The 116,496-nt window shown below is 29.0% G+C and overlaps 4 protein-coding genes across 5 annotated transcripts; 2 read left to right on the forward strand and 2 right to left on the reverse strand.

Annotated features, from left to right (window-relative positions):
* The first annotated feature begins 26,702 nt into the window (after positions 1-26,702).
* On the forward strand, positions 26,703-57,734 carry LOC107453313 (protein naked cuticle homolog 2). The gene is made up of 6 exons (XM_016070091.3): positions 26,703-27,097; positions 47,899-47,971; positions 51,926-52,026; positions 53,332-53,427; positions 53,591-54,045; positions 55,082-57,734. The coding sequence occupies exons 1-6, from the start codon at positions 27,005-27,007 to the stop codon at positions 55,953-55,955; spliced, it is 1,692 nt and encodes a 563-aa protein (XP_015925577.1). The 5' UTR covers positions 26,703-27,004; the 3' UTR covers positions 55,956-57,734.
* A 3,375-nt stretch (positions 57,735-61,109) lies between these two features.
* LOC107453312 (SNAP associated protein) lies at positions 61,110-83,766 on the reverse strand. Its single transcript, XM_016070090.3, has 5 exons — positions 83,515-83,766; positions 69,414-69,460; positions 67,686-67,804; positions 63,234-63,375; positions 61,110-61,396 (listed from the first exon to the last, which is right to left on the reverse strand). The coding sequence occupies exons 1-4, from the start codon at positions 83,661-83,663 to the stop codon at positions 63,277-63,279; spliced, it is 414 nt and encodes a 137-aa protein (XP_015925576.1). The 5' UTR covers positions 83,664-83,766; the 3' UTR covers positions 61,110-61,396; positions 63,234-63,276.
* Positions 71,354-83,516, reverse strand: LOC107453309 (uncharacterized). The gene is made up of 6 exons (XM_016070087.3): positions 83,041-83,516; positions 81,466-81,654; positions 79,641-79,818; positions 76,291-76,380; positions 76,028-76,204; positions 71,354-71,607 (listed from the first exon to the last, which is right to left on the reverse strand). Exons 1-6 carry the CDS (start codon positions 83,254-83,256, stop codon positions 71,411-71,413), a joined length of 1,047 nt encoding a protein of 348 aa, XP_015925573.1. The 5' UTR covers positions 83,257-83,516; the 3' UTR covers positions 71,354-71,410.
* A 92-nt stretch (positions 83,767-83,858) lies between the features above and the next one.
* On the forward strand, positions 83,859-95,433 carry LOC107453310 (uncharacterized). Of its 2 annotated transcripts, none has more exons than XM_016070089.3 (7): positions 83,859-84,345; positions 86,337-86,550; positions 88,440-88,628; positions 89,754-89,874; positions 92,783-92,872; positions 92,967-93,104; positions 95,105-95,433. In XM_016070089.3, the coding sequence occupies exons 2-7, from the start codon at positions 86,344-86,346 to the stop codon at positions 95,302-95,304; spliced, it is 945 nt and encodes a 314-aa protein (XP_015925575.1). In that variant the 5' UTR covers positions 83,859-84,345; positions 86,337-86,343; the 3' UTR covers positions 95,305-95,433. The 2 variants fall into 2 exon arrangements, with proteins under 2 accessions (XP_015925575.1, XP_042899197.1); XM_043043263.2 differs by having other exon boundaries at positions 83,915-84,031.
* The last annotated feature ends 21,063 nt before the right edge of the window (positions 95,434-116,496 follow it).

Genomic DNA, 116,496 nt, shown 5'->3' on the forward strand with positions numbered 1-116,496 from the left:
TGTCCTGCTCTTAATTAAATGCATACTTGAGCCAAAAATAGATTTAAGAACAGGATGTGGCTTTTAAAAGTGTGAGAAAGTATTTCGATTAGAATAATTAATTAGGATGAAGTTTTATAGCAAAGAAACTAACATAAAAAGATTAATTGAAGCTTTTTATGTTACATATATATATATATTTTTTTTATCTAAAAATTGATGATAATTCGTTTTTCCTTTTATTAATTGGTTTGAAATATTAAGGGGATTTGAGATTTCTAAATTATTGAGAGGTATATATAAAAAGTGTCTACCCCCTTTTCGAAACTTAGGCGCAGTTCAAATAATAAATAACCATGTTTTTGGCAATTTTAGCCTTCCCTAATCCCACATCAACAAATCCCAAACCCCCGAACAAGCTTACATTGGAAAGCCATCAATACCCTTCTCCTTGCATTTTACTCTTACTTTTACTGTAGAAATCTAAATTAGGAAAATAAAATAAACTATAATTAAAATGAACGACGTAACTTCGCACAAAACAAAATTTACGTTTTCGTTTATTTAATGAAATTTTGAGTAAAATATTCCTTAGGAATATTTTGTGTTTTCCTTCCATGGCCGGAATTATTAGACTCAATAACTCTTAGAAGAATTTTTCCCACCTCTTTCCCTCCACCAATTTATTTCCAAATTGAAAATTTTTTCAAGAGTTTTTTGTTATAGTTTTTGCATTTTTAAAAAATTTTGAAAAAAAGAGAATTTAAATGGTCTTACGTAATCATTGCTTATACCTCCCCCTCCCCTTGTCAATAAAAATAAGCAAATCAGAAAACCCTCCTCCCCGTTAATATTTATGTAATATGTAATATTTATGTAATATGTATTAATTATATGTATATTGTATTAATATGTATATTTATGTAATATGTATTAATGTAATATTTGGACGGCCCCTAATTGCAGTGAGCAAACATGCCTTTAAGCTACGTAAAAAACCTAACACACTGTGTTCAATATTCAATTAGCCTCATTAATTTCAAGTAGTTTTCTAAAGTTCAAAGTCGTGAAGGATTATTGTAAATAGCCTTATGAAAGTTTCATAACAATAAGCCTGAGAAAATTCATTCTGATTGAATAATTTTTCGTCCATTTCCTTGTTAGTCTGAAGCCATATAAGGTGGTTGTAATAAACATGAAAAAATATGAGATAGATTACATTTCCAATTACCCTAACGTATTGCAAACTTTTCGAATTAATCTTGTATATTGCAAAAGTAGCCTCTAGTATCTTGAAAGCTTTTTCAATCAGCCTAAAGCAGTGGTTCTCAAACTTATGACTTTTGTGTACCCTTTCTAAGTTTCTCATAACTCTGTGTACCACTAATAAAAAAATGAATGCATATTTTACTATAAAAAAATTGCTCAAAAGTTAAAAATCACAACTGGCTGTTGACACCACTCATTATTAACTGTTAACTCTGCAAAAAATAGCCAATAGAAAAATAGGTAATCGTAAATTTTCATGGCTAGCTTCGTTTTTAAATAAAACGTTTTGAAGTTTTCATTTGTTGCAAGATATTTCGCATAAGAACGCGTACCCCCCGCTAAACTGTTCTCGTACCCCTGGGGGTACGCGTACCACACTTTGGGAAACTCTGGCCTAGAGTATTGAAAAATGTTGAAGACTTTTCCAAATGATGATCTAGCATATTGTGCAATGTTGAAGATTTTTCCAATCAGCCTAGAGTGTTGCAAAATCTTGAAAACTTTTCCAATTAACCTAACTTATAGTAAAATGTCGAAGACTTTTAAAATTAGTCTCATGTATTGTAAAATGAGGATGACATTTGCAAAGAATCGGAATTTTCAATTATCAAACGTCTATATTTCAAAAATATGTTTTGATGTCAAATCATATTTTAAATATATGCTCATTGAAGTTAATAAATTATTACAAGCAGACATAATTAATTATGATTGAAAAATAATTACAGCCTAATTATTGTTGCAAAGGTGTTTCATAAGTAAAAAAACTTTGAGATGACATGACTTTTAAGGTTATTATTACCTGATGTAATATAAGACTAGATAGCTGGTAACTTATCACAGGTGGAATAAAAATATCAGAAAAATCTCATATGTTTGACTTTTTCTTGGAAGCCTCAAGAGAAACTGGTTTTCCGCGGATTTGATGAGGGAACGTGAGAGGGGGGAGGGCACAACTCAGAAAAAAAAGGGGAGTCCATTTTTATTTTTATTTATTTATTATGTCATAAACTGCGGAGCTCGTCCAAGTATACTGAACACCTAATAATGTTTCCGGCTTTATTTTTTTTTCGCTTGGAAAATAGATATACAATGTTATAATTTTTGTCTATTATCGTCGTTGAACAACCGACCCAATTTTATGTTTGCGATTACCAATGTTTAACTCCGTAGCCTTGTAATTTTGAACCCAATACAGAAGACAAGGGAACTCATGGATTAAGTATGGGGAGAAATTTGCCTCCGTAGAGGTCTTTTTGATGGAACTAACCCGCATTTGCGCAACATGGAAATGAAAACCACGAAAACCTCCCGCAGTTTGCCTGACGGCAAGGGGACTCTAAACCATGATCCGTTTACCGATAAGGATACTTCCCGTCAGCACTGTGGTCGATACGAGCCGGGTGCGGAATTCGAATCGACCAACCGTCTCTGGGGCTCGAATTCGGCTTACATCATTGAAAGGTAGACGGAAAAAAAGGTCCCGGAAAAAAGGTACGGAAAAAAAGGTCCCGGTAAAAAAAGGTCCCTGGAAAAAAAGGTACGGAAAAAAGGGTCCCTGGAAAAAAAGGTCCCGGTAAAAAAGGTACCTCCATAGGGAAAATCTGTAAGGATATTTCCCCTCTCGCTTTCTGGGCAGCATGAATGCTTCCCGTTGTTTGAATGAATATTCTTTTTATCTGTAATAATTCAGATTAGATCATTGAGGTAAGGGGGGGGGGACTTATGGGAAGGTTGCATTAAGCTTTTTTTAAAAATTTTCTTTCATTTATTTATTCTTCTTTGTTTATTTTTTAATGCGGGAAGATACTATTTAAATTTTTCAATAATATTTTACTTTTTTTTTGTAATTTTTTTAAGTGAAAAATGTGTTATTTTCTATTTTAAATTATATTTTGTGAAGAAGTTGCTAATGTGAGGCTTAAAGTAGCCAATCGGGGAAGTTGGGAGGATTTATGTGTTGGATGTTTATTCGTGATTGGAGGTGAAAGTATTGGTCATTTCTAATTAGTTGAAAACGCGCGACACGAAAAAAAAAAAATGCACGGAACAGTAAAAAGCACTTCTATCTAATCTTCTCATTTCAAATATTTTCCCCTACAGAATTTTCCCTACACAGGTACCTTTTTTTCCGGGACCTTTTTTTCCGTACCTTTTTTTCCGGTACCTTTTTTTCCTAGAACCCATTGAAAGTCTGCGCTCTATCCCCCTGAGCAACTACAACTCCCTGAAAGGAGTTTTATTATTTTTTTTCATATAACCAATCTTATGGCAAAGGGGACTCTAACCCATGATCCGTCTACTACCGTTTTACGTCACCACTGTGGTCGGCGCAAGCCGGATGCGGAATTCGTATCGACTGGGAACCTGGCTCACCGCACTGGAAGGCGAACGCTCTTTCCCCTGAGCCATCCATTCCATTGCCGAAGGAACCTCTGATCTAGAGTTTTAGTCTTTCAAATCTTTAAAGAATAAAAATCTCTTACTCTTAAAATGACCCTTACTCTTTACTCTTAAAATGATCCTTACTCTTTACTCTTAAAATGACCCATTCTTAAAATTCTTCATTTGAAAAACGGAATTGACGAAGTCTTGAACTTCAATTCTATGTCTTTAACTCAGAATTTTAAGACGACAACTCCTTAAAAAGCGTGGATTTTGTGCTTACATTAAAAAACACGGCCTTATTTTTCCTCATTCAAGCATTTAAAAATACAAGACCATGGCAGAAAAGAATTGCGTTTTACGATAATTTTAGATTCAAGAAATTGTGAGTAGATTTTTCACAAATTCCCAAAAATTGGACCTTACACAAAAAATCTGGGGAGACAATTGTTTTTGTGATTTCCTCCAAAAAACACATTCCTATTTTCTCTTATGAGTAATTAATCACCATAAATAAGATTACTCTATATCAGCCTATTATTTCGGTGTAATAGGACTATTTCTAAAAGAAAAAATGTGATTCTAGAGTCTTTAAGGAAATCGAAAATCCATTAATGATCCATAATCCTTAGAAAAATAAGTAAATAAAAAATAAAAAACGAAAAATGAATTTAATGACCTTTTTTAAATGTCTAATGGCATTGAAAAATTGAGTTCTATCACAGTTTAATAGTCAACATAGTCTGTTCCTCTAGATTTACCTTCATTTCGATTCTGGCTTACTTACTACAATTCACAAAAAACAGAGTCTCAAGTTATGACTGGAAAAAAAAAATGAGATTTTAGAGTCTAAAAATTCTTTCAGCGTTAAAAATAATCAATTCAATGAGCTTTTTTTTTCAATATCTATTGACATTGAAAAAAAAAATGGCGTGTACTATCATAGTTTAATAGTCAACGTAATCTGTTCCATTTGATTTGCCTTCATTTCAATTCTTACTACAACTCACAAAAAATAACGACTCATTTTCTCAAATTATGGGTAATTAATCAAGATAAATAAGATTATTCTTTATCAGCCTATCCTTTCGGGGTGCAATGGAACTATTTCCTATAAAGAAGAAATCTGATTCTGGAGTCTTCGCAGAGATTAAAATTCTTTAATCATTAAAAAAAAACGAAAATCAATTTAATGACCTTTTAAAAAATGAAAAAAATCTCTATTGACATTGAAAAAAAAATGGTACTATCATAGCTTAGTTGTCAACATAGGAGAAAAAAAGTCAGTTCCATTTGATCTGCCTTCATTTCAATTCTCTATACTGCATTGCCTTTGAACTGCCGAACTAAATGACTCGGCTTCCTTTAATCTTATTCAGAATCCTTACCTGTGGCCTCTCCTCATGAACTCCACTTCTAACTGAACATAATGCTGATGGCTGACAACAAAAGAGAGTATTAGCCATGCCATCTCTTTTTATTTTTTTTTAATTTTTTTAAAAAGAAGTCTTTCAATCGCTGGAGAATAGTCTCTGCCATTAGATGTATTCCAAAAGCCTTCTGATTGAAGACTAACCCCACAATTTTCCTTGCCTCTAATTCTGAATAGAAAGCTAATGCAGGTCTTGGGGATTTTTTTTTTTCCTTCTCTTTTTCAAAAAGCAAGGTGAAAAAATTATTTAAGTTGAATTACTGTTATCTTCGTTTAAAATTCGGGGAATTTGGCAGCCGGTTTTTGATTACTGATTAATTATACGTATAACGTTATGACCTTATTTTGCAAACAACAAAATAGAATTAGAGGTGCTTCTGATGTAATTAATATGGGTAAAATTGGAGAATGGTGAATTCTGTTCTTAAAATTATTTTCTTAATAGTGAAATTTTTTCTGACGTTTAATTGAATTTTTTTTTAATAGGGAAAAATAGATTGAATATTCAAATACACAAATAATGCTTTACATTTATTAATTTTTATTTATTTTTTTATTCTTTTTTTTGCATTGTTGTTTAATTTTGTTGCAAGAACTTTTAATACTTCATAATAATACAGTGACAAGATGATACAGTACAGTTCATAATCGTGACGTCATAATACAGTTCATAATCAGTGGCAAGAATGATCTCATAAGACAATGTTTTGTATTGCAAGATATTTTTGAAGAAAAAAAAGTCTTTTGAAAACTTAAAATATAGGGAAAACATGGAAAACATAAAAGATTAATAAAAAGAGAAGAGGAAAAATTATTAAAATAAAATAAAATAAAAAGCTAAAAAATTTTTTAAAAAATATAAAGTAAAAAGCCGGAAAACAAAACCAAAAAAAAATGAAAAGATATAATCTCTTCATCAGCTCACACGATTATATCCGCAAAAGGGAGTGCTTTCTAATATTGTATCAATACAGACAAACCAAAATAATGCAATACTATAGTGTAAGGAGCACTGAAGAAATTGAAACAATGTAGAATACATTAACTAAAAAATATAACGCGTGAAAAACGGAAAATAAAAAGTAAAGAAAATGCAGAACAAAACACAAAACGAAATCTATAAATCGAGTAGTGAATTCAAAAGAACTTAGATGTACGGGAAACTTTCAAGAACGATTTAAAATATTTTTGTAATAAGACTGCCAGATTACAAAACATGAAAACAGGAGCGGTAATGCAGGCTAAAAGCGTAAATAGGGGGTTTTGTTTTATGGGACGTTCTTACCGCAGTACTGAAGCGCGTTTGATTTGTTAGTTGCCAAGGATTGACCTGACAATGGATGTGCGTAAGGTAATAATATTATGCTGGATAATTTAAATCAGTTTATTTTATCCAATTAATTAATAAGGGGGTATTCGACCCATGATTCGTCTACCACGGAGGATATTTTACGTCATCATTGTGGTCGGTGCAAGCCGGATCCGGAATTCGTATCGAACAATCATCGCCGGGGGCGAACCCCGGTTCACCTTATTGGAAGGCGAATGCTCTATCCCCTGAACCATCACTGCTTTTAGCATGTTTTTGGCAAATTTGAACCCTTTCCCCTAAGTCAGCGAAAATAAACAAATCATAAAACCCCTCCCATGCTTACGTAAGGAAATAGCAAAGCCCTTCTTGTTTTTTGATGTAGCTTTGACTTTAACTATAATAATCTAATTTAATTTAAGTAAACGATGTAGTTTTGCATAAAACAAAATTTACGTTTTTATTCATATAATGAAATTTTGAGTAGAATATTCTTTTGGAATCTTTTATGTTTTCCTCCCAAAAAAACTATCGACTTTTTGTACTCCTTTTTTCCCAGCCCCCAATTTATCTTTTATTTCAAAGCAGAATTTTTTTTCTTCGAAAAAAGTGTTTTTTTAAGTTAATGTGAAATGTGCATCACGGCATTCATACATAGGAAAGCAATAAATATTCTAACCCACCGTTTTTCAAATTGTGCTCTTGGGTTCTGTGGATGGATCACAAGGGTTCCAGGAGTTTAAATTCTTAATGACAGTAACGATTTTTGAAACTTGGATAAATATTTACATCAAAACAATAAACTATAATTTATGTAATAGTTTGGTTATTTTTGTGAAATTATTTAAGCAATAAATGACAATAAAAAATAAAATGGCAAAATTTACAAGAAAAAAAAAAATGCATGGGCATTTTTTGTCGAACCTTTCAATTCAAAATAAATTCCCCAAATTCAAGAATAACGGATTATGTTTTGCTGGTAACTATTTTCAAAGTTTATTAAAGATATTTTTCGAAAACTATAATTCAACTAATTTTATTCATTTATGCACCAAAAACAAATTTAGAACTAGACTAGGTATCACTTCAAGCCTGCGAATTCAACTGTTTGACATAAAACTTTTTATTTTAAGAGTTTTATTGATAAAACGATCATTGAAAAAAAATTTTTTAATTCTTCACATTAAATATTATCAAATAATTAGTAGTCTTTTTCTTTTGTCAATATATTCACGACTGCTTATAAATTTTATTTCTATACAAGCGAACTCCGCTATAATAAACATGGGATATAGTGAACACTCGATTGTAANTCAAAGATTTATTTGACCCACTTTTAACTACATGAGAAACGCCATATTGTTTGCTCCGTCAAAACTTTGTTTGGAACGGGGAGAGCTAGTGACGTCGTTGATGACGTAGGACTAACCCTGTCTATTGTGGACAGCTAATAAATTGGAAGTTCGTTTATAGTTAACATTAATTTCCATTTATAGTTTATAGTTAACATTAGTTCTTTTTCATTTCTCCAATTTTAAACTTGCAGGAGATACAATTGCAAATGACGGCATTTCGTAACATTGTGTCAAATTTTACTCTAGTACGCTCTTCGCTTATAAACTAGGGTGGACAAATTGTTTAACAGCCTATTCCTCCCGCTATGTTAAGGAAATAAAAGAAATGTTAGCAACTTTTATCTCAAAAGTTCAATTGATATTAAAAGTCCGATTTTTTTTTTTCACAGAAAGAAATGAAGGCTAGAAAATATTAGATTCTTAACTAAATGTTGATTTGAAAATTGATAAACTCTTCCTAAAATCGAATTGTAGTTACTCGAAAAGTACTAATTTCTTCTATAGAATGTAAAATTTAATTTATTAAATTTCTTTCTAATACTTGATGTATTATATATTTAATTGGTAAATAATTTATAAGCAAATACGTACTATCATAATCACTTTTAATAACAATACTGCTGTCATTTGCTGAATAATAATTTCTAAAGAATTTGGATATAGCGAAGCCCCGTTTGCAGTGAACTTATTTCGGGATCCTCAGACAGTACACTATAACGGGGTTTGACTGTATTTGGGGTTCCGCCAAAAGATACTCCATCATACAGGGATCCGTAGCCGTAAAAATTGGGGAATCGTTGTTCTAACCCAGTGGTTACCAACTGGCTGCCCACGGCCCCGCGAAGCCTTTTTTCGTGGCCCGCGAACTAAAATATGTCAATTGTCATTTTCTTGAGGACAATTTTCGTAAAAATCTATATGGGTTTAAAATATACTTTTCTTTCGTTTAAAAAAAAAAAAAAAAAAAANAAAAAAAAAAAAAAAAAAAAAAAACTAATTTCTTCCTTTTTGTAAAATTGAGCATACCAACGGTGCAAAAAAAAAAATTTTTCTCAGGTTTTGCATCCAAGAAAATATTTAGTAGTATTTGTAATTCAATACTTTTGTTTTGTACAAATTGCTAAAAATCAGACAGTAATATTTAATGTTCCTTCAAACATAAAAGAGTCCTATACAAAATTTTGATAAAGATGCGGTCCGCCATTTGACTGGTGTTTTTAATTGCGGCCCCCGGTCTCATGTAAGTTGGAAATGGAAACCCCTGTTTTAACCATACTTCTTAATCAGACCTAGCTGATCTCAAATTTTGTTTGTTTGTTTAAAAGTCGCCACAAGATTAACGAAAGGAAATGCAAATAGGAGTCACAGTCGGCAAATTTTACTAACAAAATGGTAAACTCCCATTTGAGCGACGCCCTATTTAGCCGAAACTCTAATCTAGGGAGGGGGCTAAAATCACTAATCGGTGCGGTCAGCATCTGTCGTTTCGGTTCTAGGAAAAATAAAGTGCCCCCACACATAAACAGCACTTTACCTTTATAGATAAGTGCACCTCTCAACGAAACAGGTGACAGTAAATGGAGAATGAGGATTCACTTGGAGCCGAGTCAAATGGAATCTGGTGCCGATGGTTCGGATTCATCTAAGGTAAATCCAGACAGAAATGTTCTTGAGGAGGACTGAAGCATTTGAACCGAAAGAAGGTAGTTCTTTTTTTCTTCTGAAACAATAAGATTAAAAGGGTTCCAGACAGCTAATCTTCTGTAGATTTTATTTTGACGACAGTGGAAAGATTTAACTCTCTGATAAACATTGTAAACTGTTGGTAATTACTGTACATGGGAATGTGATAAAGTTCTTTGTATTTGCCTGAAATTCTGGAAGCTGAAGCGGATCAAATCCGAGACATTAATAATTAAACATATCTATAACGTTGATTCCATTTTGATAATTTTTCTAACAAAAATAATCTTAATAAAAATATAATTTTTTTAAAAATGTATTAAGCCTAAAAATTTGTGGTGATTAGTTTGGAATCAAAACCATCAAACGCAACTTAAAAACGAGTTTTTTGTTGTTGTTTTTTTTTAAATTTCTTTACTCCCTTTTTTTTAAAAAAAAAAAAATCATAATCACTAATTTTTTTCTTCTTTGACAAAAAATTAAAATATGTTGTAAGATAAACTTACGAAAAATTAAATAATACCAACTGAAACACGTAAAAATATAAAAGATAAACACATTGACGAACTATGAATTGAAAGAATTTAGTCAAAACAGCGATTTTCACACAATTTGCAATCCCTTCACGAAATAACTAAAACATTTCGCCTGAAAATGGATAAGTAGTAGTTAAGATTCCAAATACCCAACTTCGCTTAATTCAAAACAATTTCTTTTTTAATTTTCTCAATTTTAATTATTGTAGTTTGTAGTTTAAAAAAAAAAAACNAAACTAAAAAAAAAAAAAAAAAAAAAACTTGCAAAATATCGTTAACATGAGCTCACGAAAAAATTTTCTTTAAAAGAACTAGCTGAATCTAACAGAAATGACATAGAGGCAACGCAATTTGCATTGACGAACATGAACAAAATTTTAAGGACCATCTTTCAAAATAGCGGTTTTCATATTCGTTTTGTTTCATAATCATAACTTCTTTAATTTCCACAATATTTATTGAATTTAACATCATGTATATATAATGACTGAAATTTCTCTTGCATGTAGTATGGATGTTTTTTTAATAAAGTTTATAGGTCTCTCATTATTTTATTAATCAAGCTTTAAATGCTTAATTATGTCGCCTTTTTTGTTTTGTTTTGTTTTATATGCTGCAATTTTGTTAAAAAATATTATAAAAATTCTAATTATTATTTATGATGTATCTACAACTTCTAAAATTTTTAAGTAAATTGTATAAGAATTCTTTAGATGTTTGCAAACAAACAAACGTTCGTTTTTGTTTCAGACAAGTGCTGCTTAGCTCAGGNACCAATCCAGAAGACAAGGAAACTCCTGGATCAGTACCCCCAGAGGTATTGATTTGTTGTGGGAACATGGAGGACTTTGAGACTCGACAGATTTAACGTGCATCAGTCACCATTTACTACACGGGGTGTCTTCGGCTGGCGAGGATCGAACCCACGACCTCTTGGATATGGGCCCAGCGCCCTACCGACCAGGCTGTCCCGGCCTTAGGATAAGCTCATTGACGAAATATGAATTGAAAAAATTTAGTCAAAACAGAGATTTTCACACAATTCGCAATCCCTTCACGAAATAACTAAAATTTCGCCTGAAAATGGATAAGTAGTAGTTAAGATTCCAAATAACCAAGTTCGCTTAATTCAAAACAATTTCTTCTTTAATTTTCTCAATTTTAATTATTGTAGTTTGTAGTTTAAAAAGAAAAAACTTACAAAATATCGTTAACATAAGCTCACAAAAAAATTTTCGTTAAAAGAACTAGCTGAATCTCACATAAATGACATAGAGGCAACGCATTTTGCATTGACGAGCATGAACAAAATTTTAAAGACGATTTTTCAAAATAGCGGTTTTTATGTTCGCTTTATTTCATCATCATAACTTCTTTAATTTCCACAGTATTTAGTGAATTTAACATCATGTATATATAATGACTGAAATTTCTCTTTTCATGTAGTATGGATGTTTCTTTTAATAAAGTTTATAGGTCTCTCATTATTTTGTTAATCAAACTTTAAATGCTTACTTATGTCGCCTTTTTTGTTTCGTTTTGTTTTATATGCTGCAATTTTGTTAAAAAATATTATGAAAATTCTAATTATTATTTATGATGTATCTACAACTTCTAAAATTTTTAAGTAAATTGTATAAGAATTCTTTAGATGTTTGCAAACAAACAAACGTTCGTTTTTGTTTCAGACAAGTGCTGCTTAGCTCAGGACGACAAGGAACAAGGGATAATAAAGGCGATTTTAATTTGCTGCATACAAAGAGAATGGAATAAAAATAGGAAGAAAAAAAAGTGGACTCTTTGAATGACTTAAAGCCGGATTTTCTTTATTGGAATTTTGTTCAAATGATCAAAACTGCGAAATTCGGACGAGCTCTGTTGAATATTTTCGATTAATCAAATTTTAAATATACTACTTTAAAATTTAATAACTCAGAGTCTATCTGACCCATTTCTTTCAAACTTTGATTTTTATAATTCAAAGCTACGTACTGTAAGATATTGTAAGAATTTGTAAGCCTTACGATTAAAAAAATATTTCAGCTGTTATTAAATAAAATAAGAAATTATTATTTTTTGAAAGCAAAATTATCTTTGAAGAAACGAACTTAATAGTGTGCAAAAATTGATTGATTTGTTTAGATTTAGTGACATAGAAAATTATGCAAAAAGTAAAATTAACATTAAGAGTTTCAACGAATGTTTGTTAAATAGAATGGTAAACATCTAAACAAAAGTAATTTATTTAATCTCAAGTTAATGAGGTCTAGCTGAATATTGGAATTGCTGAAAAGGATGAAACCCTATAAGGAAATCCAAACAAAAATCGATTCGTGAACTTGGATTCGACGATTCAAAAATCGATTCGTGAATCGAGCGAACTTCATAGTATGCAATTTTTAAAAAATTTGTTTAGCTTTTGAGATATAGAAATTTATGCAAAAAGTAAAATTAACATTAAGAGTTTCAACGAATGTTTGTTAAATAGAATGGTAAACATCTAAACAAAAGTAATTTATTTAATCTCAAGTTAGTGAGGTCTAACTGAATATTGGAATTGCTGAAAAGGATGAAACCATATAAGGAAATCCAAACAGAAATCGATTCGTGAACTTCGATTCGTCGATTCAAAAATCGATTCATGAATCGAGCGAACTTCGTAGTATGCAATTTTTTAAAAATTTGTTTAGCTTTTGAGATATAGAAATTTATGCAAAAAGTAAAATTAACATCAAGAGTTTCAACGAATGTTGTTTGTAAAACAGAATGGTAAATATCTAAACAAAAGCAATTAATTTAATCTCAAGTTAATGAGGTCTAGCTGAATATTAGAACTGCTGAAAAGGATGAAACCCTATAAGGAAATCCAAATAAAAATCGATTCGTGAACTTCGATTCGACGATTCAAAAATCGATTCGCGAATCGAGCGAACTTCATAGTATGCAATTTTTAAAAAATTTGTTTAGTTTTTGAGATATAGAAATTTATGCAAAAAGTAAAATTAACATCAAGAGTTTCAACGAATGTTTGTAAAATAGAATGGTAAATATCTAAACAAAAGTAATTTATTTAATCTCAAGTTAATAAGGTCTAGCTGAATATTGGAACTGCTGAAAAGGATGAAACCATATAAGGAAATCCAAATAAAAATCGATTCGTGAACTTCGATTTGTCGATTCAAAAATCGATTCATGAATCGAGCGAACTTCGTAGTATGCAATTTTTTCAAAATTTGTTTAGCTTTTGAGACATAGAAATTTATGCAAAAAATAAAATTAACATTAAGAGTTTCAACGAATGTTGTTTGTAAAATAGAATGGCAAACATCTAAACAAAAATAATTTATTTAATCTCAAGTTAATGAGGTCTAGCTGAATATTGGAACTGCTGAAAAGGATGAAACCCTATAAGGAAATCCAAACAAAAATCGATTCGTGAACTTCGATTTGTCGATTCAAAAATCGATTCATGAATCGAGCGAACTTCGTAGTATGCAATTTTTTTAAAATTTGTTTAGCTTTTGAGATATAGAAATCTATGCAAAAAGTAAAATTAACATCAAGAGTTTCAACGAATGTTTGTAAAATAGAATGGTAAACATCTAAACAAAAGTAATTTATTTAATCTCAAGTTAATGAGGTCTAGCTGAATATTGGAACTGCTGAAAAGGATGAAACCATATAAGGAAATCCGAACAAAAATCGATTCGTGAACTTCGATTCGTCGATTCAAAAATCGATTCATGAATCGAGCGAACTTCGTAGTATGCAATTTTTTTAAAATTTGTTTAGCTTTTGAGATATAGAAATTTATGCAAAAAGTAAAATTAACATCAAGAGTTTCAACGAATGTTGTTTGTAAAACAGAATGGTAAATATCTAAACAAAAGTAATTAATTTAATCTCAAGTTAATGAGGTCTAGCTGAATATTAGAACTGCTGAAAAGGATGAAACCCTATAAGGAAATCCAAACAAAAATCGATTCGTGAACTTCGATTCGACAATTCAAAAATCGATTCGTGAATCGAGCGAACTTCATAGTATGCAATTTTTAAAAAATTTGTTTATCTTTTGAGATATAGAAATTTAAGCAAAAAGTAAAATTAACATCAAGAGTTTCAACGAATGTTGTTTGTAAAACAGAATGGTAAATATCTAAACAACAGTAATTTATTTAATATCTCAAGTTAATGAGGTCTAGCTGAATATTGGAACTGCTGAAAAGGATGGAACCATATAAGGAAATCCAAACAACGTGAATCAAGTTTCATCTTGCTCTAAAGCAAAATATTATTAGTCGATAATTCTCATATTAGCTTAATGTCTGTATCTTATCAGCTGCTAAACATAAGCACGAAAATAAATACCGACAAAGAAAAATTCGATCTGCTGCACCATTGGTATTTACACTTCTCCTCAAGGGTGGAGTATTATTTTCTTTTCTCTCTATCTTCTTTTTTTCTTTTCTTCGTGATCGTGAGCAGGACTAATATTCTGTAAATAATCACAAAAATGCATGCCGCCTCTACGATAAAAGAAAATTTATCACTTTCCGGATTAGAAATTTTTATCTACAAATCTCTGAAGGAGAAGAATTTGGACTTCGAAGTTTTTCCTGACTATGTTTGTGCAGGGGAGGATAGTCATCGAAGATGAACATAATTCGCTTAGAGAGTAGAGCTAGTTATGCTAAATGCACAAAAAACTCACAAATTAGTCCCGAAATGAGTAAAAAGAAAAGGAAAAAAAAAAAGAAAAATCGCATGGGGGCAGTGAGATACGTACTACCATTCCCTCAATATTAGAAATCTTTAAAAGTTTCTTTTAATCCTTAAGACAACTAAAAAATATATTTTAATGAAATATCACCCATTTAAACTCATCCAAGTAAGAAACTAATTGAAAAAAATTCATGTTGCGGATATTTAGCAGATGGAAGAAAAAATTTTTATAACTATATTGCTTAATTTCGTCTCTTTTTTTCCCCAAGAAAAAATTAGACGCTTGCGATGCCCATTAAAACATTAAAAATGCCGTAGAAATCTATATTAATTTATTTAAAAAATAGTTGAATGAGACTAATTCAGTTAAAAACATTATTTTAACGCACTTTAGTTTTTTGTCTTTTTTTTAAAAAAAATTTTAATATTAATTTGATTAGATATCATGGGTTCTCCATCTTTCATATAATCAATGCACAGAGTAGCAAAATAAATAAATAAATATAAAAGTTCTCTATCTTTCATACAATCAATGCACAGTAGCAAAATAAAAAATAAAAATAATTAAAAAAAAATAAGAATAAGAAAGAAAGAGAAAATTTACCCGAAATAATTTATTTTAATGATCGGATATTTACCTTCTTGTCAAACTATCCAAAAATAGCTTTCGAGAAATATGAATCCAGAAAAACAAATCTCTTCACATTTCTAGTTCTCAAGATTTTTAATACTGTCCTCAATTAATTAATTTAATTAGTGCTCACTATACATTAAAAGTTACAAAATGAATAAATAGACATAAAAGCGTAGTTTCTCCGAATAAACAAACCTTTTTTCTGCCGGATTTATTTGGTTTTTTGGTCAACGAAATAAGAGAGGTTAGTAGCAATTAAGAAATATTCCAATGTTCCAATATTCCAATTCTAAGTGGAGCTGTCGGAATTTCAGGTTTTTTTTAAAATTTTTAAGTGATTTTTTTTTTCGTTTAAAAAGATTTATATTAATAAAAGGATTAATATTTGGATAAGTTAAAAATTATAATTTGGTGATTATAAATTTCACTTATCCAAATATATAACAAATAATTTTTAATAATTATTTATTACTTTATTTATTAAATTGGATGAAGAAAATTATAAATTGAAAATTAAATTAATTTTTATATTATTTTAATCTGTAACTTTCAATGATAGGATCTCTAATATGACCAAAATCTGTCGATTATATCCTGCGAAATAAAAATTTAAAAATACGTATTTTTTCTTTTCTTTTTCTAAACGTTTTTACTTAAAAACTATTTGATAAATTTCATTCAAATTTTCTAATTTTCATTCAAAATTACATAGTTTACAATGATGGAAAATATAAATATTTGTACAATTCAAATTTTTTCTCTCCTCTTATCAAATAAAATAATAAAAAAGTAATAAAAAATTTAATAATTCTTAAAAAATTGATTTTTTTCTTAATTAATGAATCATTTTTGAATATACAAATTTAATAATTACACGCAAAAAACTTTTCGATACGTTAAAGTTTCAGCGATAAAATGGAATGCTTACAATGTGAAAATAACATTAAGGATCACAAAGTCTGATAACTGCACTAAAAATTATCTTCAGTGCTAAATAGAATCTGTGCAAAAGTGTTCTAATCTTTTTTTATATTTTTTAATCACTCTTTTTTTGTTCTTTTCTTACCATTATAAAATTTTTTTCCCATTGATATATTTTCTGTTCTGTTATTAATTTTCCTATTATTCATTTATCACTTTCTCTTCATGCATGGATATATTTTTCTTCTCTTCATTTTTCCATTACTTCTTATTCGCTCGTTAATCGATGTACTTATATTCTTCTCCTCATTTTTTCATTATTTCTCATCCGCCCATTCATTGTTAGATTTTTCGTTTTCTCTTCATTTTTTCATTATTTCTCATCCGATCGCTCATTTTTATATATTTCGTTTTCTCTTCATTTTTTCATTATTTCTCATCCGATCGCTCATTTTTATATTTTTCGTTTTCTCTTCATTTTTTCATTATTTCTCATCCGATCGTTCATTTTTACGTATTTCGTTTTCTCTTCATTTTTTCGTTATTTTTCATCTGATCGTTCATTTTTATATTTTTCGTTTTCTCTTTATTTTTTCATTATTTCCCTCCCTCTCCTTCATCGATAGATTTTTTCTCTCTTCATTTTCCCATTATTTCTCATCCGCTCGTTAATCGATATCGTCTCCTCATTTTTCCATTATTACTTATCCTCTCGTTCCTCAATGCATTTTTATTCCCTTCATCACATTCATGTTTTATTCAATCACATAGCCATTCTCTTTTTTACCAATGATCATAAAATAAGACAACCGTAAGGGGAAACAACGAATTTACGAAACTAAAAAAAATTTCACTATCCACACCTAATTTTAATTTTCTCTTATTAGTATAACTATGATATTTTTGCAATTTTCTTCTTCATTAAAGTTTATAGTCCTTTTTTTAGCATCAAAACTAGTGAAATTTCGATGTTTTTTATGACCAAAAAACAGCGTTTTTTTCCCTCTTGATTTAGCTGTCTCCATTTTTTAAAATTTTTCCACTCGATATACTTTGTAATGCTGCTGTAGTAAACCTGCAAATGCAAATAAAATATAAAAATTAATTTTATTAATCTTCACCAATCATTATCAAAATATTAAACCTTTATTCTTTATTAAATTCATATATGAAATATAAATGTTTTAATCTCACAGAATTGCCTTAACTCAAAAACTTTGGGTAAATTATTACTTCAATAATATTCTAAATGAGTCACGAATTTTCAAAATTCCAACAATCATTAAATGCAAAAAATTAGTTACGCAAAGAGGAAACAAACATTCAGTTAAAAATAAATAAATAAACGAAGTGGATTCCTCTGCCTTAAATTTCAATAATAATGATTTCAATATTGGAATCATGAAGCACAGTTAATAAGAAAGACTGGTATATACAAAGCGTATCCAAAGTCATAAAACAAAATAGAAAAAGAATAAGAAATTTATTATTCCTTACCAAACAAGCCGCCTATTAGTTGCCTGCATCACTAAACACGGTATATCTAACTATCCCCCCTTTTAAAAGCCACTACGTCAACCCCCTCCCCCCTTCAACTCTGCTCTCTTTATATTTAATATTCTGTTGCACCAGTGTCGGCTTCTATTGATGTCGTTAAAAAAAAGTCCGAATGAACAAGTAAAATAAAATAAAATAATAATAATAATCGAGTTGTGTGTGGAAGAAAAAAAGTAAGAAGGTAGAAGAGAAAATGAAAGGTGGATTCTCGAGGGGGAAGAGTGTCCTTCAACCCTCCCCCCAAGCCTCTTCATCTTCTTTCTTGACACCTGACTCCCCCTAGCGGCAATGGATGTTCCTAGTTAGGGAGATGTTTAGCATTTGGGGCGCTTTTAAAGAGCACACAGGATCAGCAGGAGAAATGTAGTTGAAGAGGGTACTATTGTGGATCTTTTATCGCCTAAATTGGCTATACTTTTTGTCACCTGTCAAACAATTATTATTTTTTCTCGACGCGGCGGCGCATGGAGTTCTCTACTGTTTTGGGAAACGACATTCACATTTTCTATAAGAAACGCCACAAATTATAGTAAACTTAGCTCTATTTAAAAACTATTGCCATAACTTGAAGCTATAATTCTAATATATGCGAAATAAAATAAATAATTTAATAATAAATTTTGATTATGAACTGCTAATTTTGTATTTTATTTATCTATTTTCGGATTTTTTTATTTCAAATTTAAAAATAGTAGTATGAGGAAAAAATTTTATAAGCAAAAGATTTTCTAGATGAAACATATTTTTAGAATGGAACAAATCTTAATTTCAGACGATTCCGACTCTATTTCTTAATCTCAGACGATTTACGTGATATTCAAAATAAGAATAGGACATACTTTGTGCTACGTCGATTGAAGCAAAAAGCAACACGCAAAAGCGAATGAAATGCAGGAATGCACATCCTATGGTCCATTTATGTACTTTATTTGTGCTTTTTTCGCGTTTTATCGCTTCAGAATTATGTAATACTTCTTTTTTGAAATAAAATTGAAACATCTGCAAGCTACTAGAAAATTTATAATAATTTATTTATAATTAATTATGATTGATAATTTTATAGTAAATTTGAACTTTTTTTTTCTGTTTAAAAATATTAATATTAATGAGAAATTAGTAATAGTCACCATCAGTAGTACTAGTCAGATTTATGTAAAAAAACTATTTAATATATTGGGAGGTTTATTATGAACTAATTCTGTTAAGTGATTCTATGCTGGTTTTAGTAATTTTTACGGTTTTAGCCATTTTTTAGTTTCTTGTCACATGATCAAAGGAAACTTTTGAGCCGCTTTGAGTATTTATTTAACACCGGACGTTCCTGTAATAAACGTCTGCTTTTTAGTTAACCGTAATAACCCATCAGTACGGATCGGCAAGTGTGAAACAGAGGGCGGTCTTTTTGATCCAATAATCCTCGTCCTGTTCAGATACCCATATTTTGGACATTTTCCAGAACAGCCGAACCAGCAAGTGCTTGTTATCCCCAAGTGTCGGATACCCTGAGCGAAAACCAATACCGGGGGCTCTTTTTTCGAAGAAAAAAAAAAGAAGGAAGTTTTTACTCCAGCAGGTGTGTGAAGAAACCTTTGTCGGTCTCAATCAATCATGGGTATTGATTGCTACTTTTCTCAAATCTATCCTCTAACACCTTGGAGTTGCCACCGAAAAAAACACGATGGACGGGGGCTATTAATGATTCTCTCCTTTATTTTACAGGGTTCCCGCGGCCTTGAAAAAACCTTGAAAAGTACTTGAATTTCATTTTGATTTTCAAGGGCCCCTAGAAGTACTTGAAAATGATAATAAATCCTTGAAAAATTCAAAATTACCTTGAAAAGTATCGAAAACTCAGGAAAACAGACCGATTTCTAGCATTTCTGTGTTTAACTTTTGCCGCGCGTAAGTGTGAGAGAACGACTTTCCCTCCTTTCAGATCATGATACGTACTGTTTGATTTTAGGATTTTATGTATGTTCGGCTGATTTTAGGAATTTTAAATATTGGGAACTGCGCCAGATTCTGACAAAANAAAAATATACAGTAACAGCGTAACTGTTAATATTTTCTAAAATCGATTTCACAGCTTTAAAGAGGGATAAATAGCGATTCCGAAACACCTATTAAAAGCCTTTTTTCTTTAATATTTACAAAAGTTTGACCACTTGAAAGTTGACAAACTGAAAAAATGGGTAGACTCGCCCCGGTTTACGGTATTTAAAAGGAAAAAAGTGAAAAAAATTCGCCAAAACGCATTTTAAATTACAAAAACTTTTGACAAGTTAGAATTTCGAAAAAGAAATTATTAGATTTGTTAATGATGTGAATGACCCTCTCACCACGTTAAATTTTTTCTCCGTAGTTGCATTTAAGCGTGGTACAGATCAACCAAACATGGTATTTTCTCTTACTAAAAGCTTAACAGTTGATAATTTTCTAACTAATATTCAATTGTAATTTATTTATTTCACCGAACTCCTTATATGCTTGTCTACATGCAATCTTAATTTTAAGTTTCTTAGTCGTAAGGATTTTGTGCAACAAAGCATGTAAATGTAAGCGTAACGTAAAAAAAATAGAAAAAAATATATATATATAGAAATTCCTGAAAGTTGTAATTGTAATAACTTTCGAGCAAATTGGAATTTTTTTTAAAAAAAAAGCTCTAAGTTAAATTTAAAAACAAATATCATAACCTAATTACAACTCTATAATTGCATTTTTGGGTCCTGTAGAACAGCCCGAATGGTATTTTTTACGTCAAGTTAAACATTTAATAAATCTGTAACTAGCAGTTGAAAGTTAATTATTTTATTCCATTCCCTGTGCATTTTTCTACACGCTCTCGTATTTTCAAGTTTCTAAGTCATGAAGTCTTTAAGCAGCAGAACAAAATGTAACATTAAGTTGAAAACCCAAACCGGCGGCCCCTACGATATTTTAATATAATATAGAAAGATACAATTATCTATGCTATATAATTGCATTTAAAATATATAAGGTGAGCCGGGATAGCCTGGTTGGTTGGGCGTTGGGCCTATGTCCAAGAGGCCGTGAGTTCGATCCTCACCGGCCAAATAGTGATTGTTGCACGTTGAATCTGTCGGGTCACAAAGTCCTCCATGTTCCCATAACAAATCATACCTCTGGGGATACTGCATTGGAGATAGATCGTTATCTGTTTCAGGTCAAAATTACGATCTGCGGATGAATGAAAGGGGTCCATCCCATAAATGGTCTGTGACGTGTGTGTGGCTAAAGTATTATTCTTGGCCATAGATGATAGATGGCACTACTGAAAAACAAGAAACGCACCCTCTGCCATAAATTCGCTTGGTTTCACTTAGTGGGCTTACTGGTTAGCAAGTGGCATTGGAAACAACATATATAATGTGTTAAAAGAATCATACGTTATATTTATGTAATAGTTACTGAGGTGCTTTTTTTTCCAGTACTTTTTTCTTCATTTTCATTATTCCGGTTTTTTCTCTCACGTGATTTATATTTTCCAGATTACGACTTCGCATATAGTTTGAGGGTCAAGAATACAAATCTGTTAAAAAAAAAAAAAATCGTTTAAAAAATAGTACATTTTTGAGTCTGATTCCGCATTAAATACCTTTTGCACTAGTTAATAAGTATGATTAAGGTTAGGCTTTCGAACTATAAGATTGAATATCACGCTCAAATCCAATTTAGATCAAAAGTTATGTACAGCAAGCTCGTTCTTTTTCTTTCTTCTTGCACTTTTTGTTCTTTTCAACTAGAAAAGCTCCCCTGAAAAAATTTAAGGATTCGTCTCATTATTATATATCTTCAAACCTTTCAAGTGTTGACGTGATTTCCAGAAATTTCACAGTTCATTTCAAAGTTCTAGACACCTTGAAGTTAGAAAGTACAATTTTTTTTCACCAAAAAATGTCGAAATTATTGAAGAATTAATTATAACACCCGGAAACGAAAGTCTGTGATTTTTGGAACGAGATTCAAGTAAAAGATTTTATTTGGATGTTTTCTTTTTTCAAAATCAGCTTGTTTCTTCGGAAAAGTGAAATTTTTTGCAAAAATTTCTTAGCCCCCCACAACAATGCTGAGGAAGCAGATATATTTATTTATTTATTTTTATCGTAAAACGCTTGTACTATTAAATACGAAGATGGATTTTTATTCTTTTTCAATTTATTTACTTTTTTACAAGTTAATCTAATTCAACAAGAGTACAATTTCCCCCGATCTTTATCTGCAATTCCTGATTTTAAAATCGCTTTTTGTTGTCTTTTGGCAAATACTCCGATAACAAAATTCATTATCAGCAAAATAATGTTCACTTGTCGGCCTCTATCAATAAAGTTTATTATATCAATGATTTCTAAATCATTCATATAGTTTTATCACTATTTTGTATCTTTACGAATGTCTTAACCCATTGCATAAATTAAAATTTCGAAAAACGTTGGGCCACGATATATCGATTCCTCGAGCAAATAAATTGTTTCTAGAATAAGGGTTCATAAACAATATCGCTGAAATTTGCTGCATCCGTAATTAACTGCTTAATTAAACCATGTTTTTTTTAAAATTGAAATATAATATTCCACCATCATCTTCAAAGAAATCTGATATTATAGTTAAACTTGGAATCGTTTTAAAGTTGCAGTAAATTTAAATGATTTTTTGGTTCAACTTGTTCTAAAATTTACAGCAGTGCAGCCTACAGCTTGTGTCTATCCATTGGCCTGACTGCCATGGTTGAGGCCTGCCTTTTTCAGGCACCTCTGTTTTTGACTACTGTTTTTTACTTTTTAACTTTTAGAGCGTTGGGTCTTTTTTGGCAAAGAACAGTGCAGCCATCAATCTAAATTTCAAAAATTTCGCGTCTTTAATTTTTTAAAAATTATTTTAAAATATTCAATTTAAAAAAAATATGATGATTGTGTTTAAAAAATAACAAGAAAAAAAGTTGAAGAAAAAAAATTACCCTATGTTCTATCCAGTGTTTCCCAAACATATGACTTTCGTGTACCCTTTCTAAATTTTTCGTAACGCTCTGTACCACTAATACAAAATTAATGTATTTTTTACTGTAAAAAAAATTGCCCAAAAGTTAAAAATCACAATCGGCTGTTGATACCCCTAACTGTTAACTCTGTAAAAAATAGCCAATAAAAAAATACATAATCGTAAATTTTCATGGCTAGCTTTGTTTTCAAATAAAATTTTGTGAAATTTTCGCTTGTTGCAAGATATTTTGCATAAGAACACGTACCCCCGCTGAACTGTTCCCGTACCCCTGGGGGTACGCGTACCACACTTTGGGAAACACTGTACAATCATAAAGATTATATGGAAAAGGAATAGCATTGGAAAAAGTAGCGGAGTAAAAAATGCATTAGATATCCCCGGTTAAAATACACCGGGAAAAATATACGCAATATACTTAAGTATTCATTCGAAAAAAAAAAAATTTTTTTTTTTGAAACGATTTTAATTTTTGTTACTCGTTTTATGTCCTTGCTTTAATATAACTCTTGTTTCCTAGGCTGATAGTTTTTATATTTTTACCAGGTTTTTCAGTTTCATTAAGTTTTTGTATACAGACCCAAACTAGTCACAATATTCCTAAAAGTGCGAAATTTCAGTCTAGGAAGAATTCTTCCCTAGTTGAGAACTCCGGGATTAATCTGCTAAGAGTAAAAAAAAAAACGAAAAATAAAATTGTTGAAAATAATTTTTTTCTAATTAAAATATAAGCACTTTTTGTGATTTACTTGAACTAGGCTCAGAGTCTTGATTCAATTGCAGACTAAACTTAATTATCGTTTAATGAAACAAGCAATTACCTGGATTGCTCTAGGAATTTCTCCTAACCTAAATGCGTATTATTAAAAAAAAAGGACTTTTTTTTCTTACAATATTAATGTAATGAGAGGAGGAAAAAAAAAGGAGTACTATACAACATTTCGTCAGGTAATGAGATAATTATAATGCCACATGTTGAGAGACAAAAAGAAGGATCTTTATAAAGTTCTTATGAATGTTTTCCTCTACCTTTCAATGCATCGCTCCATTCATAAAATCACTGAATGAAAGACTTCTCTGTATCTCAATGAAAAGCAGAAAGCGGCTCATCAAAGAGTTTTCGAGTACTTCAGTGATATTATATCAGATAATCAAAGAAACAACACATTGACTTCCTTTATTTACAGTTTAATTCGAATAGAAGGAATTTATTATCTGTAAAATGCTTGATATTGTGAGACTGTGTTTCCCAAACTTATGACTTTAGTGTACCCTTTCTAAATTTTTCGTAACGCTGTGTACCACTAATAAAAAATAAATGTATTTTTTTAAAAGAATATTTTTATTTTTATTAACATATTTTAGTTATTAGCTGTTAACTATGCGAAAAATAGCCAATAGAAAAATACGTAATCGTAAATTTTAATGGCTAGCTTTGTTTTTAAATAAAATTTTTCGAAATTTTCGTTTAATTCGAATGACTTTAGTTTAATTCGAATGACTTTAGTGTACCCTTTCTAAATTTTTCGCAACGCTGTGTACCACTAAAAAAAAATAAATGTATTTTTTAAAAAAAAATATTTTTATTTTTATTAACATATTTTAGTTATTAACTGTCAACTATGCAAAAAATAGCCAATGGAAAAATACGTAATCGTAAATTTTAATGGCTAACTTTGTTTTTAAATAAAAATTTTTTAAATTTTCGTTTGTTGCAAGATATTTCGCATAGGAACGCGTTACCTATATCTCGGGGGTACGCGTACCAAACTTTGGGAAACACTGTTGTAAGACATCGAAAATTCTTTGTTATAAAAATAAATTATAAATTATGCTTCTTAAATTATGATTATTTTAGTTTTCAGTCAAGCAATGTGGTTTCCTTTTCATGATCGTCGTTGAACAGCTGATCCAATTTTTGAGTTTGTGACTACTTGTGTTCAACTGCGGAACCTTGTAATTTTGAATCCAATCCAGAAGACAAGAGAACACCTTGAACAAGTATTAGGAGAAATTTGCCTTTATGGAGGATTTTTAGATGGAGCAAACCTGTATTTGCGTTACATGGAGAGGAAAACCCACGGTTAGACAGACGGCAAAGGGATTCAAACTCATGATCCGTCTACCATTGCGGATATTTTACGTCAGTACTGTGTTCAGCGCGAGTCGGGTGCGGAATTGTATCGAACAGTCATAGCTGGGACTCAAACCCGGGTCACATCATTAGGAGGCAAGCTCTTTATACCCTGAGCCACCGCGGCTTTAAAAACAATGTTAATTTGATAAAAGATGTGTGAAGATGACAAAAACCTTTTCCTCTTCTGGTATTGGTAATGTTGACTGAAAAAAAAAATCAGCCCTGTTTTAAAAAAAGTTTCTTTAAAAAAAGCATCGGTCTTTAAAAACGCAATGCAAAACTTAACACACATTTAATGTATCTGAATGTGAACATTAGATTGTTATGAAAGTTTATGTTAGGCAAGGTTTCTTATGACATTTACGAAAAGACTAAAAAATATTTTAAGATCCTTTCCGCAATCTTCCAATTAATGCTTACATAATAACTAATTTTTAAAAAATATGTAATTACTTGTAATCAGTATTTATAAATATTTAATTAGGATTCAAAATGAGAAGCCAAGTTTGTCGTTAAATTAATATAGCTTTTGAATTTTATTTATTTATTTCAATTTGAAAAAAAAACTAATCTGACTATTTTATTTCGGTTTTTCCACTCGATTTGCAATTTTTCTTAATTTTTTTTTTAAAAGTCGTTAGGAGATTAATCAGTGACATGTAGAGAATTTTTTTTCCTTTTTTTTTAAATTTTTAAATTACTTCAAAAAAAATTTTTTTTTTACTATTGTTATTATTATTTGTTTAGTATAAAATGAAAGCGAAAAATTAATTCGAGAGTTATAAATAGGAGTATGAAGAAAACTATTTTTATGGATAATTTATTTTATTTTATTTATTTATTTATATTTTTATTGTAAATAACTTAAACATGAATTTATTGTAAATAAATTGGCATTAATGGTAATTTCATACTGCATTGAGTTTTGAGCTCATTTCAATAAATTTTCTGTTTTAACTTTTAATCCTCTTCTAATGTCAAATGAAAGATTTTTAATTGAGCGTTAGCTGTAAAAGATTGTTTTGTTGCTTGTTTTTTCGTACCTTTTTGAATGTCTTAAAAAGCTTAGTAACTATGATTAAATTGATGAAATGTATATTTATTTCATCCCTTTACTTTTCACGCACTCAGAAATAATAATCAACTTTCAGGCTTTTAGGACGAAAAATTCATAAAATATAAAAATTTATGTTAGAAAATACGAAGAAAATTTTCTTTAAAATACCTAAAAAAACATAATTTATGATAGCATTTTTTTAGCATTGCGTTAATTATCTTATTATGGAGAATTCAAGATATTTATAAACACGATATTTGCTTTTGGGTCTAAAAAAATCTTAAAATGTTTGATAATAGCTAAAGTGTTTTTCAAAATCCATATTCTAACTACTTAACGGCTGTTTTAAAAAAGTACACATAGAACACTACAAAAATTTTTAAAATCTGCAAATTATTGATGGAGTAAATCACCAAATATAGAATTCAAGATTTTTATATACACGTTATTTGTTTTTTAGTCTAAAAAAATCCTAAAATGTTCTTTAATAGCTAAAGTGTTTTTCGAAATCCGTATTCACACTACTTAACGGCTGTTTTAAATAAGTATACTTAGAACACTACAAGAATTTTTAAAATCTACAAATTATTGATGGAGTAAATCACCAAATATGGAACTTGGTTGGCGAGAACAGCTTGGCATTTATTGGCGACCGATTCAACACGGCAACCCTAACGAAAACCTGGAGGATGCCATGCCATCTCCTCACTGCCAGTCCTTCGGAATATTCACTATTTCATTCATTCATCTACTGTTGCTCTCTAACGTATGATACTAAGAGTGCTTCAAAATAAGTTCGAAATATTTCGGCCTACTTCCTTCTTATTTGGATACCGATCTTTCTGCTTACCAGTTTTAATTATTAATTTTTTATTTAAAATATATTTATGTTCTTGTGCATTGAAGGGATTAGGAACTAGTGTGCTTTAAAGGTTTTGACATCAACAAAACGGCCTGGTGGGAACGTTATCGCCTTTCCACGTCATGTGGTGGAGGCTTAGGTATAAAAATGTCGAGTATCTTAGGAAAAATTCCGAAATTTACACTTAAGTTACCTTCTGCATTGGCTAAAGCTGGACGTACTATGTCGGAATGCCCACTGGTAAGTTGAATTTTTACTGTAACTCAATTATCTTCACCAATCATGTATTTTGTTTAGAGAACTAATTCCATGAATTTATCTAAATACTTCTGTTGCCCTACTTAAATGCATACAAATATACAGGAAAACAATTTTTTTAATTAAATTCTTTCACCATTTTGACTATTCATATATCAGAAAAATATGGTTTCAAAAATACTAAATGATTCCAATTTGTCGATGTACATTAGTAAATGAATAATTTAATTTTATAGAATAAATGTATTAAAATTTTATTCTATTGTATATGAGTATGGATGTTATTATTATGCTAATTTATGCTATGAATATTTGTTTTTAGATATTTTAATCTTGGTAAAATTATGAAACAAAAATACAAAGATTCTTTAGTTAGAGGATGTATTTATATCATCGAATCTTATATTGAATTAAATTTTAAGTTTTTATTGTTTACATACGAGTAATAGACCTTAAATTTTGTATATATATTTCTTTAAGTAAAATAAAAATGTTTATTTTATAATCGTTGCTTTTTTGAATAAAATTAAATGTGCAAATCATGTTTATGCTCCAAAGAAATTTTTTTTTTTAAATTTAGAAAATTGTGTTTTCAATTTTAAACGGGTATAAATTTAAATGAAACTTGAAGATAAAAAAATTACGAAATTATATATCCAGTGAAAATAATAAATATCTGAAATAGTAGTGAAAACTATTCTATTCCTTTACGCGCCGCGCAATGTTTAAGGAAGCGTTGTTGTATGAATAAAAAGACACATTCACATACGTTGCTATGGCAACTGCGTTGAAGGAAATTTTACGTCGTCCTTTGAATTATTAATTGCAGCATTCTTTTAAGAAAGCCGCATGAAGTATGAATAAAAACATAACCACTTTATCAAATTTAAATACGTGATGACAATTTGTAGTTATGCAACAAAAGCTTTGGGAAATCAAAATCATTATTAATCACTTTTACTTTGTCATTTCATACATTTTCATTTGTTTTTTTAAGATGCGGAATGTTTGTTTGTAATTCTTGATTTCGTAATTATTGGTTCTCTTCTTAAGTTTCGTAATTCTTGGTTATTCCCGTAATGTTTCCTTTCATAAAATATTTTATTTAGGTGGTTTAGAAAGTGATCATTGCATTCTTTTAATGTAGTTTTTAAACAAGTCATTGCAATTTTCTTTCAATTAGAACAAACATAATGCGATTATAGTACAAAGAATGTTAAGGGTATCTACAACTTACGTTAGTTTTAATTTGTACAGGTGATGTTCGTTAATATTTATGCTATTAATGTACAAGAACTATTTATTTAAGTTTTATATTTAAGAAACTATATTAAGAACTATTTATTTAAGAAATATTCTGATGGAGTTTAAAGAATTCAGTAACTTTTCATTTTAATATAAAATACTTTCCAACGCTGCAACGAAAATATTCGTGAAAAAAATAAATAAAAAAAATCTTAAAAAATATACATTTAGAAGTTGAGAATTTAATTAGTGCATTTAAAGTAGAACGGTCGAGCCATATTTAGTAGGAATGTTTCCTAATTTTTTAAAATTTGTACAATTGTTCTTTAATTTTCTGAAAGAAATATTTAAAATAATTATTATTAAACCGTTACATGATACTAAAAGATGTCATGGAGCAGACCCAACAATTAGCAAGTTTTATATTGATTGATATAGAAAACGATAACTTGATGAGAAATTTAATGGATTGCTAAGTAAATAGTTGTTTTGGAATTTCTATTATTCGAAAAACTTTTCATGAGCATGATATTATGCTATATGAGACAAGCGCGTACCTTATGTGAATAAAATATGTTACTTGTTTTTATATAAATTTTCAGATGACTTTTATGATTATTCTTCTGTGTATATGTTTTATGTGTTTAAAAAAAAAGAAAAATAATATTACTTGCGCCAAGTACAAAATCGTTTGCTCAAGAAATAATGTGAGTTAATATTTCAATTATTATCGAATATTATACACATATTTTTACTTAACTTCTTTAATGTTATGAAGATATTTTTGAAATCAGTGATTCTAATTTAGTTATAAATTTTTTTGTAGAAATATTTTCAGATGATTTTAACCTCAATTTTTTCCGCGATACGTTTAAAATGAATAGAAATATTAAAAACAGAACTATTTTATTTTGTAAACAAGCATGCAAAATATATCTCTTGTTCTTCGAACCTTCTTTAACGAATTTCTGAAATCATACGATTTCTTTTTGTTTCATCTCGCTTTCCTATATATTTTCGAATGATTTTTACCTCTTAACATTCCTCTGCGTATGTGTTTCAAATAAAAAGGGACATAAAAACGCCAAAAAAGTGCAGCCGATTTCTTGCAGACGCCATCTTGAGTGATATCTGAGTAGAATTCGTCTGAATGAACAATAATAATCGTCCAGTGTCGGTCGGCGTTTTCAAAAAGCGTGCAGAATCTTTCATGGTTATCGCTTGAACTTAGTCGGCGTTCATCAAAGGCAAACTGAATGGATGATAAACCGGCGTTATCTTGCTTTTTTCTTTACGTGTTTTTTTTCTTTTACTTGTTTTTTTCCTTTTTTTATTTCTTTTTTCCTGAAGCGGTTTTTCAAGTTGAATGAATTTAGCTCCAGTGTTTTAGTGGGCAGTATAATTTTTTTTTTTTTCATTTTAATTTTATTTTTGCTTTGTCTTGCAAGAATTTTTTTTTTCCTTCAATAAAAATTACATCTGCCGCAATACCTATAGGTCACTTTTTTTTAAAAATAAGTGATGGTTATTTGGATGATAGTTTAAATATAATTGATTATTATTTTCCTAATTCTTTAACTATATAATGATATTGTTTTAATGGTATATTAATAAATTGCAGTGACATACCCCCGACCTATAATTGTGCTACCTGATGTTTTAAGCTTCATATATTATTGAATATTATTTAAATTATTGAATTTCATTTAAAATTAGTCGAGAGAAATTTTAAACTAATTATTAAAGGTTTTTTTTTTTTGTGTCTCAAATCCCTTTAAGTCCCCAAGTAAACTCCCTTTTTGTTACTTAAAATAATTTAGTTTTTCTTTCGAGTTAATCTACTTTTGCTTCTTCAGTTAACTTCTTTTTCTTTGATTATTTAATATTTTGTTATAGTAAATTTCTGTTAGAGGAGAATTTGTTACTGAAGTGTTATTGTTATTATTATTTTTCTTTCTTTCTATTTCCATTTTATTTTTGTTTTGTCTTGCAAGCAAGTTTTTTCTCTCTTTAATCTTTGCATCTAACCCAACGCCTATAACTTATAAATATTAATTATTTTTCTAAATAAATTACGACTTTTTGGAAGGTAGTCTTAATGAAATTTTTTAGTCTTTGTCATTTCAATAATATAATTTAATTTCTAATTCTAAGGCAATAGTGATCTGTGCTATATGATATATAAATGAACTGCGCCGAGCGACGCCCACTGCCCTATAAAAAAGAAAAAATTAAAAAAAAACTTTTATTACTGCTTCTTTTTAATAAAAAAAATAACTACTGCACCGTCGTATGTTTCTTTTACGTCAAAAGCGTTACATTATTGAATTTTATTTGAAATTGTTCGATAAAAAATTGAAAATTGCTTTGTCTATTCTTTAACAGGCTTCTTTGTGTTTAACTCATATTCCATTTTGACTGGTTCAATAAATTTTTTCGTTAATTAGTTATTTATTTCGTTTATTACTTCAATTTTCTTTCAAGTTTATTTCCGTTTGAGGAATTTTTTTTCAATATGAAAGAGGTGTTAATTAGTTATTTATTTATTTATGACAAACTAAAGTTAAATTTTTTTTTTAAATAAAAGAAATAATAGCGTTTAATAAGTAATCACTGTCAGAAACGATATTTCGTGCTGTTTGAAATGAATAAGAATTGGTCAAGACTAAATGTTTTTTTCTTTTCTTTTTTTTTTTGCGGATGGAAAAAGAAAGTAGGAATTTCGGCCTGGAAGACAACCCAGTGTCAAAATATTTCAAATTAATCCTCTTGGTCCGTTTAGAAACGTAAATTCGAGGTATGAATGGGATATCACCATTGTATTTAACATTAAAAACGTTATGAACTCTTGAAGAAGCTTATAATATATAATCCTTTCGGGTAATTTGAATCCAATTTCTTTCTTATTCATAAACATTCTTATTCCTTCCTCCTATCATTCATAAAAATCCTTATCATAAAGGATAGTTCCTCATCCTTTATGATGTCATTATCAATGAATAATTAATGCATTTTGGTTTAATTTAATCTTTCTTCTTTTTTTATTTATTTACTTGTGCCCAATTTTGAAAAAGATTGAAGTAGGAAATTGAATTGTAGGCACGTTTTAATAATTCTTTTACTTAATTTATAGTCGGGCAATTACGAAATGAGCCAATTATCTCATTAAAAGGAACCTGACTGAGGGCTCATCTCGTAATTTCCAGTTCTGAAAATTGAAATTTGTATTCTAGTACTCAAAAAGACCTTTTATAAATGAAAAACAAAAAAAACTAGAGCTAAAATGGATATAATTTTTAAAATTTAGCTAAATTACATCGTGATCACGAAAGCATATTAGATATTATACAATTTAAGGATTGAATATACTAAAAATAATCTTAAAGTTGATTTAATCTTAAATTTACCTAAACTTCTTGGGGTATAAACCCCAAATTATGGTTTTTTGAATTATTATAGAAAGTTTATTACTGCCTGGCAATTACGAGATAAGCATCCTACCTCACTGATTGATTTAGTCTTCAATTTACATAAACTTCTTGTGGTGTAAATCCTAAATTATGGTTTTTGAATTATTCTAGAAAGTTTACTACTGTCTGGCAATTACGAGATGAGCATCCTACCTCACTAAAAGCAACCTGACTGAGGGCTCATCTCGTAATTGCCAGGCAGTTGTTAACTTTCAATAAATAGTTCAAAAACCATAATTTTGGATTTATACACAAAAAAGTTAAATTTAAAATTAAATCAACTAAAAGATTATTTTGCGTATAATCAATTCTGAAACTGTATGATATTGAATATGCTTTCATGACCACGATCTAATTTTAAAAATTACATTCATTTAAGCTATAGTTATCTTTTTTCGTTCCATTGACGTAAGGTCTTTTTGAGTACATGAATGCAAACTTCAATTTTCAGAGCTCCTTTGATTTCTGTACACTTCATTGAGTAAAGGAAAGAACTTTTAAAAAGAAGAAAAAAAGAGTTTCGTCTGGAATGTATCCAAGAAAAATGAAGCTGAAAAGGTTTTTGAAAAGGCCGCCGAACGTCTTGTTATGTGTTCCTATCGTTAGGTGTAAATAAATTTTTCATTACTTACCTTGAGTGGGGAGAAAAGTAAAAGAGCACGGCGTCAAGAGGAAGTATTTATTTATTTATTAGCCCTAAGTAATAGTTTTTAGGGGCTTTCTTTTCGTTACTAGCTTAGGGGTTGTCCAAAAACCATGCGTTCTTTCACTGTGATCATTTAGTTAAAAGTTTAAAGAGCATTTAAATGTATAATTTTGCAGTCTATAATACAATAAATATCGTTTTCGTAAAAGATATAAATAAATAAAAAATTTTGCGCTGTAGCTAGAATAGTCACTAAACTTTGGTGGGGATCGTTGGAATTTTAACTATTGAAAGCAGGGTTTCTTTAACTTTTTGCTGTGGGGACCCCATAATATTTACCAAAATTTTTGGGAACCCTATAAGAATTGCGCTAATTCATCAAACGATGTAGGAAAATTGTCAGTTTCTTCCCTCGTACCGTAATATACTAATGCAGTCTTGAGGCTTTAATTTTTAAACATAGAACAAAGTAAAAATTTTTAATTAAAAATTCGTAGAAACGTTTTAGTTTTTTTCTTTATCTGTACTGTCGTATCTTTATCTATTTTTAAAAACATAGTGTAAATATATTTGAATATAATATGTCAAATCATTATAATTTGTTTAAGAAATATCAAAATTTCTAAAATTTTTGGGGACTCTTGCTGCAGGTACAGCGACCTTATTTGGATTCGGGACCCACATTTTAAGAAACACAGCTTTTAAGAATGTATTGAACTCTGACCACTTCTTGAGCCCACTAAATTTAAACCTTGCTGATTATGTTTTTAGTTCTTTTTGTCTTCGTCAATTATGAGTCTTTTTTACGTAAAGGTGCACAACATTTTTCGGAAGCGAACCTCAAAAATAAAGTTTTTAACTTCTAGAATCGCTCGAAGCTTATTTTCTATCTCAAGTGATTACCATTTAATTATTCTTTAGTGTAATAAGGACATCAATTTGGTTTAAAAATCAAAAGTCTAAATTAAGTGTTTTAATAGAAAAACCAACTGAAATATTTTTCTATACTGAAATTAAATTATATAAAACTTTTAGCTTATTCCTTTTTTTTTTTTTTTTTTTTTTTTTTTTTTTTTTTTTTTTTTTTTTTTACTCCAGAGTAGTAAATCTTACAATTTTAATCTTTTTTTTTTTAAAGATTTGAACTACGTTTTAATTATGTTTTGGTGGAAGAAATTTGTTTTAAAAAATAAATTAGTTGATTGAAAAAAAAAAGCGTTGAACGATTTAAACATCTTTATTAGCCGCTCTACATTTTAAAATTTCACTGATTCTTATTTCTGCTTTATTATTCTTGACCGCAGGTTGTGCATTAGTAATATGACTATTTTTATTTACTAATTTTATTAATGAGATGAATTCATAAGTTCGGTTTATATTTAGGCTTCAACTACTTCTAATTTTTTGGTTTTTCTATGTTTTTTTTAACAGTTAAATATAAGAGGAAAATATGAATCATAATAATACTATTACATATTTTGCCAAATTCCTCTTTTACTTTTATCTCCGTCATATGTAGCGAAAAGGAAGATATGTAGATCTCTCTTTAAGGGAGAGAGGAACGAAAAAAAAATGCTAATCTGTCATCTTATTCTTTGTTTTCTTTTTATTTAAAAGAAAAAGAGGGAAGAAAATGTAACAAATAAGTTCACTCTGAGTCACGAAATAAGCCAAGCATCCAAGCGTGCGTACAACAGGCGACTGTTTGACTGAACTTTTTATTTTTTTTTATTTCCTCAAACTCTATCGCCGAAAAACAAGATCTTTTGTTCCGTGAATTCTTTTTCGGTATTTTCAAGAAAATTTCATAAGAGACTTGCCGACCCAATTTCGTATCATTAAAATCCTGTATAACGACATCATTTGGTTAGAAAAATGAAAACCTCGGTTGCCGTTACGTTGTTATAATTAGATTTCCGAAAATCGATTTTCCTCAGAAATTACCATTCGTTCTGCAGCCGATGCTTGTGATTTTTATAACTTGATTTTAGTATTCATTAATTTCAAATGGTGTGTTTCAATTTAAGGCTTTCGATTTTCGTCGAAAAATTTAAACAGTATTATTTAAATTTATAGGAGATTTTTTACATCCCCCCCCTTTATCTGAAATTGGTTATTCTAACTAGTATATAAGAGAAATGTTAAAAAAGATCATCATGGTGATTGTTTAAATTGAGTTGTTTAAGTATTACTTAAGCACTTCATGGTGGAGGTGGTTGTGATTTGCTTATTTTTGCTGATTCTGACAAGAGGAGAGAGGGTTCAAAATTGCTAAAAACATGCTTTCTTAATTGTTAAAACGACGCCAAATATTATGTTTAAAATACTTAATTTTTTATGCTAATGTTATTAGTACGAAGAATATACGAAATTGTAACAAAATTAAGTGAAACAAATTGTTAGGTTTGAAAGGTGATTTCAGTTTTGGAATTCAATTAGTTTTTCATAAAGCGGTTTGAATAAGAAAAAAGCTACACAAAGTGAAAAGAGAACAACAAAGATGGTATTTTCCCCCCACTTTATCTGAAACGAAGTTATTTAGCATAAAATCAACCGTCTTTTATTGCATCTCCTGTTTTTACCTGGTAATCTGAATAATTTAAGATATTTAAATTTTTAAGTTGCATTTTTAGAAATGATGACCCTATTTACATTTGGGTACAAAATTACGCACAGGGCCGGATAACCCATTAGGTCATGGCCTGGGGCCCTCAATGATTAGGGGCCCCCTTATAAATTTTTTTTGAAAATAAATATAAAAAAAAACAAGATTTTTAAAAGAAAAATTAATTTCAAATATATATTAATAAAATATGATAATTTTTGTTCTAATTTAACAAAATAAAGTAAAATTTAATTTATTATTATTTATTTGTATTTTAAATTGCTTTCTTAAATGAAAAGATGTATAAATACTTTTATACTTGAATAAATAAAAAATATACGAGAAATAAAATTTAATCTAGGGGCCCCAAAAATTTGAATGACCTAGGGCCCCGCTTGAACTTAATCCGGCCCTGATTACGCGGTTTAGGCTTTCTTTTATACATAAAAGTAAATAATCAAAAATATTGTTTTTAAAATAAATTATTATTGAATCTTCAAGCATGTGTAAATCAAATTTTTTTTTGAAAATTAAAATTTAGAAGTCGCTTTCAAGGTCGCCCCTGACGAAAAATAAAATTCTTTCATTTATTTAGATCAAAATGTGAGAAACGGAGGAATAGATGTAGAGCTTGAAGACTCAAAACGTGCTACAAATATTATCTTCTGAAACTGGTTTCACAGCGATAGGGGAAAAAAAAATTAGATTAAAATAATAAAGAAAGAAAATGCAGCTGAAAGAAGTAATAAAGAACGAAGAAGGGAGAAAAAAAAAGCACAGCAAAGCGCGTAGAAAGCATGCAAGGCGGCAAGCCTTGGTCTTCGGGGTCTGTAATTAGCCTCAAGACCGACGATTTTTATAAATAAAAGAGAAAGAAAAAAGAAATGTAGTACTTCAGTGCCACCAGTGGGCGCCACAGGTTAAACTTTAATTTTGGACCAGAACATTTTAATATTCTTTACTCTCTAATTCTCTTCTGTTATACCTCTAATTTTCTGCAGTTTCCTCCCTTTATTATTACGGCCATTGGAGGAAGGGGAGTGAAAAATGAATGGTATCAGGACTTTGTTATTTACCATTCTCTTCTATTGCGTTTTTATTCCTGGAAAAAGAAGGAATTATTTCTTTGTGCTGCACGATTCTTTTGCACGAAACGTTTTTAAAACTTTCTGGAGGACGATTTTATTAACGGCAGAAGTTTTTTTTTTTTTTCCTTTGCTACGTAGGTTTTTAATTATTTCATGATAATGGTATTCCAAAGTGAAAAAAGATGCTATGTTATTTTTCTTATGGGATGTAATTTGTGTTATGTGTGCTTCCTTATAAAGAAGGAAATATAATTTTTTCTCTTTCATATCTATCATATATTAAAATTTTGTCAAAAACGTATATCATAAGGGTATATAGAATATTCACAATCATATATAGCAATGAGCGTCAATTTTTTGTGGGGGACGAAATGCTGTCACATAAGTTTTCTAAATTTTAAACATAAGAAGAAAAAAATTCTTTTATATGCCAAAAATATCACTTCTTTCTCTCGTTTTTAAAATTGATGAAATTAAATCAATGATGATTCGTAAAAATTTTCTAAAATATTGATTGTAAATATTTTTTTTGGCGCAGAAATTGCGAATTATTCTTAAATAAAAGTACGTATAAAGTAATGAAATGTTGAAGTTTAGTAGAATTGTCTTTTTAAAGACTTTCATTCGACACTGAGCCGATGCGCGGTATGTCTTATTAGGTTAGTTAAGGGGGGAAAAAATCGACGATTTTATAAATGATGTCTTATGTTAAATTATTTTCTTTGTATAAACTTAAATTTTCTTCTGAAATATTTTTAAAAGAGGAGTTTCATTTTCACATTTTACCATAAGGATACTTTTAAATAGCTTTTCCATAAATAATTTTATCAAAATTACGTATGAATAAAAGCAAAAATAAATAAGTAATAAAAAATAAAATAAATAAACAAAAAAATTGCAAACAATAATTACAAAAAATTAAGAAATATTATTGTAATAAAGTACTAATTGCTTCCACTCAATCCAAGTTCAGATAATAATCCAAGATAAGAATTTTTTTAAATCAAGTACTTCAGTTATCACATGTATTTCTGTTCTCCCAATATTTTCAAGGGAACATGAGTTTATTTTTAAAAATAATATTTAAAGAAATGTATGAGATTATAATGGAAATCCCTTTTTTCTCATTGTGATTTTCTGTAATATTTTTGCTATTGCTTCACTTTCTGAAATGCAAACGCGCAATTTGTGGACCTTCCCTAAAACTCCAAGAAGAATAATAAATAAATAAATAATTATTCTAATTTACAAGTTTGGTCAATTTAATTTGTTCGTTGTGTTTTTCGATACAATAGTACTTAATTAACATGTTTCAAACAATATTAAAAAAAAACAACAATATACTAAGATTGTCTCTTAATCTTTTTAATATTGTGAATGCAGAATAGAATATGGATTAAAATGGCAAAAATGATTTTGTATTATAATGATAACAAAAATACGTAATTTTGTTGGGACAGAAAATTCTTAGAAGTATCACTAAACAGTCAGAGGAAGAAAAAAAATGAAATATAAAGGAACTTCAGTTCTGAGAAATGGAAACGCACTGGAGACGAGAGAGAATATTTTTAGTTCAAGAGAGCTAATTCCGCACAGCTTGGGTTGCCAGCCTGCTTTTTAAAAGCCGCCGAATTTCTCGTTTGTTTGAAGAAGTCGTTTGCACATAGCTCATGATTCTTATGTATTCTGTTATAATTTGTGAAAATGAAATGTTAGCTACAATCAAATGTTTAGTGTGAGAGGCCTCTTATGTTGCAATTAACAGATCATCGATTTATTATCGACCCACTGGCGTTCGTAAGATTTTTATTTAGGTATTTATTTTTATTATATGGCAGTTCTGAAGTACATTTTCTAATTACAATCGTAATATTTTATATGTTTTGATTAATTCAGTTATTATTGTTAATTGAATTATTATTTCTTAATTTAAGGAAATTTTTTTATCCGGACATTGAAAATATAAAAATAAGTATTCTATAATTTCCTGTTATTTGTGCAACATATCTGGTTTTTGATGTTCTTAGGTGTTCTTATGCGTAGAATGTCTATTTTCATCTTACAAGACTATCAGCAATAAGTTTTTAATTTATATTGCTGTAACCCATTTTTTTTCCTTCTTCAGTTGAAAGATATACTGTACCCTATAGCAAATTTAATATTTTAGTTAAAAAAAAAACAACTATGTAAAGGTGTACGCAAATATCTTCGCTCCAAATATACATATAAAAAAGTTTCATTCATATTCATAAAAAAAGAAACTTTAAACCGTAAACAAATCATCATTTCTGATTGTCACATATCTTCTGATATGAATAATTAAGGATTGCTGATTAGCAATGTAGCTAATTACTGAAGAATCCCTTAAATTAATTGATAATTGTCTTTATTTAGTATATTTTATCCAAAACAAAGTTTAGTATCTTTTTAGTTCAAGTAAGCATTTTGTTAGTATAATCCATGTTTGTGTATTGATGTACACAATTTTGATCACATTAAATCAATGAAAAGGATTATTTAATTTCCTTTAGACCTATATTTATATTTGGAAGTTTTTTTAACCGAGTTACATAAAAATTCTGTTTTTTTTCTTTCTTTTTCAGTGATCAATGTCAAATCTTTTTTTTCTTCTTCCATCTTGTACCTTTTTCAGGGTGTTTTCATACTCAGTGCTCCCCCCTCTTGAAGGGAGGGTAAAAACTTCCCCTTTCTTCGCCCCTCACCTAATGATGTCTGGGGTCAGACATGCGGAAAGTTCTGAAGACGCCGACTTGCTTCTTCCCTGCCTTCACATTTCTGTGTAGCCAAGTGATTTGAGTGTTGTAATACTGTTTACTGTCCCGTTTCCGAGGAAGTGTTATTGCTGTGTGCGAGAATAAATTGAGGTTCTCCAACTAACTGTAGTTCTTGTCCAAATTACCTGGGGTCGCTGCAATCATTCAGACAAAAGAAAATTTTAGAACTTTTTTTTTCTTCTTTTCTTTTACGCAATTAAAAACTCGTTATGGACGATTTCATCCATGAATAGTTACTTTTTATTTGAATGTAACAAACATTGACTGGGATTGTTCTTTTTAAGGGTAATAACCCCGTTTTGTTTTATATTAAATTTTCTTTGTTTTTATGGTTAAGAACTTTGCTTTTTAAGATTGGCATTATTTTAATTTTAAGATTAGTGTTCGATGTTAAACTAGATCACTTTTATATTATCAATCAATCAGTTGCCGCAACAAGGGTTTCATTCCAATTAACTTCCTATGAAGCTTTTTAATTTTAATGGAGTGTTAATTATCGATATATAATGAAATTGTTAATTGAATAGAAGTCACCTCTGTTGTTTTTTGAGATAACATTCTTTTGCATGGAACAGTTTTTCTAGATAAAGGTAAACAATATTAATAAAGCGAAACAAGCTGTAGATTAACTAGCGAAACTAGCTATAAGATAGCTATACTTTTATAGCACAGCTGACCCAATTCAGGGTTTACGCAATTAAGGTTTAATTCCGTAGCCTTGTAATTTTGAACCAACCCAGAAGACAAAGGAGCTTCTGGATTAATCATTGGAGTCGTCGTAGAGGACTTTTTGATGGATCTAACCCGCATTGCATGAGAGAGGAAAACTATGAAAACCTTCCATGGTTAGCCGGACGGCAAGGAGATTCTAAGCTATGATCCGTCTACCAACTGATGATATTTTACGTCAGCACTGAAGTTAATGCAAGCCGGGAACAGAATTCTTAATTAGGTAGAAACTCATAGAATAAACTTTTTTGGAGCATTAAAAGCTTCTTAAATTTATAAGAAAAAAAGTGTTATAAGGCTCTCCTAATTATGATAGTAATAAACACGTGAAAATAGTCTAATTTAGAAGTACATGAATAATTTTAAATACACGTAGTAAAGATATTACGTTGTATCGTTTCTTTCTTTTTTGCAAACCTTATTTTATTCATGTTATTCCCCCCCCCTAATTTCATAAAGCTAGTTAGCGACCAAAAATGCAATTTTTTTTACTGCTGATAAAATAAAAATCAATTTTTTACTATGTTTTTCCTCTTTTCATTTGGTTTTATCAGAATACTAAATTTTGCTTGTTAAGATATTAGTATTTTAATATGACTCTTTATTTTTAATGACATAGATTTATCATAGCTTATCATGATCATAGATTTATCCTTGCATAGGAGTACTCACAGCGTATTCAAATTATTTTTTCAACACTGTTGAAATTGTTTGGTGTGTTAATCGTACAAATTTGCTGTAATCCTTATACGGAACCAAAACAATCATGTTATCGTGCCAACCTCCTCTATCCTGGTTTCACAATACTGACTGAACTAAAAACCGTGACATGGCTTAATTTAACTTCTTATGTTGCAGCGATATTATTTTTTAAAATGAAGGATACAATACAGCTTCATAGAATGCTGAACTGCTTTGAATCTACTACTTTGAGAACATACTTGTATGAGATTGAATTTTCGAACGAGCAATATATATTTATTCAAGGTCTCACAACAGAAATTTTCAGCTAAATACCATTTCTGGTGGAATTCTTGCTTTGACTAAGAATTCTGGGTGCTTCCCTTTCATTTCCTTTAAAGAAAGCGCATACCGGATGTATCAGCAAAATCAGACAGTTCTCTTTCATTGCATTTTCAGTGAGAGGCCGCTAAGCTATTTGAGTCAAATGATAAATTATGGACCAACAATGGAAAGGGGAATCCTTTTGTGTCGGACGTCTGCCACCAAATGGAGACGGACCACACACAACAGATCAGAGATTGGCTATTTTCGAATCCCCATCCCTCTAATCCAGCCAGTCTTTAAATGCAGTTGGGCTGCAATTTAGTGTTGTGTGGCCCTGATAACATTATTGTCAGTCTCCATACATTATCCAAGAATAGTAAACGTAATGGATTCTTTGAATGTAGGCTTAATTATGCAAACTTTGAGAAAAGTGATTCGATTCATCGTAGTGATCGAATTTTAACAGGTTTTATTAATTTTTTCAGCCATTTTAATTGCCGCTGTTTTAAGTAAAAGTTTGCGACTCAGGGGTCCCTAAATCAAAATACTTTGTTAGCATCTTTAATGACAAATTGTGCGTTGATTTTTGATCAAGCGACTTCCAAAAGCAGTGTCTTCAGTTCCATTTATCTATCTTTTCAGAAGCATTAACAAGTTAAAACAGTTTATTTTCAGCAATACAGCAAATCAATGAAAATGTAGGCGTTTTTATGTCTTTACACGCATTCTTTCTTTTCTTTTTTTAAATTTTTTTTATTTATTTTTTACTAATAACGAAAACACGAATAAGCGTCATCATTTTGATTCCAAGAATGTTAGCAAATCAATGAATTCTTAAAATGCGGGCAGAATTTTGCTAACTTAGAAAGACGTTCAATTAATCGTGGTAATCAAATTTTTAGATTTTTCTTCTTTCCTTTTGTCGTTTTTTATTGCCGCTGTTCCAAGTTTACCAATCTATCAATTTGGCGACCCAGGGGTTTCTAAATCAAAATGCTTTGTAAACAGATTGCAAGACAAATTATGCGTTGATTTTTGGTACTTGAAGCGACTCAGTAGAAGGTAATTCGAATGTTTTCAGTTCCATCGATCATTTCAATAGTGACAAGAACAGTTTCTTTTCCGGATTATTGCTAACCATTAAAAATGTAAGCTTTTTTATCTCTTACCATTCATAATTTTTTTAATAACCATTATGACACACAAGTAAAGTTATAATTTTATTTTAGATCTAGATTGTTTACCATAATTATAAAAAACACAAATATAAATGTTTTCGCATATAAACTTCCGAGCTGTAAATGGTCAACTTATTTCGCGAGTAATACTTCGAATACCTTTCTTTCATGTTAGAAAAGGCTGAAAATGTTTTTTTTTTTTTTTTTTTTTTTTTTTTTTTNTTTTTTTTTTTTTTTTTTTTTTTTTTTTTTTTTTTTTTTTTTTTAATGAATAACATCTCCCTTTTTTTACTCATAAATTTTTTTTCGCACATTGAAGGTATAATTTGTATAAAAAATCAAACATTTCATTCTATTATAGTTTGTCAACTTATTACTTCGTATTGTACTACTGAATAGTTGAATCGTTTTTTTTTTCTTTTTTAAAGTATAACTTTGCCTTGCTCTTTCAATTTTTTATTTATTTATTTTGTTAGAAAGAAAGTACCGAACTTGAACTATTACACTTTCAGAAAAAATCAATTCAACATTGGACCATAACATCGCTATCTTGAATCACAATTCGGGCAAATTTACTGCAATCATAATAAGTTGTCAAAATGAACCATCTCTCCGTGCAATTTGAGCCTTAGGATCTTGTATACTTATCGTAATAATAGCAATGAAGATCGTGTCAAGATAGCAATGTCGCCATCGGGAACTATAATCCGGGATAAAATTTACCGCATTCTTAATACGATGTAGTTAAACTGAACCATCTTTCCGTACAAGTCGTGCCTTAGGATAGAGTAGTTAAGATCAAAAAGCCCAATAAAATAGTTAAACTTGTCACCGAAATAAGGACGCAGTGAATTTGAACAACATTATGGTTCGAGTCATCCATCTTTTTCTCTAAGTTGAGCCTTAGGATCGTGTAATTAAGCTCAAAAAGCCTGATAAGATAGGTAAATTTGTCACCGCAAATTCGAGCAATATTATGGTTTGAGTCGAACTCAACATGTTCCAAAACTCTGACATTGTACGAACTGAATGAGTGTTTGATATGTTCTTCAAGTTATAATCTTAATAATATCGCGATTATAATAAATAAATGGTGTCTGTTTTTAAGAGACACTTATATTTCATTTCAGATGCAAATAGTATTTTTTTTTTCTTCCTTGAAATGCTTGGTACGTGATCCTATCCACTTGTGTTCTCGTTCGCGAGATAAAGTGTTTCTTTCAAATCAGAGCAGTGTGTTTTCAGATAAAAGCGGGAAAGAGAGAGGGTGCTCGCCATTTGCTGGGGATAAGAATGCTCCTCTTGTGTGGTCTCTCCTTTTTAGCAGGAAATGTTCGCTTCACTTTCTTCTTGGAATGTTTTATAGAATTCCATTGATCTCTTCCATCTGTTAATATAAGATACGAGAATGAAAAAAATGGAAATCAAACAGTTCTTTACGTTCGCTTGATGTTTATTTGATTTGCCTTTTTTTTAAAAAATGATATAAAAGAGTGGTTTTTTGTTAAGAAAGTGATTTCTAACTTCAACCTCTAGAAGATTTCGTAACTTTACTTTTAAATGGTATATACTGTTTTGCTGATTGAACTTTAAAACGGGTTAATATTTTTGATGTTTTAAGAAATGTTCGAATTACGCCAATTTGGCCAGTTTTTTTTTTCCGAAGTTCTTTCCTCATAGAAAATAAAAAGTCACTTGAGGCCAAGCTATAATTTTCAACTATGTATATATCATATTGCAGTTGTAAAGAATTATCTGATCTTTGGAACAGACAAATGACTTAATTTTTTTTAGTTCTTAATTTTTTGAACGATTGTCAATTTGGCGAGATTTTTCTACTTCAATGAAAATCATCAAAATCAATGAATAATTTTTATCTTTAGGAAATTTTTATGAGCCTGGGTAATGCCGCGCATATTTTACATTTTAAATAGAATAAATAAATAAATACGTAAATAAAAGCACAAATGTTTTTTACTTTCACAAAACTGAATTTTTCTTCATATTGACTTTTCCGCCATTTTCAGAACTAATGTACAAGGGGCTGGCTGAAAATGAGTTACACTTTAGTAACAGTCATGAGTAGCTAATGAAAAATCACAACATTTATAAAAATAACATATTATTCGCAATTTCATGCGACTACTGAATCTTCGAAGTTCTAAGAATTATTTTTTTTTTAAATTTTGTGTTTTTTTCCCGAACTCAGATTTCACAGTGTTGGAGTTACTTTAAATACATTTAAATCATAAATAATAAATATTCCATTCCACCAAAAATGGCACTGTGGTAGGTCACATTTCTTCATATTGACGTTTTGCATCATTAGAGGATATGAACAAAAACTTAACCTAACTGTTATGGATAACTGTTACAAATGCGCAAACATTATAAAAAAAGTAAAAAATCTTTCGTAAGATGAGAGATTCTGTACCGTTAAGAAGATGCAAAATCTTTAAAAATTTCTTTTTCCGATTGTTTTTGTTGTTAAAGAAAACAACAAAAGCATATTTTAATCTGTCCTTTAATACAAAGTTCTTTGTATTAAAATGGAGTGCGAATTGGACATAAAACTTTCTTTTCGTTTTGACCTAGTAAATGGTGTCGTTGTCAACTTACAAATAGAGACATCAGTTGCTGTTCTTATCTTAAAACCTTTAAACAAGAACACTTCTTTGTGAGGTATTAGTAGATGCAATCGGCAACTGAAGATGGTATTATTTTGTGTTTATCGTGATGCGGATAGCTAGCTTGTGAAGCTACCATGTGTGACAATCATTTAGGAAGGGGGAAAAATTTCCCGCTCTTTACACAATCGAACCTTTTTATCCTTTCGATAAGATAATAACCATTGTATTCAGAACTAAGAAGATTGTTTTAGAATGTGATGACATTTAGATTACTTAAGACCCACTGGTTAAATATAGGTTCCTAAGAATTTTTTCGTTTTGTTTGTTTCTGGGACATCTACTATTGAAAACACTTTAATACATTCTATTATTTATTGAAATAAGTTTTCTGAATTCTTTATTCTCACGTGCCTGAGATCTAGACAAGACAATTAATGAAACAAATAATTTTGGCTTCTATTATTAAGGCTATGTTGTGGCAAGGCTATCTCAATGTTTTTTTTTATTGAATATATATATATATATATATCCCCTGCACCTGTCCGAAAACTACTTTTTTTTTTGTAACTACAACGAATTTTTTTTAATGCGGCTACTACTAACTACTTTCGAATGTAGTCACTTTTAGGGGAGGAAGTTTTCTAGAGAACTTAATTTACACTCATGTTCAAAATAATTATGGATAATAAATTAGCTTATTTAAACATGAGGATGTAAGAAATATTTTGTCTTAACCATTTCATACAAATTAGTTCTTTTAATTTATAAATGCCATAAAATATTTGAATAATATAAAATATTTTAAGTATTTAATGCTCTTTTTATTTCCTCCAAGAAATGAAGTACATCGAAAATCACAGATAAAATATGATCCTTATCCCGGATATACAGATTAATCTTTTTTTTTGTCATTGTTCCGAATTTATTTTTCCAGAAGCTCGAGTCAAAAATATGCTTACGCAATATTTTAATGGCCCCATCAAAGAATTAATTTAATTATTATTTTTCTTAAAGAACAACAATTATTGTTTTAACTAATTTACTGTTAAAACAAAGTTGTTTTAATGTATTCCAGAAATTTCGTCCATTATAAATATTCAAATCGCTAAATAGAGGATATACAGGTTTGTCTTTTTTTTTTTTTTCATTGTTCCGAATTTATTTTCCCAGAATTTATGAACAATAATCTTTTAATGAAGCAATTTCTTTAACAAAAGACGAAAATAAACGGATGTCATTATTCTATTCTATTCCAAAATAAAAATAAATAAATTACTAGTTGGTTAAATCCCGTGAAACTTCCAAAATTAATCACGACTGAGGAAAAAAAAAAACAGTAAAGCTTTACTTAAATACGGTCATTTCCTGTCGTGCATTTAACTGATATAGAAAAAAAAAAAGCAACCCCTCATTTATTTAGTTCGAATCTTAATTCTCTTTTTATTTTACAATGCAGCGAAATTCGTGTCTCTACCGAAAGCTTTAGTAATGAGCCGCCGTGTTATTACCTAAGTTGACGCCCGAAGTAGTAAATAAATAAGCAAAAGAAGAAATATAAAAAAAAAAACAACCTCAGCTCCTTTATTATTATTACTTTTCCTTTTTTTCATTTTTTAATATTCTTTCACGCTTCGTGTGCAATTACCAGATTTCGGACAAGTCTTTGTTATTCTCTTTTTCTTTGATCTTTGCCGGCCGGTTGGCAAGCCCTCCCCCCTGACTTGAATATTTAATCAGTCACGCGTTGTAAGTTCTCGTTTTATCCTTCTCCCCCCTTTCCTCCTCTTTCTCGCCGTGTTTCATTCAATCTCATCATTCTTCCCCCCTCTCTCTCCCCAAGCCATCTTTTCAATTTTTTCTTTCTCATTTCTTTTGTAAATGTGTGAGGTTCTTTCACTTCAAATGACGGTTGCTGAATTTGATGGAACAAACTCTCTCTCTCACCCGCTCCCCCCTTGTTTATCGGAATTGAGATGGTTGATATGTTTTTATGAATTTGTTAGCGTCTGTAAATAAAAAGTAGTTTGCTTTTTCTTTACTTGAATCTATAAAACCTGTTTAAAAATAATAAATATGAAATTTTTGTTGTTGAAGATTTTAATAATTTTCTTGCCATATTTTCGAATAAATATTTATATTGACTTTTTACATGTATGAAATTACTTTTCTTTCGTTCGGGCCATTGCCAAGTCAAAAAAGATATTTAGTATTGAGAAACCAGATTTAAGGTTCGTTGACTCCACTTGATTTAAATCAATTGGATTATTTTTTAAATAACTGATTTAAATCAGGATAATACTTTTTATAAAGAAATCAACGATTAAAAAATGTACTAAACATACTAAACATTAAATGAGACTTTTAATTTTCTTTTTTTGTTTCCAATAGTCATAAAATTTTTTGGTAAATATTTTGCTCCAATCGTACTCTTAGTGAGAAATAAATTGTTACATCTTTAAAATAACTTTTTTAAACCTCAAAAATCTTGTGGATTTTTTCAGAATGCAAACTAAGTACAAAGTAGATTCGTGAAATCAAATTTGTGATTTGTATTTTTTAGCCGTTAATGATGTTTTTCTATACAAATTTCAATAAATTTGAATCATACAGATGCTTGCAGTCGATAATTTTTAATGCAGTCTTAGATTTTGAAGTGATATGATTTATTCTTTATATGATTTCAATCATAATTATGCTTATAACTAACTAAATTGAGGTTTTTGAAGTAAATAATTTTTTTTTAAATAAAAGAAAATTATGAAGTCGATAACTGAATTTCGATAACTGACATGTAACCTGACACTCGAGTACTTAACAATTTGCAGAAGTCGATTAAGTCAGTTTGCTACCTAAATTTAACGTTAGAACACTTGTAAAAATATAAGATATTGAAAAATATATGTTAGTAGTCATGTCTACGTTAATGCTAATTACAAAAGATCGTAGAACTAAGCATTTTCCTCATTAGTTTTAAAATTGTATTTAGAATTTTTTTTTTGTTATAGGTCGTAAAAATAATTTTGTCTTCGTTAAATACAAGCGATCATGAAATAAAGATATCTATTCTCTACATTTGCGTTAAACGCATTAGATCGTAATATAGAGAACTAGCAACTTGTTAAGTGATTATGTCTTATCATGTGATTTAAATCAAATTTAATTGGATATTTGTAAAGCGACGTCACGTGTGTCAAACCTGATTGGCTTCTGAATCAACAAATGCCATTATTTAATTACGATGATGTCACTTGCAGGTATCCAATTGTCTTCAATTGTGTTAAATAAAGGGCATCGTAAAATAAAGTTTTGTTTACATAACAACATAATTAGCATTTTGTTTACATTTTTACATAATAAAATGTTTGTTGATTGATTGATTTTGATTGCAGGAGCTGTCATTTTCTCTTTGTGATGATGGAGTTTGTCCTAAAAATAAGACTGAAGAACAAATACCTCTTCAAGGTAAATTCAATGTTATAACCTTATAACCTGAATTATTTTTGAAATCGTAGTTCAAAAATAACTTCATTTTTTTTTTTAAAAAAATTGTTACATTGCAGTTCTTTTATTTGAAATTTTTTATGAATAAAAGAAATTATATAACCAAACAATTAAAAAAATATCTTAAGATCCTTAACTAACTTATAAACCCTACACTTAATTGGTAATTAACAATTTTTTTCCTTTTTTTTCACGATTAGCGCGAAAATTTCAAGTTATTCTTTATTTAAAATTTATTTAGCTTCACTTGAATGTACAAATGAATTAATCAGTTAGTTTATTTGCTTTAGGCTTGTTTAAATAAAATTTTAAGTTAATTAATTAATGTTATGTTTTGTTATTTCTTAATGGTTGCATTTTAATGATCGCAATACTCAAGTACACATCATTTTAAACACTTTTTTTCTCAATAAATTTAAGCGAATGTTTATTTTTTTTAAAAAATCTCTTGGTTTAAACTGGAACATTTTGAAAATACCAACAATGTTGCATACTTTCGTAAACACCACTTTTTAAAACATTTATTACGCTTTAATATTCTTGTTTACGATAATGCAACAATGTGTGGGATTTTTATGGAACAGGGGTGGTCGGGAGAATGTGTCGTTGTGAAGAGAAAAACGAAGTGATTTATTCTTGAATCTATATATTTTTATTTTAAATAACACTTTTTAATAAAAGAAACCCCGATGTTTTCCCTATTTAGCAATGGTTATGTTACGCCGTTGTATCACATGAATACTTTTTTCGTAATCGTAAAATTAGTTCTGCTCGATTTTTATGTTCTCCAGGGCTATAAAACATTACAAATACGACAACAAATCACTCTTGACCCTTCTATTTTGTACATTCCGGCGACCGGGAACCATGTGCCAAGGGGGGAAAGTTGAAATATTTGACTACGAAATGTGTCTTCGAAAAATCGTTCTCTGATCGGAACATATATCGTTGCTCTCCGCCCACTCCTCTTTTTTTGGCATTCTTCTCGGAATTGCAAAATTGGTGACTCTTCCCCCCCATAAAAAGCGCTTTGGGGGTCGACCAGTACCTGCTGTGCGGTAGTTTGAGGTGTGTTCTTTTTGAAGGTACACCGGAAATGCCGCTTTTTGGAGCGTTTGTGCACAGGTAAAACGTGGGTGTGGTCGATGTAAGAGGGCGGGGTGGTCATTTATTCTTTGCCCAAAAGTTGTGCATCACTTTCACAGCTGTTATAGTCTGGTGATGTGATCTAGATTCATCGGTAGTGAAACGGAGATGACAAGTGCGATTATATCGTCCCTCTCGATTTTTTTTCCTTGTATGTCCCCCGCCCGCTTATTTATTATAGTATAGGGAGATTAGAAGCGTTGTGTTCATTGTGAAATTATGCCGTCTCATAAATTTAGTAGAACTAAGTATCACTGTTTATGATGAAATTTTTTCCCCCCAACTTATTAACCAACAATAAACTAAGTTTAAGTGTCGTTTAAGCATCCATTGCTATTCATATCACCCTTTATGATGTTAAAAAAAAAATGTTCAACTTAAAAGCATTTTAAAGTTTTTCTTATTCGCTTTCGGTAACTGATGCACAGTGTACTTGCCTACTATATTAAATTTTTTTTTTTTTTTAACTTGAGAAAAAAAAAGTTGTGCTTTTCGCAAAGCAATGTCGCGTTGCATTTATTGACAGTGTGAATAACATTAATATTTACACATATTTTATGTAAACAGTTCATAAAATATGTGTTAATATTAATGTTAATAAAAGGTTAACCTTGGGCCCATATCCAAAAGGGCGTGCGTTCGATCCCCGTCGGCCGAAAACTCCCCGTTCAGTAGATAGTGACTGATGCGCGTTAAATCTGTCGAGTCGCAAAGTCCTCCATGTTCCCATAGCAAATGAATACCTCTGGGGTACTGTACCAGGAGTTTTCTTGTCTTCTAGATTGGATCAAAATTACAAGGCTACGGAGTTGAACATTAGTAGTCGTTAACTCAAAATCGGGTCGGCTGTTCAACGACGGTTATAAAATAAAAGGTTAGCCTGGAAAAAAAACCCTGGCTGTCGAGTCATTGCTGATTATTAATGTTAATATTCTCTAAATTTCACCAAAAAAAAAAAAATTGTAAAAAAAAAAAAAATTTTTTTTTTTTTGTTTCCGGAAAATGATAGATTATAATGATAGATTAACATATTTCTTTATTACTAGCCTGTTTTTAACTTCTTGAAAATTTTCTCAAATAGTCAATATTTAGGAGAGATTAGGTACACAAAAAAGTCAGAAAAATATTTCTTAATTGTTCTAAATAAATAATATATTTTTTGTACCCGTTTTTAAATTAGCGGATTTCAAATTAATATTGGATAATTATAATTCCTGAAAAATTTCTCTATTTGCCCGAAATATTGTAGGGGGGCTTTTAGAGAATTTCGATTATAGAGGAGGGAGCATATTATCAAGAAATGGCCATTCATTTTTTAAGACTAGCATTTATATCTAAAAGCTCCGATTCGTAATATAGATTAGCAAATTTATTCAATTTAATATTGACATCTGGATTTAATTTATGTCACATTTTACATAGTATTTAAAATGTTCCCTAATAACTACCCTCATAGAAACAGCGGGGAGCTTTCTAAATTTATCCGCACAAAGGTTCTTTAAGAGAAAGACCGTTGTTTGTTAATTAAAGATTCCGGTTTGTTTCGGGAGAAACATTCCCTTTTTCCCTGAGACATTTCTTTTTTCTTCCCTAATGTGCCGAACTGAAGGCTCTTTGTTCTCGTCTTTCGTTTTCGGGATTCGAATTCGATAAAAGTGAAGAGATGCGTTAATCACGTGACATTCCGGAGGAAGTATGGAGAAAAGAGAACAGTTCGTTCTTCTTGGGGTCTGATTTTGACGTCGATAAAACAGACGAGTCCATTTCCAGAACCCTATTTCGACAGCAGGGGGTATAGGATTATCTCTAGTGGATAAATAAACAGAAACTCACACAACACATTCTCACTTTGTTGATCTATTTATTGTACAAAACGCAATTTTCAACTATTTTAGGAATTGTTTTATGCTGTGCATTTTATTTACTAACATTTACCTACTTTCTTTAATCATTGAATTTCAAGAAAAATAGATATAAGTTGGTAACCTTCCTATTGTCAAAATATTGGTTTACTCAAATTTATTTTTCCTTAGCTGCCAACTCCACTAGATTTCTCATTACACAAATGAAATACATTTTTTCTCCTGATTTAAAAAAATACCTCCTAGAAAATTCTTTAAAATTTTTAAACTTTCAGGGTAAAAAAAAATCCTTTATAAAATAGATTTTTTACTCAATGTGTCCTTGCTTGTGTGAAATTTGCAATTCATCATATCTAGTGGATTTTTTCTTTTTCATAAGTTATTTTCTCAATTACTAATTATATTCAAAACATTTTCCTGAAAGAATTTATATATTTTTTCTATCTTTTCAAAAATGTGAAAGCACAAATTGTGAAGCATAAACTTCTTTAAAAAATCTTTAGACTCACAAATATTGAATACCATCTCTAATTAAGAAATTTGTAATAAAATATGAACTCATAAAATTATTCTTAAATCTTCGAAATCCCCCCCCCCCAGAAAATCGTTATTCAGTGAGAAGAAATGAATATTTTTATTTATTAAATTAGCAGGGTGAACCACATTACCAGTGTCCACTAAAATTTTTATTGTCTTACAGCAATTTAACTCAAAAAATGCAATATGATTTTATTCTTATGAATTTTTCTAAAATTTATTTGTAAATTTTTCTTTTAGTTGTCAATTTAAATTTGATTCAGGAAGGAAAATTTGAAAATTTTGCTTTATACTCAACACGTTAATTCAAATGCTTACATAATAATTTTTTTTTTTTCACATGGTTAATGACAAATTATTTCAATTGCAGTGAAGCTACCTCAAGATTCTGAGAAACAAGGTATTTTGTTGATAGACCAAGAATCACTGGAAAAAGCGGATGAAGAGATTAATGAGAAGCCTGACAATATGGTAAGAGAGAAATTAGTTTAAAATGTCCTCAATCATTGTTATATTAGTATTAATAATATTATATTTATAAAAATAAATAACAAGTATTGTTTCTGTTAACATTTGATCTATTATTAGATAAAATTATTTTTTTCCTATCCTATAAAATTAATTCCTTTTTTCCTTTAAAATTATTTTTTTCTGATCTATTATTAGAAAAATTATTTTTAAGTTAAATCTTATCATAGAAAAAAGGTACAGGAAAACATGCAGTTGTTGAAAAAAATGTGAACTTCGAAATTTAATGTATTTCATAATAATAATTAGCTTTTTTTCTAAGTTTTACTGTTATTTTTGGTTAATAGATATAAGTAATAAGAAAAAAATCCTTTCTCACTTACCCATTAAGTTTCCTTGTGACTTTTCTTTTGATGATTTACACTTTGTAGTTTCCTTCAGACACTATGTATTACTGCCTGTTTTTATTCATTTTGTAATTTGAGGCTTTATATGAGTGCTTTGTTTTTATTTTCTCTTATTTACCAGCCCAATGAAATGATAAACAAAATTTAAACCCCCCAATACTCTTGTATTTGTTTTCTACTTTTAAGAAACAGAAAAATTATAAATAATAAAATATCAAATGCTACACTATTCAAAATATTCTTAAGTGAAATAGAGTTATTTTTAGATTATGGATGCATATCAGTTCCCTTGTTCTTTTAAAGAAATTAGAACTTTCAGATCTTTAAGTTACTTTTTTTGTTACAGATTATGTCTCTCTTCAAAAATTTTTTTTTCATAAAAAGATAATAATTCATTACTATTTGAAATTTTTCAAACAAAAGCAATTTAACGCTAGAAAGACTGAAACTATTTCTCCAAAAGCAGACAAAATGACTGGATTGTAAAAGAATAAATAATGTGTGAAGAAATTTGTTTAAAATAAATTTTCAATATTTTTTTATATTATTTACAGTTATATAACAAGTTATTAGTAAATATTAACAATAAAAAAAAATTATATGTTGTACAAAATTCTAAGAAATTGTGTCATTATATACATCATTGTTTTTCTAATTTAAATTAAAAGCAGTCAAAATGACTCCTTAGGCAATCTAATGTTAATATGAATTTTGCTAAAATATTTTACTCTGAATTTCAGCAATGGATTATTTTTGTAAAAATCACTTACATAAATTGAAGTTGAGCTAATTTTTTCTCATTAGAAATAAAATATTTGTGTTATTATATAAATAAAAAATTGCTATTTATATCATATGACTGTTAATATTTAATAACTTACTATTTAATTTCAATTTTCAGGAGGTCACATGCAGTGTTTCAGTAGATGGTCAAGAAAAACAAGAGTTTTCTTTTACTTTATATGATGTAGATACTTGTGACAAGACTAACAAACAGGTAAGCTGATTTTTCTTCAAAGTTAATTTTTGTTTTGACAACTTTATTAAAATTTCACTACAACTTTAATAAAATTTCACTGCTAATAAAATTGCTTAAATTTTATGAGCAAAAATTGCTTATAAATTATAATAAATAATTATATATTATTATATTGCTGTAGGATGTAGAAAAAGTGGTTGTACGTTCCATTTGTGAAGCTCTGAACAAGACTTTAAAACTCCCGCCATCTGGTAGCCGTACCATAAAAGTCAAATTAGCCATCTCTCCAGATAGTAGTAAAGAAAGTGATTCTAAAGACTCTCACGAAGACACTGTTAACTGGCAAACAGAATCTAAAGTACATTCACCGCCGTCCAAACTCAATGATTGTTGCAGTGCTCAAAGTGCGAACACTACTTCGACATACCTGCAGTCTTCCCTGTCTGAAAAGCCGCCCAAATATTCCAGTCCATCAATAACAAGATCACCCCAGGTTGTTCATAGGTCATCTCCATGTGATGTTAGGGCAATGCCATCGCCTAAACTGCGTCCAGCCCGTTACCGTCCTCATAAACCTGACCAAAAGAATCATCTAAGAGAAAAGCTTAATCTACGCATGCATGCCTCTGCCAATAGGTAAAGTTTATTTAACGAAATTTATTACAATTTTTAACAAGAATTTAATTTTTTTTTTAAAATTTTGTATTTAAATTAAAATATAATCTTAAGAAGTCTAAGAAAGTAATGAGTGTTGTATATATCCTTAAAAAATATGCTTAAAATCTTAGTCTTAACCATCTAAACTGAGAATTTCCTAAAATTTTTAGTTTTTCTTCCCACGTAATAAACTTTTTTTTTAATGTTAGAAATTAAATGCAATAGATTGCATTTTGTTTTTCCCAATGTTATTTTTTTTTATGTTAGAAATTAAATGCAATAGATTGCATTTTGTTTTTCCTAATGTTAAATCACTCCTGAGTGAAAAGTAGGAAACCTTACAAATAGAGAGGGCTAAAAAACTTTCCTAAAAGAGAATGAAAAAAATTACATTCAAACTCAACTTAATCAAATATAATTGATAATTTTTTTAAAATTATTTCCATTCTACAAAGAAATGTCTAGCATTAATTAATAAGCTAATTATTGTTCACCTAAAGAAACATGAATCCTAATTTAATTTATTAATGAAACTGTTTAACTCTGCTTAATTAATGTTTTAAAACATGGGATAATAATTTCACTGTCATTTATAAATTACAGTTAACTCTCTCCCTGTTCAGGGATCAAATTTTGCCTTAACTTGTTTCAACACGAACAAAAATAACGTGTACAAATTAATATTTTTTTCTAGTTTTGTTTAGCTAGAATATGTCCCTACAGTTATTAAATAAATCTCTCTCATTTTTCATATTTTCTGTGATGAAATTCTGTTTTGACGATTATAATAAAAATGTGAATCACAGAAACAAGGACAGATAACCTTCTTTGAGAAATTTGATCAAATTTAAAATACATTTATGCTTTATCTTATTTTGCTATATTGGAAATTTTGATAAGTGTTGTAATACACCATTTCTTGCCTTAACTTTAGCTGAATTGATAATTTTCAAAATTGTTTATAGATTCTATAAGCTTTTTTTTAGAAAAATTTAAATTTTTTTTGTTTATATAGGCATCAACTTGATGATTTAGCTCAGAATTTGGAAGATGAACCCATCCATATTCCAAAACAAGTGTCCAGTCGGGATCATCTCCCCGAATGCCGAGATCGTAGGAATCATTACTTGGACTTAGCTGGTGTGGAAAGTCCTAAACGCAACAATCTTTCTCATCCAAATTGTGGGAATGAAAGTCCACGCCTGAATTCTGCAACGAATGAACACCAACAAGGTCGAGTGGACCCTAAATATACATGTCCTTATCATCTCTTAGATAGGACACAGGGTTATTCAAAATCTCATCATCGAACCAGAGATGCTCAAAGCTCCTCCCCACTTAAAAAAACTCTGAACTGTCATCCTAAGCTAAATGTGGATCCAGAGGCTAGTCCTCGCTTGTACAGAACTAATAAGCTCATTCCTGACCCCGAGGATGACTTGTTGAATTTAAATTATGATTTATGTGATCTAGTGCCAGAAGCAAAGTTTGATTGGGAAAAACAAAGCCATAGACGTTCCAAATCATATGACCATTACGAGAACAATATCCCAAATCTTGGAGGTTTTTATTCTCCTAAACTGAAGCCAAGAAACAATCAAAATTGGGCTTCTATTTTGGAGAGTCAGAAATTATCCAATCATTTACCCTCATCTCCGGGTCATCATTACCGACACCGTCATCGCGATCACGAGCGACAGCGAGCCATGCAGCAGGTTGCCAGCTGGATAGCTCGCGAACACTCTAATGCGAAAGCAGACACGGCTAAACATTTTGTACGGAGTACTATGTCACCAAGCACATCTCGTAAGCAAGTTGTAGAAAGGCACGAGCATCACCACCTCCATGAGCACGTTCATCATCATTACCATCATTTTGTTGAATTTTAAATAATTTTTATGTGAATTGTGATTGTTATTTTGAACCATTTCATCAACCATTGTGTTAACATCGATAAGATTTAATTAATAGCCGAAAAATGTGCCATTTTATGCTTAAGTACATTTTAAATGGCTTTCTTCTAAAGATTCACTTTGCCCTTGCATTTTCACTGCCACTTAGCCATATTAACTAAAATTATTCTAAATTGTTTTCTTAACTTTTTTTTAAAGAACTGCAAATTTTTTGTAGTTAGAGAAGTGCAATAAAGATAAATTATATAAATTTTAACTATATTACTAGTTATATTACTAGTAATTATATTACTAGTTTAAGTAATTGAATTATAGTATCACTTCATAGCAAATTATGCATTTCTAATTTAAAAGGGAAGAAAGTTCATGCTCAGAATTTTTTCATAGCCACAATTTTGTTTCATGTTATATTAAACAATGTATTCAAATATCACTTAAAATACCATTTGAAGAGTATACACCAGTTATATTTTTAAAAACATGTTTATTTAAAAAAATACTTAAACCAAAACTCCAAAATAAATCTATGAGTGAGCTTAATAAAGTACAAATTATTTGTTATTTAATTAAATAGGTTGTAGTAGATGAAATTGAGATTTCTATAGCTTTTTTTTAAATTTTTATTTTGCATAAAACTTGCACTGTGTAGATATGTATTTTAAAATTAAATTATAGAAATGTGTAGAATGCTGTTATATCTTGGTCTTCCCAATTTTTTTTATCTATTTTGTTTCACATAGTAATTGTAAACAAATTTTTTTTCCTCCTATATACTACATAGTAGCTGTTAACAAATTAAAGTAATCTTTTTGATACGTCAAATAAAGTTTTTTACTAGATATGTTAGCTTTTGCTAATAGTATGAATATTTTTTTTAAAGTGTATTTAAATTGATTTTTTATTATACTGGGTGACCCCAAATTATTGAGTGCATTTCACGTTTGAAGTGTTAATGCACAATCTAACATCTTTACGATTAATTATTTATTATTTAAAATGTAACTGTTTTAAATTGTTTTTTAAGAAAATAATAAATATGTACATACTTCACATTTTTTCAAACGTGGAGTTTCTCAATAATATTAAACCACCACCCTGTTTTTTTTTTTTTTAAATTTAGGGCAAGTACTTAAGAACTGATTGTTAAATTAATTAACTAAGTTTTGTGGTTCTGACTTAACTTCACTTACTCACACAGCAAAAATATTATATTTATTTCGATGACAGTGGCTGAAATAATAGTTTTAAACTAAAAACAAATATTCTGCAATTCAAATCCATGGTCAAATTTCAATATTATGTAAAATAAAATTGATGTGGTTCAATTTTACAAGACTGAGATGTAAAATAATAAGATTTGATGCATTCCATTCATTATTAAACATCTGCTACTACATCAAAGGAAATATATACTTATATTTCATACTTGTTTTTAATGACAAATAATCTGCCATTTCTTTATACATTTTGATGTAAACTTCTATTCTGATACTTAACTGTTTAAAAACAATATTTATAATTCAGTATTAAATTGTCTTCCTGTAACAGTATATTTAAATATTTATCAATGAAGCCGAATTTCCATAACAAACGCTCAAAATATCTGTTCTCGTCTACTTAATAGACATAGTTGGTAAAGATTGTTTGTAGTTATAGCCCATTTATAACTTTCATAGTGTAAATATATATGTTGTTTGTACAGATAGTTGTGTAATTAGAGATATTTTAATATAATGTTTCATATTTTAATGAAAATGGGAAAAGAAACTTTTTAGCTAGGCTCTCTTCATTTTAATGATAAGAATAGTTTTCGTTCTTCACAATTAAAATTACTTAAAAGTGAAAATGTGCCAAAATAGAGAACATTGGAAGGTAAGAGAAAAGATTATTGAACAAACACACAATTTAGCCTCTCCTTTTAGTGAATTAAACTAATCATAATATGTTTATGTGGTATTAGTATTTATTCCCCACTCATTTGCACACTGAGTACTAATTCGTTGGCTGTGGGTACCAGATGAAGGTTGGCCTAAATTACCAAGCTTTGTCAAAAACAATTGTCATTCGTTGTTATATTTAATTCACACAAATGAAAGGTAACACACACATATATATGTCAAACAAAATGAAACAATAAAAATTATTAAAGAATCAAATAATTTGTAGAAAATTTAATATATAAATTTTATACTGGCATTCTACTCAAATATCTCTTTCAAATTTTGTGTGAATTATTAAAATGTATTCAAAAGAATTGTAATTGAAAATGATTTTATAACTGATTTAAATTTTTGCAAACCCTTCAATATTGGAGTTTTTTGCAAAATATTTTTACTAGTGATAGAGATGTAAGCATTTTTAAAAGAAGTAGATTTTTTATGAAACTTTTATCTAAACTTGTATATAAGAACATCAGGCTAATTGACTGTTTTAATTATTTATGTGTTGGTGGACAAAATTCTTTTAATTCTAATTTATTAAAATATCAATACATTAACTGAACTATTACTAGGAAAATTATTTTCTTAAACTACAGAAATTCCTTAGTAGTTGGAGAGTATGCATTCTGACCTACATTTTATAATAATATGCTTTTGTAAATTATATTATATGCGTGATATAAATCAATGCCATTTTTAGTAATTCATTAGGTGATATATTAACTGTTTGACAAGTAAACTTTTAAATCCAAATTATGTGTGAAATACAAGCAATGCTGAGGTATGCAACATTTGAGTATATTATTCATTTATCTTCATGCTTCACCTTTTTTTTCTTCTTTTCATTTTGAACTTCATCACAAATAAAATATTTATCTTAGCATTTTATTCATCATCATTAAAATTAAGGATGTAACGAATATTCTGTCACTATTTGGTTTTCGACAAAGTATTATTTGGAGAATTATTTTTTTGGGGGAAATATTAATAAAGAATAATCTAAAATTGTGTTTTTTACTATACGTTATTATAGAAATAGTTTTTACACTTAATTGTTGAGTTCTAAAACTTGATTAATTTATGTTCTGAAAGACACATACATGGTAAAGCAAAATTTGAAGAATTGAAATAAGATTATTTTATACTGAATCATGAGTTTCGTAATACTGATTTTTTTTCCTTAATTCGATTCAGGCAAGTCAATTTAATCGTCTTTTCAAAACTTTGTTTAAAAAATGGAGAACTTTTTAGTTGTTGTTTCAGTTAACTTGTTTTTCAGTTTTAACTAAAGCAAAGCATATAACTTTTCTTTTTATCAGTGTCTTTATTATGACAGCCTTTTTTAAAGAGCATTTTCAATTAACATTAACGTTAAATCTTTTGCTTAAAAATTAAGAATGATTTTTGTTTTGATTTCTTTCTAACTTTTCCTCTTACAAAAAACCGATTTCTTTCTAACTTTTCCTTTTTCAAAAAACCTATGTTTTTATTATGAAGTGGCAATTAATGGGATTTCTATTAGACTTTATTTTCCACTTTTTAAAGTTATTAAAAAACTGAATTGTCCAAATTAAAATTTTTCTTTCAAAAATTAAGACGAATCATTATTTTTTCCTGTTTTGCTTTTGTATTTAATCTTTGATTTTTATCGCGTTTTTATGATAGCGCTGCAATTTTAAAAGCTTTTCTAATAAACATTATCTCTTAATATTTTAGGGATAATTTTTTTCTAGGAGGATATTTTTTTCTATTTTTACTTTTCAAATTTCTTTTTATAGCTGTTAGTTTTTTTTATCTTAAATATTCCTAATTATTTTAATATCTAATTATCTTAAACATTTTTAATAAAGTTTTTTCCCTTACCCCCATACCAATAATGCAGCTAAGTTTCAATAATCACTAAATTTATTTCTACATAAAAATATATTAATTAAAAAAAAAATATTGCTATGCGGCCAATTCTTTGGTTAGAATTCAGCCAAATCTCTATTCGTTACATCCCTAATTACAATTATGTTTTTATATTTTGTTTATGTGAGTTCTGTGCATTTTGGTCTTAATGTTAAAATAATTGTATAAGTTTAAAATCTAATCTGAATCTTTCTCCCTTTCAAAGTTTGTAAATAATTTTTATGTACTTAAACATGTTTTTTTATTAAAAAATAAAGATATATTTTATTAATGCTCTAGTTTCTTTCCTGAAATTTCTTGTCATTAAATACAGCCAAACCTTGATATCATGCATTTTGTCAACACAAATTATGTGCTATGTTTCTAATCGGGAAACCTTTGATTTTCTGAAATATTTTTACTCATCAAAAGGTTCATTATTGATGTCTGACAAATTAAAAACGCTTTTATGATTTTTAAATCGTAAAAACAATGTTTGAACAATTTTATGAATCATTTTTTAAAACTAATAAGAAGGAGAGTGCCAAAATCATTCCTAATAAAGTAAACTTTCAAGATGCATGGTATAGATAAGAATATCAATTCATAAAATGGGAAAAAAACTGAATTCAAAAGAAACTAAAATTTATGAAAAAAGAAGTTATTTGTGTGGTTTAAATGTGGTGATTTGGAAGAATCGGAAATATTAAAAAAGGCTAAACCATCTGGAGAAGGAGAGAATGTAAAATGAAATAATATAAATATAAAATGAAATGATATAATGTAAAATGAAATGATACATATTTGCATTATTTGAAATAATTTTTTAAGGAAATAAATGTAATACTAACTCTTAAAATGCTAGCACAGTTATTATTTCAACTGAATTGTTAAAATATATTGAATTAATATATTTGATATTTGTTCCTTCCGTCTAGTTGGTAATATTGAGCCTTGACTGAATATAATTTGGGAAAAATGTATCCTAATTAATTTTTAAATACGATATGAGCTCATTAATTTTAGCAAAATTTTTTACCCAGTTACTTCTTGAGAAAGAGAGTGAATTTCTTTAACTTGATACTCAAAATTCAAGTGATAAACGGTACAAGAATAGCAATGTACCACAAAAAAGTTTTTAAAAACTTCATAAAATAAATTTTCACTGGTATTTTTTTTTCTTGCCTGGTCAGTCTAAAGAGAACAAAACTGAAATTCACAACTAAATATAACAAGCAAAAAAAGAATAAAAAAGGAAGTAAATATTAGAAACCAGTATTTAACGAATGAGAGCAATATATTGAACTTTTTGGTACTTTATTTGTCTAAACTAGGTAATGAATAATTCATTTTAATTAAAGAGTTACAAATTTAATACTTGAAGGTAAATTAATCACTATATATTTACAAAAACATATCTACCAAATAAAATTTACAAAAAACCATACATCTGCCAAATAAATTGAGTTAGTAACAATACAATAGAAGCTATGATCAATAAGGAATGTCAGTTCAGCCTAGAAACATAAGAGTGTGATGCTGGAGATTTTGATATATAGCAGCATCTATGTTAACAACTTTTTTTTTCTAAAATAAATAAAATAACTTGATTAGAAAAAAAATTCATTGAATTTAATTATTGCATTTTAATTTATTGCTTTATTTTTACTAAAAATGAGCATATATATTATGCTGATTTAGAATAAAAATTATATCAGATATAAAATTAATAATATAAAATTTTATTTGATAAAAGAAAGATTTATTTGAAACCACTGATAAAAATAATTAGAGAAGTAATTGTGAATATTATCCAAAAGTTATCTTCTGCTATAACTATAAACTATCTATTCTCAAGTGTTTACAAGCTCAAATAACTAATATAAACTAGCATAGAAACCTTTTTGAATATATACAAAATAGATATAATTAATTCTATATAGAAATATAGCAGATACAAAAATTGCATCGTAAAATAGAAATTTGCAAAAGAATTGAAGTTATTTGTACTAAGATATTTAGAAAAAATAAACCAATTTTGTTTCAATTTTACAGAAATGTTCACATAAATTTTTTTCCATTCATAAAAAAAGGAATTTTGCATAACATATGTACTATTACTATAACAGCAGAAATATATCTAACTTCAATAAATATATGATTACGATCATCACAGTAATTAAATTCCAATAAACTTTTTAATATATTACTCAAACCGAATAATAAACAATAATCTTGTTTGTGAATAAATTTTAAACAAAGTAACAAAGCAAACATCTCAACACCTGATGACTGTAAAATACTTTACAGCTGACATACATTAAATGCACAGCATACATAAAACAAAGTCTGAATAATCATTTTTAAATTTAAGATTTCTGATTTGTAAACATTTATTTACCAAGTGATTTATTACATTGACTGATATGTTTTACAAGTAAACATTTTAAAAATATAAAATATATTACTGAAAAAACATATCTATATAATGGAAAAACAATAATAAAAGTCACAATTAACGAGAAAACACCAGAAGCATTAATGAAAAAAAATTGGCAATATGAGGTTAGTTTGTAAGATAATTTTCACTACAAATATAAATAACAGAACAATAAAGATAATTGAACGTCAATGATTTTTTAAAATGAATTACCTAGCATGCAAATTTAAATTTAATGATATTACAAGCTTAGGAAACGTTGAAAATTATGAATAGCATATAACATGTTATTTTCAAATTTTTATATTTTAATATAATTAAGGGGTGTACAACCTGAAGTCTTGGAATTTTCATCAATCAGCGTCCCTTCTTTTCAGTAAAAAATTAGTTAATATATATCTTTCTACATTAATAGAAGACTTCTACCTTTTTAATAGAAGTTTTCTTTAAATTAAGACTTGATTTTAGCAAAAAAAAAAAAACTCAAAGACATATTTAAAAACAAAAGATACAGGTAATTTATGTACAATAAAATTTTTTCAGTTTTTTTTAAAAGATAGTTTAAAAACTGTTATACTTAATATTAAGCGTTTGGAACTTAAAGTGTTTTTTTATTTTAAACTATCAAGCGTTTTCTATTTCAAAAATATTGAACTACTGAACTAATATTTTTTATTACAGTAAGGAATAAGGTTTTATTAATTGTTATAAAAACTAAATTCATTCCATCCTCGCAAAGCCAAAATATTTTTTCTCCAGTACTCTTCAATAAATGGATGCACAATCCTTAATATAAAATATTAAACACTGTTGCTAACAAAATTATGTTTATTTACTAATGTTAAAAAAAAAAGAAAACTGTCTCAAGCAAAATTATATTTAAACTTATAATAAAAGTTTCTGCAGTTTTAGAACCAAATTTCTATTCTAAAATTATAAAATATTGGCATCAATATGTCTGATTGAAGAAGAAAGCATATTTACTATCATTCAAAAAAATTGCTTCGACTTTTGCGTATCAAGTGCTTTAAGCAGACGGTTGAATTGCTGTGGGGTTGTTCTCCAGTAAAGCTTTTCTCCTTTGAGTCTCACGTGCAATGCTTTGATGTAAACGATTCAAACGTTCCTAAAATTAAAGAAAACTTTTAAAAACCAAATTAACAAACTAAGACTTCAAAACTACAGTAAACCAATATTTAATTTTTAGACAAGTAGCTTAAGTATTTCACCAAATTTTCTAAATAATTTCATAATCATACAGGGTAAGACAGTTTGCATATGTGAACTCTACGGGAAATTTAGAAATACTAGAATTTCAGTGAAAAAGCAGCCGACATTTTTATTTTAAAAGACGATTTAAGAATATTAAGTACATAATTTCCAAGTGAAATTAATTGTTTTTTCCCCCCTTATTCCACTTCAACATTTACAAGCCCAGCAAAAACATTTTCCACATTAGATCCTCCTTTCTCTTTTGTTAGAGTTAGAAAATACAGTAGAGCGCCGATTATCCGAACGTCCAATTATCCAAACTATGTCCGAATTCGTTTTTTTTTTTTTTTTTAAAGTTTAGAATACTTTTTAACTTATCAAAAATTTTTCTAAATTTCTGAACCAGTAGATCTACCGGCTGAAAAGATGCCAGGTTATGCAGCAGAAGAAATAGAAGACTGGTGTCTGAATTTTTTGAATGAAAATCGGAGCTTCACCGACGAAGAGGAAGAAGTAGGTGATCAAGTTCAAGACAGTGAACCTTCTCATATAGAAAAATGCAATTCATTAGATATTGTAATGAATTGGCTAGTACATCAAAATGATGTTGATCCAGTTCAGCTGATTTATTTAAAAAGAATAAGAATATGGCTGCTCAAAAAAGAGTATCTTCTTTGAACAGGGTGCGTAGCCAAATCTTTGAATCAAAAATGAGCACTTTTTAAAAACTTTTCAAGCAATTTACAAAAATTTTCAAGCACTCAAAAAATTCATATTCAATCAGTGATATCATTGAAAAACAAAAACTTTTTATAAACAGTTTTAGAGTTAAAAAACTCCCAAAAGAAACAGACGTAAATCGAAACAATCAGTACTTTCCCACATCATCGAGTGAATTCAACCTGACCCTGAACTCAGAACAAAAGTACCCGCACCCCCTATGTCAAAAAAGTGTTAGAAGTAAAATAAAATAAACATTAATAAAATTAAAATAAATTAAAAAGAAATTTTTTTTATAAGGATCTGATATTCTCCATCTGAATTGGAGCACTCGGGTTTTGGTTTCAAGTGTGCGTGCATGCTCAAGTCATAACGTGGGTAGGACATGAAGTCCGCGTGAATGATTACGTAGCAAACACCCCATTTTTCGTGAAATGCATGGGATCCACCAGATATCACTGAAGGGAAAAAAAATTATTCGGGAAAAAAAAGCACTTTTTAAAAACGCCAGCTGAAAAATGCACCTTTAAAAGCTTTTAAAAATGAAATCCCCAAAAAAGCACCTTTAAGAACTTTTTACAAATGCTACGCACCCTGTTGAAACAAGTCTCTGCTGGATTTCTTTTGCTATAGAAAATAAAGAAAAATGTGGTAAAATCAGTAATTGACAGAAGAAATTATAAAATGCTGAAATATGATAAAAAAAATTCAAAATGAAGAAAAGTAAAAAAAAAAAGAAGAAAAAAGTAAAAAATATTTAAAAATTGAAAAAAAAAAAAAAATCCTCTTGAACAGAGCTATTTTAGAAACCCCCCGAACCTGGAAAAAGTGTGAAGGGAAGTTAGTGCATAAATAATAATCATTTAAATTAGATTTTAAACAACTTTCCAATTATCCGAACTTTTCATCATCCGAACCCCGTTCATCAGCCGAGCCACGTTCGGTCCCGAGCAGTTCGGATAATCGACGCTCTACTGTACATCATTACAATCTAAAAAATTCAACATTTGATGAGTTTTTACAGTCCTCATCAGAAGTAACATCAATAAAGTATTAAGATTTTTGATAAAATTGTTTTAATTTTTGGTCATTTTATTTTGAGGTCTTCCTTTCTTTTTAAACAAAGCAAAATAACCTCCACGCTAGCACATTTCTTAAAAATGTTCTTTTTCCTTTTCTTTATCCTGATACTCTATCGGCTTACAGGGTAGTACCCTGGCATACTCCATCTTGCCGTACCCAATCTTAATCTGAGAGTAAGGGTTACAGAAACAAAACAGGACAATGCTACTACTGTGTTACATTTAAAATTATTAAATATATATTATGGCAGTGCCAATAAAGTAAATTTATTTATATATTAAAATAATATCAGATAGATAATGGGTTGATATATTGTAAGTACATATATTTGGATATAGTCATGATAAAAAAATAGGTAATGATTGAATTGTTTAATAAACAAATTATGGCCGAAAATAGTATAAAAAAATAATTAAATTAAGGGGAGTTTGATGCAATCGTGGGATAGCAATAACCCAATAGGTTCAAAAGGTCACAAAGTGTGAGGGTTGAACATATTGGAGAAAACTAGTAGCACCAAATTTAGAATAAGGGTGAAAACTAAAAATTAATCAAAATCAAAGATTAAAAGATAAATAAGATAATGACATGCTATATCTAAATATAAATATAACATTCAGTGCAATTTAGTGATGTTTCCAAAGAGAGAAAAACAAATACCCATAGCAATAAAAAAGTACTCACCACGTACAGGAGGAAAAATGTAACAAAAACAGCAAATGAAGAAATGAACACACACACTTTTAACTTCCATTGAACATTTATTTAAAAAAACAAACAAGCTCGCAATACATTTAGTGGAAAAATATCATTGGTATATTTTAAACATTAGGACTGCTTTTAATAGAAATGGGTGACAAGAGAATACAGAGAAAACGGCGTCATGCATAAAAATAAAATATAAGAGAAAGAGGAATTTAACTGTTAAAAAGTAGTTAAATATAGAAAGAAAGCTAAAATTTGAGAAGGTTTTTAATAAAGAAAATTAAAGGTAAAAATGTAGATATTTAATTTACAGAAATTGATTACAGTTAAGGGTTTAATTTAAAATAAAGGCTAACAAAAAAAAAGTTGTAAAAAACTAGATCTCCTCGATATGGACCAGAGTCCGCATCTCGGGGAACGAGTAGAGCAAGCATGCACGAGAGGAATCTTTGATGAATGTATAATAAACTGGGTCAAAGAGATCTTTTATAACTGTAATGATCAAGAAATAAGGATAGCTTAAATACAAAAGAACGTTATAGAGTTGACACAGTAAAATGAACTTATCTCTACATATGTTATGAACTCAACAACAAGAATAAGTCAATATGACAAATCCTTCTTCTTACTAAGTAGAATGTAATTCAAGGTCTGTTCACAAAAAAGCAGATGTAATTTTTCCAGATTCAAGGTGTACTCAGTTTAACCCCATTACCCAGTCTCATCCCACTTGTCATAGATTAATTTTACACTTAATGTAAGGAATTTCAATATCTCCAACAGTTCTGATCCCCGAAACAATTGTTCTTGTGTTCCCTTCACCGAGTACGGTTACTGACAGTTGTTTCTACAAGGGTCTGTCCAGACATTTTGTGAAAGGTCCTGTTTTTGTAAAATTGCGAAAAAATTACTCGTCATTTGTGAATATAAAATAAACGTTAAGTCAAATTCTTTTAACCAGGGTCCTGCGTTTTTGAATTTGTGCAAATAGGGTCCTGTTATAGCAAAAAACTTTTTCAAGAAGTTTTTAAATTGTAAATAGATACAAGATTATGTTCAACACTGTAAAAGTATAGTAAAAAAAAATACATTTTCAAAAGCAAACAGCAATTGCTGCTACTAAATTAGAGATGCAACATGCAAAGATCTGGAATTTAGCCTATACTGCTGAAAGTAGAATATTAATTTCGGACAAATAAAGGAAGAAGCGTCTGCCGAAGACAAAACTTAATTTGTTTACATTTATCCTTCTCCCTCCCCCCTTCCTGGGAAGGGTTTATTCGATTAACAAAACAATAATGAAGATAAACAAATTTGTGAAGGATCCGATTAAAAGATAAATTATTTCGTGAAGGATCCGTTCTTAAGTTAAAATATATTGTGAAGGGTCCATTAATGGATCTAAATTTCTTCTAAACAGACCCCTATTCTAAATATAGGATTTAAAAATTTTTTTAAAATGCAAATTTTTCAGAATTAGATGCGAATAAAATACCTGGCAAAGTCAGGTTTTCCCAAATTTTCCTAACCTGAGGAAGTCAATGAATTGTACAGAAAATTATAACTTTTATTGTTTTTTGGAAAAAGAAAGTAATATGCACTTTCTTAAGACAAAAATATATGACCAATAAAATACAAAAAAAAAAAAAATCAATTAACTTATTCTTAAAATAAATATTTTGTAATTATTACTTAAAACAATATGAAATATCATACCTGTGCATTTTGGAGAATGTTATTGACAAGCATGACACGTCGTTTTGCATTCATCAGTTTTTTTACATAAACATCAAGGTCAAACATTGAACTGTACGTTTCTGAAATTTGCCTCAGTTCTGAAAATAAGACAGATCAGTACTATGTAAAACAGTACCTAAGCATGCTGTTTAAACTGCATCAGACAAAATAATACATTTTATGTGATAAATAGAGTTTTGATATCAATAACTAGTTAAAGTAGTCAAAAATCTAGAATGACAGAGTTACAAAACAAGATTTTTAAATTCTATCTAAAACTATTTAACTAAGGTGTAATTATATATTTTACTATAATTTAGGTAGAAATTATTGTTCTGTGATAAAAGAAAAATAATTTATTTTAAAATAATATTTTCTATTGCTTTCAAATTTGCTGGTCCTTAAGTAAATTTTATATTCTCAATGATAGATAGAAAGGGTCCAAAAGTTAAAAAAAAAGTCCAATTAAAGTATTTTAACTATATTAAAAAACTGAATATTACGTGGTAAAAAATGTTATGATTGCCTGCATTACACTAATTGCTTCTGCCACATGTTTAAAACAAAATTGATATAAAGGAAAAAGATGTTTTAAAATTAGTTCTTTTTATGTTACCTCAATATTTTGAAGTTGATTTGTTTCAAGTGTATTAAAATATTACCTAGTATATTCTTGAATTGAACCCTTAATTACATATGTTGCTAACAGAGTAAAATTTTATAGTAAAACTAATGTAATTATTACACTTGCTAGTAAAAAAATGTTTAAGTAAATAACATAGGATGTTTCTTTTAAAAGTGCTGCCCATATAAATAAAAATCTAGTACTTTCTGAAATATATATAAAACATTTTTAATATGTTTATTATATTTTTCAAATTATAATTAATTTAAAGAGTAATAGACATTGAATTAATTTCTGAACAAAGAACTGAAAAATGTAAGAAATGTTCTTTTCGTTTTGACCTGAAAAAAAAATTCTAACTATTTTTTAAAAATTATTTGGGAGCAATACTTATTCAATAAATTGCGAAAAAAATATTTTTTGATAAGGGTATTTTTCGAAATTTTTCCAATTTTAGATAATTTTCTTAAAAAGTACTAACACTAGAGCAATTTTTGATTAATGCAAGAGGAACTGGCAAAATCATATACAGTTGGCAGCAATGCAATTTGTTAAATAGAATTTGTAAATGCATTCCCATATTTAGAAAATAAAGTATTTATACAAAATAATCAGTACTCATAACTAACCATATTAGTTAAATTGGTGAAAAAAATATTTTGTTATTAATGTGTTTTGAACATTCCAAAAAAAATTATTCAACTTAAAAAAATAGTTTGTAAGGAAGATTTTTTTTTTATTCCAGATAAATATTCATAGACAAAAAATAAATAAACGTAACATAAAAAAATATTTAAACCAAAATTAAATAAATATTTAGAAACAAACATATATACATAAATGAAATTGTTATTTAAAACTAAATTAGGAGTTGTAATATGTATCTTATAAAGCAAAATAGCATAAAAAGAAAATGGTCAAACAAATTTTATTGTTATAATTACTACTGAACATAGTATTTGTTGTGAAATAAAAATTAAGTCAAAATCAATTATATTAATTTACATCTATTTTAAAAACTAAACAGATTTTTTATTTAGATAAACTACAGAGAAAGAAATTAAAAAAGGAAAATAATTTACCATCTGATAAACTTTCAATTTGATGCCTCAAATCTTTTTGACTTAATCTAAAAAGAAATAAACAAAAACGTTAGTTCATACAAATATAAAGAACATTTACTCATAACTAAAACTTATTAAAACTATTTAATTTCTAAATAAATAACCTCAAGAAATTGAAAATATGAGAAGGGAAAATATGTATTTGATAATACAAAAACTTGTAGTAAAAAAACAATGCATTTTGATCTTAAAAAATAGATACCTGTTTTCAAGACTCAATTGGCATGAATTGAACGCCTATTTTTTTACTGTTCGAAACATTTCGTTTTTCATCCTCATTATTTTTCATATTACTAAGTACATTCAATTACTATTTTGAATAAAGAATTTTGCATATTTTAAAGTCTATTAACATGCATACTTTGAAGTTTATGATGGGACTAATATTTAGAAAATTGTTTAATCATTAATGGCTCAACAGCGCAGGGTGGGCCTTGGCTTTTTCAAGAAGGTTTTTCCAGGATAACCTTTTTACCGCTAGTGTCTTCTAGTTTTTAAGACCGAAAGGTCTTTTTCTAGACCATCTCAAATTTGGCCTGCCACTTTTTCGTGTGCTAACTGGTCTTGCATCGAAAACTCTTTTAGTGGTACAGTCTCCGTCCATTCTGATAACAGCAAAATGCATAGTCTTTGTAAATTCGACAAGAAAAATATGGTTTTACTTTTATAAACAGAAAAAATTGTTTCTTTTGAAAGATCAGCTGTTCAATAAAATATTAAATGTCGCATTCAATAAACATAATCTTTCATTTTCAAAATATTTTTGAAATAGGATTTAGAAGTTTAAAGTTTTTGAGAACATTTATTAAGTAAACTCATTTTTTCTTCTCACTCCTAAACCACAAATAAATACGGATTTATGTCAGCTATGCTTATAAGTTTCATTTGAGCCTATTTTAATAAGCATTTAAAATATAGGTCATTTATCTATTCATGAAAATGCAGCCTACAATTGAATGGATAGTGAAAATGTAGTAATAAGATATATTTTTTCCGAAGCTCACATTTTCTCATCTAACTGTTCTGTAGTAATGTTTCCAGTTAGGTACTTAAATAGTTTTGTTTAAAATTTGCACTAGATAACAACATAAAGCACTGAATCTTATCTCCAACATAGAAATTGTGGTTTCCTTTGACCTAAAATAATCTGAAATTGAGACTTATTATAAACTGTTAGCCCTTAGTGTATATTTTATAAAGGAATCTGTTTATTTTTAAATAAACAAACTTCAAGATCAGCATTTGTAACCATGTTTATCATTTATCAGCATAAAATAGTGACGGAAAATAAAAGCTAACTAGTCCCATCTGCATTTATATCTGTTACACACTTCAAAAAACAAAATTAATTTATGAAATTATTTATGGTTAACATAGTCATATTGGAGTGATACTTATATTTTAAACAAGTTGAAATAAATATCAAAGTGCATTTTCTAATTAAAGTAGACAATTGTGTGTCATTTCGTTGCATTACATTTGTTGTGTGTCAAAAAAAAAAGAAAGAATGATTTTAAGAATAAATGAAAGAAAAATGCATGAAAATTGTAATGCAGAGTTTGCCTAGAAAACCAGTCATTGCTTCCAATTTTGCCAACGGATTGCACTGCTGACTAACAAAACTATAAAATAATAATTTTTTTTTTGCTGCAGACAATTTCAGTAGAAATATTTACAAGTGTGCCTTTCAATTTTGGCTGCAGATTTTTATTTAGTGTTATTTTAAGTTTAGACAGTGATTGTTAAACTTTACAAATAATTTTGAAGATAATGAATGTATATTTCTGTTTTCTAAATAAAATTTTCAAATTAATGGTCTTTTTTGGGGCATTTGGTATGTTACTAGCCTATTTAAATAATTTGAAAGTATTTTGCAAAACAAATAAATAATGCTGACAAAATTGTTACAATTTCTTTATTGGTGTAAAATAACACAAACTACGAGACATCATAAATTATCTCTGCTTTACAACATCTATTATTTCTCGCATAAGTTGAGTTTGTTTGGCAGCCCTATTAGCTTGGGCTTCCATTGCAGAAGCAATTCTTTCCAGCACAGCACAGTTCCTTTGAGAAATATATCCAAAAGTTTCAGCTGCTTTATCAGCAGTCATATAATGGCTTCTTTTATGATTGCGTCTTCTTCGGCGGTCTGAAGTGATTAAAAAAAGAATATTTTAGTACAAGGAAAGCAAGTTGTGGGTATTTAAAGAAAAATGATATCAACTGATAGAAATTCTTTCATTTTACCTCTTTTTTCACAAATTTGTAAATTTTTATTTTATTTCAAATTTTTTTGCTTCAAGGGGGAAATTGAGTAAGTTAGAATTGTTCAATTACTCAAATCTTAAGAGTATTTCTAAAACTTTTATAAAAAAGAAATCAATAAATGTTTAGAAAAAATACTACAAAAAAAGCAAATAAGTTTCAATAGATAAGTTTGTGTGCGAATTTTCAACAAACTATTTCAACTACTAATACAATTATACAATTTATAGTAACAAAATATTTAAACACATTAGATTTACATTTTATACACAAAACATTTTTTTATTTAACTAATAAGGAGCTATTTCAATTCTGATTTTTCTAAGACATAAAATAGGTAGGTCTAATGAGTCTGGGAATTGGAAAGGCGAAGCTGTTTTTGATAGTACAGTCAGTATCGGTTATATGGTCAGCTCATGGGTCCAGAATATTATGACCATATAAGCGGTGTGACCATATATGCGATAACCAAATATATAGTATAGTTAATATGGCGTGAATATATTCTGGAATCAGAATGTATTTTTTAAACAAATAATTCAACTTTTAAAAATTAATTATTAAGGTGCATAATAAGAAATAATGCGAAAATAATTTTTATACTTTTAGAAAAATTTAATTCGTTACCGTAGCATATGTACATGTTCAAAAAAAATATTCCAATAAGCTTGTCTGTTTCTTCGTCTTGGTTGTTAAAACAACTTTTTCTAAGTCTCTGATAGTTTTTAAATGTTCATCTGCTGCATCTGAATTTGCAAAAAAACACCTTAAGAGCATCAGCTGTTGACACAGACTTTTTATTGCATTCAGTATCATCCTCATCGTCACTTCCTTCAGCATTCAGATTTAAGACATTAGATACAATGCCTTCCACAGTTGCTGCACAATTAGTGAGGACATCAACGTCTATTTGGGAATACAAATTTACGTTCGGCATTGCATAGCCTCGGTTTCAAAGATTTTCCGCCAATTCAGGTAATGGAAGATCTTCCTCAGGGTCCTCTAATGATACCGAAGAGTCTGGAGAACTGTGGAACCCCGCGTGACGGAAACAATCTTCAATAGTTTTCGACGACACCATGTTCCAGCTTTGGTCAATATAGAACAGTGCGTTCAAAACTGAAACGTGAAATTCTTCTTCTGTCTATGGCGGTGATCATATCCCGTAGAAGAAGCTTTCTATACATAGACTTGAAGCTTTGAATCATGCCTTGTTCTAGAGGCTGCAACACACATGTGCTGTTTGGAGGCAAAAATACGAGCTCAATCGATTTCAAGCCCTCAACAGGACAGTGAGCAGTGCAGTTATCAGCAATCAATGCAACTTTTCTGTTTTTCTTTGAAAAATGTAGGTCCCACCTCCTGAGAGTTTTTTCTCAAATCGTTTGGGTCATCCATGCTTTGGAATTGGCATCGTACAAAAGGGGCAAAGATTTACAATTTTTCATGCATCTCGGTTTCAGAAATTTTCCAATCACCAAAGGAATCATTTCCTCCGAACCATCCATGTTTGCAGATAACCAAGTTAAGCGTTCCTTACTTTTCTTTCCACCTATACACTTTTATCCTTTGAAGCAAAGGGTTCTGTCGGGTAAGATCCTATAGAAAAGTCCACATTCATCGACGTTGAACCCGTTAGCAGGTTCATATCTTTCATGAATATCTCACAACACTACGTCTTTCCATTCTTTTAAAGAACTGTTGTCAAAATCAGCAGCTTCTCCACACAATTTCTTAAAGAATAGGTTATTTCTAGCATTGAATCACTGTATCCAGCCATTGCTTGCAACAAAATTTGATTTTCCAAGTTCTTTAGCTATTTCTAAAGCTTTTTTTTTTTACAATATTCCAGGATATAGGAGCATTTTGTGATCGTGCATATTTGATCCATGACAGAAGAGCCTTCTCCACATTCTCATAAGGTGACACCCGCTGACGCTTTCTTTCTCGGTCGCTAATTGAAACATCTGGAGAGCTACGTTTGGCTGTTAAATGTTGTTTGCGGAATAGAATTTTCTTTGGCAAAAGTAACTTTTGAAAGGTTAGACTTTTTAAACTTTTAAACCAATAAATTTTTTCCCGATATTGTTAAACTATTTCTTTTCGAAGCCATAATGAAAGCATGGATAGGTTATTCGTTCAGTAATCCAATAAAAATGTTATTTTACTTCTCAACTTCAACTCCTTTTTAAGCTCTGAGAGATAACTTCAAACGATCAAAAGACCTTTTGCCCTTGGGCGGGGAAAAGAATGCGAGTGGTCAAATGAGGAGAGGGTAAGGTCATTAATGAATGCAAAAGAGAAACGAGGGTAGGGTGACAAAATAGAGGGGAAAATTCCAGTTCTCTCCGGGGGTCGAAGGAATGTGTTTACCTACTGGTCATTTTTCNCTGGTCATTTTTCTTGTCTTCCTGTCTAAAGAAATGTCTTAAAATGTATCTTTTTTCAAAAGAAAAAAAAAAGGAAACTGACCATATAACCGGTAACTCGAAAAATAGGATGACCATATAAGTGGTGAGCTTTAACACGTGCTTCCTATTAAGTTAGACGGGAATTTAAAAAATTTACCATATAAGCGGGCTGACCTTATAAGAGGGTGACCATATAGACGGTACTGACTGTAACTATGTTTGAAATTATTACGAGTGATTACCTTCGATATTTTGATAGTAATTAAATTCTTAATTATTTTTGAGAAAGTTCTAAAGGTGTAAAGTCGGGAAATAATGTAATAAGTTAAAATAAAAACATTAGTAGTTTTTAAATATGCTATTAAGCTAGATAAAGGAGCTTTTTTTGGATGTGTATTTTTAAACAAACAAAAAAAATTAATTGCATGTTAATAAATAACTAAAAAAATTTAAACATAAATGCTGTTACATATGTACAATGAGCAAAAAAAGGAAAATCCCTGAATAACTTTTTATTTAATGATTGAATCTTCTACATTTTAAGAAAATTTAAAAAATTAAACAATTTTATTATTTGTTCATCTAAATTTGTTTATCCAAAGGTAATTCCAAGCAAAAAAATAATTTTTAGTAAATATTTGTTATTTTATTCATAATTATATATTATATAAAACTATATATATATATATTTTATAATTATCTTAGAGTTTTATAATGATGAGATAAAACTCAAAATAAATATCCACTGTAGAGAATTAATTTGGTATATATTTTCTGGTATACATAGAGAATTAATCTGGTAATAATCAATTGTATCTGGTGTAGATCGTGTAATTATGAGAAAAATAATGAGTCTATTGTATGAATAGAATTGGATTTTAATCTGATTCTTTGAAATTTTGCTGAACTCTTTTTTAAAATTTTTTTTTCAATGTGTATATCAATTCTGCAATTTGTTTCAATTCATACAAGTAAAATTGGCATAATCAATTAATATTTAAACTCATATAAGCCGTAGCAAAAAAATAGTTGCGTAAAAAAAAAAAAAAAAAACACAAATTAAGTAAAAAGAAAAAAAAAAACAAACATTTATTCTAATGTAAAAGAGCAAAATAAACTTAAAATAAAATTGAATTGAAAAAATCAAGTAAGCTTGAAGAATTTTTTTCAAATGAGCACAGATTATCAAACACCAAAATGTGATTTTTCTAAGATATGAAGTAGGAGTAAAAATAACAAAATATAGTTATCATCATAAAATGAATGAGTGCATCAACATATATTACATTGTGATTGATAAAAAGTTTAAAAAAAAATGTAGGAAGTTACATTGTTTGTTACCAAGTAATAAAAATACCAGTGTTTAAAAGTTTTTTCCATGCTGAAAATTACTCAGCATTGTACTTAATACATTACACTCTACATAGACTATGTACATTAACTGTAGAATGGTTGTTTCTTTTAACTCCCTAAAGAGATTTATAAATCCCCCACTATGATTAATTTTTTATATTTAAAAATGGCACATCTTGAGTTATGGTTATATAATTTACAAAGTATCACATACAGTCTTCCAATTGATAAGATTACAGAATCCAATTATAACAGAGCCATTCTTGAATTTATCTTCATGAATCAAGAATGATTATTGCAAATAGATGGCACAAATTTCTTCTGCTTTCAAAAGTAGCGAACAAAAAAAATTTTTAGAAAAAAAATATATAGTGAATTAAGCAGCTAATGTGATATGTATATTAAAATGATTATTAAAAATAGGGATTATATGTTTAACCGACCAAGAAAAATCATGAAAAAACAGAATTTCAATTTTCTAAAACTCATGATTTTATTTTAGATCCCACTAAACTACAAGATTTATTATTATTGGCTCACCTTTCCCAAAAGCTGCAATGGACGGATTACACACTGTAGTAGAAGATGGATTATTTATGGATTCTGAGATTTCTGCAGGATAATTAGTTACAGATTTTATATCCTCCACAGAACATTCAGTTACAGATTTTGTAGTCTCTGTGATAAGATTTCTTTTTGCTTGTGTTTCCTGTATAACTAATGGTGAAAAAAAAAGGATGAAATAAATATTTTTTTATTATAATTAAAAAAGCAAACATCAACAAAAAAAAAGGGAAACTTACTTATGCTAGGAATATCAGAAGACAAAGTAACAACTGGAGTATCAGCTTCTGGAAGTGGCTTATAATTCATCAATGTATGTCTGTCATCAGCTAAGGAAATAAAAATATTTGTTAAAGAAAGAAAGTTATAATACATGTTGTGGAATACCAAATTGTGAGAGTTTTTGAAGAATTGTGAAGCTTTTTTTTTTTTTAAACTTTCTATCAAATTACACAAACACAGAAATAAAAAATCTAAACTTGTCCAAAAAAAAAAAAAAAAACAATTGGGTGATGAACAGGATTAAGATCTACCTGAAGTAATCTCAGTGTGAAAATGTTTAAAAGTTCTCAATGTAAGGACACGAATTAGGAAGAAATAGTTGATATTTCATTTTAAAAAGAATTGATTAACAGCAGCTGAGCTCAATAACATTAACATAGTGCACATTACTGCACTCATGCTACTACATTCGTAGACAGTGAAAGGGCGTTCGGTTATGAACTCATGAAAACAAAACATACATATAAAAAATGCGAATGATATTTGTGCTTGCATGAATGAGCCACTAGGGCAGGGGTGGCGAACCTTTATACACCAACATGCCATTTCTTCTAAAAAATGGATTAATGAAATCACAGACGTGCCGTCAAATAATTTTGACTTCACGATTATTGGGAAAATAATAATACTAAATACTATCAACTCAAAACTCTTTATTTACATTGAAAACAAAATACAATTTGCAATGTCTCAGCTGTACGCGTAATTCGACTTAAAGTAGCATCAGCGGGACTTCTGTTATTGCAGATTAAATGACAAATAACTTATATTAGGTTGTAAGATATTAGTTTAAGAAGGACTGTTGATTTTTCTGCTAGTTATTTATTGTTAGCTTCTTTTTTATGGTTATTAATTGTTCTTTCAGCATTAATTGTTAATTTTTTTTATTAATAATTGTTTATTATTTTGTTTGTTTTTGTGAATTTTAATTTAATTGTTACATATGCTTCATAGTGTGTGACATTTGTGTGATAACAATTCACAGTGCAATAACAATTGTGATCGGTGGCGTGCCCAAAACATTGTGTCGCGTGCCATTGGTTCGCCACCCCTGCACTAGGGAGTTGAATAGTTTTTAGAAGGCAATCCATATATCAGCATCTAAGAAAAACAGTTGAATACTACAAAAATAAAGAATTGTAAAATGTTAGCAGGCATGTGATTGCAGGTCGAAGATAAAATGTGAATTTTTTTTCCTCAATGTTTAATACTTAATTTCTTTTTGTATATGAAAGACAGTCATTTTTACGAACAAATGTAACATTTATAAAAAATTAAAGAGAGAATATTTTTTTTAATCCAAAAGTTTTTTTTTTTTTGCACGCTTAAAAAAATAAATACGCTGAAAAAAAAAAAACATATTCCTCCTTTATCGCACTTTACAAACCATCATTGCATAAAAATTAAAAAATTTTGAAATTTACAGCAATAACTGAAAAAAGATTGATGATAAAAATGTGCATATTTATGATGAAATGATACGAATGCCGACAAACTAAATTCCAATGTATTTCTATTGAACGATCTAAAAATGTTTCCCATTTAGAAATGACTTTTTAGATTATCAACTTTATGCTTTTGTGTCAGCCTCAGTAGTTCCTTAATTTTAGACGACTGGATTTAGATGGAATTTATTTCATTTTTGTGCTTCTGAAACTAATTCCAAGTTGCGCTTTTTACTAATAAATCTGCATAAAAAAAACTTTATTGCACATGAACAACAACTTAAACAGAGGATGCTGGTAAAGGAGGAATAAATGTATTGAAAACGAGTTTTGCATAAGTAATAAAATTCATATTTTAGGTTAATGTAACTCTGAAAATATTTAGTCAGAATATAAGTAATTTTGAGATATGTGGAAAACCGCAAATTAGCAGAAGAACAACATGCCTGAATAAATATAATTTGCATTTATAATTTAATTTCTTAAAATATTTTTTAAAATTTATTGAATCTATTAAAATAGTATATCACAGAACAGAGTTAATGAGAGTTGGACTTTTATGGATCGTAAGAGTCAAATTTTTCCTTTCCAAATTCATAAATTTCTGAATCATAGTAGTTTTGCGGGTTTCTAAAGCTTTTAGTTGAATTTAGATCAGTAATTGGAGGGGAGTTAAATAATTAACTTTGCTAAATTTCTTTTTAAATTGGATTTTAGAGGATAATAAGATTTTTGAGAAGCCATTGAGATTTGTTAAGCTAATATAAAAGTATTATATTATTGAAAATTTTACATATTACTGTTAGACTGGATTTCATTACAATTTATTAAAACAGTTTGATGCAAGTAAAACAACAAAAATTGGACATCATTTGATCATCTATGTTGTACATAACATGATCAATACTGCTGCCTCCAAAGCTAGAGAATTCAGCAAACCAAGAGTACACATTTATTTTTTGAATTAGTACAGAGGAACAAGTTTCTTTTGACTAGATATTGACTAAAGACTGAAGCAAAATTGATGGTAAATTTTCTTTGTTACTATTTAAAAGTAATAAGATAAACAATAATTGTTTGTCAATAAAAAGCTTAAAGGAACAAATATTTGTTAACATTTCAGACAAAATAAAGACTGAAATTTTTAATGTTAAATAATACCTATTTATTTTAAAAATATTCATTTCTCACAATGTCAATATCTTTACTTTTTCATTTGATTTTATATTTTGCTTAAGTTTTCCTACTTAGTCCACTTCTTTTCATAATATAGATGAATATGAGATATGACTATGTAGTTGAGATTTGAAGGCCTATTGAAGCTAAACTGTTTGACTTAAAAGCTGTCAGATTTAATGTAGATATTTATTCTTTAGTTGTGTACAATATATCATTTCAAAAAAGTCTAATTTTTTTATATATGATTTATTTCCAGAAAAAGTCAAATCATCTAGTAATTGCAATCCAGTTGGTAACAATTGTACTCTAATTTTAAGGTATAGCTAAATAAGGGGGCGTAGCCAGATTTTTCAACGAAAAATAAGCACCTTTAAAGAACTCAAAAACAATTAAATCATTTTCAAAAAAAAAAACAAAACAAAAAACAAACACAATTAGAATCTGTGCAGCAATAAAAACAGTTTTTTCTAGCTTTTAAAGTGCTTAATTTATAAACATAAAATCAATAAATTCAAAAACATTTTCAAAAACTTTGAAAAGATAAAAAATTAAGCACTTTTTTACAAAACTCGAATAAAAAAAGCACCTTTAAGCGCTTTTAAAAACGTAAATAAAAAAAGCACCTTTAAGCACTTTTTAAAAATGCTAAGCACCCTGTGAATGAAGTAACTCACAATACTAACTTAGAGAAATTTCTTCAGAAGATACAGCAACAGCTACATTAGGGAGACCTTCTGTGGCTGAAATATTGCTTGTTTCTGACATTAAAGGATCACACAGAGGTGCATCTGGTGCCTCTTGGGAAGTGGAAGGAGCATTTGACACTGAAGATTGACTTGCATCCTGTGCAACTATCGGCAACTAAAATTATTGATTAGGTTTAGTTTAAATATAGATGTTAAGTTAAAATATAGCACAGTTAAATGAAGAATTTATTTAATGAGCTATCTATTTTTTAATTGGCAAATAATAATGGTAACAGATTTCTGCTTTCAATATCACTAACAATAAATTAAACTTTTTTGTTTAAAGCAAATCCTCAGCAAAATGGACATCAGAAAAATTTGTTATATCACGGACTTTTAAAAACAACATTTATAAGTATTAGACTGGCTGTTCTTTGATCACTTTTCTTTATATATATATTTAAAATCTTTTAGAAAAATTAAGACAAAAATTATATACATTGCAGATTACAGGAAAAATAGTCATTAAACCATTATACCACTAAGGATCCTAAGGAACCAGGGCATCCACATTTTTGGATTCTTTTTCTTTTAAATAATATTAAACATTAAAATGATACAAATCAATTGAAACATTTTAAATTTTCAAAGATTAAGTTTTAGGTGAAAGTAATATAAATTTGCTATCCAAATAATGTTTTGATTATTTGAGGGAAAAAAAAAACTTAGTGAAAGGAAAGTTAGTTTACAAGACTAAAAAAAAAAATCTGTGATATTGAACTGACTGTGTCTTTGCTGCATATTTATCCATAGATTAATATTTATATTTATAAGGATTCTATTTATTCATAGACAAAACAAAATTTTAAAGTAAAGAAAAAGTTACAATCGTTTTTAATTAGAGCTGATCAAATACTTGGATAAAGTAAAAACAATGTTTTTTTCTTCCCTTTTTTTTAAAGTTTGGTTGCTATAATAAAATTTGGATGATAAATCTTAATACTACACAATTTTCTCTAAACTATAATTATTACTTTCCTCGACAGTTATGCAGCCCAAAGAACACATAATTTAAACCTATATGAAATTTGATGCACTTTAACGGAATGAGTTATAATATTTTTAATAACGATGGCAAGATTAAAGGCTTCAAAACATGCTTTATCAAAACAAGAGTCCAAAGGAGGAATCCCTTTAGTTTCATCTGGCAGTTAAGTTGGTTTTGACCTTTTTAAGCCAGCTTTTCTGAATAGTGATGGTAGATAATACTAATGATTTCTTCTTGAAATATAGCTTAATCTAATAATATCTATAAATATTAATATCTAATAATCTATAAATCTAATAGTTTAGTTTTTTTTTACAAGAGTTGTAAAAATATTATTGGAACATTGATTATTCAACCTTACAAACTATCTTTCTAAGTGCAGTTACAGGACTTCACTTTTAGAAGTAATTTTTATTCTTGTCTATGAATGATTTAAATTTCAATTTAACTCTTATTTCAAAAAACAAAAAAACAGTCTCTGTGTGTGTTATTTAAATTATCCTTTATTTTTATTTGAAAGTCACACTAAATTTTTTTTATTTAATTAAATACTATAAAAATCCTCTTAGAAATGTTAAAATACCAAAAAGCTTGGCTCATATTCTTTGCTTACACTTTTTTTAAATAAAAATATGTGCATATAGAGCTATCTTAGTATAAATTGTTTTGCAAAATATATTTTTAGTAATTTAATTTGTAAAACATATTTCTTTAGCAATTCCCTCAATTATGATTGTAACAAAAGTTTTAATTGAATACAGGTTTAATACATACTGAGAAAACTATGCCTGTTTCGGGAATTAAGAAAATATCAGAAGAAGGTTGAGGAGACTTGAATTCATTAGTGGATGATAAAATCTTGAGTATTCTTTCTTCTAGATGCGTTAGATATGTGCTGTTGCCTCCAGTTTCAATAAGCTTCATAGCCTTTGCATGAGTTTTTGCTTTCTGATCATTCCAAGACTATAAAAATAACATAGTTATATTTAATAATAACAGGCAAATAAAGATTGCAAGAATATTAAGATAAGAAAAATAAAAAAAAAGGAAGAGTACTATTTATAAGTTTTTAGCTATACTTTAATATTTTCTTTTTCTCTCTTTCTTTGATTAATAGTAAAGAGGGATGTTGAATTGTCATGAGCTTTTCTCCAAACAAAAATTTATTATGCACCTATATTATGTCTAGCATAAGAAATTTTATGAATGTTTTATACATTAAATTTGAAATCTTAAGAAAAAAATTAAAATATTAAATTTCCGAAATGAAGAGGTATTATGCGCAGGCATATTTCTGTATTAGAATCTGAATTGCGAAAAAGCTAAAGGGATTATGTATTTGTAAAATACATTATAATGTATGTGTATATACTATAACTATTATATACACATATGTAGTAAAATTGATGATGGCTGTAAGTTAAACTCTACATGGTGGTCCCCTTTCAATGTTTATTTAGTTTCTCATGTGCCACTGCTAGGTTGTGCCCAAAATTGGAAGACTTTTTGTACTTTTTGTAATCTTTCAGGTATACAATAATCTTTCTGGTATTAGTTAACAAAAGTGTCAAAAGATTTAAATCTTTTGCATTTTAGTTCTTAAAAACCTATTCAAAACAAATATAGCTATTAAAAAAATTAAAATGCAATTATATAACTTTATGCAAATATAACTTTTTTCAGAGTTAAAAAATGCTAGTAATTGCATAGGTAATTATTGTGATAGGCGGTAAAAACGAAGAATGTTTCTTAATTGCCATTGCGATAAATGGCACTGTTATAATTGGTATCCAACAATTGTATTGTGGAAATGCAATTTTTAGAGCGCCTATATAGATCAGAACTTATTATGCAGGTACTATAGTTTTCAAAAGTGATTAATTTGATATAAATAGGTAAAATACTAAATACGTTATGACTCTTAAAAACCAAGGTATTTTTATTATAACTCACTTTAAGGATATCTAAATTAAGTATAAATGAAAGTTAGACCATATTTTGAAGTGCTCTTTTGTTATTGTTTGCTCTTTTTGTTGACAAGTTGGCGAAGGACAGTAACCATAAAATTAGATGAGTCTCAATAATTCTTTTTTTTTTTTGCTGTATACTTTAGATGACTAACTTTATTTTTATGTAAAATGTATTTTATTCAAATTATAACTTTCTAAGTGTTTCATTTAAGGTGCTACTTTATTTAAAAAGGCATTGCACTTTGTTCCAATTTTTTTAGAGGCAATTTTAAATATTTTTTCAACTAAATGAATTCTCCCCTAGAACAATAATAGTTAGTACTTCCGTAATAAAAACTAAACTATATGTTAGAGTATAACAAATGAAAAATGTACTTACTTTTTTCCATTGGTCCAAATTTTTTCGGGTACCCCCAACAACAGCATTTAGTTGAAAATACAGGTCATTCCACAAGGCTTTTCTCTTTTCGGGCGATAAATTGTCTTTCTTTCCAACGGCCAAATTAGGATGATTTTCCATAAACGAAATAAGAGTCTCTAACTGCGGTGGCTTTATATTGCCCGTTCTCTTGTTAATTAGATCATCATCTTCCATTTCAAATCGAAAATATGCGTCTAATACTTTTCAGAATAATATTTATGACTTCATAAAAGTATACAAATAGTCGATTTATTATCAAAATACTTAATTGTTGTTTTCGGGTAGTATATTTTTCGGATAGTTAAGTAACAATAAACAGATGAATAATTAGCGTTAAAATAACACAATTTTAGGTAATGTTTTTATATTATATAATTAATATTAGAAACGTTATTTAATATATCTGTTAAGAAAAAGAAATGTACCACTCACAGAGTCAATCTAACATGGTCGTCTAATTGTTCGACAGACGGTCTTAAAAGTTCCATTAACCCTTCTGCTAAGGCATCTCTTGTTGGAGAATCAGCACAATCATCTGTTTTATCGTCAATGGAAGTGGTTGTACTAGCTGTATCTTCCATTGAAAATATTTATTAATTGACTGAAGTTTCTGAATGATTATCAACAGAAACTTGATAATTCATGGGAAAGCTTAAAGTTGCTTATTTCTTCTACATCGAAACGGAACTATAATAAAAGTTTAGAGCTTTAACAAAAACAAGCAACCGGAAACGACGCCAAGGGATTAATTTGCACATTATATCAATTAGACGTTCAAAAGAGCAGAAATAGGCAGACAAAAGTGCACAATTTCACTTTAATAAATAGAGATTTTTATTTTTTGAGTTTGTATAAGGTTTAATCCAATGAGTAATCTTTATAGATTAAAAGCTTTTGAAATTCTAAAAGACAGATATTGGATAGAATTATAAATTTGGAAAGAAACTAAGTGATTCTTATCTACATATCTCTTCAATTACTTGACACATTGATTTCATTGTATATATACTGTTTAGTAAAAAATTTTTGATCATGTACTCAATTATTCAATGAAACAATGTAATTTTTAAAAAATGATGAGAAAAACCTTTTATTCACTGTGTTTAAGTTTTAAATACTATTAATTTTTAATTTTTAGGTAGCACATGAAGTAAATTATTTTAATTTTATAGTAGTTAACATACTGTTATTTTTTTTCTTAAACACATACTTTTTTATTTCGAAAATGAACTCTTCCTAGTGAATTCTCTGTGTTCAGACTTGGTGAGTTTATGAAGAATCTCTTATTTATACGTTGAATATTTACATTTGAAACAGAATTTTAATCCTTTTTAGTAATTTATTATGAAGCCAACAGAAATAACAGCTAAAAATGTGAAACTTTATTTTAATCATTTTTTGAGTATAGAGGCTGTTATGATAAAATTAAGATGTCTGGGAATTCATATTGCAGGGAATTTTAAAGGGAATTTTAAAGGGAGAGGGATATCCAGTTATTAACTTTTTCATTGCTCAATTTTTAATATAATTTAAAATGACATTCTATATGTTTTTATTTACATTGCTGCTAACTGTTACAGACACTGTTAGCGTATCATAAAAATATTTTAAACTTAATACTCAAAATCTGGTTGAATATTTGCAAATACTAATTCATTTTTTTTTCCTTATACAAATGCCATACATGATTCGTAACTCCTTATGTGATTTATAAATATTTATTTTTTTAGACGTTTTTCCTTCATACATTGTGTGTAAAAGAAATTTTAATTGTTTTTTCAAGTAGTTCTATATAAATCTTCATACATGCTGTAACAAATACTATATGTGAATTATTACATATTTTTTCTTTAATAATTGCTATGAAATAATAGTATTTCTTAGAGTTTTGAGTGAATCTAATCTCAATTGCATTTGAGAATGAATCGTGTAACTAATTAGATCCTAGATGCAGTTCCGATTACAAGCTAATAAAAAGATACTTTAAATCTAAATTACCTTAATATGAAAAAATTAAATCTAATTGTAAACATTCTTTAGTTATATACAGAATAATTTTTGTATTTCTGCAAAAATAATATGTATTTTTTGCACAATTTTTTTAGAAACCTTTAATTCATAAAGGCATTTTTCTTTCTTCCACATTCTTTTGGATTTCTGCACTTTATGAATTATGCGCCTTGTCTACAATATTTGTAAATTAATTTTTTGATTGATCAATTTTTGCTATAAATGTTGCAATATGAGCTTGTGCAATGGTCTTTAATTTATTAGAAAATATGATGGTTAAACTAATTTGAGAAGAATTTGTCACAGAAAAAAAAAAAGAAAATGTTTTAAAGTTATTGAAATAGGTGATTTTTGTTTCCAAAAATCTCCTTAACTTTTAGTAAATTTGGATATATGTAACTATATTAAGCTCGGACATAATTTATGCATTCATGAATAATAATCAGTGTTCTCCCTAATCGTTTTTAGAAGGCGGCCTGCTCTGCCTGCCCTTTAAATCCTATATACTCATCTGTGTTAATAGGCTTAATTCTGATTACTGTTGCAAATATTTACTTTGTTAGGATTATTCTGAACTGGTTAAAGTTTTTTAAGTTTCTCTTTTTTCAAAGGGGTATATTAATAAATTTTTTAAGTGAGTTTAAATAAATTTTTTTTTTTAAATAAATAATTTTTTTAAAAATGCACCTTAAAACTTTTATTTTCTAATAATTTTCAGTATAAATCATAGAAAAAATATTTTAAGCTGTTGATCAATTTTTAAAAAAAAAAATTTTTTTTTTAAGTTTACTGTTTTGAATTTAAAAAAAAAATGTGTGCACAAAGATTGTCTCTTAGTATGCCCTGAATTATTATTTATAAACTACAAATTTTTCTCTTATTTAGATAATGAGTGAAAATTACATTTATTCAAAATTACAATTATTATTTATAAACTACAAATTTTTCTCTTATTTAGATAATGAGTGAAAATTACATTCTGAAATAAACACATAAAATACTGTGAGATGGTTATATTGTTTAGGATTAAATTCAGTTATTACATGGTATTGCACTTTTTGATAAATCTTAACAGTGTTAAGTACCTTTTCAAAACTCAAAGTACTCTTTTCTGAAAGGAATCACCCTGCCCTTTTTTCCCCTAGGAAGAACTCTGTATGTAATTATATTCTGGTTTAAAAATAATGTGGTAGTTATTTATTAAAAAATTTTTTTGTTTTGTTTTTCGAAATCGCTCTTATCAGTCTTGAAATGGATAGCAAAGAAAGAGCACGAATAAGACCCGCACAGTTGGAAATCCTTGTATCTTTCATGGAATTGTATCCAGCTTTGGCTATAGCACAAGGTAAACAGGATGACATTCCTGCTGAGAAAAGGAAAGCTTTGTGGCTGGAATTATATCATAAACTAAATTCTGTTGAAGGTTGTCCTAACAAAACAATGGAGAGATGGAAAAAAGTGAGAACACTTTTTATGTGTTTTATATTAGGTTACTAATAGAATTGATGTTTTTTTTCTTCTTCTTAATGATATTAAAATATGTACCAAACCAAATAAACTGAAAATAGAACATAAAGTATATTTTGGATATTCAATTGAGATATTTGAATTAGTACCTATCGATTTTTAAAAAGATGAAATTTTATGTTACTTGTCAATTTATTAAGTGTGACTTTCTCATTGTATCTGATCTAAAATATTATGATAATTATATCTGGTCTCAAGATATGTGAGTTGATTTTTATGCCCTTATTCAAATGAATGAATAGGAAACTAAGCAGAGCTCAAAATGAAGAAAGGTCTGTTGGTCCAGGACCACAAATATTTATCTTGGAGTATCGTTAAGTAACTGTAAGTGGTTCCTCAGACCAGCAATCGATGTTAAGAAATGATATGCTGTTATGGTTTCGTCTTTTATTCTGTGTTATTGCCGCTGTTGTCATAATTGTGAGCATTTCACATTTGTATTATAACTTTTTACTTAAATTTACTTTATTATTATTTAAAAAAAAAACGAAAACGGCTGTTAGATAATGTGAAAATGAACAGACCCGTGAAAATATGTGTGGTCTAGTTACTATACCTTTTAGTTACTGGTTCTGTGGTCTAGTTACTAAATTTCTGTAATTTCTATGATTGATAAGGTAGAGGATAAGTAATCTTTCTATATGTCTTAGTTTAGTTATTTGGAATTTAGAAAGATTATAGATTTAAACCAAAATGCTTGAACCATTTTTAATATTAAACATCATTTTTCTATAAAATATAGTAAAAAGATTTCATTTTTAAACCACCCATACTCAATTATTAAGACTAATAATTTTTTTACCTTATTTATTTTGCAATCATTGTTAGTCCTTCAGTGCTCAAATTTGTTTTAATAATTAATTAATTTTTAAACGGAACTGATGTTAGTAAGTTTGTTATGCAACTTCCTTTAGATGGACATAAGCATTGAAGAAATTCTGAAAAGTTTACATTTGCTGGCTACTTCCAGCACTGACTATCTGTCCTCTCAGTACCCAAACAGATTTCATTGGATTTGTTTACTATTTGCCTCAAGTACTACGAGATTAAAGTTATGCTGCAGATTTTAGAAACAAAATGTGATTGTTTTCAACATATACCACATTCTTAAAATAATTCCTTAATTATTATAAATTTTTTGGATAAAATATTAGTTTAAATAGAATTTGCAGTTCAAATAGAACGCAATCAATAGTTTTAATTGAAAGATTATCTTCTGCTCAGTTTTTTAAATAGTTTTTATTATAACCAAGAAAATTAATTAAGTTTGAATAGCTAATATCTCAAACAAACCAATTTCATAAGGCTAATGCTAAATTTCTTTCATTGTTTTCTTTTTGATATTGGTTTTGGAAATGAATGTCAATGATTAACTATTTTGACAGTTTAATTTGCAAATCGTTATCTTTTATGAAGAATAGTTAGAAATGGATTGTTTTATTAATATTGTTAGAAATTTTTTTTAACAAATAACTTTCTAATTGTTCATGTCTGGCATACTTTAAATGTAGTTACAAATCTTTGTATTTAACATAGGTTTTTTATTAGAATAAATAAATTTGTATTACTATATTCTTTATTTTATTTTTTACCTTGAAAGTTTCAGTTTTAGAAACTGTAATGTAATTTTTTTAAAATATAGAAGAGAATAAGCTTCATCTTTTTTTTTTTTTTTATATATATATTTCATTTATAAATTATAATTTTGAATACAAATGCTTTGACACCTATTAAAATACATTATTTATTGAAGGCAATTTTAACTTTGCTCTTTAAAAACTTACTTTTCAGTTGGAAAATAATTTTATTTGATGTTGTAGACTTGGACTGATCAGAAAACAAAAACACAGATCAAGGCAGTGAGACTGATTCAAAATAATGGACATGGTACAAAATTAACGCCTTTAGAAGAAAGGATTTTAAAAATTCTTGCTACTTCAAATAAAGCCAATCCAAATGATTCTGCAAATGAGACTGCGGAAGTTCCTGACGCAGATGTGGTTGTCACAGTAAGTTCCAATAGTTAATTCAACTCTTGTGGAATTTTTCAGGAAACTAATACTTGTTATTTATATCCAATGAGATAAACTTTAAAAATTCTCTAAAAACTTTTAAAAATTCTGTAATGTCTTAAAAAACTTATAATATTAAATTCAATGATACCCTTTTTAGCTGTTGTGTTAAATTAGTATTTTGGTGTTGTCTAGTTTTCCAAATTGTCATCCATCTTTAAGATCTAGTTGTTAAAAATATTATGCCTTTTTATATTATTCAAAAAAATTTTTTTTGAAGCATAAGTCATTATAATAAGTATATATTTTATTCAGTTCTATTTGTCAGATTTAAATTTTCGTAATATTACAGTAAAATTTTTTTTCCCAGCAAGTGTAATTATTGTGATTCAATTCATTATGATTATTACATAATATAATAACATCATAAAAACTTAATAAAATAGTGAAGAAACTTATTCCGAAAGTCTTTGAGAAAGGAAAGAAGCTGTATCAAAGTTGATAAATGATGCACAGGATTTTGGTGGTGCTATGTAGAAGTTAAATTTATTAGAAAATTAAGTTTTTTGTTTTGTTTTATAATAAGTTACTAAACTTAATAATTGGAAGCTAGGATAGCTTCCCAGTTGGTTGGGTGTTGGACTCATGTCAAACGGTCATAGGTTCGCTCCCTGCTGGCCGAAGACTCCTTCTGTAGTAAATGGTGTCTGTTGCACGTTAAATCTACCAGGTCCTAAAGTCCTCCATGTTTCCATTACAAATCGTACCTCTGGGGCTAATGAATTGGAGAATTAGCCGTTCTCTGGTTCAGGTCAAAACTACGACCTGTGAATAAATATATGTATGAATGTGTCTGCTCTATAAATAGGTCGTGAGGGGTGTGTGGCCATAGATGGCTTAAATTCGCTTGGTTTCACCAAGTAGGCTTGCTGATATTGGCAAGTGACATTAGAAACAACAACTTTATAATTGGAGATTTAATTGATTCTAACTGATCGTTAATTTTTTGATGTTAAAAAGTAGCATTTAAAGTAAGTGTTAATCTCATATAGTACTGTGAATAAATACTTTAATTGCAAATTTAATTTTAATGATCTGTTTGTGTTACCTTTGTTATCGCAGAATGGGATTCAGTCCCTGGAAAATCAAGAATTGACAGATTCTTTGTTGTCAGAATCAAGCAGTGTCTCTGTCATTGAAACACCTAATAATGTTTCAGAATCTTTGATGGAAATAATACCAAGTAAGTAGTTTACATCTACTATAGTAATTAATAACACACAGTAAGTGCATGTTAGTTTTTAAAACTGGCTGCATGTTTACAACTGGTCAAAAAGTCAGTTATATTTACATCGAGTTCATTTATATAATTTTGATTATTTTTAAATGAAACAGTCATTGTCTGTCTTTCCTGTATCAATAAAATACAAGCTCAAAGATGAAATTTAATTTTTAGAAATTTTGAAGATGACACTGACTCAGTTAATCTGCAAATTCTTGATATCTTTATGAAATTCTTTAATTTAAGTTGAATATGTTGCAAATCTAAGAATTGTTTAAAGTTGAAAAAAGAAAAAGAAAATTAGCTGCTTAAATTTCTTATTTTGATATTATTTTTTAAAATGTTTGAATATATCTTCATTATATTGTACCATTTTAATTTGGCAATATTGCACTTAGTGGAAGATCACATGCTGCCTTATTACTAAAGTTCATTTTAAATTTATTTTGGGATTTTAATGGAAATTTCAAAGGACTATTAAAGAAAGTTTCATTCTGAGAAAATAAATCATAAGTATTTAACTTATATTTAACAATAAAGTTACAAGGATTTCTGACTGTTAGATAAAAACATTACAATGTTTGTTTTAATTTCATGTTTTTTATTTTATTAGGAAATTCTGTTAATTTTTATAGTAAATTATTTTTATTTTTTAATAAGGATAAAAAACTTGATAATGATGCTGTGTCTGTTTTTAAAATTTGACCATTATTTTTGTTTAGACAATACAGCAGGCATATTTTTTAAAATTTGCTTTATATTTTTGATGATATCTGTTCTGCAATACATAAATAACTAACTTGTTGATTTTGAATAAAATATTTGAAATTTTATATAGAACCTTATAGAGTGTTTATGTGAATAATTCTTTGTGATAATATTAAATTTTTTTAAAAATGTTGTTTAAAATAAATTATTTTTATTTATTTTAAAAATCAATTTAACGATCAGCATATTTCATTTTTATAATACACATTTAATGCATATATTAGTTAACATAACAACATATTTTATTTTTATAATAAATATTTTTTATTAAAAATAAAAAAAACTGATGATACTGGTGGCTGTTTTTTAGAATTTGACCATTATTTTTGCTTGAACAATACAGCTAGCTTATTTTTTTAAAAAGTTTTCTTTATATTTTTGAAAGCTGTTCTGCAATACATAAATAACTAGCTTGCCGATTTTAAATAAATTATTTGCAATTTTATATTGGAGCTTATAGGAAGGTTACAAGAATAATTCTATATGATAATATTAAATTTTATTAAAAACAATGTTTAAAATAAATGATTTTTATTTATTTTAAACATCAATTCAAACAACATATTTTATTTTAATAATACATATTTAATACATATATTACTTAACATAACATATTTTGTTTTTAAAAGTTGTAAACAACATGCAACAAATTTTTATTTTATAATAAAATTTTTATTTTTTTCATCTTTTATTAACAATAAAAAAATTAATGATAATAGTAGTTGTTTTTAAAATTTGTGCATTATTTTTGCTTAGACACTGCACCAGGTTTATTCTTTTAAATTTTCTTTATATTTTTGACATCTGTTCTGCAATACATAAATAACTAACTTGTTGGTTTTACATAAAAGATTTGTAATTTTCAAAACTTTTAGGGAGGTCATGATAATAATTTTTTTTAATTGTATTAAATTTTATTAGAAAAGATGTTTAAAAATTAGACATGGTAAAATTTTATTAAAACCTATACACACTTCCAGCAACAAACTATCAAATAGCAATATTGCTGGACTAAAGATCATAGGTTTGATTTTCCCTCTTTTAGTATCATTCATAGATGTATTTCATGCATTAACCTAGATTTTTGGAAGAATTTCCCCATAATCATAACAAAAACTCTATTTTTAATGATCTTGCTGCCTTATCACATTTTTTAAATGTTTGGAAATCATTAATTTTCTAACACTTACTGTCTATTTAATGTTTTCCTTTTTACTGTATATTAGTCTTTTTTGTGTGACATACTCTCTGTTGGATAAAATCATATCTGTTTTACCATTCTTGCTATTTATCCTACTGATGAGGATTTACCAAGGTGATAATGTAACAAACTTTTAATAAAATTTTGACCATTTGTCATTTTTAAACATTGTTTTCAATGAAATGTAGTAAGGTTCTTCTTTTAAAAAAACATGTTATAATAATTATATAATATTATATTACACTAATATTATATTACACTAATGAAATATTACACTAATATTATATTACATTAATATTATATTACATTAGTATTAATCAATTACAGTGGAGAATGCGTATTATCTGAATGCCGATTTACTGGATTGTTCAATTATCCGGATTATTCAAGGATCATGTGCTTTTTCCCACATTCTGCAAAAATGTTTTTTTCCACAAAGATGCTTTTTTGTTTTTGGGATGTCTGAAAGAGGATAAAAAATGGCTTATTTTATATCTCTGTGATTTCTAAAAGAATCTCTTATTATTATTCTTTCTTTATTAATTCTTCCTTAATTATCCTTTCATTAGTTTCAATGTGGGTGGTAACTGGTGTGTTTAATTTCTAGTAAGGGAACAGATTTCTTCTTTTTCCAATAATTAAGAAGAGGAGGTGTACTATTTTTTAAAATTTCTTCTCTCAGTCTTAAAACACACTTTTCTTGACGCACAGTTACTTAATAACATTCTCATAGCTGTCTTTCAAAGTTGTTCAATTGTTTGGATTTTTTGTTATCTGCATCAGATTTTGACCTGATTGGTACAGGTAATTGGCACTCCATTGTATAAATATTACATTGCATCAGTTGTTTTAAATTTTAAACTATCTCTATAATTTGATTGTTTTAAAATTTATTTCTAGCTGATACCCTGCCTGCTTCCAGAACTGAATTTGGGAGGATTTTACCTGAAACACCTATCACTTTGACCTCATTAGATATTCCTACTTTGAGTGAGATATTTTCATTTTTATAATCTTGATGTCATAAATTATGTTTAATTGATTCATTTTTTATGCATGTATTTGTTTTGTTTTTGTCATGAAGTCAAACAAGAACCCCCAGATGTAGACGATCCTCAAGAAGAGAAAACAGCTGCAACTGAATCTGTACCTCTCATCACAACAACTCGTTCTTTACTAAACGAGTTTGCGACATTGACTTCTAAAAAGACTGTAGAAAGAGGTTTGTACAAATTTTCACTTTAATGCATTTAATGTTTAACTTTTAATTACACTTTAAGGTTTCAAGCAATACATTTAGTCATGAAATAAATATGACTTTAATAAAAAATAGGATAACAGTTATGAAATGCATAATCCCATGCTATAAACCAGTGTTCCTCAACCTTTTTATCACCGCAGCCCTGTCAACATTTGACAATTTTACCGCGGCCCCCTGGGGGGAGACATTGATTGTTTTTATTTTAGATTATTTTGGTTTATTAATTTTAACTTAATTATATTTAAGCATGCCATCAAAATAAAATACAGTTACACCAAGAAATAAACATAAAGTGATTTAACATTTTAACTTACTAGAACGTTAAATCAATGAGAACCCTAAACTTGTTTCTTTGTAATGAGACGGTTCCATCGGAGACAATGACACCCGAAGTGTGTTGCTTATGTCCAGTTTATTCCGTTGCTTTGTTTTGGTTGCTGTTACTGTTTTTCATTAGTTCCAATGTAAATTTTGCGCTGCGCTTTCATGTTTTATTTATGATAGTTACAGTTATGATGATTGATTTTTTTTAATTAAAAGTAATTGAAAGAGAAAATAGTTGCGGTGGTTTTCTTTTACTTTTCAAGACATTAAAAAATTTGTGTCACTACCTTTGGGGATTCCTTTTTTAAATAAAATTTTAATGGAACACATATATTTTTAATTTGGGGTATAAACCTAGGAATTTAAATTCAGTTCTTTTAAAGTATAATTGAAATAAAAGAAAGGTGAACTTGTCAAACATGATACATCTTGTCCGGATGACATCCTGTGAATGATGAAAACAAACAGATAGAAAACAAGAAAAAGAACAGTTGACACTGTAAAGATGGAAGGGAGAACACAACGGAACATGATAGCTGAGATGGTGGAAAACTGCTGTTTCCTGGGCTATTGGGGTTTCTTTTCATTTTCCATAATTTCCCTGCCTTTTTTGATTACCATCAGTTCCTTTTCTTGTTCCTAAAATTTTACTGCTTTCCTCTTTGATCATTCAAGAAATGCCATCCTGTTAAGAAACGTGTTCGAGCACTCAGAGCATGTCGACTTTTCAATCTATTTCAACCATGAAGAAAAAGCACTTTTCCCTACCATGAGGGAATTATTTTAAACTGAAATTTTTGAATTGATGTTTGAATTGTCAATTAGAAAGTCAGTTTTTCTTGGCTCACAAGAAGAAACAAAAAAGCAACTACCTGTAATGATTTATTGCAAAAGATACAACAGAATCTTAACACAAGAATCCCTGGGTTGTACCCCTTGCCGTACCTTGAAGTTAAGTTTTCGTAATCAAGTATCATAGAAGTTAGCCATTTTGGAATTGAGTCAGCATATCGCAGCTGTCAGTAAGATTTTTGCCTTTGGGAAAGTAATCCCCAGACTGAAATTTTTTCGGATGAATCCCTGGTACCAAGTTCAGGACTAAAGGGTGGATGGTCAATTAATACCCAGTAAAACTTATACAAAATATTTTTTTGTGAAATTTGCCATATGGATCATGGAACAACACACTTGTTATTGCACCTTTTTCACTTGCACCTGAAGTAGCAACCTCTCCACCAATTCTTGCATTTAAAGTTGCAACTTCTCCACCTGTTCTTGCACTTCAAATTTCTTTCTTGTCAACACTTTCCCCATTAAAAAATTTTCATGCAATTGTGACATGCTAACTGCATTCCCAAATCGCAAACTTCTGTGAAACTTTTCGTATGACAGGGGTTACAATCTCAGGGATTCTTATGCTGGATAAGTAGCTTAAATATTGTTTTATCTTTTGCAGTTAATTTTTCCAGGTTTTTTTTTACAGGCAGTGAGATATAAATGTAATGGATGACCCACCTAAAAAAGGCATAAATTATCTTAAAAATAATGAGGAGAGCATTTATACTCATCAAATATTGATTTAGCTCTTAATACAATACTTCACTGTAACATCTTCCTTTAAATTTTCTTTCCTTTAGCTAAAAAAAGGCAACGATACAGATTCACAAGCAAGTATATGACAGCCGAAAAAGCAGCAGAATCATTTGTAAATATTGCTGAAAGAAATTGTATTGTGTTAGAAAGAATAGCATCTGCAATGGAAGCTCAAGCTGCAGAAGCTACTAAACAAACACAACTCATGCAAGAACTAATAGGTGTACTAAGAAATAACAAATAAACAATTATGTGATATATTTGTTATGAATTTTATTTTAATAAATTATTTTTGTATTTTAATGAGTTGATGCATATTTTCTAATAATTTGTAATTAGTATTCAAATGCATTAAATTATAATGATAAAGGCATATTGTTTATTTATTTATTTTATTCGTTTTTTTTTTAAATAAATACTTTTTAAACTTTATTACACTCAATTCAAAATCTTTGGTTTTGAAGGCAAGTTTTGTTTTTGAGAAATGATATGGAAAGTTCAATAACCTATTCACAAATATTTACACATCTTTCATTTTAAGGTACAGCCTACCTGATATTTATTTATTGAAACTTTTATTGAGGTGAGACTTGAGCCTTCAAACTGATTCAGATACTAAAGGGGATAGATCAAAAGATTCATCATTACATCTGAACTTTTACATTAATGCTTCTTCATCTTCTATTGGCATGACAGACCTTTGTGAGCCAGAGTCTTTCCTAGAACCTTTCTCCATTCTACTCTCTTCTTTCCCAATAATGTATCTTATATTTTGAAACTCAGTGAAATTGTTTACAAAGACATTTATTAGGGATCAATTCATGTGCTCTGTGCCTTGAACTATCTTTGTCTTTACAAATGCATGCACTATGCCTTTACAAAATTTCTTTTATATGATTTGATTCATCTTTACTTCTGTGAAACATTTATCAGTGACTATAGTTTTTCAAGAATGTCACATTTACTTAGAACTTTTGACTCCTGTACACTGACATTCACAACATACTTATGCATCTGTAAATTTATATTACGGAACATTCCTTAGTTTTAGCCCGAAGCTCTGTAAGTATCACATATTTACATCTGTACTTTTACTCCGAGAACTTTCTCAATCACAATTTCTATGCTTTGTAAAAGACAGTCATATTTAATTTTTTTTCTTGCTGCTTTGGGAACTTTACTAACTCTTTAACAGCTTTGTTAATGATGTAGACGTGATGTTATGTTTCATCTTTGCATCTGGACACCTTAATTTACAATTCATGTTCATATTATGTTCCAAATAAATTGTTCTGTCCTTTAGGGCTTGTAACACCTGTAAATTTATATTTCGGAACAATCTTCAGTTATAGCTTGGAGCTCTGTAAATCTTTGTCATTACAATCTGTCATCTTTGCATCTGTACATTTACTGCCGTACAACCCAGAGTCACTCTCAGGGGTTGCTTCATTTGAAGGAACCTCCTTTGTTCATCACGATCTATTTGTATTCTTGTACTGATGGGACACAGATGCCTATTTCGAGACTTCAGTATTCCTGGCATGCCCCCTATTGGGCGGGGTAAAGATAAGTTAAGTTAATACATTTTTATACCTATAGATACCTTTATAGACCTACATTTATAAGTACTCATTCTTCACCTTAAGCAACTGCTACTTTATTCTATTAAAAAAACTAGTAAGAAGAACAAAGGCTTAAAGAAGTATCTATTTACATTAAGAATAAAGATAAATTTATAATATATTAATTATTTTGCTTCTCAACTTTTTAGAGAAAAATTGTTGTTACTAGAGCTGCCCGTTGAAATAAATAGAGGAATTGATGGAGCTGGGGCATCATCTCCTACATCAGAAAGCCTCCACACGGTTTCTTATAAGTAGTTTGCGCAGATTATTTAAAAAGTGAACCGCTTGTGCGCATGAACCCAAATGCTATTTTAAAGGTACTTGAGAGAAATTTATCATATATATTTGAGAATTGAATCTGCATAACTGCCAACTCTTCCGGTTTTCCCGGAAGATTTTAATTTTGTATTTAAAGTGGTACCGAAACTCATGTCATGCCATTAAAATTTTTGAATTATAATAATAATTATAAATGAGTTTGACCACCACCACATATAAATAATTACAACAAATGTATAAAAGCATACTAATCTTGACGATAGTGAATTTTAACCTAGTCAAAATATAAATATATTTTTGAGTAAGATTGTTTTTCGGTAATTATTTTACTACCACTTGGAAAATTCATTCTCTGAAAGAGTGAAAGTTGGCAGGCATGAATCTGTAGTGATTGACAAGTAAGTAAAACAAACCAATTATGTTTATAAATTAAGCAAATTTTTAGACATATATTTGCTACCATTTTCTAATTTTTAATAGATTTCATATTAAATGGTTCTTTAACTAATTGGTTTACCTTCATAATGGTCTGATCGGACTACCTAAAAAAGACCGTGTGGAGGCTTTCAGCTATAGGAGGCGTTGGCTGGGGGCAGGGAGAGAAAAAAAAAAGTCTAGTGTCTGCCAATCGAAGTAGCTTACATATCTTTGATATACAAGGTTTGTTCAAAATAATAATAATGGTAAAACTTCGATACTAATTCTGTCTTGACAATTTTTCACTTGGTAGAAAATGTTTTGAAAGATTTTTCTTGGCATAACTGTTGGCACAATTTGAAAGATCATATTTGAAGCCAGGTCTGTAGCGATCGGTAGATTTTGGAGGAGCGAAATGAAAAATCATCCGACTTGAATTCACTTTAAACCTAACTAATGGTCAATTTAATTTCCTTCTGAGATTTTAAATTTTTTTTCTGTTTTATATTTTATTAGTATATTTTATAATTCATTTTAAACTATATTTGATCATTGATAATAAAAACTATTTGGTTTGAAACTTACGAGTTTTCTCCTTGTAATCTCTTGGAACTTTGAACATTTTTGTGCGAATATAATGCATCAATATATAAACAGAAAACTATGCATACAAATAAACAAAAAAAGTTATATTTTTGGTTAAGCAAAGCAAAAGCACAATTGAAACAAAGGTTGGCTGAAAAAAATCAAAGTGTTTATCTGTCTACAGGCTGACGAGAGTATTCTTTTATAACTATGGAGGGGCAGATTGCCCCTCTGCCACCCGCTCGCTGCACCAATGCTTGAAACTTTTAGAAATGGTGCTCATTTTACCCATGCAAAAATTTAATCATACAAAATGAGCGTAGGAGGGCATAGTTCAAGTGACTTCCTTTTTCAATACCACGATAATTAAAAATTCCTTTTTACACAAACTACACAATTCTATAGAATGATTTCAAAATTTGCTGGTATTGAAGCTAGAAAGAACTTACTAACTTTCAACGTTCATTTAACCGATTCGAAACTTTGCATGGGTGTAAATGACTCCAATTCTAAAAATCTTTCAGCCAACTATATATATATATATATAGTTGGTGAAGGTGGGGAAATCTATGAGGTGGTCAATTATATTCATAAATTAAACAAATTTTTAGGCGCATATTTGCTATTACTTTCTTATTTTTACTAGATATTCTATTAAATGGCTCTTTCGTAAACAAGTTTACCTTAATAGTGGTCTGATGCAGGGCTAAAGCCCTGGGTCTGATCGGACTATCTATAAGAAACAGCATGGAGGCTTTCAATTATAGAAGGCGTTGGTTGTAGACAGCAGGCTGCTTGTACTATCATGCTTAAGTCTTTTGTGTTTGCAGATAGTACTGAAAGAAAGAAGTGACTGGATTATATTTGGCGTCGATTAGTTCTTGTTGAAATATAGTGAAGTTAGCAGAGACTTTCTATAAAATGATGTATTCAGCGTTCCATTGTAATGACTGAATTTGTCTAGCTTCATGTGTTTGTGTACAAGGTTGCTACGGTCGACTAAAATTACAAAGTGTAGTAATTAGTGAAATTCAAAATTTTCCTTAAAAAAAAATAAAAATTAAAATAAGCAACTTTTTCTAGTATTTTTTCCCCCTCCAGTTTACTATTGAAAGTAAATGCAAAGAGTGTTTCGGGTTAAAATATTCGGAATGTAACGATAGTTTCAATTGAATAATTAAAGAAATTATAAATAAATAAAAATGAATTGAGTTTCTACCACTTCTTGCATTACTAGTCGCCAGTAACATTTCTGTGTGTATTAGCCAAGTATCTGAAATATTCATATGTAAGAAAAACTGCTGTATTAAAAAAAAGTGGTAATGTTTGTTTCTAAAAAATGTATATTTCTTTTTGCTACCTACCACTTCAGCTTTTAAAACTCTACTGAAAAGAAACACTATGCTTTCAGGAATGTTAACTGCTCCGCTCTTTGCTAAAGTTTTAAAAAATTGGTATCGAATTAAATTGTAAATTTGTAGAATTAGGATAATTACACCCCAACTTTATAAGAGTAACCACGAGAAAATTTCACTTAAGGTGCATTTCATATTTTTCAAATTTTTGATACATAGTGGTGGAAAAATTACTTAAAATGAAAAACACGAAATTAAAAATAACTTAAGTTTCTCTAGAACTATAATATAACTTAAGTTTTCTAGTTCCACTAGAAAATATTTTTTACAAAGCGGTGCAAGTTGGCATCTCTGTACTTTTACAGCAACCTCTGAAATATTCATATTATTATTTTGATAAACATGCCTATCTTGTTCTTTTTCAAAATAAATAATAATAATGAAGTGCTTGTACTACCACTATTTTCTTTTTAGAATAAAAGAACCGTTCTTTTAAACAGATGATTGGCACAAATTTGTTAAAGAAAAGCTGAATAATTTGGCAGCACTGTTAAAATCCATCGTTCTCGGCCGAAGATGGCAAAAGAATATTATTCAGTAGTGTGATTTGAATAATAGGAAGGTAATTGGCGTCTAAAAATCACATTGAAAAAAAATCAGCATAATATTATAAAATTTTAAATTAGTAGGCTTGAAAATTACGCGGCCGAGAACAAAATTTCTGAAATTCTGGGTATTTAGAATTGCAGCTGCCACTTATAACAATAGGCTGCTCTTGAGTTATTAAAAACATGAAGATATAATAATTCTAACAAATAAAACTTTGATTATCTATATATTTATGTTTAGAACTAATAGTGGTAACCATGCAAAATTTTCAATTTTATTAATAAATGCTTTATTTATCTTTGCAAAATTTTTTTATTTCTTTAACGAGCTATTTATTTTTAGTTAGAGAAAATAAAAATATATTTTGGTATTGAAATATTCCTTTTGCTTTTAAGTTCAAAGTAATAAAAATTTATTTTAACATCATTTTTCTTTTTAAAGTAAGCATATTTACCACTGCTGATTAGGCATTATTAAAAAGTGGGGAACCTTGCTGAATTTTATTTCCTTTTAATTGCAAAATTGATTTTATAAATGATACTAACTGAAAAATGAATTTTATACTGTCAGCTACGATGCTCTTTACGAAATATTTCATAGAGTGGTAGATAACTAAAATCTAAAGCTTACAGAATCTCAAAAGCCTCACCATGAAAGAAAGGGAGAAAAATGTATTTTTATAAATATGCTACGGTGAAACACCGAAATCTGGAGAATGTCGACATTCACCGGTGAATGTCAACATTCACGTAGTCGCTTGGTGTATGTCCGAAATATTTGCTAATTTTAATACTTACTGACGGTAGATTAGAAGAAACATCAGTGTTTGGAGTATCGGGCAAATATATACCGGGCAATGGCACTTGACCGTAAAAAAACATCAGTGTAGGGTATACCAGGCAAATGCATACCGGGCAGTGGCACTTAACCTTAAAAAAAACATCAGTGTAGGGTATACCGGGCAAATGTATACCGGGCAGTGGCCAGAGATGCTAACTTGCTCCGGACAGCAAATAGGTATTTTAAAGTGGTAGTTTATCAATTGTGATTCTTGGTTTAATAAATTCAATTTAGTAGATTTTTATCCACCACTATTTCTAAATAATTCATTGGGTTATATAATTCACCAAATTGTAATACTTAAGTCATGCTATACCTTTTAAAAAGCAAGTAGAAATAGTCAAATAATTGCAAAATTTACTTTGTAGTTATCTGCCGTTTTATTAATTATTTTGGCTCGTCCGGAGCAGTTGGCATCTCTGAGTGGCACTTAACCTTAAAAAAACATCGGTGTAGGGTATACCGGGCAAATGTATACCGAGCAGTGGTACTTAACCTTAAAAAAACTTCAGTGCAGGGTTAAAATATCGAATAAATGTAATTATATCCGCGAATAAATTCATATGAAATCGAATGTAATAAATATTTCGGACATTCACCAAAGTATATCTGTGATTGTCGACATACACCGGTGAGGGTCCGAATGTACAAGAATGTAATGAAATATTCGATCTTTCACCGACGTATTTGGTGTTTGTCGACATTCACCGGTGAAAGTCAACAACCACCGATTTCGGTCTTTTGCCGTGACATATACACAGTGAGCAAAAAATAAAAAAGCGGACTACCCGGAATAACTTTCATTCTAATGATTGGATCTCCACGTTCCAGGAATCATTCTTAATGGTTCGGGGGTAACTTCAAATATGCTAATTAATTAGTGCAGACGAGATTTTAAGTTACGAAATCAGACACAAAAACGTACTTTCACTGAATAAACATACCTTTATTTTAACGGATTTGGGTTTCTGACCTCCAAAAGTGGGAGTTGACAGAAATCTGGGAAATATGGTCCCCATAGTTTGGTCAGGAGAGTGATCTAAAGTTTGGACACCAAAATGCAAGTTTTACTTAAATTTGCTCATTTCGCCATACGTCGAGAACTTTTTGAGCGAAATGAAAAATGTTTGCACACAATTGTAAAATTCATTTATTCGAAGATAATTCCATGCAAAAACATCGCATACATTGAAAATTCCAGAGAAAAAAATAGGAATTGTTAAATTTGTAACCTTGCTGTTAAGCTTTTTTGCAGTAATCTCACATTTTTTGAATATTAAACTTAACGTTGCATTTAGTATGCTTCGTAAAAATAAGACTTAGAAATTTGAAATTAGTAAAGTGTAGAAGAATGTGCAAGAAGAACTATGGAATAAAAAATTAAGCATTGGATAATTAGTTCGAGAATTATTTTGTGTTTAGCTGGCAGCAAAAAATACCACATAGGCCACCCTATACAAACTACAGGGTTGAAATTCGACGTGATGAAATGGGTCATTTTTGTTTAGGAATTTAATAAGATTTTTTTTCTTTTGAAATTCGAAAGTTATTGCAATTTTTTATGGGCATCTTTTGCGCATTTCTCTCTCTCGTTTTCATTCTTGTTACATGTTGTTAAACTATAAGACTTGGAAACTTGAAATAACAAATTTGTGCAGAGAAATGTGCGAGGAATAGGATAGAATAATAATAAAAAAATAATTTGATTAGAGAATTAGAAATTGTTAAATATACTGCAAAATACTATTGAGGCTGATACTATGTAAGATGGTGTACAGCGCCCCAGCCCTAGAAAAAAAAAATTGGGCCAGGCGGAATACCAGAATAATTTTTTAACTAATGATTGGATCATGTTCCAGAACACAATCTTAATGGTTCGAGAGGATGACCTCAAATAGGCTAATTAATTAGTGCAGACGATATTTTAAGTTACGGAATCAGACACTAAAACGTACTTTCTCTGAATAATCTAACTTTTTCCCCCGAACTGATTGGGGTATATGACTCCCAAAATTTGGTCCCCATAGTTTGGTCAGGAAAGCGATGTCAAGTTTGGACTCCTTAACACTAGGTTTACGGACGTTTCTTATATACCTATCTCTACGAACAGGCATCAATTTGATGCATGAACGAATACATATAACAGCACTTACAGAGATGCCAACTTGTTCCGGACAGCAAATATATATTTTAAAGTGGTAGTTCATCAATTATGATTCTTAGTTTAATAAATTCAATTGAGTTGATTTTTATCCACCACTACTTCTATATAATTCGTAGGCTTATATAATTCACCACTTCATTATTTCAAAATTTATCTAGTAGTTATTTACCATTTTCTTACAATTATGTTGGCGTGTCCGAAGCAGTTGGCATCTCTGCAGTTAGAAAGCAATGTAATTATATACCACAAGAAGAAAATTCTAGCATTTTATTTTTCAATACTCGAACTAAGGGCCGGGATAGCCTGGTTGGTAGGGCGCTGGGCCCATATCCAAGAGGTCGTGGGTTCGATCCTCGCCGGCCGAAGACTTCCCGTGTAGTAAATGGTGGCTGATGCACGTTAAATCTGTCGAGTCTCAAAGTCCTCCATGTTCCCACAACAAATCAATACCTCTGGGGGTACTGATCCAGGAGTTTCCTTGTCTTCTGGATTGGTTCAAAATTACAAGGCTACGTGAACGTAAGTAGTCGTAAACCCATGAAATTGGGTCGGCTGTTCAACGACGGTTATAAAATAAAATAAAATACTCGAACTAAGCAACTGAAACCTTCAAAATCTGACACTCTGACATCAATTGACATTCTGCGTTTGTTCTTTCTATTATTGCTTATCGGCAACAGTTGTTTATCGCTTGTTTCATTTGAGATAACGATATCGGATAACGGATCGAAGTAATGTCGGTACATTCCTATTTATTATTGATGTGATGTTTGCTCAAAATTTTGTCTAAATTCTGATCGCGTCAAATTGACGCATATCCGTTGAGATAGGTATACCACAAAGAGAGTTTCAATATTTCAACGAATTTGAGGAAAATAGACTTCAATATATATTTACCTCGATCAATGGATAAAAGTCATTACAAGAGATAAAAAATACGCGTCCCGTAAACGTAGTGTTAGTATTAATTTTACTTTTTGCGTATTTCGCCATATCTCGAGCACTTTTTAAGTGAATTGAAACATTTTTGCAAGTAATTATAAAATTCGTCTATCCAACGATAATTCCACGCAAAAAATAAGTTTTAAGAAACACTTATTATTTTATTTAATAATAGTCGAAAATTTTCGAACTGTTAGGTATGGGATTTTTTACATCGTAATAAGGTATGTAACTTAACCTCACAAAATACAAATTTTGAGCGAAATTGATCTAATAGTTTCTGAGAAATCGAATTCTGATAAAGTCGCATATTTAAATTTCAATTTCTCAGGAACTATTCAACCGATTTCGCCCAGATTTTGGATTTTGCTGTCAAAAATTAAGTATTTCAAAATGATGTAAACATTGCATACCTTACAATTAAATTTCTTTCGGACCATTTTTAAATAAAATAATAAATATTTACTAATTTTCTTGTGTGCATCGAATTATCTTTGGATAAACGAATTTTGCAATTGTGTGCAATTTTTTTTTATTTAGCTTCAATTCTCAAAATATGGTGAAATGCGTAAAAATTAAAATTAGCATGAAGCGGTCCACACTTTGGATAGCTTTCCTGATCAAACTATGGGGGCCATACTTCCCAGATCGCGGCTGCCCGTTATATATTGGAAGTCATAAACTCGAATCTGTTGAATAAAAAGGTATGTCTATTCAGAAAAAGTATGTTTTTGTGTCTGATTTCGTAACTTAAAATTGCACTAATTGTGTAATATTGTTTACACTAATTAATTAGCATATTTAAGAGCACCTCCTCGAACTATCAAGATTTAGGGCTAGAACGTGAAAATCCGATCATTAGATCAAAAGTAATCCAGGATGGTCCGTTTTTAGGCTCACTGTACTGCTCGCTTAAGTCGAACTACGGAGTTGAAATTTCTCGTTCCAAAGGGGCATTTTCCATTTATGAACTTACAGCGAGGTTTTTTGAAATTTGAATTGATTCGAAAGTCTTTGCAATTTTTGTTGATTTTCCTTTAACTCCTTGGGAACGGGTGATTCAGAAAAGTATTCGTATAAAAATCAGGATGTAATTAAATAAAAAGCGGTAATCTAAATGTAGTCGTTCCTGATTTGACACAGTTATTTTGCTTTTACTTTAATTATTGTTAGTTTAATCATATATATAACCAATGTTAATTCAAAGTATAACTAAATAGTTTTATTTTGAACAAAGTAATGGTGAATTAAATAAATCAAACAATTATAACTCCGCCCACAAGTAAACTGCGAAAGAATTACTTTGATAACCAGTTTTATCTTTTTACCCTGGTTGATACGGTTTTATGCAGGCACGTATTTGTGATAGTCGGCGTGAAAGGGTTAAATAATGATTACTTATCCTCTGTTGTGGATAATTTTTTTTTATCTCGCTGAGATCTTCATTTTATAACCTCGCGCTTGATTTGGTGTCTAAAGTAATAAATAAATACATAAATAAACAAATAAAAAGTAAAAGAGATTAGTTGTTGCCAGACATAAATATCATTTATATAAAAAATTTTAAAAACATAAAAGACTCAAGATCAAGATAGTTTGAATTTAATACCAGCCACCACTTCAATATGATCTGTTATACTATATTTGGTTATTGTTATGTATTGTTGACAAGTTAAATTACTTCTCATTTATTTATCCCTATTGTGTTACACTTTCTGAATTCTTAAGTTTGAATATCTTTTTTGAAGTACAGTTGATAATTTTTTAAATTAAAGTAATTGTTTATTTTGTAGCGGCTACATATTATTAACTTGTTGCATAAAATTATATTTTATAAACAATATGATTCTTTTTTTTTAAATAACTAACTTTCAAGAAGAAAAAAATAAAGATGAACCTGATGAAGCAAACACGGGGTTAATGAGCGAAGCGAGCAGGGAACGGAGCCTTCTAGTTCCTAACACGTTGAATGCCATGATAATTTTACATGGCTTGCCCGTCTGGTCAAACGGCGAATAACTACAAACTAAATTTGCAAATTTGACATATTTTGCTAGTTTTCATAAAAGGTTTAGCATGACATATCTGTTAAAAAGTGGTGAATTTTATTAGCCTACGAATTGTTTAGAAAAAGTGGTGGATAAAAATCAACTAAATTGAATTTATTAAACCAAGAATCACAATTAATAAACTACCACTTGGAAATATTTATTCGCTGCCCGGTGGCATCTCTGTGTATATAAATAAAACTTTTCTTGTGTGTTCGATATTGCATTTATTTCTTCAAACCATTTTAGTAACGATAACAATATAAAAAAAATTAAAAAATTTTCTAGAATTATATGTTTCAAATAATATTGGCTTCGCCGGTCACCGGTGACCCCCGTGACGCCACGAACAGACTCAGAGTCGGTCACCGGTGACCCCTATGGCATTCAACGTGTTAATAAAAGTTAAAAAAAAGGAGTCATATTTTTTTTAAGGATCTTAGAAGTCTGGAAAAAGTGGCATATCGTTGTCTCCCTAAAACCCTATCGTTTTTTTTTTTATCGATGTCACTTTCTATCGTCGCTATTCTTACAATACCCATTCTAGCGTTAAATAAGAGTCTAACGAATAAATAAATAAATCGTCACGTGGTGGGTGATGTTATTAAGTGACCAACTAAAGCCTGAAGTGTGACATAATGGTCAGCGAAGCGGTTTAGGAAATTTATTGGGGCAAGATATATCCGAAACCATTTTTCTTCTTAGCTATCAGAAGTAACTACGAATTAGTTTCATCACATATTATGTGTCTGAATTAACCAACTTCAAATCATACTGAAGTATAACTAACTTTTTTGTTCATTTATTTACCAGGGATTTCAGAAAGCATATAAGTAAAATGTTTTGTGTCCATAAGTTTCTACGAAGAGAAATGGGAATTCCTACAAAATATAGAATATACCAGAGCTGTAGCTTACCCAGAAAAAAAAATGGTAGTAAAACTACACCGTTTAGAGCTTGTTTTAGTGATAGACAAAATCTCTGGGACAAATACGAGTTATTAACAATTATCAGAGATGCCAGCTGCTCCGGACACGCCAAAAAAATAGAAAAAACGGTAAATAACTACAAACTAAATTTTGCAATTATTTGACAATTTTTTATTGCTTTTTATATGGTCTAGGTCTAGCAAGACTTAGAGACTAAAGTAGTGAATTATATTAGCTTACAAAATTTTTAGAAATAGTGGTGGATTAAAATCTACTAAATTGAATTTTTTTAACCAAGAATCACAATTGATAAACTACCACTTTAAAATATTAATTTGCTGTCCGGAGCAAGTTGGTATTTTTGAATTATAATAAATGTTTTCGTGAAAGATATTTTCTTACTAAATTTAAATAATAATGATGAAAAAAAGAAGTGGTAGCTGTAGATAATTTAATTTTCCTAAAAAAGGAAAGAATAGAGTAGTTTATTACTAGCTATTTCTCTTTTTTGCACAGGTTATAGGTCTCCACTGCTTGACTTTTTTAATATTAGTAATGTAATAATTTTTTAATAATTAATAAATAAAATTTTTTCATAAATTAATTATTAAAAATTAATTAAAAAGTAATTTTTTTCATAAATTAATTATTCCAAAATAATTTGTATAAACCCTAGATAACCGTTCTAAACTAGTAGATAGCCATTCTAAATATAATATATATTGTTTCTAAGCATAGAATTATGTACCTCCTTTCTTATAAGTTCACTTTTTTCCTGACCGAAACATATGAAGATGGTTATTAATTTCATTTTTTATTATACATTTTATAACACGAGCAACATAAGGTAACAAACTACTCAGTTATTCAGTCGGCATAAATATTAACGACAAGTTACTAACCATGCTTTACTGAAGTGCACATTAATTAATTTATTCTTCATCTGATGAGTGAACTATTCATTAATAATAATCATGCGTCTAATTTGGATACTAGCTTATGTAATAAAGTCCTCAGAATAAACGGTTAATGAAGTCCAAGTTGCACTTCACTATTCCTGAAATTTTTATCTTTCTTTAATCAGAAACAGTGCTGATATTTTTCTCTCTCCATTCTTAGATCAATGAAACATGTAAAATACTTCGCTGAAAAAATTAAAAATTATAAATATTTTGGCGAAATATTTTGTTTCATTTCTTATAAATAAATAACCATACTTCAAGAAAAACTGAAAGTGCAAAAATATGAGTTCCGCATACTAGTAATAGTAATAGATTTTTATCTTCTTTTTAACCATTACTAGTATGATGAGCTTAATTTGTTAATGTATTAACTGAAGTAATAAGACAAATGAAGAGCTAGTGGAAGAACCAGGTAAGTGACAATTTAGTGAATTTAAGAAAATGAGCCTTAAAACTTCTCGTTCCCAGTTTTTGTTACTTTGATTAATTTTTATGTTTTTAGAATATTTGTGAAGACATAATTCAGAAAACTTTTGGGGCTATATTTATATTTGACATCAATTATTTTATTAGGGAAATTTTTTTAATGATTTTAGTATATAGTATCTGCTTATTTTCATGGAGCAATTTGATTTTTTTCAACGAATATAATTTTGTTTGAAAAGCCAAATTAAATATGCATATATACTTATGCGTATATTCAATAAATAAAATTTTAGCAACCTCAGTTTGTAACGAACTGACTTTTAACTAGTCACGCTTGTCTGAAAATCGTCATAAAAATGATCCAGAGCCAGTGAAAACTCAACATTAGTTGAAGTTTCACCGTCATATATCGTTTAAATTCGCTAGAATTTGGTAGTTATTAATATTAATAAATTTTTTTAAATTAATTTATTCGAAGCTGAAAATTTCTTAATATTAGTTTTCACTATCTAAATAAGATTTATGTCTGCCAACTTCGGAACTATGTACATGTTTACTTAGAGAAAATGAAATGCTAAATAAAAGTAATAAAGTAATAAAAAATTAATATTTCTACCACTTTTTAATTTTTCCAGGTGCTCATGGACCCTGTAATAGTGATTGAAATGTTATGTAATATTGCTATTTCTAAAGGTATATCCAAGACAATATGAAACTATTTTTATTAGTTTTAATACAAAAAATATCTGAAACTAGTTAAATTATATCGGTACAGTGCACTAAATATAAAACGGACCACCCTGAATAACTTTCGATTTAATGATCGGATTTTCACGTTTAAGGACTCAAGTTTAAAAGTTTGAGGGGCTATTCTCAAATATGCTAATTAATTAGTGCATACGATATTTTAAGTTATGAAATCAGACACAAAAACATGCTTTCTTTGAGAAAACATTGCTTTTTTTAGACGGATTCGGATCCCCAAAAGCTGAAATCTGGTCCCAATAGTTTAGAATTAGAATAGATTATGAAACAGTTTTGTTTTAAAATGAGAAATACTAAAATTATTGTTTTTTTTATTATTTATTCATGGATTAAAAATACTTAAATGGATATAAATTAAGCTTAATAATTAAAGAAAATTTAATTTGCATTAATGAACTTCTATTCATTTTTCAATTATTACAACTTTTTTTTAATGATAAAGACTGGTAATTTAATTAAAGATTCTTTGAGGATACAGGGAACACTGTTCGCGGAATTAGGAAGGAAACGTGGCGTAGTCATGAAATATTTATGATGACGAAATAATATTTTTTGGTATTAAAGTTTCTAAACTTAACTTTCAAACTGAAACTAAAAGTAAATAACGAAACTATCTAAACTTCAAATTACTGAAGTTAAAAATAAGTTCTAGAATACAAATATAAAAATACTTCAATATTTCATGTGTGTAATTTTACGCAAGAGCTTGAAATTTATTTAAATAAGTGAGCTATTGAACTAAAATATATATAAATGAGCAAAGGCTTTTTAACTATGCTTTAAATTTCTTGCATCTTTCAGAACATAAAAAAACTAGTGGAACGTTGTTTTAAATATAATGCGCCATTTTTTTTCTAATTTTGAGTTAACAATAGCAAGCTAATTAAGATAAAAGAGCCTGTCGTGGCACTAACAATTACACTTTCTCATCAGCCATTAACTTCAACTTTCACTAACAGCGCAAGTGATAATAAACGTTTGGGGGCGCAATTTAACTGTATCCACCTCGCCTCGGTATTGATAAATTTGTTTGACTAGAAATACTTGGAATACTTCTCTTCAGCAACTATTTCAAGCATGCCGAATCAATTGAAAGTGCAAATGCTAATACTAATTCTGTTGTGTTTAAACTAGAGTTGTAAAATACTTTCAAATACAATTTCAATTGATTTAAAATTGTTGTTTACGTGTGTAAATGTTTTAATTAATAAAATTTAAGGAACTAAGCTTAATCTAAGTTAATAATTTTTAATATGGCTACCGATTTGTTTTAGAAAACTACTGCAAATGCGCTAATTCAGACCAAAATATAATTCTTTTTTCAATAAAATGTTTCAATTCCATTGATATAGATATAAATTTATTATCTGGGTGTCTGAGGCCATAATTGCACTAGCATAAGGGCGTACAGTCCTCAAAAGAAAAAAAGAATCACCCTGAATAACTTTCGTTCTAATGGTCGGATTTTCACGAACTAAGTGTCAATTTTAATGATTCCTGGGAGTGACCTCAAATATGCTAATTAATTAGTGCTAACTATTAATTAAGTTACGAAATCAGACACAAAAACGTACTTTTTCTGAATAAACATATATATTTTTTTAAACATATTTGGATTCTTAACCTTCTAAATATAGGGAGTAGCCGCAATCTGGGAAATACGGTTCCCATAGTTCGGTCAGGAGAGCGATCCAAAGTTCGGACCCCTTAATGTTAATTTTACTTTNGAAGCAATTCAAAAAAAATTGCACCCACTCATAAAACTCATTTACCCAAAGATAATTTCATGCAAAAAAAAATTTTTAATAATTATTTATTATTATTTAATTTCATTGTGGATGAAAAAATTTTGAATTATGAGGTATACATTTTTTTTATATTGTATTAATCTACGTATTTTTCTACATCAAAATCTAAAGTGCCAACAATTTTTATATGGTTGACAACTATTTTTAACAATTTTTATAAGGTATTTCTTTTTTCTCATTTCGCAGGAACCAAATACTTTTTGGAATTTATACAAGTACTTGATTTTACCTAATTAGAGAAGTGAGGATATCAAAATTGTTCAAAATTTATATATTTTTTTCAAAGTGAAATTTTTATTTTTTGTTTGAATGCACAGGTTAATATAAAACGTATAGGCTTATATACAAACATATTCCCTTGTCTGCCAGTCCGAAAGCATTTAAAGCAAAAAATATAAGATTTAAATGTATCGTATAATAAACTGAAATATATCAATACCTACGTAGTAAAGAAGTGGATATACTTAGTGTTCCCTGGACTGAATTTTAAAACAATCATGGTTAGGAAATGTCACTAAGTTGCACAAAAACAAAAACGTGTAGAAAAAAAAAACAATTGCTGATTTGAAAACAATGACGCTAAAATATTTAAGTTGATTCAGTTGAAAATTATTATATTATTCAGTAGAAGATTATTATATTCAGTTGAAAAATGTCATGCAATAGAGAAAAAAAAATTGTTCCCCGGTGTTAAATTTTTGAAACCAGGTAATCGTTCATTTTTTACGATTGACATCTTAACAAAATTGTATTGCATAAATTATAATAACTATAAATTTTATCATATATTTAAAAAAATTCAGTTTTTTGACTTTTAACCATTTCGCGCTGTCACAAATACGTGCCAGCATAAAGCCGTATCAATCAGGGTAAAAAGATAAAACTGGTAATCAAAGTATTTCTTTAGCAGTTTATTTGTGGGCGGAGTTATAATTTTTATTCACCATTTTATTCAAGCAGATTTATTTAATTCGCCACTACTTTAGTTCAAAATAAAACAATTTAGTTATACTTTGAATTAACATTGATTATATATATGATTAAACTAACAATAATTAAAGTAAAAGCAAAGCAAAGCAAGTCTGTCAAATTAGCAACGACTACATTTAAGTTACCGTTTTTTATTTAATTACATCCTGATTCTGATTTTGTACGAATGCTTTTCTGAATCACCCGTCCCCAAAGGGTTACGGAGGAAAAAAGAGAGCTTGCGAAACAATCACGAGAGTTGGTAAACGAAGCCTCATAATAAATACGAAGCGCGGATGTTTATATCCAACTACATACCTGCCAACTTTTACGTATTCGGCGTAAAATTTAATTTCTATATTTAAACTGGTAGTAAAATATATGCTTTCTCTACATTCCTTGCATTTATAAACTTAATTTATAATATTTTTAATCTACCACTATTTTTAAAAATTAAGCATATATTATAAAATGTAATGCAATTATTGTAGCCCGCTCTGACCGACATTCCCAAACACCGGGAAATCTTCAAACTTGACCGATTACCGGATACACCCATCCGGGTAGAAAGATTTCGCAGAGGCCGACACGAAATCCAGTGCTATAAGTGCCAAGGATTTGGCCACACCCAGAAGGACTGCACAGATAGCCCAGCGTGCATGAAATGCGCAGGAGCGCATTATTCCTACCTATGCACGAAGCCCCTGAGCGAGCCTCCGAAGTGTGTGAATTGCAAGAAAGACCACACAGCCTGTTTTTCAGGCTGCCCATCCAGGCCCAAGAGAAAAATCGCACCGAAAAGAAAAGATCATCGGAGTGCCACCAGCTCAGCCACTAGATTCCTGAGGATTGTAAAGGAACTACAAGAACTCTTAAAAGACGAGGATTTAGTTTCACTGATCCATTCCCTTCTCCCGGCTCCCAAGACCTAGACTCGGAGATACCCCAACCAAGACGACCACAGATTTTCATCTCTGGAATTTCCATTATTGTTTCATGCCAATAGTCACCGTTGCCCTAGGGCAAATTTTCAGATGAAGAGGTCAGGTGCCCGCTAACGCGGGCAAGTACCTCATCCAATCCAGATTGTCGTCGTCGTCGTTGTAGCCCGCATAAGCTTGTTCAAAATACAGCAAATGATTCTGCCTAAAATTGTATTTTAAATTTCATTTTACTACCACTGGGGATAATCATCCTTCAAAGGATTAAAAATTGGCAGGTATGCAACTAAAATTACTACTAATGCATTTTTTTCCAGAAGTAGGCTTAAGCCTTTTTCTAAAATAATAGCTCATATATCATCTTTCCTAGATGTCCCGAATGGGGGGCTGGACAGGGTTAACCCTTTCGCGCCGACTGTCACAAATACGTGACAGCAAAAAACCGTATCAATCAGGGTAAGAAGATAAAACTGGTAATCAAAGTATTTCTTTAGCAGTTTATTTGTAGGCGGAGTTATAATTTTTTGATTTATTTAATTCACCATTACTTTGTTCAAAATAAAACTATTTAGTTATACTTTGAATTAACATTGATTATATATATGATTAAACTAACAATAATTAAAGTAAAAGCAAAGTAAGTCTGTCAAATCAGAAACGACTACATTTAAGTTACCGTTTTTTATTTAATTGCAACTTGATTCTGATTTTGTACGAATGCTTTTCTGAATCACCCGTCCCCAAAGGGTTAAAACCGAACTATCTTTTTTAAATAATATTACTCAGAAATTAATAACCGCATAAATAACATTTTAATATGATGACTCTTAATAACATTTTAATTTTATAACACTTCAGTAACAATGGTAATGTTTTTTTTTTTTTTTGATGTAGAGAAAAATGTGATAAATTTACTAACGTTCTAAAGGTTGGAAACTAAATTATTCAAAATAAAACTGAAAACAACAGCATATAGTGAAAAGCACAAACAATCGATGTAGTTTTATACACATAAAAAGAATGCTCTTGGAAACTAGAAAAAGAAATTAATTGATAAATCGAGCTATGTCAAATAAAGGATATGAGGATTAAACATTTGAAAAACAAAATACAAAATATTCAGAAATAATGATGAAATTATTAATTTTCAAGATTAATAATTTCTACGATTTTTATGTAATTACTATATTAAAAAAATAAACTTATTTCATAGTTCTTCAAAGGTCTCCCTTTTTTTGGGAAATAAGTAATTGTATGAACCTAAAATTACGTAAGAATATATCAAGAATTTCATTAGAATATGTCAGACTTTCATCAGAAATTTTAAAAAATTAAAAGTGTTCAAGTACACCTCCAGTTATTGCAATTGGTTAAATTTTATTGCCTTTTGACACAAAAGCTTACCACCTTAATAAATAAAATACAAAAAATATAATATTATAAAATAATTATGATTTCTGTGGATTCAGATCATGACGTTATATAATTGGCAGCATTTGCTAGCTTTAAAATGTGCTGGTGAATGCTTAGGATTAAATTAGGGTTGACATTGATTTGCATTAACAACGTGAGATCGAGACTCATTCTCGATGGAGCCGCTCGTGCTCCAATAGCCTATCCCAGTGGTCGGCAAACTTATTAGCCAAAGAGCCAAATATGAACATTAAAACAATTTTTTTAAAAATTGAAGCCAAATATGCTTGTTTAATAAATTTTTATTACACTAAATAAGTAGTACACTAAATAAAACTAAATTTCATACTTAATAAATATTTATTGATGCGAACTATGTGCTTGCATCTCCTTGGAAAGTTTGAGTAAGTCAGGTTTGTATGTTGTTGTTTTTAATTTTAGGCATGATTCCAAGTTCTCATTAATAAGACGATTTCTCAGTTTACTTTTGATAATGTTCATTCTTGAAAAAGATTGTTCGCATATATATGTAGAACCGAAAAGGGAAAGAGCAGCAAACGCGAGCTTTTTCAGCTGAACGTAAGAGTCAGGTATTCCAAGCGTTGAAACTGATCATGTCTTTCCTTCTCCAGGTCATTCAAAGCAGACCTCTTGTGTTGTGAACTAAGATCAAATTTTTTCTTCTCCAATATTTCCAATTTAATACAAAGACGTTCGAATTTAGAGCGCCATATCTCCTTGTTTTTTAAATTCAGCAATTGTATTTCAAAGCTACCAATGTCAATTTCAAAAGGAGAAAATTTCAACTCCGCTATCGTAGCATTAGGAGGATTTTTGACAAATGCTAAAGTTGCTCTGCTGTTTTTAAATTCCTGAAACCTGCTGAGAAATGCTTCCCTCATATTTAAAATTATTGTTTTAAAATGGTGTTTATCAACACAGGAATTATTTTCTTGGCGATGCTTCAGCAGGCTCGGAAAGTGAAACAATGTTTCCCTTTCAAAATCCTGAGCAAAAATGGATAATTTGTTTTCGAATGTTATTACTTCTATGTCTTTCGAATGCTATTAACGTTTTAAAACGTTCCCTCTTGATAACCAACGTACCTTGTTATAAAGTAGAAGATCAGCGTACTCGGACTTCTTTCTTTGGGGATTTATAAAGGACAATGTTTGTAGGAGGATCGTGTCGAACATTGATGACCTAAAAGCCAGAATTACAACCGCAATAGCCTCCGTGGATGTCGACATACTTGCCGCTACCTGGCGTGAAATTGACTATCGACTTGATATTCTCCGTGCGACAAAGGGGGCACACGTGGAAGTTCATTGAAGTCATGAAACTTTTTGAGTCTATCTAACCATTTATGTTATTAATTTTAATCTATCTTTATTATTTTATGACTTAATAAACATCAAAATAGGTCCGTGACTTTATAAACACCTTGTATTATTGCGCCTTCCGTGGATATTTGTGCTAGAGCCGCACTTAAGGAGCCAAAGCTCTGGAGCTGCACTTTGCCGACCACTGGCCTATCCGAATATAATAACCCATCAGCACTAACTTGTCTAGTCTTGATATTACAGCTGGGCACCTGGGCCGCTCAACGGCCCCTATCCCATCCATCATGTTTGTTTTTTATATTTGTTGTAGATCTTTATGGTTAGCGGTCTATGTGGTCATCATCACTAAAATTACTCAGTTTGAAAGTAATTTATTTTTTTCATAAGGATAAAGACTGGTATTGAATTATTTCAATTTATTCCCTATTTTTTGCAAAATCAAGAAGTAGTAAATTGGATCTCATTAAGAGGAAACATTTTAAAAATCATGCGAAAAGGTTACGAATAACCCGTACCACAGAATCGCGAGAATAACCGTGTCAATTTACGAAAAGCTCTTACACCTCCATAGAGCCTAGTGGAACAATATCAACTGAAATACTAATTCAAGAAAATAATGGAAATAATTTAAAAAGTTACCATAACACATTTCGCGAAAAAAACAACATGTATTTCACTGCACGGGGAAACAACTTCTATTCCTGTTGCAAAATTTTTGAACTGATCTTTGTTATTTTTGCGTCGTGAGTTCAAATTAGCTGTTCGTTTTCTCTCTACTAGCTACAGTTTGTATGCTATGTAATAATATGTTCCGAGCAAGGATATTTTAAATTCTCCTAAAGTGAATACTAAGTACCCTCATTTCTCTGTTTCGTGAGGAGTGTTACAGAAAAAGCGATATGACACGAAATTTCAGTTTATGATTCGATACGTTCATTTCATATTTTTGTTGTCTCAGTTATTCTTATTAATAATTATATATATATATACCGCTCGTGCTCCAATAGCCTATCCCA

The sequence above is a fragment of the Parasteatoda tepidariorum genome, chromosome 6, assembly GCF_043381705.1.
Source record: "Parasteatoda tepidariorum isolate YZ-2023 chromosome 6, CAS_Ptep_4.0, whole genome shotgun sequence".
Taxonomy (NCBI): Eukaryota; Metazoa; Arthropoda; class Arachnida; order Araneae; family Theridiidae; genus Parasteatoda; species Parasteatoda tepidariorum.

Coding starts and splice junctions, on each gene's coding strand:
- LOC107453312 (XM_016070090.3), bottom strand. CDS start 83,663: ATGGAAGATACAGCTAGTACAACCACTTCCATTGACGATAAAACAGAT. Junction 69,461..83,514: donor GACCATGTTAGATTGACTCT/GTGAGTGGTACA, acceptor ATTTCTTTTTAG/ATTAAGTCAAAAAGATTTGA. Junction 63,376..67,685: donor ACATTCTCCAAAATGCACAG/GTATGATATTTC, acceptor CTTTAATTTTAG/GAACGTTTGAATCGTTTACA.
- LOC107453309 (XM_016070087.3), bottom strand. CDS start 83,256: ATGGAAGATGATGATCTAATTAACAAGAGAACGGGCAATATAAAGCCA. Junction 79,819..81,465: donor AAACAGGCATAGTTTTCTCA/GTATGTATTAAA, acceptor CAATAATTTTAG/TTGCCGATAGTTGCACAGGA. Junction 76,381..79,640: donor TTCTGAAGAAATTTCTCTAA/GTTAGTATTGTG, acceptor TTATTTCCTTAG/CTGATGACAGACATACATTG.
- LOC107453313 (XM_016070091.3), top strand. CDS start 27,005: ATGTCGAGTATCTTAGGAAAAATTCCGAAATTTACACTTAAGTTACCT. Junction 27,098..47,898: donor CTATGTCGGAATGCCCACTG/GTAAGTTGAATT, acceptor TTTTGATTGCAG/GAGCTGTCATTTTCTCTTTG. Junction 54,046..55,081: donor ATGCATGCCTCTGCCAATAG/GTAAAGTTTATT, acceptor TTGTTTATATAG/GCATCAACTTGATGATTTAG.
- LOC107453310 (XM_016070089.3), top strand. CDS start 86,344: ATGGATAGCAAAGAAAGAGCACGAATAAGACCCGCACAGTTGGAAATC. Junction 88,629..89,753: donor ACGCAGATGTGGTTGTCACA/GTAAGTTCCAAT, acceptor TTGTTATCGCAG/AATGGGATTCAGTCCCTGGA. Junction 93,105..95,104: donor TAAAAAGACTGTAGAAAGAG/GTTTGTACAAAT, acceptor TCTTTCCTTTAG/CTAAAAAAAGGCAACGATAC.